Consider the following 133,005-nt stretch of genomic DNA (forward strand, 5'->3'; position numbering starts at 1 on the left):
AAGAGCGAGGGCAACGAGCCGCAGCAGCGAGAGTGACAGCAGCGAGAGCGAGGCTGCATTGCAATCTGTCGACGAGCAAGTTGATGAGCAACATACTGAAGTAAGAGGAATTGACACTGTTCCTGTTCTCCGTCATGGATAGGCTTAGTCCTCCTACTCCTATGCAGTTAACAGGCAATCTAGCTGACAGTTGGAAACGTTTCAAGCAGAGATTCAATATCTACCTAGCAGCCAGTGGTGCAGGGGGACAAATTGAAAGCTTCCATTTTTCTGCATGTTATTGGAGAAGATGCATTGGACATTTACAATAGCTTTCAGCAAGACGAGGCAAACTTGACATTGACTGTGCTAATGGCTAAATTTGAGGAGTACTTTTCTACCAAGCCAGAACGTCACGTTTGACAGATACAAGTTTTTCTCTCATGATCAGAAACAGGTAGTCAGTTTACCAGTATTTGGCTGAGCTGAACACACTGAGCAAAACGTGTGAATTTGAAAATCTGAAAGACTCACTAGTGAAAGACAGGATTGTCTGTGGCGTACTTGATAATGGACTCAAGGAGAGATTGCTGCGTGAGCAAGATTTAACTGTGGATAAAGCAGTGAATGTGTTGAGCAGCTGAAACCACCAGAACACAAGCTAAAGAGCTGTGCAGGGATGAGACGTCAGCGTATGCAATAAAAAGGGAGGAGCACCACACACAACGCCTTACAAAACAAAAACAAGCAAAAGAGAGAAATCACAACACTACATGTGGAAAATGTGGATTTATCCACAAGCCAAAAAAATCCCCTGCATATGGCAAATCATGTAAATCATGTCACAACGGTGGGAAAAATAATCATTTCTCAAAATGCTGCAAAGCTGAGGCTACAAAGAAAAAGGTTCACGCAGTCGAGGAGATGGAAGAATTCTTTTTTGATTCTGTGGAAATATGCAATACAGTAAATGCTGAATATTGACAGTTGTTTTGTGTTTCTTCCATTTGTGAATAATCGCACAAAATGTTGTCACCTTCTCACCAAGCTGCTTGGCGATGGTCTTGTAGCCCATTCCAGCCTTGTGTAGGTCTACAATCTTGTCCCTGACATCCTTGGAGAGCTCTTTGGTCTTGGCCATGGTGGAGAGTTTGGAATCTGATTGATTGCTTCTGTGGACAGGTGTCTTTTTTTTACAGGTAACAAGCTGCGGTTAGGAGCACTCCCTTTAAGAGTGTGCTCCTAATCTCAGCTCGTTACCTGTATAAAAGACACCTGGGAGCCAGAAATCTTTCTGATTGAGAGGGGGTGAAATACTTATTTCCCTCATTAAAATGCAAATCAATTTATAACATTTTTGACATGCGTTTTTCTGGATATTTTTGTTGTTATTCTGTCTCTCACTGTTCAAATAAACCTACCATTAAAGTTATAGACGGATCCTTTCTTTGTCAGTGGGCAAATGTACAAAATCAGCAGGGGATCAAATACTTTTTTCCCCCACTGTATTATCCTGACCAACTTGCCCTCCAAATTCACCTCTGCTGTTTTCAATCCGGATCTCAGCGATCACTGCCTCGTTGCATGCATCCGCTATCGGTCCGCGGTCAAACGACCACCCCTCATCACTGTCAAACGCTCCCTAAAACACTTCTGCGAGCAGGCCTTTCTAATCGACCTGGCCCGGGTATCCTGGAAGGATATTGACCTCATCCCATCAGTTGAGGATGCCTGGTCGTTCTTTAAAAAAAAAAACATGTAAAAATGTCAAAAGTAATTTCCTCACCATCTTAAATAAGCATGCCCCTTTCAAAAAATGTACAACTAAGAACAGATATAGCCCTTGGTTCACTCCAGACCTGACTGCCCTTGACCAGCACAAAAACATCCTGTGGCGGACTGCACTAGCATCGAATAGTCCCCGCGATATGCAACTTTTCAGGGAAATCAGGAACCAATACACGCAGTCAGTCAGGAAAGCAAAGGCTAGCTTTTTCAAACAGAAATTTGCATCCTGTAGCTCTAACTCCAAAAACTTTTGGGACACTGTAAAGTCCATGGAGAATAAGAGCACCTCCTCCCAGCTGCCCACTGCACTGAGGCTAGGTAACACTGTCACCACCGATAAATCCACGATAATCGAGAATTTCAATAAGCATTTCTCTACGGCTGGCCACCCCAACCCCGGCCAACAGCCCCGCAACCCCCGCAGCTACTTGCCCAAGCCTCCCCAGCTTCTCCTTCACCCAAATCCAGATAGCAGATGTTCTGAAAGAGCTGCAAAACCTGGACCCCTACAAATCAGCTGGGCTTGACAATCTGGACCCTCTCTTTCTAAAATTATCCACCGCCATTGTTGCAAACCATATTACCAGTCTGTTCAACCTCTTTCGTATCGTCCGAGATCCCTAAAGATTGGAAAGCTGCCGCGGTCATCCCTCTCTTCAAAGGGGGTGACACTCTAGACCCAAACTGTTAAAGACCTATATCCATCCTGCCCTGCCTTTCTAAAGTCTTCAAAAGCCAAGTTAATAAACAGATCATTGACCATTTCGAATCCCACCGTACCCTCTCCGCTGTGCAATCCGGTTTCCGAGCTGGTCACGGGTGCACCTCAGCCACGCTCAAGGTACTAAACAATATCATAACCGCCATCGATAAAAGACACTACTGTGCAGCCGTCTTCATCGACCTGGCCAAGGCTTTCGACTCTGTCAATCCCCGTATCCTTATCGTCAGACTCTACAGCCTTGGTTTCTCAAATGACTGCCTCGCCTGGTTCACCAACTACTTCTCAGACAGAGTTCAGTGTGTCAAATCGGAGGGCCTGTTGTCTGGGCCTCTGGCAGTCTCTATGGGGTACCACAGGGTTCAATTCTCGGGCCAACTCTTTTCTCTGTATATATCAACGATGTCGCTCTTGCTGCGGGTGATTCCCTGATCCACCTCTACGCAAACGACACCATTCTGTATACATCTGGCTCTTCTTTGGACACTGTGTTAACTAACCTCCAAACGAGCTTCAATGCCATACAACACTCTTCCGTGGCCTCCAACTGCTCTTAAACGCTAGTAAAACCAAATGCATGCTTTTCAACCGCTCGCTGCCCGCACCCGCCCGCCAAACTAGCATCACTACTCTGGATGGTTCTGTAAATGTGGACAACTACAAATACCTAGGTGTCTGGCTAGACTGTAAACTCTCCTTCCAGATTCATATTAAACATCTCCAATCCAAAATTAAATCTAGAGTCGGCTTCCTATTTCGCAATAAAGCCTCCTTCACTCACGCCGCCAAACATACCCTCGTACAACTGACTATCCTACCGATCCTCGACTTCGGCGATGTAATTTACAAAATAGCTTCCAATAGTCTCCTCAGCAAACTGGATGCAGTCTATCACAGTGCTATCCGTTTTGTCACCAAAGCCCCTTATACCACCCACCACTGCGACCTGTATGCTCTAGTCGGCTGGCCCTCGCTACATATTCGTTGCCAGACCCACTGGCTCCAGGTCATCTATAAGTCTATGCTAGGTAAAGCTCCGCCTTATCTCAGCTCACTGGTCATGATAACAACACCCACCCGTAGCACGCGCTCCAGCAGGTATATCTCACTGGTCGTCCCCATAGCCAACACCTCCTTTGGCCGCCTTTCCTTCCAGTTCTCTGCTGCCAATGACTGGAACGAATTGAAAACAAATCGCTGAAACTGGAGACTTATATTTCCCTCACTAACTTTAAACATCAGCTATCTGAGCAGCTAACCGATCGCTGCAGCTGTACATAGCCCATCTGTAAATAGCCCACCCAATCTACTTACCTCATCCCCATATTGTTTTTAATTACTTTTCTGCTCTTTTGCACACCAGTATTTCTACTTGCACATCATCTGCTCATCTATCACTCCAGTATACATTTTCTAAACTGTAATTACTTCGCTACTATGACCTATTTATTGCCTTACCTCCTCACACCATTTGCACACACTGTATATAGACTTTCATTTTTTTTTTTGTGTGTTATTTACTGTACGCTTGTTTATTCCATGTGTAACTCTGTGAGGTTGTTTGTGTCGCATTGCTTTGCTTTATCTTGGTCAGGTCGCAGTTGTAAATGAGAACTTGTTCTCAACTAGCATACCTGGTGAAATAATATATATTTTTTAAATAATGTGTAATAATATGGTCCAATAATGCACATATAAAATTGTATTGCCAAACCCTGTATTGCTTCAATCAACACAAGAAATACATGTTATAGCCTAACTTACAATAGGTGTAACTTCAAAGCTCACTGACTTTGAAAATTGAAAATAAGTGGGTCAAGATGAAGGATCAAAGGCCTACAGTTGCGTAGTTGCCTGGCGACTCATCCTAAATTTAATTCCGCTGCTATATCAATCGCTCCGTACATCGTGGAGAATTGTTATTATTAATAGTAGATGGTCATTTTCCATGATGAAAGACTGTATGACTTGCTTCATCTCTTTAAAATTAGCCTGAATATGTGAAAGTTGGTTTGGTGTCTCTAGCTTGAACAGTTCAAGAGTTACTGTTGATGGGTTATTTTATGATAATTTATATAGCTATAGTTTATAAACGTTTTAAAGAATGTTAAGTTAGAATAGCCTGAACATGTCAAAGTTGGTTTGGTGTCTCTAGCTTGAACGGTTCAGCAGTTAATGTTGGTGGGTTATGTTATGCTAATTTCTGCTCATTTGTTTAGGCCAAGGGGCAGGACCATTTTGAATAGCTACCTCTGGGGCCGTAGGTTGCCTAGCAGTTAAGAGTGTTGGGCCAGTAACCGATAGGCTACTGTCTCGAATCCTCGAGCTGACTAGGTGAAAAATATGTTGATGTTCTGTTGTAAGTCCCTCTGGATAAGAGCATCTGCTGAGTGACAAAAATTTGTAAAAATGTATTCTTATGGATTTCTTTCAAAATCATGTTAATTTATGCAAATGTTAAGTGGTTATAGTTAAAAAAGTATATACAGTCCATTCGGAAACTACTCAGACCCCTTGACTTTTTTCACATTTTGTTACGTTACAGCCTTATTCTAAAATGGATTAAATTGTTTTTTCCCCTCATCAATCTACACACAATACCCCATAATGACAAAGCAAAAACTGCTTTTTGGCTGAAACCATGGTATATCAGATTGTATACCATGGGTATGACAAAAAATGTATTTTTACTGGTTTGGTTATGTTGGTAAGCAGTTTATAATAACAATAATACACCTTTGGGGTTTGTGGTATATGGCCAATATACCACGGCTAAGGGCTGTATCCAGGCTCTCTGCTTTGCGTCGTGCTTAAGAACAGCCCTTAGCCGTAGTATATTGGCCATATACCACACCTTATCAGGCCTTATTGCTTAATTATACATTAGTTGCTTCAACACAGCGCACCCTATCAGTCCTCTAGTATATATATAAATCATTGGATGTAGATGGGTAGCCAGGCAACTAGCCCAAAGTAGGCTTTTATCATAATCTCTCCATAGCATTGCTATGTATGTATGTACTGGCTATGTACAGTAGTGCTGATGCCCCCCTACTAGCAATATGGCTTACAGACCGAAAAGGGACCTGAGGAAGCGAGGAAGTTTCAGTGATCGTTTTTTGGTTGGTGTTTTCTCATAAATATAGGATAATTAACATTTGGTCGGAAGACACGTGAAACTATTCAGCAATTTAGTTACTGATTGAAAAAGCTGCAATTACTTTGTCTCCATTGCGTAGTATAGCGAACATCTCTTATTTTACGTGGAGATCCAGCAGCTCGCGCGCCAAATTATCATCTGACCTGTGCTGCACCAGGTGTAGATAACCTCCACTGCAGGTAGGCCAAACAGATTGTATCATGTCATATCCAGACATAGCGATTTCTGGGTAACAATGTGTTGTATTGAGCACTAGTAACCTACACATTAGCCTACAGTACAGTGTTTGGTGGAGGGATGTCCACTCAGCAGGCCTATAGTAGGCCTAAACAATGTTGGATAAGACATTCCATCGGAAACATAGAGACATATTTCTACATTTGATGTAGGGTAGCCTATTTACTCTATGAAAATAATCTCTGCAATCTCTGTAGAATTTATTATCCACGTATTTTACTCATGTTATGAGCATGCATTAATCTCAGTTAGCTGAAGAGTAGACCTGAGCAATGAAATAGAGTCAACTGTTACCAAAACATCACCAGTTATCTATAGCCTGAGTGTCAGTCTTTCTCTTTTAGCCAAGTCCTTTATTGTGGTCCAGAAAACAAGGTGTATGTATGACAATAACAAAGGAGTTGGCTAAACCAGATTCTTCCACCCATGCTACCCGGTATCACCATATTAACTGGACTCTAATAGACATTCTTGAGGTTGGATGCATACAACCAGAGACTTTGAATAAGCTGATGTGACATATGATATAACAACTGAAGAACACTATTCAAAGGAAGCTTTAGTCACCTCATGCTCCGCCCCATTTTTGTAAATATGGCTTTGCATTAGATGCACACACGGAAATAGTTTTGGTTTGAGAATAGTACGGTACAGGTGCTGTGTGAGTGTATGAATGTAGTGTGTAAGTATTCACAGTCTTTCATTTCAAGCAGTGAGCTGTTACAGTATGACAGGGGTCAGGTCTACACAGATACTATAACCTTTCACTAAAGTATAGCTCTGATTTACTGTATCAAAATTACAATTGTCTGAAAATTCTTCTGGAACTTTGAGAGAAGGATGGGGACAGTCTCTGATGACATTAGGAGGCTTTTGGAGGGTAATGTTATTTATATATATATATATATATATATATATATATATACAGTATATATTGTCTGTTTATTTTAAGCAGTGTGATGTAATGTACTATTATTGTCATAAAGATGTAGTACTCAATCATATACTTAGTGAGCTTTTCGATATCTTTGACATTCTTACGTATAACTAGAAACATTGCTCATAAGAGCAGTGGTGGAAAAAGTACCAATTTTCATACTTGAGTAAAAGTAAAGATACCTTAAAAGAAAATGACTCAAGTAAAAGTAAATGTCACCCAGCAAAATACTACTTGAGTAAAAGTCTGAAAGTATTTGGTTTTAAATGTACATAAATATCAGAAGTACAAGTATAAATAATTTAAAATGTCTTATATTAAGCGAACCGGAAGACATGATTTTCTTGTTCTTAAAATTTACGGATAGCCAGGGTCACACTGACATAATTTACAAACGAAGTATTTGTGTTTAGTGAGTCTGCCAGATCAGAAGCAGTAGAGATGACCAGGGATGTTCTCTTGATAAGTGTGTGAATTAGACATTTTTCCTGTCCTGCTAAGCATTCAAAATTTAACGAGTACTTTTGGGTGTCAGGGAAAATGTAAGGAGTTAAAAGTACATTACTTTCTTTAGGAATGTAGTGGGGTAAAACGAAAAGTTGTCAAAAATATAAATAGTTAAGTAGATACCCCCAAAAATTACTTAAGTAAAAATACTTTTAAGTACTACTTAAGTACTTTACACCACTGCATAAGAGGACATATTGTATAACATTGCTGCTATATGTAGGCCTACTGAGTGTTTTGAATTGTTAAAACAATGCCTGTTAACATTATGATGTGCTGCAGAATTCAGTGATCTGTGTTAAAACTCATCAAACTGTCTGGATTTATATTACACTATTATCTACAGTGGCGCTGTGAACTACTATTTGTGTGCCTTACTGTATTTCACATTCTATGGTCTTTATGACAAAAGAATGTTGCAAGTTCCTTATGGTTAGCCGTCATAGATTTCAATCTGATTCACCCTGTAGTGACAACTGTCAATGTTCCCAAACAGGAATACTGGCATTTGTCAAATTTGCATGTACTAGCAACCAGAGCAACCTGACTTGGCCCTCTGATCAACATTTGCATATGTAAACGCCTTTATGTAATATTACAATTAAAGGAATAAAGAAATCTGAAGTTCAACTTGTTTTTCCTGTGTGAACATGAAAGAGAACATTATTTCTGATATGCTCGTGACTTGGAATACAGTTTGTGATTAAATGTGCCGGTGGAAATTGTAACAGAAAATGGTGTACATTTTCGGAAGAGTTAGATGCTCTAGGTAATGAGACACAAAATATCTGAATTGGCTACTTAGATTATGATGATCTTTTATATAATGTATTTTCAGGATCGTGATGTACAGATAAAACATCTTTCCTCCTCTTATTAAATGTGTGACTTGCCTGACTTGTCTTTCAGACTGTGAGCTCTTTGTATCAGATATCCTACAGGACGAGAACCTCAGTAAACATGCCAGAGAAACACGGGACGTCCTACTTAATAACTTCAGGGTGGTCCACTCCAGGTATGTGGAAGTGCTGTTCCTCCCAATTGGCCCCCTTTATCTCCCAATAAGAAACTTGTGTCACTTAAATCTTACATTAGATGTTCACATTTCCTGAGGCTTTTTGGATGATAGAAAATATAGATTTTAGAGTCTTGTTTGTAGCTAGGTTTCCATCCAATTGGCGACATATTTTCATATGAATATTCTAAAATCTGTAGAAAGAAAATATCCACATTTTCCAACCAGTGGTGTGTTTCCACTAAACGGACTTGTTGAGGATAAAAATCTGTTTGTGATTATGTAGTGCACACCAAATGTACTTTTTAGCTTAAGTTTTCTTGTACCGAATAAAAATCTAAATTTCAATGTGTTTCCATCGCATTTTCAAATCTACCGATAGTTTTGTCACAAAACCTATTGCGTTAAATAGCGAATCTACTCTGTATACTCTGGTTTTGGCACGTGTGCTCTAGCCAACAGCTTGCAGATACCGTCAATAGTGTGCATCTGTAGCCCGCAATTCGGGGCATTCTGCATGTGGGCATTCCCGCATCTGCAGGAACGTCCCCCTTCGAGTTATCTCATTGGTTCCTGCATGACCCCCCCCCCCCCCTTGAGCGCCCCATTGGTTCCTGCATACATTTTTTTTATGTGGGTCAAAAGGGAAATAATACTTTTATCTGAGTTTTTTTGCCCCCGCCTACCAGAGTCTTCCTTGCTATCTAGTGGGAGCCGGTAGACAGTGTCCTTCGCTCCACCTGCCCTCACCTCAGAACTGAGGGAAAACAGTGCCCGACAGGCAGGGGCGAAGGACACTGTCTACCGGTTGTCCCCACTAGCACAGCAGATGGAAGGCTAGGGTGACACTGTGTACTAGCTAGCTTGCTAGCACATGGTGTCGCCCTCACCTTCCGCATGCTGTGTACCAGAGTCCTCCTTAGGCCTAGCTGGCTAAGCTAGCAAACAGTGTCCTTCGCTCCCGCCTCCCGAACACCTGCCGTTTGCCGCCATTAACAGAAATACGGGAAAACAGTGGCCGACAGGCGGGGGCGAAGGACACTGTCTACCGGTGTAAGGCTAGCTAGCTACGGTTGTCGCCCCTTCTTCTGTCAGTTTTATCGGCGGCTGGCATCCAACGTTATCGTGCATTAACACCACCTTCTGTGCTGGAGTCCTAAATTAAATTCACCAACAGAAGTATAAAGTCTTCCACCGCCATTTCTCGCATAATTCATTTTTACCGACACAAAAAGATCCCACCATGACAAACGAGCAAATGACTTGTCCGCGTTTGTAAAATTGAACCTAAATTTCCATCACAACTTTTGTGATTTTTTTTATTTTTTATACAGTATGACTTTACTCGCATAAAAACTGGATGGAAATGTGGTTTGTGAAACCAAAATATGTGTGAAAGCAAGCACGAGAGGAAATTAATAGATAACTGCAATCTGAGATATCTGCACCAGAAACTAAGCCTTTGAGCTCTACTCTGTGCACGTTGCACTTGTTTGCAAGAGGTTGTCTTGTGGTCTGTGAAGCAGGAAGCCAAAGTAGGGTGTTTGAAGCAATTTAAAGAACTATAAACACCCAGAAAACCTTACAACCTAATTGTGTTATAATTAATTTGCAGTCTAAATTTAACTAATTTCCAACTTTTATTTTGCAGAAATCCTCAGGAGTTTCCTTTCAGATGTAAGTGACTGCATATTTTACATCATAAAACGGTTGAATCCTTACTTGAGGTGTAACTTAGGCTATTTTGTGTGCACTGACATGAATTCAAGCATCTAATACTTTTGGCCATAGTATTTTTTTATTTTTATTTAACCTTTTATTTAACTAGGCAAGTCAGTTAAGAACAAATTCTTATTTACAATGACGGTCTACCAAAAGGCAAAAGGCCTCCTGCAGGGACGGGGGCCTGGGATTAAAAATAAATACAATATAAATATAGGACAAAACACACATTACAACAAGAGAGACAACACAACAATACATAATATTAGGGCATTTCCTGTTTGCTTTTGAAAGTTCTCCCACTGGCTTCCTGACCCTGATTTTGTGTTGGTGCCTTTCTAGCTGAGTCCAGACAGGAAGACAGTTCAGATGACAACCAGAGCTCAAGTCTAGGCCGCTCGGCCCCCTCAGACGACCTTTCTGTGGCCTCTGACTACCAGGACGAGGGCTCTCCTGAGTGTGAGTAAAGGCTTGGTTTGTGTGTGTGTGTGTGTGTGTGTGTGTGTGTGTGTGTGTGTGTGTGTGTGTGTGTGTGTGTGTGTGTGTGTGTGTGTGTGTGTGTGTGTGTGTTTTTTCAATGCAACGTGCATATGTGTTTAAGGCCCAGTGCAGTCAATTTTCCCTGTGTTTCGAATCATTTTGTACAACAGCTGATGAAACTAACACTGTACAAGTGTGAAACAACGTGATTAGACTTATTTCCTGATAGTTGCTGGTTGAAAATGCAATTTACACAGGACCTTCCAATCAGCAGGTTTTGCATGGGTGGACTTTTGGCTTGCCTGGAGACATCACCAGGCGGTAGAAGTTAATAGACCAATAACAAAGAGAATTTCAAACCTCTCTGCCAACATCAGCTAGTTTTCAGTTTACTTATCCATTCTATTAGGTCCCTCACTCAGACCACTCCCAGACAGTCCTAGCAAAAATCTTGCATGAGAAATAGATTTTTGCAGAAAATCTATTTTTGTTTCTTTTTGACAATTTTAATGGGAAAATATTACAGCAAGGTACTTAATTGTTACCCACAAATGATTTGATATCGAGATAAAAACAGCTGCATTGGGCATGTCAAGAGGGTGTTTGCTACATTATATTTGCCATTTGTAAGGGGAACATAAAGTTAAATTAAATAAAACATAGGGACTCTTGCTGTGCACTTTACCTAAATTATGTCAGGACATAAAATGGGTGTCAAGTAACAACATGCCCCCTAGTGGTTGGCTCTGCTGCATGAATGGGGTGTTGGTGGGAATACTAAGGGTGTGGGGATTGTTCACACAGAACTGATAGGTGACCAAGAGCTCTCAGTGGGGAGAGTAGTCTGGAGCCCTCAGTGTATCCATCCGTGTGTACCGGGGGAGGCAGAGGTGTTAAGTCAGTTTCTCTAAGATCAGCCCACACGAAGTGTGCTCTGTAGCTCAAGGCGAATGAGGTGATTGATTAACCCTTACCCTGCTCTCCATTCCCAACTCAGTTTGAAATACAACACTGTAGCTGAGAAGCCATGTGTGTTCCATCTCTCTTCCCTTTGTCAGTCTTGCTCTCCATCTTCCTTTCTCTCTCTCTCTCTCTGTTTCTCTATCTGTCTCTCTCTCTGTCTCTCTATCTTTAGTTGTATGAGACATGGTAGTACTTGACTGGTTATTCAGAAGTGGCACAGTGACTCACCTAGAGCCTTGGGTGCCCCATGCACTCAGTAGGGGGTTATGCCATGACATAGATGATGGGCATCTGTTTCTGGATCGATTTGGAGGTGGAGGGTCCGTCGTGGTCTGGGGCGGTGTGTCACAGCATCATCGGACTGAGCTTGTTTTCATTGCAGGCAATCTCAACGCTGTTCGTTACAGGGAAGACCACACCAGATACTGACTGTTACTTTTGATTTTGACCCCCCCTTTGTTCAGGGACACATTATTCAATTTCTGTTAGTCACATGTCTGTGGAACTTGTTCAGTTTATGTCTCAGTTGTTGAATCTTGTTAAGTTTGCTGAAAATAAACGCAGTTGACAGTGAGAGGATGTTTCTTTTTTTGCTGAGTTTACAAGGGATTGAAAGAACTGCAGGAAGGATATATAGGAAAATGGATGTTATGGGTTCAGTTGGTTCCCCTATGTAGAGGAGACCCATGACACTCAGTAGGTATTTGACATGGGAATTTGACTGCCTCTATTTCTCTGCTCCCTAACCTGAGTGTTGAATAAGTGCATTCGATGTAGTCGCCGACACAGCGCCCAGTGTTGTTTCACTAAATGGCCTGGCCTGTTGTCTCCAGTGGACTGGCTGACACCAGATTTGTAATGGCTGACAGGAACAGATGGACCCTCTATTGTTTGCCTCCATGTGTCTGCATGGTAATTTGAACTGCGTTTCACCCGCCGACCACACAGTTGACCTGACCGTGCCTGCAGTCTCACCCCAGCCCGGTTGACAACAGCCCCCATCACCACCCAGCACTCCTCCAGTGTGAGGAGGACTTGGGAAGCGGAGGGAGGGAAGTAGGAGATGGGGGGCAAGGTACTATGAGTCTTGGCATGTCATTTTGCAGGGTCAAGTTTACGATCTGTCTTAAAAGAAGTATAGGGATATTGGTTGGCAGCCGAGGCGATGAAAGTATTTGCATCAGACCATTGTATCAGGAGCGGCCAGAGGAGATTGGGTTTTGATACTGTATCTCTGCTTCCGCAACATTTTTGTAGTCATAATGATTGTGCTCATATATTGTTATCTCCTGTATTTCTTCAGGTGTGTAGAAAAGGTGTGATTATTCATTTAGTAAAACATCTAACAATATGTTTCATAGTGGACATATTTGTTATTGAACGCTTACACGACCTGTTAAAGCTGAAACAGACACCAACTCTCAAACTGACATCTCACCAGATGATTAGTGTCTGTTTATTGATCCCATTGATTGCTATGATCTATTGACGAACATGTCTGAGTGGTGAGAAAGGTCTGTTCGTTAGAAGCAGGGGTAGGCAGGGCTATTGTGTGGTATCAGAGAATGCAGGTAGCCTGGGCCCTTGTGTCTGCTGACTGATAGATATCGGAGACAATGGGCAGCAGGCTCCAGCTCTGACAGTGCCAACACTATTTCCTGCATCAATTACGGCCAATAAGAAAAAGGCCAAGATAAACATTTTTGAATTTGAAATAGTCATTTCAGATAAATTGTATCAATTTTTTTCTTACATTGGGTCAATATAATGTAAATCTAGAATTTGAATTGCCAAAGAGTGTGCTAACGTAACATTTTTGTGTTTTGATTGGTATAATTTAGTTCGGAAAGAGTTTGCTTTCAATTATATTATGCTATCAGTTATAAGAATGCTAGTAGTATACAGTAGTATACAGTATCTAAAGATGCACCTGCCCCAGTCAAAGATAACGCAGGACTAAATAAATAAAGAGATTTGTGGGGTTGGGCTAGACCTTGAATGGCCTCTGTATAGTAAGTGGTTTTAGTGGAGGAAGCTGTTAAACCTCAACTTGGATGGAAAATTACTGAGGATAATAGCAGATGATATTGCCACTCCTATTTGCCATATCTTCAATTTAAGCCTACTAGAAAGTGTGTGCCCTCTGGCCTGGAGGGAAACAAAAGTCATTCCGCTACCTAAGAATAGTAAAGCCCCCTTTACTGGCTCAAATAGCTGACCAATCAGCCTGTTACCAACCCTTAGTAAACTTTGGGAAAAAATGGTGCTTGACCAGATGCAATGCTATTTTACAGTAAACAAATTGACAACAGACTTTCAGCACGCTTATAGGGAAGGACATTCAACAAGCACAGCACTTACACAAATGACTTGATGATTGGCTGAGAGAAATTGATGATTAAAAGATTGTGGGGGCTGTTTTGTTAGACTTCAGTGCAGCTTTTGAAATTATTGATCATAGTCTGCTGCTGGAAAAACGTATGTGTTATGGCTTTACACCCCCTACTATATTGTGGATAAAGAGTTACCTGTCTAACAGAACACAGAGGGTGTTCTTTATTGGAAGCCTCTCCAACATACTCCAGGTAGAATCAGGAATTCCCCATGGCAGATGTCTAGGCCACCTAACTTTTTAAAATCTTTACTAACGACATGCCACTAGCTTTGAGTAATGACTCAACACTAGTCAACGACTACAGCGACTGAAATGACTGCAACACTTAACAAAGAGCTGCAGTTAGTTTCAGAATGGGTGGCAAGGAATAAGTTAGTCTTAAATATTTCAAAAACCTAAAGCATTGTATAAGGGACAAATCATTCACTAAACCCTAAACCTAATCTAAATCTTGTAATGAATAATGTGGAAATTGAGCAAATTGAGGTGACTAAACTGCTTGGAGTAACCCTGGATTGTAAACTCTCATGGTCAAAACATATTGATACAACAGTAGCTAAGATGGGGAGAAATCTGTCCATAAAGCGCTGCTCTGCCTAGTTACTGTAACAACACTATCAACAAGGCAGGTCCTACAGGCCCTAGTTTTGTTGCACCTGGATTACTGTTCAGTCGTGTGGTAAGGTGCCACAAAGAGGGATTTAGGAGAATGACAATTGGCTTAGAACAAATGTACACTGGGAGCTAACATTAATGATATGCATGTCAATCTCTCATGGCTCAAAGTGGATGAGTGATTGACTTCATCACTACTTGTTTTTGTAATCTGACAAGCTGAATGCACGAGCTGTCTGTTTAAACTACTAGCACACAGCTCGGATACCCATGCATACCCCACAAGACATGCCACCAGAGGTCTCTTCACTATCCCCAAGTCCAGAACAGACTATGGGAGGCGCAGAGTATTACATAGAGCCATGACTACATGGAACTCTATTCCACATCAGGTTACTGATGCAAGCAGTAGAATCAGATTTAAAAAACAGATAAAAATACACCTTATGGAACAGCGGGGAATGTGAAGAGCCCCCACACACACACACACACACACACACACACACACACACACACACACACACACACACACACACACACACACCACAGGTACAGACACACGCATACGCACACACACGCTAGCACATGCACTCTACACACGTGCACATTGTAATATTGTTGTATGGTGGAATTATACATTTTGTATTGTAGCTATGTAGTGGTGTAATAATGTTATATGATGTACTGTTTTATCTTTTTGTTCATGTGTAATGTAAGTGCCTTAATGTGTTTGGACCCCAGAAAGAGGCAGTAGCTAATGGGGATCGCTAATAAATACAAATACAAAAATACCTCGGATACCGATTATCTTTATTTTAGCTGGTACTTTGCTGACTCTGCTACAGTACTTAGAAATTCTGTGAGAAACAGACCTGGCTCTCCCTGTGAGTGGTCATGTTGTCTATCCACTCAGTGAACTTCTGACCCCTGGCCTCTTGGCTGGTCAATCTGTGACCTGTCAGAACCCAGTAACCTTGTCTAGAATATTGACCTGGCTGCCCATAGTAACTCCACAGATCTACATTTCTTTTGACTTGGAAATACCCACCCTTCAGAAAACATGAGCTGCAGGGAGATTCCTTTTCCAGTGTTCATTGGTGCATGGATTTCAAGCCACTCATGCTACTCATTTGCAGGATGCACAGAACATATTAATGACCATGTTCTTTTATCCTTTCTCCTTCACTCTCTCCTTTTCCCTCACTCTTCTCCTCTGCTTTAGTCAAGAGACACATTACAAGACTGGAACAGGCTCGGCATGATGCTGGCCCTGCCATCAGGGTTCAAAAGTTCACGCTATTCCCCTGGGGCTACTGTGCTGCTGCAGATGCTGATAGTTTTTCCTTTCTCCCCCTGCTCCTTTTCTCCCCCTCGCTCTCCTTCTGCGCCCTCTCTCCCTGTTTAGACTATTCATCTCCAACACTCTCACTCTCTCATGCTGCCTGGCAAGAGGAGAGGACTGCTTGAAGGGGGGATTTGGATGTCTTTAACTGAAGGGCATCCATCACTCTTGTCTCCTCGTCCCCACTACAACCTCTGCCATGTTGTTTTCTGGCACCTTCTGTAAAAAGCTATTTTGTTTCAGCTTTCTCCTTAATTTCCTTTGTTTAATTGTTTTTTTCTGGTGTAAGTCTTTGGTAAAACACACAGAGAAAACAGGGCTGTGAGAATGTCAACGTGTAACACTCTACATTAGGAGTGTCAAACACATTTTGCCCCGGGGGGCCGCATTCGATATTCGACGAGGTCCAGAGGACAGCACTGAAAATGTCTTATATTTCCTCGCCGTCAAAATGTGAAATAAATTGTTCTCTATACATTGTTTTGGAAATGTTTTTTGCTCCCTGACTGTTTGGTGATTTTTTTTGCGAGCTGGACACAGTAGAAAAACTGTATGAATGTAGGTCCATAATCATTTCTGCACAGTTTCGATTTGGTTTTAGTCATTTAAAAGTAAATTGAGTGTATTTTTTTTTTTTAATGATTTTTTACTCAAATCCCCGTGGGCTGGACTGGACCCCATCATGGGCCAGATCCGGCCCGTGGGCTGTATGTTTGACACCCCTGGTCTACATAGACAGCATGTAGAGTGGGAAGCCCGGGCTGGGTGGTTCTAATCTCCCCTTTAGCTTTCAATGACAAATAGCAAAACTATCACATGCACTAGGTTCACCCAGAGGTTAGGCTTCCCAGGTATCTCCTGCGTTCACTCCCTTGCCTCTCCCCCCTCCTGTCTTGCAAATGAGAATTAGATTTTTTTTCTCCACTTGAATCCATTTCTGGAGATCAATCAAGTTTTGATGCCAAGCCAAGGTGGCCCGCTGATATCTTAGGGTAATAAATGGAGAGTAGAGAGATGTGTTGGCCTGTGCAAAGACAGTGGCACAACAGCTTCCAAGACCTCTGGGATTCCTTTGTTTAATTGGGGCTTTAATGTAGCACTTTGAGGTCATTAACATGCCCTTGTGGAGTTATTTGAGGACACTGAATTCGATGCATCCCTCTTGTTCATCAGGGATACCTCTGGAGAGCCAATCGCACTGTGTGTGTCAGCGTGACAGGGTTACCTCTGTGTGGAACCATGTGCCTGTACTTTGTGAGCAGATTGCTTATCTACAATGGAAATGATCTCCAACGATATATTGTAGCCTGTATTGTAACTTAGCCTTATCTCAGGGAAATAGTGTGGGAACACTGTGTGGAAAATAACACGCTCAATCTTGTAAAAACACAGTAGTTAATATTGTCAAAAAATCTAATCTAATTTTATTTGTCACATCTGCCGAATACAACATTTTTACATTTACATTTAAGTCATTTAGCGGACGCTCTTATCCAGAGCGACTTACAACAGGTGTAGCCTTTACCGTGAAATGCTTACTTACAAGCCCTTAACCAACAATGCAGTTGAAGAAATAGAGTTAAGAAAATATTTACTAAATAAACTAAAGTTAAAAAAATTAAATAAAAAGTAACACAATGAAATAACAATATTGAGGCTATATACAGGGGTACCTGTACTGAGTCATTGTGCGGGGGTACAGGTTAGTTGAGGTAATTTGTACAGCGAGTAGAAGCAGTGTAAAAACAAAGGGGGGAGGGGGTGTCAAAATAAATAGTCCGGGTGGCCATTTGATTAATTGTTCAGCAGTCTTATGGCTTGGGGGTAGAAACTGTTGAGGAGCCTTTTGGACTTAGACTTGGCGCTCCGGTAACGCTTGCCGTGTGGTAGCAGAGAGAACAGTCTATGACTTGGGTGACTGGAGTCTTTTACAATTTTTTGGGCCTTCCTCTGACACCACCTAGTATATAGGTCCTGGATGTCAGGAAGCTTGGCCCCGGTGATGTACTGGGCTGTACGGACTACCCTCTGTAGCGTCTTACGGTCGGATTAGATTGTTCTACTGATAATAGTCATGCGAGGATTAATCCTGAGTTTGGGAGTTTGTCCTAATGCAGATCTGTCTGTCTTCTTCTGAAAACAAAAACATTGTTAGCAATAGACCTCTCCCCTCTGAATAAACAGCTCATGGAAAATGTGTATATCAATGATTGAAACCACTTTGTGATTTCACTACATAATAGGCCTATGTAGATAGATTTGAGTTTGAGTTTATTTTTATTTTTACAGGGACAGTATTTGCCTCTGTGAAGTCTCCGGCCCTCTGCCACAGCGTTCTTTAACATGGGGCAGTATGGCTTGTATGTAAATTATGTCACAATGTCTGTTTTTTTGTACTTGCAGCCTTAAAGTCTTGGTCCTGTTTATTGAATCAACGTTTCAGTAAAAGTGCCGGTTTTAGCCAGCCAGCTAATTTTCAACCGCAATCCCTGGGCAGGTTATTAAAAACAATTACAATAACAATACAGACAATCATAGAGCAGTGAGCACACACAGAGCAACATAGGACAAGCAAGACATAGCACAAAAAGCAACAAGACAAAATCCATAAAAGCAACAAAGTGTTTCCATACCTCACAAGCTACAGACAACATGGAAAGCGGCAATACACAACTCGGGATTATGTTCACAAATCTGATTGGCCTTTAGCCATGTCTTCATTTTTTTTTTTTGTGAAAGTGTGATAGGTGGTGCAGTTATGTGTGTCTGATGGCAGTGTATTCCAAACATGGGAAGCTCTCAACATTATATTAATATAGTGTTGATCCATAAGTTAAATTGATTATCAAGCAAGTCAAATTATTAAATAACACTCATCAGCAAGCACACCACAATGCAAATAATAATGGGCTAAATCTAATCATAAAGTGAGGCGTATTCTATCCAAATAGCAGATTACTTTATTGGACTTTTGGCACTAAATTACCTCAGTGCCACTGATATTTTCAATTCTTGTTATTTTTGTTGTACAGTGCCTTGCGAAAGTATTCGGCCCCCTTGAACTTTTCGACCTTTTGCCACATTTCAGGCTTCAAACATAAAGATATAAAACTGTATTTTTTTGTGAAGAATCAACAACAAGTGGGACACAATTATGAAGTGGAACGAAATTTATTGGATATTTCAAACTTTTTTAACAAATAAAAAACGGAAAAATTGGCCGTGCAAAATTATTCAGCCCCTTTACTTTCAGTGCAGCAAACTCTCTCCAGAAGTTCAGTGAGGATCTCTGAATGATCAAATGTTGACCTAAATGACTAATGATGATAAATAGAATCCACCTGTGTGTAATCAAGTCTCCGTATAAATGCACCTGCTCTGTGATAGTCTCAGAGGTCCATTTAAAGCGCAGAGAGCATCATGAAGAACAAGGAACACACCAGGCAGGTCCGAGATACTGTTGTGGAGAAGTTTAAAGCCGGATTTGGATACAAAAAGATTTCCCAAGCTTTAAACATCCCAAGGAGCACTGTGCAAGCGATAATATTGAAATGGAAGGAGTATCAGACCACTGCAAATCTACGAAGACCCGGCCGTCCCTCTAAACTTTCAGCTCATACAAGGAGAAGACTGATCAGAGATGCAGCCAAGAGGCCCATGATCACTCTGGATGAACTGCAGAGATCTACAGCTGAGGTGGGAGACTCTGTCCATAGGACAACAATCAGTCGTATACTGCACAAATCTGGCCTTTATGGAAGAGTGGCAAGAAGAAAGCCATTTCTTAAAGATATCCATAAAAAGTGTTGTTTAAAGTTTGCCACTAGCCACCTGGGAGACACACCAAACATGTGGAAGAAGGTGCTCTGGTCAGATGAAACCAAAATCGAACTTTTTGGCAACAATGCAAAACGTTATGTTTGGCGTAAAAGCAACACAGCTCATCACCCTGAAAACACCATCCCCACTGTCAAACATGGTGGTGGCAGAATCATGGTTTGGGCCTGCTTTTCTTCAGCAGGGGCAGGGAAGATGGTTAAAATTGATGGGAAGATGGATGGAGCCAAATACAGGACCATTCTGGAAGAAAACCTGATGGAGTCTGCAAAAGACCTGAGACTGGGACGGAGATTTGTCTTCCAACAAGACAATGATCCAAAACATAAAGCAAAATCTACAATGGAATGGTTCACAAATAAACGTATCCAGGTGTTAGAATGGCCAAGTCAAAGTCCAGACCTGAATCCAATCAAGAATCTGTGGAAAGAACTGAAAACTGCTGTTCACAAACACTCTCCATCCAACCTCACTGAGCTCGAGCTGTTTTGCAAGGAGGAATGGGCAAAAATGTCAGTCTCTCGATGTGCAAAACTGATAGAAACATACCCCAAGCGACTTACAGCTGTAATCGCAGCAAAAGGTGGCGCTACAAAGTATTAACTTAAGGGGGCTGAATAATTTTGCACGCCCAATTTTTCAGTTTTTTATTTGTTAAAAAAGTTTGAAATATCCAATAAATTTCGTTCCACTTCATGATTGTGTCCCACTTGTTGTTGATTCTTCACAAAAAAATACAGTTTTATATCTTTATGTTTGAAGCCTGAAATGTGGCAAAAGGTCGAAAAGTTCAAGGGGGCCGAATACTTTCGCAAGGCACTGTATGTTTATTGTTCTCATAAATGATCAATTATGTTACTACATTAATACATTGATTAAAAATCAAATGCTTTTATTGTTAATTCAGTAAAGCCCATATAAGTGTCTAATAAATATTGATATTCTATAACCAATAAAAAAATGACAATGTACAAATAATCAGACACATAGGGAAGGTATTCAGTGCCAGTTCCAAAATGCAAAACTTAAATGCTCAATTGAAATGCACAACATTATAAATGCATTTATATTTTCATATAACTGCACATGATTCATGCCACAATGATAATCGAAAACGGTTAATGGTAAACAGAAAATGGCAGATGATTAACAGAAAATCGTAAATGCAAGGTGAAATGGAAAGTGGCTGTTTTCATTTTCCAACTGCTCTCTTTTCACTTTCACTTTCAAAGTGTATGCAAATGATTTTCCTGGAGGCGTGAACCAGAAGAGAAACACGGCACCACCATGTAGTTAGTTGTACATCCTAGACATGTCACGCTGGCTGTGCATTGATCTTAGACTAGTGTAACCACCGGGGTTTGAATCTGGTGTTTTGTAAACCAGAAGAACATATTAGCCTGCTAAACCAAAGTTGCTCAACAAAAGGCAAAGTTATTCATCACATGTGGGTTGTGGGTAGTCACCGAACCACTTCTTCCTGGTTAGTAGTTCGCATGATGAGTAACCTTGAATAGTTACCTGAATAGTTGCATTGGCTATAGGCTTTGGTTTAGTGGACTAATGTGCTCTTCTGATGTGCAGAAGACTTGTTCAAACCCTGTTTGTTATATTTGTCCTGTGGCTCAGATGGGGCTCTGTGAGGAGGACGAGGTCAAAGGATGGTGAATTGTAACTGAGGTGATTCAGTTACCACACATGTAGGCCTAACCTTGCCTGAGATCTGAAGAGTTGCATTTGCTCCCCGAATCAATGCTAGGCTTCAGCTTCAAGTCTATGCTTTTCTGGTTCGCAGGAGACCTGGGTTGGGTTGGTTCGCAGCCTGTGAGTTGGTTACACTAGTTTAAAATCCATGTACAGAAGCCCGGCATGGCTAGGATGTACAAGACGGTGTGGTATTGCTCTCTTGGTTCACGCCTCCAAGAAGCAGTTTGCATACACTTTGAAAATTAAAATGGAAAATGAAAGAGAAAATGCTTAATTGGGTAGTTGGGAAAGGAAAACAGTCACTTTCAAATTCCCTATGCATATTGCATTTACAATTTTCTGTTTACCATTTCTCATTTTCCTTTTACCATTTACCATTTTTATTAAACATTTCTGTTTACCGTTTTAAATTTTAATTGAACCATTTTCTATTTTCATTTTAACTTTGCAATTTTAATTGTGGCATGAATCATTTGCACTAACATGAAAATAGAAATGAATGGATTATTTTCACATTCCTAGTTAGCAATTAAACGTCCACACCAGTAGAAAGAAAAAAATTTCGAGCTGAAAGACGATGGCCAGAGCTCAACCATGATGTTGCACAACGATTTAAGTCAATAAGTCATCGTTTTAGTCAAAGTATGATATATTTGGGCTTGAAGTGACAAATCCCGAACTGCCCACTTCATGCAAATGTGTGTAAATGCAGTGTCTTTTCCTATGATGTAAAAAATATTTTCAGCCTACGTTTCGTTTCAAGGCTGGGTTTTATTTGAATGTTACCACCCACAAGCATTGTTTATTAATCAGAAACAGCTGCAAAGTTATTCCTCTTCACGACTGAGATGAGCCAAACAGCCTTGTGTCCACTTGAGCCATAGAGCATTTTTTTTAAATATATATATAATTTGTAATTTTTCACTTATTTTTTCTGTATATATAATATATATATTATAAATTGTATAATTGCATGATATGATAGCATTTTGCAAAACCTGCTTCCCCGTCGCCCCAAGATGAATGGTTTTGACCACTAACGTTTTGCTTCACTACTTGCTCTACTGCTTTGATTGGTGTAGCGTTAGCTAAAAACCACAAGTGTCTATCCAGCTAATGAAAAGGCAGCCACAAAAGAAAAATCAAGGAACTTATTGTTACATGTCATTTGCGGCATGCATGATCAGGCTAAACTGACTTTGCTCATATTTTTTCACTTCTCCTGTGAGAACCATGAGCGCGGATGACTTGGCTTTGCTGTACCTCAGCCAAAACCTGCCAGTAGCTTACCTACCAAAGGTTGCATCATGTCCATTACAATATAGAAAAAAGCATAGCAGCTATCTTTCAATAGTTATCCATATTACCGGAGCCTCATCTTATACTTTCTAACTATTTCTATGGCGGATTCGCAATTTATGGAAGATGTAAAAACTTTGGAGATAACAATAGATGCTGAAGTCAAAGATATGCAAGTGGTTTCCATCTGTGGCGAAGTTTTCCCTAAATCAATGCTTATGACAAATCCAGCTCCAGAAACAGCCTTAGAGCCAGGTTGCTAATCTTTTGAATATGGTGTAGTTAAAAAAACAGCAACAACAGATTAGCTAGCTAGATATAGGTTAGTGTGCTAGCTAGCTACACTGACAGCTGTCAGTACCCTATTTGTTGATGTTTATCAACTCCATGTGGAAATTACCACACCCTATACGTGAAAATGTTTAAGTAGTCTTCGTCATTCTTTGGAGGTGGAACCTAACTGTGCATTTCCTCTCTAAGAAAGGTAACTTCCTCTGGGTTGGGTGGTGGGAGTACTTTAAGCATTGCATTTTTGAACTGTCACTGATCACCCACCATAACTGCAAGGCAGCAGTATTATAATATGTTTTATTCTGTACAGACTTCCTTCTTTTCACTCTGTCATTTAGGTTAGTATTGTGGAGTAACTACAATGTTGTTGATCCATCCTCAGTTTTCTCCTATCACAGCCATTAAACTCTGTAACTGTTTTAAAGTCACCATTGGCCTCATGGTGAAATCCCTGAGCGGTTTCCTTCTTCTCCAACAACTGATTTAGGAAGGACGCCTGTATCTTTGTAGTGACTGGGTGTATTGATACACCATCCGAAGTGTAATTAATAACTTTACCATGCTCCAAGGGATATTCAATGTCTGCTTTAAAAAAACAATCCCATCTACCAATAGGTGGTCTTTGGGAGGAACTGGAAAACCTCACTGGTCTTTGTGATTGAGTCCATGTTTGAAATTCCCTGCGCTACTGAGGGACCTTACAGATTAATTGTATATGTGGGGTACAGGGATGAGGTAGTCATTCAAAAATCATGTTAAACACTATTATTACACAGAAAGAGTCCATGCAACTTATTATGTGACTTTTTAAGCACATTTTTACTCCTGAACTTATTTAGGCTTTCCATAACAAAGGGGTTGAATACTTATTGACTCAAGACATTTCAGTTTTTCATTTGTAAACATTTCAAAACCATATTCCACTTTGACATTATGAGGTATTATGCATAGTCCAGTGACAAAAACAATCTATATTTAATCCATTTTAAATTCAGGCTGTAACACAACAAAATGTGGGAAAAAAATCAAGGGTGTGAATGCTTTCTGAAGGCACTCTATATGCAGTATATATGGCTCTGATTTCAACTATGCGGTAAGAATGATTGTGTAGGCAAACATTTACATATTTCTGACAGCGGACAGGTTTTGATTTTCTTATATTTTTCTTACATTTTCCTTCTGCAAATGCTAGAAATATTCCCTCATTCTGACAGTATACAGTATTGGCCTACTACAACAATCTACTTACAAACTGACATGCTACATTCGATATAATATAATAGCCCATTCATTTTGTTTTGAAATATGCTATTGATTTTACTAAATTGGTCTAAATAGAAGGTCATCCTTTCCATGTTGGTGAAAAAAACTCTTGTTTATTTGCTATTTTATGTGGAACAATGTACAATGTCTTCCACCAGTTTTAGCCCTTGTTTCTCATCAAATAAAATGTATCGGTACATTAGAATGGCTAATAATGATCAATATTTTCCCACAAATTGACGAATCACTGAGGTTTTCCTTAGACCGATGACATAATCAAGGAAACACTAAAGTTCTAGACATTTCCCCCCATGTTGGCTGGCTGATAAATCTTAATTTAGATTTGTATGTAAACAAAAAAAATAGATATTATGTTATATTGCATGTCTTATACTCAATCAATTTCGCTACAATAGCCTCTATCAAAACAGACAATTATTATCTTATCCAAAATGGCTTTAATTGTACTTTTTTACATGATCAATTATACATTAATCCCAGGTTTAGCTTACTTAGAATTTTGTGCTGCTATTTCTCAGTTCCCACAATGTTAGCACAAAACAATTGTACTTTGCTTCCTGATGTAAATGAGGCAACTGCCAATATGTATGCCATCTGAATCCCTATTTTAGTTTTTATTCCCACTCTATACCGACCTAGATTTATACATTTTCATCCAAAACTCCCTCATTGGTTTGCTGTTGTATTCAGTGTTTTATCACAGATAGACAAACTTTCCTATGGGCTGTGCTCCGCCATTGTTGGTATTTGTATCCCGACTGTAGTTTTTCCAAGTGTCAGTGAGGCGGCTGAAAGCCATACCCTGTGATTAGAGGATAATTGTATCTGCAGTTAAGCATTTGAATAGTGGTTGTAAATCTATGAGAGGGAATTTAGGGCGATGTAGAGTCACTCCTTATGGATGCCCAGGGGGAACCCGATGTCACTTAAGATTTCTCCCTCTGCCCCTGAACACTGGCACAGGGAATGGGAAAGCAGCAGAGCCTGGCAGGACTGACACAATATTTTTCTCCTGCACAGAGGCACAGAAAGGCAAGCGATCTGCTCCCTCTCATAGCCATTGGCCTACACAGAGGCTAATATTTGACCTCTCGTTGCTATCACAATACCGATACATACCATACTGTACATTCTATTTCCATAAATAAAACATGAACCTCTACTAATGTAATGTATGCTTTTGCTCAGAAGCGTACATTACAAGATTGATTCTATATGCTCTGTGTATCGATGAGTAAAATCCTAATCAGATCAGTGGCTGGAGTTGGGTGGCAGGGAGGACATTTGGCCTTTAACCTCAGAGCCTCTCTGTCTCTCTCCTACTCCCCCCTGACGGTGGCTTTGTGGAGGGATACACACACAGGGAAGAAGGAGGCTCTCCTACTGTAATGAGGAGAAATGTATCCATTTAGCCTGGGCTGTGTGCAGATGGAGTGCTGGGCAGGGTGAGGGTGCACTGAGTGGATCCTTTTTCCTAATTAAGGACAGTGTCGGAGGGGGTCACACTGTCGCTCTGTCTTCCAAAGCAGCATTCCTCCCTCTCACTCCGTCCCCCAGGCCTGGGGGGGGCCACCCTCTGCCTTCTGGTTCACCTCATCACCAGGGTTCACACGGAGGTCAGGTCTTGGCCCTGTTTTATCTCTACTCCGACTCAATGCAGTATCTTTCTCAGCAAAAGACACAGGAAAGAGGCTAGTGCTAGGGATCCAAGGACTACTGAGGAGAAACAATATGGTTCCTATCCTAATCCTCTCCCGGTAAGAGGTATGTCATCAATTCACCTGCTCTACTAACCCACCTGACCCAGCTTGAACAGTTCCAGGACACAACCATTTTGGCTCACCTAAAACTGATTAGGAGAATGTCCACTCCTGGATCAGATGGTTAGCAGCCCTCCAGGTAACGATGAGTAATTTAACCCAGGTAATGTTGACACCTACCCAGGGTAGTTCCACATTGAGCTGACACACTGAGTCTGGGCAGCACCCTGCACACCAGGCAGGCTACCTTGAGATTTTTATGTTACTCAATGTAAATCACTGACAGCCTCTTTACACCATTTATTGTTTTTATAACATATTTGTTGCGTTATGGCAATATAGATATAATATCATGTGTTTGTCCTCCCAACTACCATTTGCCTTCATTATGATTCACTCTCTAGCCAGCCTTGGATTGACTTGCAGCATAACTAAAGTGGATTTTAATGGGAGAATACATTAACTCCTTCTGGTCATTATCGCATAAATCAAGAGATTTTTGTTGGATCAACTGCTGAGCTCGTAACACCATGCTGAGACTAAGGGTGAATAACCAAATGAGAGAGAGTGGCCATGACACTGCTATGGCAGCTCACATGCATCATATATCACTTTGGTTTAAGGGTTAACATGAGGTTTTTGTAGGTGTATATCTGTTTAATTAATAACTATATAAATGATATGAATGACACTAATTTAAACAGGAAAGAATGAAAATAAAGGAGATGCATAGCGCTGAATAATTAACAATGCAATTTACGATTGATAGAAGAACAGCTTCCATCTTGAATTTGGAAGAAGCCTTCAATAGATGGTGCTCTTAAGTTTAGGGAAAATATAATCTCATTGCTTCTTTATGTGTCTGTGTTTTAAGAAACATCCCAATTGAAACAAATTGGATTCTGTATGGTTTGTGTGAATATACATGTTTTTAATAAATATTTTCACATTTTGGCTCAAACCAAGAGTAGATACATTGCTATAGCTGTTGATAAGTATTTTCATAAGACGAGGTATTGCTTGCTCTCAACCAATCAGAATTTGTTATACAGAGGGGTGGGATAAAAATATGTCAGGGGAGTAGGATTTCTGAATGTACAGTATGTGAACTTTAAGGTTACACTGCTACCCTGTGATATAACCCTGGACCAATCAAAAATCATTCTAAATCCCCAGCCCCTTAATTGTTGGTGAATTTTGTCCTCAAGCTGTAAGAGCAATTCCTTGACTGTTGCGATATATTTTAAATCCAGTATGAAACACATCCCTGGTTTAAACCACAAGGCCTGGTCAAGGAGCTCCCTTTGAGGGTGAGAAGCCATTGTTCTGTTGTTTACTGATTCAAGCAAATCTAACCGTCCCTTTTTGTTGACTTTATATCTCCTCAACTATTAACTGGGAAAGACCTTTGAAAAGGGAAGGAAGTAGATGGATGAGGGGATTAAAAGGTGCCATGACAGGGAAGCAGGCCTGGAACAGAGCACTCGATGGATGAGGTGACTGGGCTTTTGTTATGATAAATAAGGTTCTCTTTTTAACCAAATTGTCTGTAGCGGCGTAGCGCTAGCTGCCGTATTTTTAGTGACACGAGTCAGTCGCCCACAAAGCAGGTTGATATGTGAGCGGGGTAGTGTCATGAGGTGTCTCGGACCGCACTCTGAGCTGACCGCCAGTGACCACCTTTTCTGTCAGTAGAACCTGCGAGGTACAGCGGCCAGTGCAGCGTTTATATGTCACACACGCACAGGATGGGATTATAACGTGTTCCTTATACGACATTCAGATATGACTTTGATTCCATTGCACTCTGGACCAGGTTCATTTGCATACAGTAAAACAACGGGGGCAGATAGCTGCTGACATTTTGGCTAGGGGAGCTCTACCAGTGCAGTCTAGAGGCTATCAGCTCTGTCTCTTCCTCTCTCGTGTTTTGGATTTTGTAATAAATGAGAGAGACGCTCCTCTCCGCTGAACGTTGGGGGGTTTCGTCTACTTTGTTTGGACAAGAAGACTCAGTTGTGGCGCAGTGTGTTTGGTTTTGTTCGTTGAAAGTCAAGGTCTGGTTCAAAGGGGATGGATTGATTCCAGGCCTCTTTCTCTGTCATCAGTGGTCCGAATTGAATTAAAGGTCACCCAGACTAGTATAAATGGGCTTTAAATAACTCCTGCAACCCAAACCAAAGGGGGCCACCTGTTCCCCCATCCTCTCTCCTTGGTAACTAGGCTCAAGCCTGATGACAGGTTAATTGAAAAGTGGTTGGGATTGAGCTTCGTTTTGTCATGTATGTTCAGGAGGACAGGCACTTTGGTTGAATTCCATTCAACTGTGGAATCCTAGATGGAGTCGTAAAGAGAGACAAATAATGGCCATTTAAAGTCAAAATGAAGATGTAGTGGATGTTTAAATCAAATTCAATGGTATTTGTCACATGCTTCATAAACAACGTGTAGACTAACAGTGAAATGCTTACGGGTCTGTTTCCAACATTGCAGAGTTAAAGATTTTAAAAAATATATATAAATAGTGACATGAGGAATGAATACATATTGAATAACGAATAACAATTACGAGTAAAAAATAACATGGCTCTATACAGGGAGTACCAGTACCGAGTCGATGTACAGGGGTACAAGATAATTTTAGGTAGTTCTGTACATGTAAGGAAGGGGTAAAGTGATTACTTGTGTAGTATTACTTTAGTGCCGTGTTGCAAACAGGATTCACATTTGTGAATATTTTGATTCTGTACAGGCTTCCTTCTTTCCACTGTCATTTAGGTTAGTATTGTGGAGTAACTACAATGTTGTTAATCCATCCTCAGTTTTATCCTATCACAGCCTTTTAAAATCTGTAACTGTTTTAAAGTCACCATTGGCCTCATGGTGAAATCCCTCCGGGGTTTCATTCCTCTCCGGCAACTGAGTTAGGAAGGACGCCTGTATCTTTGTGGTGACTGGGTGTATTGATACATCATCCAAAGTGTAATTAAGAACTTCACGACGTTCAAAGGGATATTCAATGTCTGCTTTTTACATTTTTTACCCATCTACCAATAGGTGCCCTTCTTTGCGAGGCATTGGAAAACCTCCCTGGTCTTTGTGGTTGATTCGGTGTTTAAAATTCCCTGCTCAACTGAGGGACCTTACAGATAATTGTATCATGTTAAACATTATTGTTGCAACACTGTCCATGCAACTTATGTGACTTGTTAAGCACATTTATACTTCTGAACTTATTTAGGTTTGCCATAAAAAAGGGTTTGAATACTTATTGACTCAATCAGTTTCAGCTTTACATTTTTAATTCATTTGTAGAGTCTAGTGTGTGTGCGGAGAGTCAGTGCAAGACAGTTAGTGCAAAGAAGGGTCAATGCAGGGAGTCCGGGTAGCCATTTGATTAGCTATTTAGCAGTCTTGTTTAGCAGTCTTATGGCTTGGGATTAGAAGCTGTTCAAGGTCCTGTTGGTTCCAGACTTGGTGCACTGGTACCGGCTTGCCGTGCGGTAGCAAAGAGAACAGTCTATGGCTTGGTTGGATGGAGTCTTTGGCCCCAGTGATATTCTCACCTCCCTCTGTAGTGCCTTGCAATCGGGTGCCTTGCAGTGGTCGTACCAAGTGGTGATGCAGCCAGTCAATATGCTCTCAATGGTGCAGCTGTAGAACCTTTTGAAGATCGGAGGGCCCATGCCAAATCTTTTCAGCCTCCTGAGGGGGAAGTGGCGCTGTCGTGCCCTCTTCACAAATGTGTGGGTGTGTGTGGACCCTGTTAATTCCGAGGAACTTGAAGCTCTCGACCCGCTCCACTACAGCCCCATCGATGTGGATGAGGGCGTGCTCGCCCTTCTGTTTCCTGTAGTCCACTATCAGCTTGCTGACGTTGAGGGAGAGGTTGTTGTCCTGACACCACACTGCCATGTCTCTGACCTCCTCCCTGTAGGCTGCCTCATCGTCGTTGGTGATCTGTCCTACCACTGTCATGTCATCAGCAAACTTGATGGCTTTGGAATAGTGCGCAGCAACGCAGTCATGCGTGAACAGGGAGTACAGGAGGGGACTAAGCACACACTCCTGAGGGGCCCTGGTGTTGATGGTCAGCATGGCGGATGTGTTGTTGCCTACCCTCACCGCCTGGGGGCGGCCCATCAGGAAGTCCAGGATCCATTTGCAGAGGGAGGTGTCAGGTCTCAGGGTCATGAGCTTGCCCTGATTTTATACTGCGACATGTGTAACACAGTGTGGCTCTCTGTACCACATCTGTTAGATGTCAGTTAATAGCACACACCTAAAGGCCTCTGAGGTGCAGAGTCACTGTATGACTGAAGCTCCAGACCAGGGGGGAGTTATACAGAGACCCTTTCTGTTCATTCCCCACTGCATTGTTGGTTAAAGGGCTTGTACGTAAGCATTTCACTGTTGTATTCGGCGCATGTGACAAATTGTTTCATTTGATTTTGCAGTGGGAGCAGATGTACTGTATCTGCTGCATCGCTAATCTGCAGCACCAAAATTGTTCTGTCATCTCAGTACATTTACAGAAGTGCTGTAAATGTATTGATCCCAGTTTCCCCTAAGCTAGCAGTGGGGTATTTGATCCAGGGACAGCTGGCAGTGTGGCCTGTTGCTGCTTCCTGCGTATGAGAGAACCATCTTCAACATGGAGTCCATGACAAATACAATAATAGACCAACATTTTTCTGTCATCTTATATGTATCCTACTTTGTGATCTTCTACAGACTTTGAGGAGATCCAAATGGTGGCAGCCCAGGATCTCAGTAACATCTTGAAACAAGGCTACCTGGAGAAGAAACGACGGGGTACTAAGATTATGGAGTCGATTATTATGGAAATATGGAATGTTGAGTGCTCATTTAAAGACGTGTGGGAAGAATGACATTTGTTATTTTCATTACGTTTTCCATTTAGATCACAGCTTCTTCAGCTTAGAATGGCAAAAGCGATGGTGTGTCCTCAATAACACAATATTCTACTACTTTGGGAGCGACAAGGGTTGGTTTGATCCCTTACATAACACTAAGACATACAATTTACCCATGTAGTTATTTATGCATGGTACTCATACATGTGAACATTTTGGTGAGGAGGTTGAGTTGACACTTCTTCCTTCAGACAAGCAGCAGAAGGGTTCCTTCTATATCAATGGCTACAGTGCAGAGCTGGTGGCCAACCTACGTAAAGACTCCAAGAAGAATGCCTGCTTTGAGCTGAGTGCCCCTGACCGACGCTCCTTCCAGGTGGGTGTACAGTACAATAACAATACAACTGACTACTAAACAATGGGATCGAATGACTGTAATGTTTCATAGCATACCAGTCTGACCTAATGATCATACTTTATGATGGTGTCTATCCTCCCCAGTTCACTGCTAGCAGTCCGCGAGAGGCCAGGGAATGGGTGGACCATATCAACTTTGTCCTGAAAGGTATATCAACATAGTTCGAAAGCGATTTCAAAGACACAGTAGTAGAAAATGATATAGTGAGGATTGTGTACGTTTTCTTGTCCTCTGTTAGATTGGTGTTGCCTCACTGCCTTTTTGCCTGAAAGGGCAGAAAACAAACCATTTTATATCCATTCCCAAATATATCCATCTCCAAAACAACCAATCAGACGCCTTCCAAACCTCCTCATCCGCTACGTCACAAGGCATTCATGTCATATGTTGTCCCCCCCCCCCCCAATAATTTCCTCCTTACGGGAAATTGATTGGTAGTTGTTCTGGTTATCTTCTAGCGGCATTGATTTCTGCATGGCCTATGGTGTATCACAGAGGACCTGATACCCTGTGTTGCAGTGCCCAGTCGTCAGCAATCACAGCGCTGCTCCATCTGAGAGAGGCGAGCTGCACCGGCTGCTCTTAAATGGTCTGATTTGCGGGATGTAACAGACACCCCATCATTTGTCTTGTCCTCTTTTACTACTAAACAAGATCCAGATAGACATGGAGTTCGAGGCGAAGATTTTGATCTCTGTTGCTTGCTCTGGATTTATGCTGGGTGGATTTTTCCCTTTTCCCCGCCAGCTGTTCATCAAAGGAGTCCACTAATGTCCAATAGAATGACTAGATGTTTCACAGATATCTTTTAAAATATAATCAAATGGGGAAGTCAGTGGATGCCATCTTCTACTCTGGGCCCTTTTGGATACTCAATTGGTTATAGCTCATGCTGTGAGTGAGTGAGTGAGTGAGTGAGTGAGTGAGTGAGTGAGTGAGTGAGTGAGTGAGTGAGTGAGTGAGTGAGTGAGTGAGTGAGTGAGTGAGTGAGTGAGTGCTCATTATTTTATGCCATGTCTGCGTCCCATGCAGATTTGAGTTCCAGCTTCATCCCCTTTGATGACGATGAGGAAGAGGAGGAGGAGACCTATGATGACATTGAGGGGGTGACCGGGGCGGCCAGCCCTCCCCCTCGTCCCACCCCCGTCCTACCCCAGCAGGCCAAAGCCTCTCTCAGTAGCCAGGAGGAATGGAGGCCCAAGCAGGGGGGGCAAGAGGGGGGGGAGGAGGAGGAAGAAGAGGAGGATGATATCTACGAGGTGCTCCCAGGTATGAGAACACACACATTCTCATTACCCCTCAGAGATACATCACTATCACTGTAAGTCAAAGACTAATTACACATTATAAATCATTTTACCTTAATAAGAGTGTCAGAGGTCTGGTTGCTGTACAGAGGAAATACAGGACTGTCCCACAGGCAGGCGGGTGGCTAAAGGGATCCTGAGAACGACCAAAGGGGGCGAATTCTCAGTGTCATTATCCATCACTCCATTTAAGATACATCAAGATTCTGTTTCCCCTTTGCCGAAATCATTGGTTGGAGAGATATGTGTCTTGCCTTTTCACCATAAAAAGCCATCTGGGATGGGTACAGACCCTGACCACAGATGGTGTATCGAATGTCTTTTTCTTTCACTTTCTCACTCTATCACCTATCAATCTCTCTTTCCCTCTTTGATCGCTCTCAGATGTTCTTAAAAGGCACTGGACGTAGTACATTGATTACAAACCTTGTTCTTTTCACATATTTATTTTAAAGAAAGATATTTTCCTATTATTATAATTATTGTAACAAGTTAACTTTTGAATGGGTAACCATGGCTATTAAGTTGGTGCAGTAGGTGTATTGGTCAGTGGTGTGTGTGTGTGTGGTGTGTGTGTGTGTGTGTGTGTGTGCGTGTGCGTGCACATGTGCATCTTTGTGTGTGTGTCTTTTCCCTGCTGTTACTGGAAGCAGAGGGCAGGTTGCTCTGGAGGGTGTATAGGGTTGCTGGCTGGTGGCTTTACTGTCAGACTGACAGCGTGACGATGGATGTAGGAGACAGAGAGCAGGGATATCACTGTCACCTCTCAGACCACGAGGTGCCACGCCCGTAATCCATGTCACATCTACCTCTATAAGGCTAAAGAGGTTGAGAAATGTCCCCTTTTAGAAATTTGGTTTATGTGATTCAAAATTAACAGTAGCATATGTTAAAAGTTTAAAACTCTGTTGTTCATTGAAATGTGGTAAAGTGCACATCCCAGCTTGTCTGGGCAATTGATTAGCACTGTTAAAACGTAAGGTAGAGTAAGTGCCCTATTGGCTGTGTGTAGGCAAGGCCAGCCGGCTCAATAGGCAGGATTAGGCGGCCTCCTACGGCGCCAGCATTTTCTGAGCTAAACTGACCAAGACGCACCTCCAACAACAACACATAAAACATCACATAATTCTGCCCAAAAACAATGACAATTTCTTCCAACCAGTGGCATATGGGCTTTTTAGGTGAGCGCTGATGACACCCTGTGATAAGCAGTGCCCATGTTGTCAAAGGCAGGGCTGCAAAATATTTGTATTGTCCATTCCCAGCGCACACTCTCCAGGGTGTTATTGGAGAGACGCATCGCTGTGGCACTCCACCAACGTTCTGTAAAAAAAATGATGTAGCATAAATCATGTAGCAGATATAGGATATAGCAGATATAGGATATGGTAGAAAGAGTATGTGGCCTTTTCTGTAGCCTACAGGCTGGAGATAAAATGTATGACAATGTAATGAGACGGACACTTTTTACATCATGCAGGTTTCTCCGATCAAATTGCCAAACCTAAATGGCGCTCAAGCTAATAATAAATGCACTGTCATGTTAACAAACAACATATCCTAAAAATAGGACAGGTCAAAGTAAAATGGACAATATCGAATGGACAATCACTACTGTTGTCCAGGAGTTTCACCCTGTTGTTATGATCAGTGATTTCAAGTTTGTATCCTTACATTTTTGACATGTTGATCATAGCGAAAAATAAAATACTTCTGCATTTCCTGCTGTGTAAACAAATTGCAAATAGGTTCACGATAACTCCTGATAAAGTCGGGTAGCTGATATTCAGTGCTTAAATAGCCAAATTGATTAGTCACAGGAATCAGGACTAATAAAGCCAATGCAATGGCCTGTTTTACAAATGGTGGGCATTCATAAAATTCCATTGCGGGCCGACATTGTAGGCTACACCCCATTAAGCACGAGACGACGTCTTTTGGTCGTCTTTTTTTGGTCCTGTCCGGACGTCTTTTTTTGTGTTTTACAAGTGGTAGGTTTACTACATAAATGGGCATTCATAAAATTAAATTTCAGGCAGCACTGTAGGCTACACCTCCGTAAGCACGGACCGTCGCCGACATCTTTTTGACGTCTTTTTTTGGTGCAGTCCGGACTGGCCTTGATTTCCACATCAAAGAACATTGGTTTGTGGTCCGGTCCGGACCAAATCTGAACCAATGATAGACGTCTATGTTTGGTTCAGATTTTGTCCGGTCTGGACCAGTCTTGATTTGGCCTAAACATAGACGTCTATAAATTACTTATTTTCAACTTTCATTCAGAACCAAAAATTTGCCTGATTTTTAATATCTGGAAAAGACATATTTTTTACGTCAGGAAAATACTTGTTTTCAACATCCGGAAAGATAAGTATTTTTCACTTTCATTCAGAACCAAAAATGAACCTGATTTCAACGTCTGGAAACACGTATTTTTCCATGTCCGGAAAAGATGCCTTTTCAAAGTCCTGGAAAATATTTATATTAAACATACGGAAAATACCTTTTCACCTTTCATTCAGAACTTAACTTCTACATCTGGAAAATACGTATTTTTGATATCTTTTCAACGTAATTTTGCTTACTGTGACTATTCTAGTTTTGCATGAGGGCGGCATTTTTTGGTCTTGCCTGGGGTGGCAGAACGGCAAGGATATGCCCTGGTGTAAGTATGTAGTCGTGTCCAGGGCCAAGGGAGGTGGTGGGAAGACAGGTGGTACCCACATCTCCACAATACAGAAAGTGCATTATCTTTTTCAGGAAAGGTCTTGGAATTTCTCACCTCTTGTTTTCATTCCATTTTCCAGACGATGACTTTCCAGAACCCATTGAGGAGATCAGTGAGAAGAGCACAAAACCAGGTCTGAACCCCAAAGAGCATGCATTGACCAGCAAAATATGAAAGTAAAAAAATGAATGTATAAATGTTGGATACCCTTTCAACAGTCTGTATCAACTTTTCATCTTCCACAAAGTCCTCTTTGTCAGCCTTTGTCAGCTGTTTATGTTAATACAAGATAGATGAGGGTATGAAGGAAATGACATATCAGCAAGCTGCTGTTCTAGAGAGGAGGTGTGTAGGAGTGACTTCTATAGAGTTAAAGATAGGGGTATTACTGACATATTTTAGGTAACAGCATTGTGTGTTTTTCCTTAGTCTGGTCCATGGACTATGCCAACTACTACCAGGGCTTGTGGGACTGTGAGGCAGACGAGCCTGATGAGCTGGCCTTCCAGAGAGGTGACCTCATCTATATCGTCAGTAAGGTCAGCATCAACAACGCCAGTCAAAGTTCCTTCATACATTTCATCAACATGCTACATATAGTATGTTCTATTCTAATTCTATTCTATTCTGATATTTTCAAAATAACGCCTCTTTGTAACACTTATTTAACTCCAACCCATCCATTGTCTATTCCAAGGCCAGTGGGGGGGGGGGGGGAATGCCCATCAGATGTTCAGTAATGGGAGTGTGGTTCATTACTGAGTCTGTATCTGTATCATGTGGGTTAATTGAGAGAGCAGCCATACGAAACCCCGCTGTGTTCAACACAAATTGCAGGTAAAGCATCCTGCATCTCAGTTTTTTCCCCTCAATCTATTTCCCTGTGTTTTATGGCAATTGTGTAGTAACATGCAGTCTATCTACTTGTTACAGCCACTCTAGTGGAAATCAATGTGTTGTAATTTGGGCACCGCCGCCCACTAAGCTTTTCAGGACCTTGTTCGCAGATTGAAGCTATTTTGGAAGGCTTGGATTTGTGTGTCATATATCCTGTTTTTACAGTATGTACAAGTGGTATTTTATAGGAAGAGTTAAGAATCATTTTTAGTTGAACACAGTGGTCTCCTCAGTATCAGATAAAGGAACATGTATCTGTGTGTACTAGTTTATAAGGGAATGTCAAACAACCCCACTCCATTTTTTCATAGAAGCATAATAATGTCACCTGCTCTGAATCTGTTGGAGGTGGATCAAGAAGACGTTACCAGCCTTCAAGTGTTTTAGGATTTCTACAGCATTACCTTTCAGTGTAGGTGTTGGCTTTACCTAGCTTTCACTGTAACAGACCAACTGTTAGTGGCTGTAGCTGTACCACCTGGTACACGGCTATAATGATACAGATGACTCGTTTTGTCAAGCCCATAGACTACAACAGAGCATTCTAACGGTCCCGTAACGGATTGAAAGTGAGGGCCTCATTGTAATTCATTTAGAGGTGACTCCTTCCTGTCTGTTTCTGAATGGAAGCCTTTGGTTTAGTGTGACACTAGTCCACCCGTGTCCCACTCACACTCATAACCTTGTACCACATTTTCCTCATGAATTACATGAATTACATGATTAGGACCCTACGTGGCTATGTTTGTTTTAACGAGCCTTAGGGCAATCCCTGTTCCCTCTCTGGTGCGTCAGTAGAGCAGTCGATTTAGTTTAACAGGGGTTTCCTGGGAATCCTGACCTCTACGAATGAAATACAGGCCCTTGGCTGCAACTTAAGCCTAGCTCTAACTGGGGAACACAGACATAAAATGGCCATAATAAAAACTAAGGCCCATAAATTCTCATGAACAGAGGCTTGGGGTGTTGGGGGAGGCTGGGTGTATGGGCTCTATGTCAACACTGCCCATAATTACAAAGTAATAAGGACACGCTCTAAGTGCTAAATCAATGGTGCTAACAAACTGTTATTTTTAAGGCCGAGGCTACAGATACTGAGTTTTCCCCCACGTCCCGCCCGCCCCTCTGGAAACCTCTTTCTTAAAGCTTAAGATCCGGATCACATTCTGCGCATGTGTTATTTTATGCACACATTTGTTTTTCTAACTTAGCTGCTGCTCACCCTCTTCTGAACCATGAAGATGTAGCCTATGTCTCTGCCTCCTATTTCTGAACAGCTGAATCAAAAAACCTGCGGTGATTAGAACAAACATTCCAAAACATATATATTATGAAGGCTCCAGCTGAATATTCTAGGCAGCTGAGAGTGTATTCAGACCGGTAAAAAAAGTGTTTTGCATCACCCTGTGCCATAGTTATACCATACAGTGCATTCGGAAAGTATAAAGACCACTTGAATATTTCCACATGTTGTTACATTACAGCCTTATTTTAAAATGGATTCAATTGTTTTAAAAAAGAAACTGAAATATAACATTTACATAAGTATTCAGACCCTTTAAATCAGTACTTTATTGAAGCATCTTTGGCAGCAATTACAGCCTCGAGTCTTCTTGTGTATGACACTACAAGCTTGGCACATCTGTATTTGGGGAGTTTCTCCCATTTTTCTCTGTAGATCCTGTCAAGCTCTGTCAGGTTGGATGGGGAGCGTCGCTGCACAACTATTCTTAGGTCTCTCTAGAGATGTTCGATCGGGTTCAAGTCCGGGCTCTGGCTGGGCCACTCAAGGACATTCAGAGAGTTGTCCCGAAGCCACTCCTATGTTGTCTTGGCTGTGTGCTTAGGGTCAGTGCCTAGTTAAATAAAGGTTAAATTTAAAAAAATAAGTATAAAAAATGGTCTTCGCCCCAGTCTGAGGTCTTGAGCGCTCTGGAGCAGGTTTTCATCAAAGATCTCTCTGTATTTTTACCGTTCATCTTTCCCTCGATCCTGACTAGTCTCCCAGTCCCTGCTGCTGAAAAACATCCCCACAGCATGATGCTGCCACCACCATGTTTCACCGTAGGGATGGTGCCGGGTTTCCTCCAGATGTGATGCTTGACATTCAGCATTCCAACATTTTCATTTTGTTCTACCTTTTTTTCAATTTACATTTCTTTGTATACAGTTGAAGTCGGAAGTTTACATATTCTTAGGTAGGAGTCATTAAAACTCGTTTTTCAACCACTCCACAAATTTCTTGTTAACAAACTATAGTTTTGGCAAGTTGGTTAGGACATCTACTTTGTGCATGACACAAGTAATTTTTCCAACAATTGTTTACAGACAGATTATTTCACTTATAATTCACTGTATCACAATTCCAGTGGGTCAGAAGTTTACATACACTAAGTTGACTGTGCCTTTAAACAGCTTGGAAAATTCCAGAAATTATTTCATGTCTTTAGAAGCTTCTGATAGGCTAATTGACATCATTTGAGTCAATTGGAGGTGTACCTCTGGATGTATTTCAAGGCCTACCTTCAAACTTAGTGCTTCTTTGTAGACCTCCACAAGTCTTTTTCATCCTTGGGAGCAATTTACAAACACCTGAAGGTACCACGTTCATCTGTACAAAGAATAGTACGCAAGTATAAACACCATGGGACCACGCAGCCGTCATACCGCTCAGGAAGGAGACACGTTCTGTTTCCTAGAAATGAACGTACTTTGGTGCTAAAAGTGCAAATCAATCCCAGAACAACAGCAAAGGATCTTGCGAAGATGCTGGAGGAAACGGGTACAAAAGTATCTATAGCCACAGTAAAACGAGTCATATATCGACATAACCTGAAAGGCTGCTCAGCAAGGAAGAAGGCACTGGTCCAAAACCGCCATAACAAAGCCAGACTACGGTTTGCAACTGCACATGGGGACAAAGATTGTACTTTTTGGAGAAATGTCCTCTGGTCTGATGAAACAAAAATAGAACTGTTTGGCCATAATGACCATTATTATGTTTGGAGGAAAAAGGGGGAAGCATGCAAGCCGAAGAACACCATCCCAACCGTGAAGCACGGGGGTGGCAGCATCATGTTGCGGGGGTGCTTTGCTGCAGGAGGGACTGGTGCACTTCACAAAATAGATGGCATCATGAGAAGGAAAATTATGTGCATATATTGAAGCAACATCTCAAGACATCAGTCAGGAAGTTAAAGCTTGGTCACAAATGGGTCTTCCAAATGGACAATGACCCCAAGCATACTTCAAAGTTGTGGCAAAATGGCTTAAGGACAACAAAGTCAACGTATTGGAGTGGCCTTCAAAAAGCCTCAATCCAATAGAACATTTGTGGAAAGAACTGAAAAGGCATGTGCGAGCAAGGAGGCCTACAAACATGACTCAGTTACACCAGCTCTGTCAGGAGGAATGGGCCAAAATTCACCCAACTTATTGTGAGAAGCTTGTGGAAGACTACCTGAAATGTTTGACCCAAGATAAACAATTTAAAGGCAATGTTACCAAATACTAATTGAGTGTATGTAAACTTCTGACCCACTGGGAATGTGATGAAAGAAATGAAAGCTGAAATAAATAATTCTTTCTACTATTATTCTGACATTTTTCATTCTTAAAATAAAGTGGTGATCCTAACTGACCTAAGACAGGGAATTTTTACTAGGACTAAATGTCAGGAATTGGGAAAAACTGTGATTAAATGTAGTTGGCTAAGGTGTATGTAAACTTCCAACTTCAACTGTACATCCATAAAAAATATTTTGACTGGCTGAGAAATGCTGCCTGCCCCTCTCATCCAGACTCCTGACCCCTGCACGTTCATTACTATGGGACAGTTTGAAATCGATTTGAATACGACGGTTTATACAAATGTAATGGTCTGGGTGTAGCTGGTGCAGAGGAGTCAGGCGCAGGACAGCAGAGATGAGTAATAAAAGTAACTTTACTCAAAAATCACCAAATACATGTAGATATACCAAGCCCACACAAACGGACCGAAATACATAAAACAAACACGGACATTAACCATGGGGAAAACAGAGGGGTTAAATAATGAACATGTAATTGGGGGAATTGAAACCAGGTGTGTAAAACAAAGACAAAACAAATGGAAAATGAAAAGTGGATCGGCGATGGCTAGAAGGCCGGTGACGCCGAACGCCGCCCGAACAAGGAGAGGGACTGACTTCAGCTGAAGTCGTGACAACAAATCTCTGCAGTTGAAAACGAAATGTTAATCTAGAAGAAATGTGAGATGTCTAGATGCTTTTTAAAGTGGAGATCAAGTTTATAACTTCCTTGCCTGGGCTGATGAGACAGTGGATTGCACAGTCAGATGGAACAGAGTAAATAGGCATTTTAACGTCATAGATTTAGCCGGTGGTAACTTGTGGAATAGACACCGGCTCGAATGTGGTTTATCCAATCAGCGTTCAGGATTAGACCTACCCATTGTATAAATGCTGATATCGTGGCAAGTAAATATTTTACAGAAAATACATTATCAAAATGTTCGAACGAACTTTGTTGTCAGTATTACAAACATAAGCATGACAAAAACAGGCAGTCTTAACGATTTCATGAAAAACATGAACTCGCTAGACTGCGTGTTTGTGTTGTGCTTATGTTTGCAATACCGCCAACAATGTTTGTACGAACATTTAGATAATGTATTTTACATGTCAAATATGTAAATAGCTGCATGTAGCCTCCTCCCATCCTGAAAAAAGAACATGAAATCGCGCTTATGCTTACTGAGGCATGGAATCCAATAGTTTGAACAATTTTGTGTACAACATGAAGTTTGTAGGCTACACCAGTGACCAGACAAAGGCGATCAAGGAGGGGGGTTTGGCGGCAGTGGAGCACTCAGCACAGCAGCTACGTAGGCAGCAGTGGGCAATCAGCTACAAAAAAAAAAAATCATGCACACTGGCAGAAATATCAACAAAAAAATTCTAGGCACGTTGGCATACAGAAACTCTGTGATTTGATTGACTGCCTGAGTGTAGACCAGGCTAAGGGCTGGCCACAGGCACGGTGTCGTATGGCTGTGAACTGAGTAGTACATGACGATTATACAAAGAGCCCCCATCAATCATTATTGATCTAGCGAGATATTACTGTAAAGAGGAGCATTTTTACAGTATTTGTGTTTTCTTTTTTATTGGATAGGTTTTTTACTGTGTTTGGAAAAAAGTGGGGAAGTGTGTGTGTGTATGACATTTTAGAGCATGGCATGTTTTTAGCTGTTATAGATTCTTCTGATAAACATTATCATACTAATATCATACCATTTTACTCTCTACCATTTCTATATTCTTTGGATATACTACTATCCTACGTATGCATACGGAAATTATAACTTTTTCGAGTTCTTATTTTCAGAACTGACAGGTTAGGACTATGTATTGCACATATACAATCTCTAGTGAAAGTCGATACACCCTTTCTTCACATTTTCCCATTATAGCTGTGAATTATTTTGCATAGGATTCTACCAACAACTCTTAGGGCAACATTTATCCACTGTTTTTGCCAAAATTGCTTGAGCTCAGTAAATTTGGTTGGGAGTCATTGATGGACAGCAATATTCAAACCTTGTCTCTGATTTTTAAGCAAATTTAAGTCAGGATTGAGACATTTAACACCTTTTTGGTGTGTCTTTGGCATATACAATTGTGTAATTGTTTGCCTCTAACTTTTTATTAGTGTTTACTCTATATTTATTTTGATCCTGACAAACTCCCGTGCCGGTGACAAACATACCCATAAAATAATTCTGCCATCACAATACTTGAAAATACAGAGGGATTCACACTGTTGTATTGGATTTGACCCAAGCCTGTAGTTTTTAATTTAGGCCAAAAATATAATTTCTTTGCAAACAAAATTGATTATGGAGTGGATTTTTTAACACAGGCTTCATTCTTATCGTGGTAGCAGCAACATGTCATGCTTTTCACCGGCAGAGACTGGGGAGTTTGTCAGGATCAAAATAAATATGAATGGAGCAGTCCAGATAAAAAGTTAGAGAAAACCCTGCCTCAGTATTCTGAATACCTAACCCTGGGATAGAGTTTTATTTTTCAGTGGGACAATTACACTAATTTCAATGCCAAAAGACACACCAGAATGGCTTCCCAATAGGCGTTGAGTGTTCCTGAATGGTCCAGTCTCAGTCCTGACTTAAATCTGCTAGAAAATCAGGTATAAGGTTTGAATATTGCTGTCCATCAATGACTCCTTACCAGTTTTTTTGGAAGTCAGACCAGTGGTGCTGACATGGCTCGTTACAGCTCCTTTGAAGCCTTTGGAGATGCAGAGAAGATGAAGGATACCCGGCCCTTACATGATAAGGCCTTTGTTCATCAGACAGTTGTATAAGTTTCTGTCACAAGGAGTTTCCTGGTTCAGTGTTGGTCAAGTCTCTCTAGGGTCCCTCCTCCAAGGAGTTCCTGAAGATGTTTGAGTTCCTCACCTTCCAGATGCCCACCTCCAAAGTGGAGGATGAGGTGCCGGGGATTCTCAAAGACTAGGGATATCCATTTGCACTCTCTAAAAGTGCCATGTTCTCTGTGGGAGCTCCACATACCTGGCCACAGGTGTTAGGGGCTCTGACCTGGCTCACTGATACTTGTAAGATATTTTGCTGAATGAGCAAACAACAGGATAAACTAATCTACGTTTTTTATGATGGCAGCATGGAGATCGAGGATGGTGTTGACTTCAATAAGCTCTTTCTAGACTACACTGCTGAAACCGACCACAGGTTTATGCAAGGAGCAGACACATTTGAAGAGGAGGACAAATAATGCCTTGCTTATTTAAAGGAACTGTACAATGTGGACGAAGCTCTTCTGGTGTCCATGGAGAGGTACAGAATCCTGTGTGATAAGGTTGAGCGGCTGGAGAAAGAAAGTCAAACGGACAGATTTAAAGTCTTAATTAACGAGTGGAGAAAGTGAAATGTACGTGGACCTGCAGAAGCTTCAGAGCTTTCGCAGTGAACTGACATCATTCAAAGCCAACCTCCTCAGGACTGTCTGAGGCGGTGGGAGTATCGGGTCTGCAGGTGATGACCCTGAAATAGGAGCAATTGAGGGTCCAATGCGTCCTGTCCACCCAGAAGTTCACCCCAGCAAATATCGAGAGGATCAACTGGGAGAAGTGTGGGCTGTAGCAGACCATCAACAGCCTGACCAAAAACCTGGAGCAGGCTGAGCAGCACATGTGGAAAGAGGAGATCTCTCTGGCCAAGGAGACAGCTGAAGTGAAGGTAGCTGTGTACCACAAGCTGGCCTGTAAATGTTATCAGGATCACAACAGAATACAAACCATCGACTATGGTCCAATACAGAACACAGATTCAAAATCCACTTAGGAAAATGATAAATGATGTGAAAGAAGAGTGTATTCGCAGGGTGGACCATCAGCTTGAACACCACATGCAGGAGATGGCCGGTGAAAATCAGAAGTTGGCTGCTGAGATTGAGGATGCGCAGAACCACCACAAGCCGCTGGAGAAGAAGGTGACCTTGGGATATGACGACGCCGTGGAGAAGCTGAAAGCTGCAAAGCAACAGTACGAGATTGTTCTGCAAGAAACCAAAAAGGACTAGCGGACTCTGGCGAACAACCTAGTCAGTGTGCTCACCACAACTGTCAACCACCTGTCTGTCCATTGTGGAGAAATTCATGGACGACCAATAGTGGCTTGAGTCTACAGGCAAGCCCTTCAGGAGGACGAGACGGACCTCCTGAAGCTAAAAGGAAATTATGGAGAGCTTCATTGCTAAAGCCAACAAGTGCTGTGCTGAAGAGTGATTTTTAACCCTACCCTGTGTTAATATTCATGCGGTGTAAATAAATAACATATTTTTTGTGGGGAAAATCTATTTTTAAATTTCATTGTAAAGGTCAGCAAAATGTGAAGACTGTAAAGGGTGTGTAGACTTTCACTAGGCACTGCATATTATGAATTTCCTGATAAAATGTCTGAAATTAGTAAATGCGATCTTTTATTTTGCTCCCAAAATGTCTAAAATGAGTAAATGCTATCTTTGCTCTCCTAACATCTGTATTACTTATATTCACTCCTAAGCATGGTTCTCACTAATCCGTCGGGTTGTCCTGCATTCCAGGACTGTAATTTATGTAGCCGGAATCAAAAGACATGGCTCCACAGGTTAGCAGCCACATTCCGATATTCCCAGAGGCACTCATCTGGAATGGTGGAATGGAGTGGGAGAGATTTACGATGTCAACCCATCTAATCTCCTTTAAACTCTTGCTAACATGTCCATCTCTTAGATAGATAGATAGATAGATAGAGAGAGAACCAGAGAGAGAACCAGAGAGAGAGAGAGAACCAGAGAGAGAACCAGAGAGAGAACCAGAGAGAACCAGAGAGAGAACCAGAGAGAGAACCAGAGAGAGAACCAGAGAGAGAACCAGAGAGAGAACCAGAGAGAGAGAGAGAACCAGAGAGAGAACCAGAGAGAGAACCAGAGAGAGAGAGAGAACCAGAGAGAGAACCAGAGAGAGAACCAGAGAGAGAGAGAGAGAGAGAACCAGAGAGAGAGAGAGAGAACCAGAGAGAGAGAGAGAGAACCAGAGAGAGAGAGAGAGAACCAGAGAGAGAGAGAGAGAGAGAACCAGAGAGAGAGAGAGAGAGAGAGAACCAGAGAGAGAGAGAACCAGAGAGAGAGAGAGAGAGAGAGAGAACCAGAGAGAGAGAGAGAGAGAACCAGAGAGAGAGAGAACCAGAGAGAGAGAGAGAACCAGAGACAGAGAACCAGTCCAGAAGTTGGTTGTGACACAACTCCAGACACTGCTGTTCCATGCATGTCTCCAGAACATGGACACTAGTGACACCTAGTGGCTGACCTCTGTGCGTTTCTGTCTCAGCCAATAACTGAGTAATTAATACTGAGAGTGTTTAATGGTTGACAGCACACACACTCTGAGACTGATTTACACTAGTAGGCTATATCTCCCTCTTAAATTAACATGAACTTTACCCTAAGTAAATAACTATGAGTTATGTTTAAGTTTGCAGTGAGGAGAAAAAACAAACCATTTAGAATTGATTAATTGAATTAAAAGCCTATATTCATAAATGCAATCAAAAGGTATAAACTCTTTCTCTCTCTCACACACAACACCGCTTAACGCTTCAGGCATTCTAAATGAGTGTCACTAAAGGAAAAAAGAACTGTCTCCATGGATACAAGGAACATATTAAACTTGTTGAAGAATGTTGTGAAAACATTGTAACCATCTGTACTGTTCAGAGAACTTTCAACATGCACCTTTTTTCCCCTAAGAGTGTATCTAGAACCTAAAAGGGTGCAATGCGCTGCTGAAATAATTCGGTTGTAATATAACAATATATTCCACTCATTATCTGGATTTCATTGATACACTGTACGCTGATAATTTTAGCTGGTGAAACTGTAGCAGTTGCAGTAATGATGTAAGTCACATAGAAAAGTTGATCTTGTGCAATACATCCCATAATATCTGATCATTTCTTCTACATACAGTGCATTCGAAAAGTATTCAGACCACTTGACTTTTTCCACATTTTGTTACGTTAGTCCTACTCTAAAATTCATTAAATCGTTTTTTTCCCCCCTCATCAATCTACACACAATACCCCATAATGACAAAAGCAAAAACAGGTTTACATTTTTTTGGCTAATTTATAATCAAATTAAATACTGAAATATGACATTGACATAAGTATGCAGACCCTTTACTCAGTACTTTGTTGAAGCACCTTTGCCAGCGATTACAGCCCAAGTTGTTTCGGGTATGACGCTACATGCTTGGCACACCTGTACTTGGGGAGTTTCTCCCATTCTTCTCTGCAGATCCACACAAGCTCTGTCATGTTGGAAGTGTCGCTGCACAGCTATTTTCAGGTCTCTCCAGAGATGTTCCATCGGGTTCTAGTCCGGGCTCTGGCTGGGCCACTCAAGGACATTCAGAGACTTGTCCCGAAGCTACTCCTGCATTGCCTTGGCTGTGTGCTTTGGTTCGTCGTCCTGTTGGAAGATGAACCGTTACCCCATTCTGATGTCCTGAGCCCTCTGGATCAGGTTTTCATCAAGGATCTCTCTGTACTTTGCTCTGTTCATCTTTCCATCAATCCTGACTAGTCTGCGAGTCCCTGCCGCTGACAAACATCCCCATAGCATGATGCAGCCACCACCATGCTTCACAGTAGGGATGGTGCCAGGTCTCATCAGACGTGACGCTTGACATTCAGGCCAAAGAGTTCAATCTTGGTTTCATCAGACCAGAGAATCTTGTTTCTCATGGTCTGAGAGTCCTTTAGGTGCCTTTTGGCAAACTCCAAGTGGGCTGTCATGTGCCTTTTACTGAGGAGTTGCTTCCGTCTGGCCACTCTAGCATAAAGGCCTGATTGGTGCAGAGATGGTTGTCCTTTTGGAAGGTTCTCCCATCTCTACAGAGGAACTCTAGAGCTCTGTCAGAGTGCCCATCGGGTTCTTTGTCACCTTCCCGAACAAGGCCCTTCTCCCCTGATTGCAGTTTGGCCGGGTGGCCAGCCAGCTCTAGGAAGAGTCTTGGTGGTTCCAAACTTCTTCCATTTAAGAGTGATGGAGGCCACTGTGTTCTTTGGGGACCTTCAATGCTGCAGAAATGTTTTGGGACCCTTCCCCAGATCTGTGCCTCGACGCAATCCTGTCTCGGAGCTCTACAGACAATTCCTTCGACCTCATAGCTTGGTTTTTGCTCTAACATGAACTGTCAACTGTGGGACCTTATATAGACAGGTGTGTGCCTTGACAAATCATGTCCAATCAATTGAATTTACCACAGGTGGACTCCAATAAAGTTGTAGAAACATTTCAAGGATGATCAATGGAAACAGGATGCACCTAAGCTCAATTTCAAGTCTCATAGCAAAGTGTCTGAATACTTATGTAAATAAGGTATTTCTGTTTTTTAGGGGTCTGAATACTTTCCGAATGCACTGTATGTACGTAATAAGGATACTGAAACTGTAAGACTGACATCTTGCTCTAAACCTTATTGGAACAATTTTTTTATCTTTTTTTATATGATTTGCAGTAAACTTGGAAACATTTTACATACTGGTACATAGATAAATACTGTATGGAACATTTGATTTAACCTTTATTATTCCTTCTATTCAGCACTTCAAAAAGATCCGTTTTTAAAATTGCATCATGTCTTTTTTGCTATTGGATTACATTTTAGTTCAAACTAAACTGTGAGTTTATTATTATTGGATGTATTGGTGACTAAACTAAATGTTCTCATGGGTGAAAGATGCGTGGAACTCCAATGAATGCTCAATCAAAGGTTCTGAACATAAAAGACAGGGGGCATTACAAGTGTTTGCAGTTTTTACTGTTGTACTAAGAGTTTTTTGAAAATATACCACTTACATCTGAACAATTTGCCAATGTGATTGAAAAAAAGATGTAGCTTGTATTTAATTGTATTTTCTTAGTATAAATAATGTTAGTATCTTATTTCCACATAGGGTCATATTCTCATGTCCTCAACTGCCTTAAGTCCATAACAACCCCAGTTGGCCCATTGCAATAGGTCACACCATGTGAATGTGCCCAAAGAAAAGGGAAAGGGAGGAAAAACAATCAGATGGAGATCCCTTTATCTCTTTGTGTGAACCCTTAATCCCCCCCCTTTATCGCTCCCTTTCTTTGTCACACACCCCTTTAAAGCTGCTTTTGTGGCTATAGACACCAATACCCTATAGACAGGGCAAGACATCCTATTTACCACCCAAAGTGGTAGGGGGTGAGTCTGGAATTTGGGGTCATCTAGGAGGCGGTGGTCATGTCCCGGTCAACTACAGTAAGGTTATTTTTCAGACCCATCCAATAGCCCAGAACTGTGCCTGGGCAACCCCTAAAAATCTGCCTAATTATTATAAATGAGGGGCAGCGTAAACCGCTATCATTACAGACACTCAGCGGCATACACAAATCCACTTTAAATTGCTATTAAGTTAAAGAACCATCCATAATCCCAAGGCGGCTTTCGAAGAGAAGCAGATTGTTTGTTCCTTCATAATTTAGACCGCTCTCATGCTCAGTCATCTCTCGACTTTGAATCTATCTCGTTGATTCAATTAAAAGATTGCCTGTTTTATTAAACAGATCTAAACAATTTAAAGAAATCACCAAGCCTAAAACCAATGTGTCCAAATCTCTAAATAGGCATTGCTAGGACTCCCTTTAAATATTCATATCAGGCAAAATAAGTAGACATTTATTTTGCAATGGTCGGATACGTGTCCATGTGCAAAAATATTTCTAGAACAGCTAAGGCAGTCCAGTCCACCTGTGCGAGCAAAATTCTTTGACTAGAATTGTGGTCAAATAGACCAGGAGCTGCGGCTTGTAAGAGGTGTCCATGTTTCATTGTTTGGATGACTAGTGGAGAGAGACGCAGCGCTGCAGTGTGCGTCTGATGACTCTCCTTGTGGATGAGAGCGAAACAGAGAGGGGGATTGGTAGCTAGAGAGAAAGAGGGGGAGATGAAGGGAGGGCAGGGAGAGATTGTAACACCCAGACGGCGGGTTCAGCGGCAGGGCAATGAGAGACTTCCTGCGCTCCATCACGCCCAAGGTCTGCCTTATGGGTCAGTCTTATTAACACTCCTCCTGCGTACGTGTGTGTATGTAGGTGTGTGTTTTGTGTTTGTACTTGTGTGTATGTAGGTGTGTGCATCTGTGTATGTGAATGTATGTGTTTTACGTGTGTATGTATTGCTTATACATCAAGAGAAATAGTGAGAGCAAAAATACAAAGAATGACAATGGAACGTGAGCAGAACCTGATGTTCTACAAAAAGGAGTGAATGTATAGCTCAAGGAGGAGAGTGGGAATCGGGTAGAGCAGCTGTCACGGTGACCTGGCATGGCATACAAAGTGCTCCTTCTCCTGCATCCTGTTTCTGTCATTCACCCTATGAGAGACAGTCAAGCCAACCTCCTCCCTCTTCAGGCATCGTTAGCTGTCAATCTGTCCTCCTGCCCAAAGTGAGCGATGGGCCCATCCAAATGTCACCATTAGCCAGCCCCCTGAGTGGTAAATAAACGATGCTACTGGTGTACTGCAGGTGTTGTCATGGCAACTCGCTCAATCCCCCTCTCTCCCCGTGCCAGCCCCGCCCACGTTCATTTGCACCCTCTCAATGGAGGAGTCATGGGGAGGTCAACGAGTCAACGCACCGCCACAACATGGCGCTGTTCTCTCCTCATTCCACCTCCTCCCACCATACACGGTTATGAACCCAGGCCACACAAAACATTCCAGAGTGCCACAAAGGGCCACTTGATCCTTTTTTTTATTGAAGGAGAATGTCTTGGTGTGGAAATGGCATGGCATCCTTGGCACCCACAGAAAGGTGTTATCCATTGTATTTTCTCCTGAAACTTAGTCCTACTCCAGTCTCCTTTTCATTTAACACCTGATTTAGTTAACAAAAGTCACATCTCAATAGGTGGTCCACTGGTATCCCCATCACATGAAACAAGTGTTTGGGGGGGGCTCCCTCTTTTGTTCCTCAAGCACGGGGGGAGGCCGATGATGTCACAAAGTGACCATCAGACCAACCATCAGTGTGTCGAAAAAACACTATTTTGCTCAAAATATAGATTTTTTTTTTTACCCTTTAGTGAGTGTACTTTATTGTATTTATATCACTTTTCAACAGGAAAAGTCCCCCCAAAAAATCACTGGAAGATCATCATATCCAAAAGTCTGATATGCATTTAAACACCAAATGAAAGGAGAAAAATCAGAAGGAGGTAGGAGAGATTGTAGTTAGGGCATTGTCATTGGAATACATTTACTCCCTATGCTTCTCTACGAGACCTCCCCTTCCAGCAGGTGTACTCTGTATGAACCCGTAGTAAGCTTCGAGGAAGATGGAGTTGGCATGCTCGACAGACCTTTGCTGCCATTGGCACACTGTGGCGAAGTAGCAAGCGTATTCAAATGGTGGCGTTAATAATCAAAAAGGGCTTTCTCAGGGAGGACGTGAGACTGGCTGCACAGATGGGCTTGGGGAGATAAATACAACTTTCTGTCACTGTGGTTGGAGGAATGGAGCTGCAACAGCCCCGGGGGAGAGAAACTGTTTCCGTTCCTACTCTCTGATGCCCCAGTCCGTCTGTTTCTCTCCTTTTTTGGATTACTATTCAAGCTAGCTTTCCACAACAAAACATTTTCGCTGTATGTTTTTGGTTTTGAAGATGGAAACATGGGTTTTTATTACTTCAGATATTAGGGCCATGTGTTGGAAATCACAGGGACTACAAAATGTACCTTTCCTGAAGAAAATGTGCGTGCTTGCTTCACTTGTCTTAAAGTCAGCAAGCACATCAATTTGCCATTTTGAGTGGAGTATTCCACCTTCAATCACTCTGTAATTGCATTGAAACAGTCAGTTCTCAGTGCTCTGTGTAGGCGAGCAGACAGAATGATAATGTTTTCTCTGTTCTGCACATCCAGATGGATGAGCTGCTTATCATGACCTGCTCTAAGAACACTTCAGGCCTGGGCCATCACTCTGATCTGTGAGCTCTAACTGGCCAATACGTCATCTCTGTCCAGACACAACTTATATGTTATCTCTGTCCAGTCACCAGTCATTAGGAGTAGGTCTGTTTTTCATTCCTCTGGCTCTATAGTGAGGTGTCAGAACTCTCTGTATGATAGGATGGGCTGCTGACTGAGGATGTGGGATCTATCACACCAGTGGCCAGAGAGACAGCCAGGAGAGGGAGAAATGGTTCTACAAACATGCATTCTACACGTAAACCTCATACAAATGGTTTGATCGATAGATATAAGATAGCCTTTGGCTTTCAGATGTTGTACCCAGAGTGCGAATTACACCGTGACATTCAGGGGTTCTCGCGCCATTTAATGAATGGAAAGAGACATCTGTTACAAAACACCAAAAGTGTAATGACATTAAGTGATTGTCATTGGGTCTACACTCTTGTAGCCTGAATTAATTGATGTGCCTTTCTGACTGACAAAATGACCTTTTTTTGTGGTAAGAAAAGTTGGGACACCTGAAAAGAGGCTGAAATATGGGACTGTCACGGGATGACAAGTGCAGCCACATGGGATTATTATTTTTTTTACCATGTGGGAGTGTTCGTTTAATTTGGAATAAGCTTTTAATTGAATATTTACCACTGTAGCAGTACAAATTGCATTTTAAACAAATAGGACAATTGTTAAATGAGCATTTTTTAGAGCCCTCCCCCCCAAAGTTAGACTTTTTTTGCATCATGACTCATTCAGGGGGTCTGAGACCCTCCTGGGCCCCTGGTAATTCTCAATCTGCATGTACCCCATAAATGACAAAACAAGGTATCAAGAGCCATTTTGAGGCAATGCTAAATTGTGTTATAAACCTATGATGACATAGTCTACTGAGCATAGTTGTGCTTGTTCCTCCTCACCATACTTGTGTCTCTCTGTGTTCCAGGAGTATAACATCCATGGCTGGTGGGTCGGAGAGCTAAATGGTACCATCGGTATCGTCCCTAAAGACTTCCTCCACCCTGCCTACATCCTCTGAGCTCCAAGAAGTACTGGATCACTCTCTTATCATTAAGATTATAAAATAATTGAATGGATGTAATGTAGCATAACAGGTCTCCTGACACCCATTGAGCAAGCCATTGAGAGAGCAGGAGAGGTGTATATTCACAGCGCTTGACCGACCATTTAAGACATCTGGTGGCTGAAAGTAGAACTGCTTGGGAAATTGAATCAGCATTATAGACGGGTTGGTTGTTTAGCAACAAAACCGACGCGTGCGCAACTATGGGGCAAAACAGACGAGGCTGGCTTAGATTGTTGACGGCATGTAAACTATATTTAGTCTCTAAATGTTTATTGAACATGTAAATATATTTGCACAATGAGCACTTGTTGTTTCTCAAATACATAGTTACAGTTGTTGGTTAGCTAGCTAATTAATTTTTAGCCATATTAGCGTAGACGTGTCATGAGTCAAAACAAGACATGGTATCAATAACAAGATGCAATGAGCTGAAACGAGCCACCTACAATTCCCCACATGGCAGCTTCTTCTCAATGTTGCTAACTATCTGACCATCCAGAATCATTACACCACATGGCCTTCTGCCTCATCGTCTTTTAGTGACGTTGTCAGCTAACCCGTCTTATAGATACTGATTTGCTCAGTAATGCTTAATTATAGCGTCATTGACATCATCATTGAATTGGGGAAAATGATTCCAACTATACGCCATAGAAAACATATATCATGCACTATTCTACAGGAACTGTATGTTACACGTTCCGCTCTGATGATAGTTTATATTTGTATTATGCCTTACTTCTACAGTTGAGTGACGTGACTGACTGCGTTCCCAGTCCTAAACACTGAACACTTCGAGATTGATGACAAACTGAGATATTTTATTATTTCGTAATATAATGTAATGCAATGCTGTTAGTGTAAGGTTTTTGTGTTATGTTTTTGTAAAGATTGACTTAATTTCCATGCATAAATGACATTACCTTGGTCCTTCTGAGGCCTTTGATCTACACATTGATTTACGGATCATGTCAAAAGGTTTCCTCTATCCAATTGTTTCCAGTGCGCAGTATTTGTACCCATGTGTGTGAATGGAAATGGACAGATATTAATGAAACATTATGCCCCTGTGACTAAAATAGGAAATCCTCACCTCTGAGTGAACTGGGGCTATTCGACATTACAAAGCATACTAACTTGTGCCTTCAACAGACTTGTGTCTGAAGGAAGGCTTCAGTGTGTGCTATCTTGATGCTGACATTAAGATATATATAGGCAACAAGGGTTCAGGCTTGCTCCACGATCTTGTTCCAATTAAGAGTTTGAAATTGGAATACCTGATAATTAACAATATCAAGAAAAATATCTATATTTTCATTTTGAGCTTGTACAAATATATTTTCTTAGGCTAAAGGTTGTGTTTTTCTTATGCTTTGGACCTACTGGCCTTTTATGTCCGAGTGAATTGGGTGCTTATGCTTTGACATCATGCTGTTTGTGACTGCTGTCTTTCTATAGGCTTTTTGTGTTTTACAAAAAGTGCACTCTCCTACATCAACCTGGTCTCATATCATTTCATATTATTCTGTATGTACATCCAGGAGACTCCATTTAGTAGGATGTGTTACGTTTCGTATGGTATGTATTCATTTGTGGATGTCCATCATCCATTTCATATATGTTACAAATTGCAATTCGTACAATATGTTGCGAATTGCAATTTGAAACAATATGCTACACATTTGCAAAACGAATATGTTACGAATTTGCAAAACTTATATGTTACGAATTCCAATTTGTTGTGGCTACTTACCCATACGGAAAACTAATATATGGCAATATATGTATATGTTTTATATGGGTATACCAAAAATTAGGAACACCTACTACCATACCCCGTTCAAAGGCACTTACATTGTTTTGTCTGGCCCATTCACCCTCTGAATGGCACACACACAATCCAAGTCTCAATTGTCTCGAGGCTTAAAAATCCTTCTTTAACCTGTCCTCTTCCCCTTCATCTACACAAATTAAAGTGGATTTAACAAGTGACATCAATAAGGGATCATAGCTTTCACCAGGATTCACCTGGTCAGTCTATGTCATGGAAAGAGCAGGTGTCCTTAATGTTTTGTACACTCAGTGTATATGCCCATATACAGTATGCTTGTATATGTATCCACACATATAAGTACGTATGTCATATACTGTATATGTTGAAATATACAAGAATTGGCCGTTTTCATTTATGTAACATTTCTTACTTTTATACACATACAGTATATATGCATATATTTATAATACTTAAATGCTCATACTGTATATGTATGAAACATAGTATTCAAATGTTTATTACATATATGCCCTTTGTATGTCACAATACTTGAGTGATAATGCCCGAGAAGCCGGTGTTTGGAGGATACATTGGCATGGGTGTTGTTAGGCCCGAGACGAGGGCCGGCAAACTGTGCCAATATATCCTCCAAACACTGGCTTCAAGGGCATTTTCACTTTTATACAACAGGTTAACATGTTCAAATAATGCTTGACATATTTTCATTCAAAAATGTATTTTGATGAATTTATTCATACTATTTCATCCTTCCACAGGATATAGTCCCGAAACAAATCTAGGGTTGCTCCCCAAGCCGGCTGGTCGTTCGTGCTATCGGTTTGGTTGCTAGAGATGTTTAGTCTTTTTGTTCTGTATCTATGGACAGAACAAGTTGTTCGTTCTAAATGCTCCATTGTCATGCTCGCTGACAACGTTCTTATCCCTTGCTTGCTAGCTAGCCAACTACGGCTAACTTACAGTCACGTCAAAAGGTGTAGCCAGAATAACAGCAAAGTAGTTGCATTTGCATGTGTTTAAGCTGTTTTCTAGTGACATTTATTTGGATACATCCATAACAATGAGCTAATTAGGTGCGATTTCACCTGGCATAGAAAATTTGCTCACTCGTCAAGACACTGTTGTTCTGAGGAGCTAGCCAACAGCACAGCTAACACAATCACTTCAAACTGAAGCTGGAAAGACTGCAAACTAGCTGCAATTGAGATTACTTTGTATACGTATATCCATAAAAATGATGCCAGCTGATTCATGATTTCGACTGGCTGAGAAACGCTGCCTGACTGTTTGTCTCATCCCGACTCCCGACATGTTCATCACTATGGGACAGCTGGAGATCGAATTTAAATATTGAAACGATGTTGCAAATGTTGGAGAGACAGACAGCAAGGTTTATACAAATCTCAGCTGTTGAAAACTAAATGTTAATCTAAAAGAAATGTGAGAATGTCTAGATGCTTTTTATAGTGGAGATCAAGTTTATAAATTGCTTGGCTGGGCTGATGAGACAGTGGATTGCACAGTCAGATGGAACACAGTAAATAGGCATTTTAACGCCATAGATTTAGCCGGTGGTAACTTGTAGAATAGACACCGTCTGGAATGCGGTTTTAACCAATCAGCATTCAGGATTAGACCCACCCATTGTATAAAGGGAAATAATGTGTTAACATGTACTGTATGTTACGGGAGAATTATTTCAGTAACACTTGTAGCTATGGTAATAAAACATTAGAACAAATGATACAAAACACTACACTTAATCCTAGTCATTAACTTAAAAAAAATATATTTTACTGTTTTAAGCTTGTCCCTTTGTCCCACTTGTCCCTTTGTTGCACCAGGGAAGCACATCATGACAGCATCTGTGGGGGAAAGCAACACATAAGATAAAGAGCACAGAACAGTTAGGGTTGGGTTTGAGGCCATAAATAAATAAAAATATATATAATGAAAAAAAACATTGTGAAAAGCTTATCAGACTATCAGAAATCCTTGACCATTAATGCAATGATTTGTTAATTCCATTAAGGGATAGTTCACTTTTTTACTCCTTATAGTCAGCCAGATGGTTCCTTACCCTGAAAGCAGTCCATGGGCCAGGAGAAACTGTAATCCATGATTCAGAGTTGTCTCAATGGCGCTGCCCATGCACTCACAGACGCCATAATAAGAGAGATACAGTACATCTCTGCGATCTCTAACCGGACAGAGAATGAGGACGTGGCTAGAATCTTGTTTCTTATGATTATCAGTCAAATTAGCTCATTTATAAAATATCGATTACTATGTATAGCTATGTAAGACTATAAATTACCAACCACACAGCTTTGGAGTAGTTAGAAGTTGTATTACCCTGAGAGGAGCTGGCTACTGTGGGAGACTTCCAGTAATTGCGCAAAACTAACGATATGCTAACTTCAATAATCTCCAAACTGCAAGCAAAGACCTAAAAATGGGTTTCCGTGAGTTCGTCGGACTCTGGGTAAGTAAAAAAACGACCTAAATCTCGAAATCTCGCAGTGTCCTTTTAAGCCATGTCAGTGTCTGGAATAATATTCACCATTATTTCTGCCATGAGTCATTTATGAGTTATATTATTTTTATAACAATATCAGGACAATACCCGCACACTGTCAAATGCTCATTTGCAATCAATGAACAAAAACCTTCTCACCAATTACTGTCACTTTTTCAGGATCCTTTTTTCTCCTCATCTTCTCCCCTTTTAGCTAAACCATTGTTCAAATGAAATAACGTCAATGTGTCAAATGATTATCCAAAGTCATAATGACACAGCCAGATATTTAAATTTGAGTTAGGTCTGAAGATGACTCTGACTAAGCTGTACAATGCTACAAATAATACATACATATAGCCAGGGGTGCAACTTCCACTGGGGACAGTGACATGTCCCCCCATTCTAAAAATTGCATTTTTGTCACCCCCAGTTTTATCATTGGAATGTGATACAAAACGAGGCATCGGTGTGCTTTAGGACCATGGGGACGCCTCCGAGTGGTCGGCTAGGCTGTTTGGAGTGTTTATCCGACTGGAAAAAATTATAAAATAAATGTCCCCACTTCTAAAACCAAAGTATGGCAATATGGCGATTGTCCTATAGAATCTGAAACGGTGTTGGTTTGAGTGAACAGCAAGTAGCCTCTTTTCATAGGCGATGTATCTCCGATACAACACCTGTTATCCTTATATGTGCATTCTGTGTTGGAGACCACCCAAAAATGATCCAATGTGATTAGATCTTCTATGAACTAAATTCTATTGCGCCTGAGAAAGCTACTCCCTAGCCCCCATGGCCGAGTCCCACCTAGCCTTGATCTTGACAAAACGGAGCTGCTCTTCCTCCTGGGGAAGGCCTGCCTGCTCCAAGACCTCTCCTTCATGGTTGACAACTCCACACTACAGATGTTCTTTGGGACAGTAAAGTTTGAGCCGGGGTGAATTTTGATCTGAAATATAAATAATCCACTCAGATGCTGTAAAAGACTAGAAAGTACAATAACTAAGTACAGTAACATACATCCTCTGTATTTAAAATAGTCATACTAGCTGATACAGTGACTTGTATTTAAAAATATACCTCAGTATTTATCTCAACCTAAGATGAAAAAAAGTTCAATAAAAAGGAATACACATTAGGAAGCAATACTGAGCCAGCTAACTGTAGCCGTTAACCTAATAGCAACCCAATTCTCTAAAATGACGTTGGAGGTGGCTTATGGTAGAGAAATTAATATTCAGTTCTCTGACAGGCTAGCGTTAGCACAGTAAGCTTAGCGTATACAGTGTTTCTCTAAAAATACAACTCTGTAACATAACACATGGGTGGGGAGATGTCAGTGCCTAGACCATATAAACAAAGTAGAATATTACCTCAGAGGAGCTATACATCAATACATTCAAACCAAAATATCTGGCACCATTTATCATCTTATTCTATGAGCTAGTCTTACCTAGCTACAACCCTAATCTCTATGTCAAGATCGCTAACAGTTTCAATCAATTTACACATTTACATTCTACAATTTCAACATAAAAGGTAAGTATCACTCAGATAACCATTTAGACTAACATTTTCTATAGAGAATGTGCTTGTTTACACCACATACCTGTTTAAGAGAATAAAGAAAAAAGAGACAGGAGGAGAAACGGTTAGAGTTGTCACAGCCTCTGAGTGCTGTTGAGGGGAGAGGGCAAACCTCTGTGCTCCAGCGCCCCCTGCAGGTGGCAACAGACAAACAATTCTCAATGGAAATCCTTGGACTCAGCCCAAAATAATAGTGGGTTACAACCTATACAGTCATTGATAACAACATCTAAACCACGTTTTATAAATATACTGAACAAAAATATAAACGCAACATGCAACAATTTCAATGATTTTACTGAGTTTACAGTTCATATAAGGAAATCAGTCATTAAATTCATTAGGCCCTAATTTATGGATTACATGACTGGGCCTATGCCCAACCACTGGGGAGCCAGGCCCAGCCAATCAGAATGAGTTTTTCCCCCACAAAAGGGCTTTATTACAGACAGAAATACTCCTCAGTTTCATCAGTGGCTGGTCTCAGACTATCCCGCAGGGGAAGAAGCCGGGTGTGGATGTCCTAGGATGGCGTGGTTATACGTGGTCTGCGGTCGTTGGACGTACTGCCAAATTCTCTAAAATTACGTTGGAGGTGGCTTATGGTAGAGAAATTAATATTCAGTTCTCTGACAACAGCTCTAGTGGACATTCTTGAAGTCAGCATGCCAATTGCCCACTCCCTCAAAACTTGAGACATATGTGGCATTGTGCTATATGACAAAACTGCACATTCTAGAGTGGTCTTAATTGTCCCGAGCACAAGGTGCACCTGTGTAATGATCATGCCGTTTAATCATCTTCTTGATATGCCACACCTGTAAAGTGGAAGGATTATCTTGGCAAATGAGAAATGCTCACTGACAGGGATGTAAACAAATTTGTCCACACAATTTAAGAGAAATAAGCTTTTTGTGCATATGGAACATTTCTGGGATCTTTTTTTTCAGCTAACGAAACCAACACTACATGTTGTGTTTATATTTTTGTTCAGTATACAATGTGATTCTCTACCCTTATGAGCAGCCACAACTATAGTGTTCGAAAATAAACATTCACACTTAGGTTTCTGTGCCTTTTCAAAACTAGTACATCATAAATTATAAACCTACAATAGCCTACACCATCTCAATTTTAATCTCAAAGTGGGGTTGGCAAGTATCATTTACAATAGATACAAACAAAGTAGTCATAAGGTTGCCTAACAGTAAATGCAAATATAAAATAATTAATCCTTGCGTGTGAGATTTATGTATTGTGTTTAAATTCCATGTAAAAAAAGATTCTGGAATACATTTCAAAGCAATAAATGCGTTGAACAAAAAAATACGAATGCTCTAAGTACATTTAGCATGATGAAAATACATATTCCTATTATTTTTTAATTAGGGTTAGGGCCGAGTGTCTGCAGATTTTTGCTCCACCCTTGTACTTGATTGATGAATTAAGGTCACTAATTAGTAAGGAACTCCCCTCACGTGGTTGTCTAGGTCTTAGATAAAAACAAAAACCCGCACACTCGTCCCTCTGTGGAATGAATTTGACATCCCTGGGTAAGGGGAAAGGGTTAGCGAACATGCTAAGTAGCAAGTAGTTGAAAAGTTGCTAATTAGCTAAAATGCTGAAGTTGTCCGTGATCAGATTCAAAAACAGTTTGCGTTATAAGACCAACCACCCTCCTCATCGTTTTTGCCTTAAGTAACCTGTCTTATCGAACTATACCAAACATAACATACATACGAGTATCTTGGATTTTACGTTTACTATGTTACGTCTAGTCTATGAGACCAGGCTGCCTACATGGAGCTCACTGGTATTGAGGTCGCTGTCCTTTCAGCATCATGAGCCTGTCATACACATCCTTTGACGTGTCACTGTTGTCTTTTTTGGTGATTGTGTGATATTCCGCGTTCAAGTGCTATTTGAAACTAGTAACCTCTGAAATTTCCGACTTGCAAACTGGTTGTAGTTATACACGTGCCGCGTTCAACGAATCAGCAAGTCTGAAATGCACAAGTTTCTTATTTCTGTGTGAGTGGCAGTCCGAAGTTTGGCTCAGTCTCAGGCCTGTTTGATTCTGTTCAGCACATTAAGTGATGCTATGTTTCTGTTATTTTTCTTGATTCGAGTTTGGTACAACATCTTGGAATATTTTTTCCCCCCACTGAAGGCTTAGGTTCAATATCCACGGTTCGCCACTGCGCAAACATGTCTCTAATAGATATAAAGACTGCTCTTACTATCCTCCCTCGTCTCCCTTTACTAATAGTGGGCGTGCAACTTTCAAAAGAATCCCCCCACTCTTCCCTACCAGCAAATCAAGATTTTGACGAGCACGACAAAGTTTGAGCATATTTTTAAACGAAAGTAAAGAACAGTAATGTTACGAGTAAAGTAGGATGCCCAGGTTTCAATAGTTGATAACATGTTTCATGAAATAAGTGTATATACAGTGCATTCCAAAAGTATTCAGACCCCTTCCCTTTTCCCACATTGTTACGTTACAGCCTTATTCTAAAATGTGTTAAATACATTTTATCCTCATCAATCTACACTCACAATACCCCATAATGACAAAGCGAACAGGTTTTTAGAAAGGTTTGCTAATTAAAAAACATACCTTATTTACATAAGTATTCAGACCCTTTGCTATGAGACTCGAAATTGAGCCCAGGTGCATACTGTTTCCATTGATCATTCTTGAGATGTTTCTACAACTTGGGAGTCCACCTGTAGTAAATTAAATTGGTTGGATATAATTTGGAAAGGCATACACCTGTCTCTATAAGGTCCCACAGTTGACAGTGAATGTCAGCACAAAAACTAAGCCTTGAGGTCGAAGGAATTGTTCGTAGAGCTCCGAGACAGGATTGTGTCGAGGCACAGATTTTGAGAAGGGTACAAAAACATTTCTGCAGTATTGAAGGTCCCCAAGAACACAGTGGCCTCCATCATTCTTAAATGGAACAAGTTTGGAGCCACCAAGACTCTTCCTAGAGATGGCCGCCCGGCCAAACTGAGGAAATCGGGGGAGAAGTGCCTTGGTCAGGGAGGTGACCAAGAACCCTATGGTCACTATGACAGAGCTCCAGAGTTCCCCTGTGGAGACCCTTCCAGAAGGACAACCATCTCTGCAGCACGCCACCATTTAGGCCTGTATGGTAGAGTGGCCAGACAGAAGCCACTCCTCAGTAAAAAAAAAAGGTACATGACAGCCCACTTGGAGTTTGCCAAAAGGCAACCAGAGGTGTCTCAGACCATGACAAACAAGATTCTCTGGTCTGATGAAACCAAGATTTAACTCTTTGGCCTGAGTGCCAAGCGTCACGTCTGGAGGAAACCTGGCACCATCCCTACGGTGAAGCATGGTGGCAGCATCATGCTGTGGGGATGTTTTTCAGCGGCAGGCACTGGGAGACTAGTCAGGATCGAGGTAAAGATGAACAGAGCAAAGTACAGAGAGATCCTTGATGAAAACCTGCTCCAGAGCACTCAGGACCTCAGACTAGGATGAAGGTTCACCTTCCAACAGGAAGCACAAAGCCAAGACAATGCAGGAGTGGCTTTGGGACAAGTCTCTGAATGTCCTTGAGTGGCCCAACCAGAGCCCGAACTTGAACCTGGAAAGACCTCAAAAATAGGTGTGCAGCGACGCTCCCCATCCAACCTGACAGAGCTTGAGAAGATCTGCAGAGAAGAGAGAAACTCCCCAAATACAGGTGTGCAAAGCTTGTAGCATCATACAAGAAGATTCAACGCTGTAATCACTGCCAAAGGTGCTTCAACATTGTATTGAATAAAGGGTCTGAATACTTATGTAAATGTGATATTTCCGTTTTTTATTTTCAATACATATGCAACCATTTCTAAAAACCTGTTTTTGCTTTGTCATTATAGGGTATGTGTATAAAAAAAAAAAACTATTTAAATCGATTTTAGAATAAGGCTGTAACATAAAATGTGGAAAAAGTCAAGGGGCCTGAATATTTTACGAATGCACTGTATTCGGCCTGGCGAAGCGATATTACAAGCTGAATGATAATTACTGTATGATTTTTGTTTACTTCGCTGGTCTCGGGAAGAAAATAGCGAGTACTCATTGTCCAAGACCAATTAAAAATGTGTCAGACCCCGAGACAAGACTGAAACACTCAATATGTGGTCTCTAGACCGGTCTCGAGTACTACTACACTGCAATGCATACCAACTTGTGCTTCCAACAGTCTTGTGTCTGAAGGAAGGCAAAAGTGCTTGTTTTTTTTTGATGCCGACATGAAATATGTAAGCCACAAGGGGTCAGGATTGCTCCACTATCTTGTTTCATTTAAATTGGAATACATGATAATGAATAATATTAAATCATTGTTTTGATTGTTGTGCTTGTAAAAATATATTTTCTGTTAGATAATAAAAATGTCACACTTATGTACATATGAACTTGCTTGACTGTGCAAGTCTGACAAATGTCTAAATGTCATGCATTAAAATAGACTCATGGATGCAAAGTTCAGGTGGGGGGGGGGGGGGGGAACTATCATTTTATTTCCAATTAAAATTATATTAAAAATAAACATTGTCAATAGGTGCATTCCTAGGTTGTTGTTGACTATTTTAGATTGGTATAATATTGCCCTTGTAAATCCAGGTGTCTAAAATACATAAAATTTAAAATCTAAAACCATGTGTCCGGGAACCATCTACCACTTAAAATAACTAATGCACCTGTTAAAATGCAGAATATGAGAACAAACATAGCCAGATGAAAGAATCTGGGGAAGCATGATACCAGAAATGTCACCAGACAATGTGGTCTAACAGAAGGTTGGCTAAAGTTAAATCTGCACTCTATGATTCCTCATGTAGTCCACCCCACATCATGTTTCACATACCCAGTAGAACAGTGATCCTGTCATAATTTCAAATGCACTACAAGTATCATGACCAATTATATCTAATGTAGTTGTCGACCCACACAAAACATAAAATACATGGTCCCTTTTCTCAGTGTTGAAAAATACAAACAGCTTGTCTTGAAATAAAATAAGTATCCCTGTGAAGACACTAAAAGCATATGTTAGCTCGGACTGCATTGGTGTAACATGTTGACAATTTACAAAGATACCAGTGTTGACTACCGTTTACTATACTATAACTAACTCCACCCCGAGGACAGACAACTTAGTAAAGCTAGTGTCCATGCAGCCTTCGGCTCAATTGGCTAACATGGCAAGCCATCTCAGATGGTTCTGAAACAGTTTGTGTAATTAGAAATAGATAAGCTTAGCATTCCTGCAACATTATTTTGTTGACATTTAATCTGACAAAGTAAGCTAATTGATTGCACCCAAATTGGCCCCTAACATTTACATCATATTCAACAAATATAGTACAACATCCAATTTGAACCAAACTTCTTCCTTTCTACCATTATGCAAGACATGAAGAATCCAATAAAGTGGTCAAAAGCCACCAGTGGAACCCCCACACCTCTTCCACCCCAACAACCAGTATCAGTTAAGTCTGACAAGCAGTATGGAGCTGCAGCTTGGAACATTACTTGTTGTGGGGGGGGGGGATCCTGATCCCGCGAGCTTACAGTGAACATACATATCCATACAACATTTAATGTAAGCTCGCGGGATCCGGCGGCTTTGCAAGGCTAGGTCCGTAGGAGGCTTTTGATCATTTTATGGGATTCCTCATGTCTTACTCATTGTTAGGAGGAATTATGGTCCAAATTGGATGTTAGGTACTATATTTATTGACGATTATATAAATCCAATAAATTAAAATGGCCAATTTGGGTGCAATCAATTAGAGTCCCAGTGCAGTCAAATATATGAGGTCAGAATAATACACTATGAGGTTGGAAGAACACTGGAAAATGATAATGGCCTTTTAGTGTAAGAGCTGTTTGAAAAGACTACCTGAAATTTCTGCCTGGGATGGAGTTTTGGCCTGCTTGGTGACGTCACCAGGCGGTAATTAAGATAATAGACCAATAAGAAAGAGTTCCAAACATCTCTGCCAATAACAGCTTGTTTTCTGTTTTCCCCTCCCCACTGGGACCACACTCCAAATTCTTGCTTGAGAAATGGCTCTTTGCTAAGGAGCTATTTTTGACCATTTTAATTTAAAACAATCACAGTAAGGTACTTAATTGTTACCCAGAAAATATTTTATACCGAGATAAACGACTGCATTGGGCCTTTAATTTCTCAGATATCAAATTATATTTCAACAAAATAATGTTTCAGGAACACTAATCTTATCTGTTTCGATCTACAGAAACTATTACGACACAATCTGAGATGGTGGGTGTCGAAATCCTCTTAATTGTGCTTTTTGAGGTGGAACGACCCTCATCCCTGTTTATTCAAGCTGAACTAAGAAACCACCCACAACAGCAAAGGGAATGCATGCAGGATGACACTTTTTGCTGGAAGTTATTAATAAAACGCAGTCAAAGTTGATTGCAAGATAGTTTTGCAAGACAACTTTTCATGGACTCCAAATATGTATTCACGACTTTACTGCGACAGTTATGATCACACAATAATAATAAATTACATTTGTAAAGCACTTTTCATTATACAGAATAATCTCAAAGTGCATAAAATAAATTTAAAAACAAATATAAAAATGTTTTTTTTTGGGACAACTAGACCAGGCAACTGACACAAAGAACACAGCTGACGCTACAAGGGACAAAGACAAGCCCAGCTTTCTTTATCTAACTTTGCATTGTTGGAAAAGGACCTGTAAGTAAGCATTTCACTGTTAGTCTACACTTGTTGTTAACGAAGCATGTGACAAATAAAATTTGATTTAAAAGTCTTCCTAAAGAGAAAGGTCCTTAGCCCATTTTAAAGGAGCCCAGAGGCTGTAGTGCCTTCAGGTGGTCCGGGAGGGCATTCCAGAGGCTGGGGGCGGTCAAGCTGAAAGTCTGATCCCCCAAGGAGCTGAGCTTGGTCCTGGGGGCGTGGAGTCGCTTGTCCTAAGGGTGCAGGTGGGGTTATGGAGGGAGAGTAGTTATTTTAGATAAGGAGGGGCATTGCCATGAACACACTGGAATGTCCGCAGGAGGGTTTTGAATTCAATCCGTAATGAGATGGGGAGCCAGTGCAGAGAGATGGCGCGATGGGGTTGATGTGATGGCGTTTCCGCACTCTCATCAGGATCCTGGCAGCGCCGTTCTGGATGTACTGGAGCTTCTGGAGACTCCTGCCTGGGTTCCCGATGAAGAGTGTGTCGAGGTAGTCCAGCCTTAAGGCGATAGAATGACGCTTTACGCGGTTGTTTGACGAGGCTGTCAAAGGTCAGGGAGGAATCAAGCTTTACACCCAGACTGGAAACTCAGGGGGAGAGAGGCGTGTTTCTGTCCTGCTATGGTGAGGTGTGTTATTGGTGAGTGCTGGACCTGATAGTGGGTGCCAACAATGCAGGGCCTCGGTTTTGCTGCTGTTCAGTTGAAGGAAGTTTTGCTTCATCAAGGCAGGTGTTCAGATGGGCACATGCATCAGAGGGACTTGGGGCAGGTTGGGACACGTTCGCCCCTCATAGTCAAGCATACAGCATTAAGGCATGTGGACTAACGGACAAAATAATTGTCACATTAATGCCATTGGGGCACCACAGCCGGTTGAGTAAAATGGACTAATTCCCTTATAAGCCCAAGTTCACAGGGTATACAGAGTTCATCAACGCAAGCGAAGCAGAGCTCAGCTGGGGTGTGAGAATAGGCGTGCAGGGTGAGTGAGAGACTGGTTATGTCTTTGGCAGAAGATATTCCACTATCCATTGTTCAGGTTCAGAGTGCATGAGGCAGCCTAATATCTAGGGCTCCATCTCTGGGCTCACAGTCTGGTTTGTAGCAGCAGTGAACGCATGGGCCTCCCATTCCTGGCTCACTTCTGAGGCCTCAGTATTACCCTCCTGGGCTAATGAGATGTCCTGCTCTGTACAGTGGCCCTCAAACTCCAGATGACTGCTCTCTTGGATCCTCATGTCCTTTAGCTCAACTCCATCACCCACTAGCTCTGAAGATTCATTCTCTAGGGTTTTCGCTGAGTAACTGTTGACCATGTACAAAATATCCCTGTCCTCTCTAACTTTGACACAATTGGTCCCCTGAGCATTGGGTACCTCAGTTGCGATTTCATCATGTGAGGGACCTCTGTTAGTTTTGGGAATTACAGTGTCTGGGTTGTTGCAGGCTTTTTCTGCCTCTGTGCAAACTGTTTGGTGATTTTCCTTCTCGGGAGCTGTCTCCATGTAGTCATTCGTCTCTTGTATTGCATTGTCGTTATTGGCAGAATCCTTGTTGTCGCTCTCCTTATGGCTACTCCCATCAGATGTTGTTGCCCCAACCAGCTGATCATCTACTTGTTGAATGTCCAAGGGAGCATTCTTCTTCTGGGGTGTCTCATCGCCACTTTCTACCTCTTGGGTTGCAACATCTCCACTTTCTACCTTTTGGGTTGAGTCATCAACACGTTCCACCTCTTCTGATGCGATCTCATGACACTCTTCCTCTGGGCTGATCTCTATGTGGTATTTAATCTCATCCATGTGCCCTTGGCTGTCCAGCTCAATGGCTGTTAGTGTGTCTTTGTTGCTGTCCCCTTCCGAGGTTGTCTTCTCATGACTGATGCTTTCTTGAGCTTCCTCCGCAAGGCTAAGGTCCTCTAGAACTGTCTCCCTTAGGCTATCTCCATCTCGAGGAGTTTCCTCATGGATGTCTAGCTCTGGGCTACGCTGTTTGGGAGGGATTGTCTCTGTAGTCGTGTCAGTATTGGCCTCTTCTGATACACACTCCTTCTCCAGGCCTGTGGCCTCTTCCTCAGGTGTCTGCTGTTTACATTCCCCTTGGTGGATCAGTTCCTCGTGGCTATCTGGGTCTAGGCTACTCTGTTTGGGAGGGATTGTCTCTGTAGTTATGTCATCAGCATGGCTCTCCTCCTTAATGACCCTCTCAGTCGTCACCTCCACTACACACTCCTCCTCCAAGCCTGTGTCCTTTTCAAAGTGCACTTCCACAGGTGTCTGCAGTTGACAATCACCTTGGTGGTGGATCATCGCCTCATGGTCGAGCCTCTCTGGAGTAGATTCTTCATGGCTGTCCCACTTAAAGATAGTCTCCACTGGGCTTTGTATCTCCAGGATGGCCTCTGCCTGGACTACATTGCGGTCCTCCTGGGTGACCTCTGGGGAAAGGGTCTCCACAGTGTCTATGTCATGGGTGTCAGCTAGGAACTTCTCAGTCCATAGGCCCTCTGGCTCACTGGAGGCGAGGTTCACAGGGCTGAGGGGCTCTTGACATTGCAGGGTAGGTAGATGAGGAGCAGGGCTGTGGGGAAAGAGAAGGCCATAGAGTACCACTACCTTTATATTGACATGTAAAACAGGTATGGGTAACAGATTGATGCTGAGAGTCAGATTTTTCACTTTAAAAATGCATATCAAACTAAAACCAATAATTGCAAAGTTAAGCAAACGATGCAACTATGCACAAGGACTACTTTTAACAATTTTCAGACATTTTTATAGACACATTTACTTCAAGAACAGTGCAGATGCAAAGCTTAGAAACAGAATAACACCTTGTGCTGTTTGTGCCGTCCTTCTGTTACCAAACTTCTCATCTGCAGTGTTCTTAGAGTAAATGTGCGTTTGTCCAATCTTCCGAGATAATTGTTAAAAGTCGTCCTCATTCTGTTACCGTAGAATCGCATGCATCTGCAAAGACTTAGGCTGAAATTCAATCCGACCGGCCCTTTTTGGCTCTGCACAATTTATAGGCAAAGTTAACCTAACGTTCAAAGTAAACGCTGAAGATGTCGGATTAATCGGAAATTACCTTTACATGTCCATCGCGCTACAACGCGGGTCTTCCGCGGTCCAGATTGAATCCTGGCCTAAAACAATGTGTTAATTGAACACACTCAAGTCTATTCAGGAGCACACCAGGCGTTTAAACTGAAACCTACGCCTTATTTGGGCCCGTGTGTACAGTTTGACCTGCTCCAGTCTTACCTCTCCATGGACTCATAAGGAACTGGAGTGAGACTAGGCTCCTGGGTCGAGTCCTCTTCCTGAACCCAGCCCTGATTGGACGAGGCATAGGTGAGGATGGCCTCTGTCACAGTGTAGGGGGTGTGGCCCTGCACACAGTCTAGGATGTGACCAACCGGCAGTTGGGTTTGCAGGAAGAGGTGGAGCTGGCTGTCTGACAGACACACTGTCATGCTGCACACTCTGAAGAAAGATAAACAAGGTATGTCAATGCCACGCTCAATGCTGTGGTCTCTTTATCGTTGACTAGTCATGGTACCATTTTTCCTTTGTGCTCATTCTAGGTGTGACAATGACAAATAGAGGGAACAAGCAAGCACTATAATTGAAATGGTGAAGTCATTGCTAATTATTAACTTAGGAGAGGAACTGACTTGGCCAGGAAGGACTGCAGGCCTTTCCTCCTCTTCTCCAGGAAGTCCTCACCACTGAAGGAGAAGAAGGACTTGCTGGGCAGGTCTGGGACAGGTCTATAGGACAGACAGGGACAGAGAATAACCCATAGCTCCCAGAACAGGACAACTTCACATTGGTGTTTGTAATTATTTTTCAAACAAGCAGTTAAGCCAAGCACATTGGGGGAGAATGCGATGACTTACACCAAGCCAGTGTTTTTCTGCATCCTCTTCTTGAGCCAGACAAACTCACTGTAGCGCCGGCGCACACAGGACGTCTTAGCCGTGAAGGACTTGCTGTTGGTCTGTGAGTAAAAAGAGATGGTGCACCATTACATCCTGCGGATACAGACAACACCAATGGGAGTGAAAACATCAAGCCCAAACTAGAGAGCTGGGCAATATGGACAAAAAGTAATATTGCAATAAATTGACTTTCCATTAGTGGCAGGGCTCTAGACTAACCTTTTCCAGGCCAAGTAACACATGAAAGAAGTTATTTATCTTACATGTTCAGGGAATGCATGATGGATATTTTGATGTGCAACATGTCAAAATAAGACTCAGAATTATCCGATTTATTTTTGGCTCTTTAGAGATAATTTGCCTGCATATTTTTTGTGCATATTGGCCTAGGCTATATAATTCACCACTTGAGGAAGTGGGAACTCAAAACACACCAAATGTTATATTGCTGCTGGATAGCCATGTAATTAATCTAACAGTCAATTTAATGTCCTACAAAAAAGGTTTCATCATCTCAATTACATATTCTGTTTAGCGGTGTTTTTTCCTCAATACTCAGAGTAAATACTGTTATAGTTTTTTACACTCAGAAAGCTGTGACTCTCCTCAGTAAAAGTCATTGTTTAAAAACAGTGTTTTACATTTTGAAATGTTGCTCTTTTTTTTTTATCATATGCTTGTGCTTATCAGAAAGCATCTCTCCCTTCACTCCATGCGCAAAGGGGGGAGAGGGAGTGAGAGTCGGCAGTGAAACGGGGACACGAAAGGGCAATTTTTCTTCCATTTTCTACAATGTTGCAAACTAGCATACACAATAACTCTGCAAAATGTGTCCTAAACGGTCGGGGAAAAAAAATTACGAACATAACACGCAGCACCCCTTCTTCTATGGGCATGTGGGGGAGGGTTCTTGAAATGTAACAGCCAATAAAAAAGCCAGAGGATCATTCTAGCAGTTTCGGCTAATACAAAATTCTCTAGACCTCCAAAGGAAGCGTAACAAACAATGTGATTTTGAGGTATGTATGGATGTGTGAGACTGTTGATCAAATGTGACCCGTTTCAGGAAACTAGGTGTATGTCGTGGGTCACTACTTCACAGGAGTCATTTGAAAGTACTTTTTTAATTTTTTTTAAATCAAAATAATTTTTTGGCAGAAGTGCCTCGAACATGTGCACTTTCATGTGCCTTAATAACAAACTTGTATGCCATCTGTAAATATGAATAAAATTGTTAAATTACGAGCCTAGTTTTTTAAGTCACAGAAAAAGTAAGCAACCTTCCCGCTACCCATGATTGGCTGAGATAATGAGTGGGCTGGACATGCCGAGAATGGAGTTTGGATTGGTCTGCCATATAGCGTTTGTCTATTTGAGCTGGTCAGTTTGTGTAAGCAATCCGGTCTAACGCAGCTTTAAATAAATAAATAAATGTATTGCGTAGTAAAACTTAACAAAAAGACAACTATGCAAGTATCCATTTCAGTAGAAAGTCATTGCAACAACTGTTTCAGAGCACTCTCGTCTGAGTGTGCCAGAGCGCAGAATAACTGATGAATTTACCAACGCTCAACACCGGTTGAATTGCTGATGGGAGTAGTAGGGCGGTGCGATGTGGTCAAAATGTCAAATCACTATTTCTTTTACATTTTTGACTGTATTTTATGCAACACGCAGTGGCGTGTACTCATGGATACCAAGGGAAGCCAGGTTTCCCCCCCAAAAAATGAAAAAACATAAAATAATATATCTTGTCTCTTTGTGTTTCATTTTTTCCTTCACTTCGTTAGAGGCTGAATGCATCTCACTGGAGAAAGCATCCGAAAGAGCAAAACAGCACCCCTCTGTCTCTGTATGTGTAGGCCATCAATCTGATGCTGTTGGGTCCAAAAGAGTATGACATTGATGCCGCCTGCGAGCCAGCGAGCATTTGGCCTCCCTTGATAAAAAAAAGTATAAAATAGTCAATCAGTGTTGAGCTCAACTGTGAATGGTCCTGGCACACAAGGGAAGCCGGTTTGGATATGGCGTCACTCCTATTAAATCGCATTGAGAGCATACGTCATTGACAGAAACAACTTGAATTGTTGCACGTTGTTGTCATCCGGTGGATAAAAATTGGCCCTTTGTTAAGTTAGCCATGGATGGAGATAGGGATTTGTGTTTACTTAATTCTCTGTACTGGCCAATGATTTATAACGGCGATTCCGATCCAACCATTAATTCATACATTGTTGTGCCCCTAGCCTGAGAGGATGGAAGTTCAATACGTAACTAGATATAGAAGACTAATGTTAACTATCTAACGCTGCCCATGAAAGGAAGTTAGGCTACCAAACAAGCATTTTAGCCAGGTAGCCTAGGACAAAGCGTGTACTGTATGACAGAGTGATAGACCGTTTTGCAAACATGAAAGAGAGGAGGATGGCATTGGCGTTTCTCTACAAGTAGGTAGAGTCAACATGTTTTTCTACTTGCACGAACACACCCGCACACAGGAATCAGAACAATGGGCAGCCACATAATATTTAGCTTATGTTGACTGGACTAATAGTCTTTTGTATCTTTAGTTCTCACTGTATTAGACTAAGAATACGGTGTAAACGGAAAGTATTGAGACCCCTTCACTTTTTCCACATTGTTACGTTACAACCTTATTATAAAATGTATTAAATCTTTTTTTTTCCTTCATCAATCTACACACAATACACCATAATGACAAAGCAAAAACAAGTTTAGACTTTTTGCAAACGCATGAAAAAAAGTAAAACTGAAATATCCCATTTACATAAGTATTTAGACCCTTTACTCAGTACTTTCTTGAAGCACCTTTGGCAGCGATTACAGCCTCGAGTCTTCTTGGGTATGACGCTACAAGCTTGGCACACCTGTATTTGGGGAGTTTCTCCCCTTCTTGTCTGCAGATCCTCTCAAGCTCTGTCAGGTTGGATGGGGAGTGTCACTACACAGCTATTTTCAGGTCTCTCAAGAGATGTCGATCGGGTTCAAGTCCGGGCTCTGGCTGGGTCACTCAAAGACATTCAGAGACTTGTCCCGAAGCCACTCCTGCGTTGTCTTGTGTGCTTAGGGTTGTTGTCCTGTTGGAATGGTGAACCTTTGCACCAGTTCGAGGTCCTGAGCGTTCTGGAGCAGGTTTTCATCAAGGATCTCTCTATACTTTGCTCTGTCCATCTTCCTCTCATTCCTGACTAGTCTCCCAGTCCCTGCCTCTGAAAAATATCCCAAAAGCATGCCACCACCAAGCTTCATCATAGGGATGGTGCCAGGTTTCCTACAAACGTGACACTTGGCATTCAGGCCAAAGAGTTCAATCTTGGTTTCATCAGACCATAGAATCTTGTTTCTCATGGTTTGAGTCTCCTTTAGGTGCCTTTTGGCAAACTCCAAGCGGGCTGTCATGTGCCTTTTGCTGAAGAGTGGCTTCCGTCTGGCCACTCTACCATAAATGCCTGATTGGTGGGTGGTGTGCTGCAGAGATGGTTGTCCTTCTGGAAGGTTCTCCCATCGCCACAGGCGAACACTGGAGCTCTGTCAGAGTGACCATCGGGTTCTTGGTCACCTCCCTGACCAAGGCCCTTCTCCCACGATTGCTTAGTTTGGCTGGGCGGCCAGCTCTAGGAATAGCCTTGGTGGTTCCAAACTTCTTCCATTTAAGAATGATGAAGACCACTGTGTTCTTGGGGATCTTGGGTACCCTTCCACAGATCTGTGCCTCGACACAATCCAGTCACAGAGCTCAACAGACAATTCATTCGACCTCATGGCTTGGTTTTTGCTCTGATATGCACTGTCAACTGCGGGACCTTCTATAGAAAGGTGTGTGCCTTTCCAAATCATGTCCAATCAATAGAATTGATCACAGGTGGACTCCAATTAAGTTGTAGAAACATCAAGGATGATCAATGGAAACAGGATGCACCTGAGCTCAATTTCGAGTCTCATAGCAAAAGGTCTGAATATTTATGTAAATAAGGTATCCAGTTTTTTTTTATTTGATCAATTTGCAAACATTTTTAAAAACCTGTTTTCACTTTGTCATTATGGGGTATTGTGTATAGATTGATGAGGTACATTTTTTATTTAATCAATTTTAGAATAAGGCTGTAATGTAACAAAATGTGGAAAAAGGGTAGGGGTCTGAATACTTTCCGAATGCATGTTAGGTGATTTGATGATGTTGAAATGTTGAAGTTGAAATGGACCTGGAATAGTGGACTGTTTTCTTTGCGACTTGCGGTAACAACTCCTCGATCACACCTACAGCGTCATTGCGCAAAATGGTAAGCAGCATTATCCGGATATGTGTGCAACAAAAGTGACTGCCAGTGATTTTACCCATGCACCGCTACTGGCAACACATACATTCTAAGTGATATCAATGGGTCTTTCTCCATTCTGATTGTTTTATACTGTTCAATTCAACTGGAACCTAAAATAATTTCCTGCATTTCCATACATTTCCACACTGCCACGTAAGGTTGCACGATATGGGCAAAAAAGCAAGGCCTTATTTTAAACCAAATGTTGCAATTGCGATTTCACTTGTGATTTAGATCAAAACACTTGGGTGAACTGTTAGCATCATGGAAATAGAATGTTTATTCTAATTCTATAGCTGAATAAATAATAGTGTTGTTTGACATGACAACGAATGAAAATGCCTGGGAGGAGTTATTGTGACAGGGTAAGAACCAAAGTGATGTTCAGTGTTTCCTAGGGGACCCTATAATTGTTGGCTACATTACGATGCGTTCGTAAATTCACTCTGGCTATCTACTCCGATTTCAGAGCATTCTCGTCTGAGTGTGCTAGAGCGCAGAATAACTGATGAATTTACGAACGCTCAACACTTGTTGAATATAGCCGGCAGCAGCAGTTACAGTCACCAACGCGCTGGATAACATGAACACCCTAACCTTCTCTGCTAGGCCAATAAAATGGTCAGAGTGAGATGCTCTCATTTGTGTCTGGAAGTAGCTAGCAAGCTAGCCAGTTTGCTTGGGTGCTTTACTGCCGTTGAGGTCAGAACCATCGGATCAACCCTACTCCTCGGCTGAGAGTCCAGTGTGCACTCTGAAAGCTCCGACAGCGAAACGCTCTGAATTTACGAACGCCCAAAACACACACTGGCACACCTTAAATGTTTCTTCATGTAGCCAACATATTCATGCTATGCCTATTTCGCATTGAGTTGAAAGAGCGGAAAGGAATGACTCAAGTAGCGGTGTAAACAATAAAGGATGTTACACACGACATATCAAATAAAATAAAAAACAATCAAATACCGTTATAGAAGGTAAAGTAAAAACCCAGACATGTCCGTGCATAAATACCGGTATACTGTAACATACGGTATACCGCCCAGCCCTAGGGAGTATTTGTTTTTTCTGATCCTGACTCATCTATGACAAATGCATACAATGAGAGTCTTAAGTAATTTCAAACTAGCCCTTCCCAAGACTTGGGTTTTACAGCTCTAATATGGCCTAAGGACTTACACACTCATTGAGACAACTGCTTCTTTGTAAAGTTTAGCCTATGTTGATGGTGAATGGATACTCACGTGAAGGAATATCTTGAAGTCCACGTACGAGTTCCAAGAGCCTTCATTCTGAACCCGAGGGTCTTGGACCCGCACTGCAACAAATACCTACAGAGACAAACAAAGAAGTGGTTTCACTAACAGAGGGAACTACAAGCATTTAGTTTAGCTAAATGTATGAATCAACAGCTTGAGCAGTGCAATGAGGAAGTGATACAACATGGTGTAGGTGGTTCAAAGTCATGGATGGCTCTTGACCCACTACTGTATAAACTTTTTTTTTTTCACCCAACAATTCTTTGTTAACCTGAGGCTACAATGGAGAAGAAGAAGGTCAGGGTAAAAGAGTGAATGAGGGTAACTTACATCTTCTTCGTGATTCTTCATCATCCTTATGTAGGCTGCACAGGAGACATCTGCCAAACAAAGAAGAAACCAAAGAATCATTAGAAACAATTCATCAAGTGGGAAAGAACTCAGCCAATGCTTCTCTTCCGCAAGTCTTACTAAAGTACTCACATGTCTCATCCTCTACTTTAAGGAGGACAACGTTTCAGGGCCACAATAAGTTGTGAAAAATGTATGCAAGTGTAACATCTCAAATGCAGTTAGTATTTGACTTGTCTTTCTCTTTGACGTTAGCCATGTTGGGAACAGAAGAGATGACTGGGATGAATTCCTTCACTCGCCCTTTCTCCTGAAGATAAACGCCCTCTTTATAGTACAGACACTGCATTGGAAAAAGGTTTAACTCCCCCACCACCAATCACTCGCCACTCCTGTGTAAGAATAGGATTTGCATTCCATGATGATTTGATACATGCCTGTCTTTGACTGTTGCCACATTCTATAAACGAATTTTCATAACATTCAAGTCACTCTGACACCAACAGTTAGTCTAGCTCTAGCTAGCAAATGTGTGGGTAACGTTAAACAAACTGATGAATGATGTTTTGGATTGATAACTAATACAAGGTTAGTCACTTACTTCCATATGGTAATCAGGGTATCACGTCTTCTTAAAAACTTGTTTAGAAAGAGCCACAAATAATTAGCTAGTAATAATTAGCTGTTTAGTTTGTGAGAAGTACGGCTATAGCAAACGTTATCTAACTCTGCTGAGCTATTCATGAGTCAGAGGTTTTTGTACAAATGATTTCATGTCACGAAGGTCTTAGAAAGTACATAGGCTGTGCACTACCACAGATCTGTATCTTTAGTACAACTCTCTGACTACAATTATGGCGAATTCCAATAAAATCCTTACCAGGCAAAGATCTGTGAAACTCGGCGCAGCATCAACTCTATTTTTGTTACCTTTGTGTGTAGCAAGCAGGCAAAAATAAAGAAGTACTTCCGGGTAACCGATTTTTTATTTTCTTCTTCTGTATCATGGCGTTTGTATTTTTTGTTTGTGCATGCCGCCACCTACTGTGTGGTAGAGTGCATTCAATTAAATCAAAATGTATTTGTCAAATGCGCCGAATACAATACGTGTACAGTTGTGCCCAAAAGTTTTGAGAATGACACAAATATACATTTTCACAAAGTCTGCTGCCTCAGTTTGTATGATGGTAATTTGCATATACTCCAGAATGTTATGAAGAATTAATTGCAATTAATTGCAAAGTCCCTCTTTGCTATGCAAATGAACTGAAACCCCAAAAACATTTCCACTGCATTTCAGCCCTGCCACAAAAGGACCAGCTGACATCATGTCAGTGATTCTCTCATTAACACAGGTGTGAGTGTTGACGAGGACAAGGCTGGAGATCACTATGTCATGCTGATTGAGTTCGAATAACAGACTGGAAGCTTCAAAAGGAGGGTAGTGCTTGGAATCATTGTTCTTCCTCTGTCAATCATGGTTACCTGCAAGGAAACACATGTCATCATTACATTTAACATTTTAGTCATTTAGCAGACACTCTTGTCCAGAGCGACTTACAGTAGTGAATGCATACATTTCATTTCATGCATTCTTTTTTTGTACTGGCCCCCCGTGGGAATTGAAGCCACAACCATGGCATTGCAAACACCATGCTCTACCAACTGAGCCACAGGGAAGCCATCATCATTGCTTTGCGCAGAAAGGGCTTCACAGGTAAGGATATTGCTGCCAGTAAGATTGCACCTAAATCAACCATTTATCGGATCATCAAGAACTTCAAGGAGAGCGGGTCAATTGTTGTGAAGAAGGCTTCAGGGCACCCAAGAAAGTCCAGCAAGCGCAAGGACTGTCTCCTAAAGTTGATTCAGCTGCGGGATCGGGGCACCACCAGTGCGAGCTTGCTCAGGAATGGCAGCAGACAGGTGTGAGTGCATCTGCACACACAGTGAGGCAAAGACTTTTGGAGGATGGCCTGGTGTCAAGATGGCCTGGTAATATGTACATGTAGGTAGAGTTATAGTGACTATGCAAAGATAATAAACAGAGAGTAGCAGCAGCTTAAAAATTGGGGTGGGGGCCAGGGGGGTGTCAATGCAAATAGTCCGGTTAGCCATTTGATTAGCTGTTCAGGAGTCTTATTGCTTGGGGGTAGAAGCTGTTAAGAAGCCTTTTGGACCTAGACTTGTCGCTCCGGTACCGCTTGCCGTGCGGTAGCAAAAAGAACAGTCTATGTACAGTCTCTTGCTGTCTCTGCCTGGCCGGTTCCCCTCTCTCCACTGGGATTCTCTGCCTCTAACCCTATTACAGGGCTGAGTCACTGGCTTCCTAGGTTTTGGCCTTTCTAGGGAGGTTTTCCTAGCCACCGTGCTTCTACACCTGCATTGCTTGGTGTTTGGGGTTTTAGGCTGGGTTTCTGTACAGCACTTTGATATATCAGTTGATGTAAGAAGGGCTATATAAATACATTTGATTTGATGTAGTCCACAATCATCTTCTTTGTCTTGATCACATTGAGGGAGATGTTGTTATCCTAGTACCACACTGCCAGGTCTCTGACCTCCTCCCTATAGACTGTCTCATCATTGCCCATGCCAAATCTTTTCAGTCTCCTGAGGGGGAATAGGCTTTGTCATGCCCTCTTCACGACTGTCTTTGTGTGTTTGGACCATGAAAGTTTGTTGGTGATGTGGACACCAAGGAACTTGAAGCTCTCAACCTGTTCCACTACAGCCCCGTCGATGAGAATGTGGTCATGCTCAGTCCTCCTTTTCCTGTAGTACACAATCATCTCCTTTGTCTTGATCACGTTGAGGGAGAGGTTCTTGTTCTGGCACCACACAACCAGGTCTCTGACCTCCTCCCTATAGGCTGTCTCATCGTTGTTGGTGATCAGGCCTACCACTGTTGTGTCATCGGCAAACTTGATGATGGTGTTGGAGGTGTGCCTGGCCATGCGGTCATGAGTGAACAGGGAGTACAGAAGGGGACTGAGCATGCACCCCTGAGGGGTCTCCGTGTTGAGGATCAGCGTGGCAGATGTGTTGTTCCCTACCCTTACCACCTGGAGGTGGCCGTCAGTAAGTCCAGGATCCAATTGCAGAGGGAGGTGTTTAGTCCCATGGTCCTTAGCTTAGCAAAATGGCACCGAAGGAGATGGCCACCGTTTTACGATCCCGTAACCAATTGTGCTATTGTGTATGTTTTTTTGAGTTATTTGTAACTTATTTAGTAAATAATGTTTCTGTCACTGTGTCTTATGACCGAAAAGAGCTTCTTAATATCACGGCAGTGGTAACTCACTCCGTCCTGGAGGAATTCCAGACATTTACTCCAGACACCCGACAAGGCCCTCATCCCCGTCATTCGCAGGAGCAAAAGGCAGAGATATCATGGACGACAGTCCGGGTGCTTTGTAAGGATCCATCGCCAAGAGGGTAATCTACCTTTACCATCGGTCCTATTAGCCAACGTACAATCAATCGATAATCAAATAAGCAAACTACGAGCACGTATATCCTACCAATGGGACATTCAAAACTGTAATATCTTATGTTTCACAGAGTCATGGCTGAACGACGACATGATTAACATACTGTTCAGCTGGCTGGATTTAAGCTTTTTCGGCAGAATAGAACAGCGGCCTCCAACAGGACAAGGGGCGGCGGCCTATGTATATTTATAAACAACAGCTGGTGCACGAAATCTAAGGAAGTCTCGAGGTTTTGCTCGCCTGAGGTAGAGTATCTCACGATAAGCTGTAGACCACACTATTTACCAAGAGAATTTACGGCCATAAGCCATTCTATCAAGATATTAAATATGCAACCAGAGGGAAAAAAACTCTAGACCACCTTTACTACACACACAGAGACGCGTAAAATGCTCTCCCTCACCCTCCATTTGGCAAATGTGACCATAATTCTATCCTGAATCCTGCTTACAAGCAAAAACTAAATCAGGAAGCACCAGTGACTCAGTCAATAAGAAAGTGGTCAGATTTAATTTTAATTTTATTTATTTAACCTTTCTTTAACTAGGCAAGTCAGTTAAGAACAAATTCTTACTTACAATGACGGCCTACCAAAAGGAAAAATGCCTCCTGCGGGGACGGGGGGCCTTAAACAAAACACACATCACAACAAGAGAGACAACACAACACTACATAAAGAGAGACCTAAGACAACAACATAGCAAGGCAGCAACATGACAACACAGCATGGTAGCAACACAACATAAAAACAACATGGTAGCAACACAACATGGTAGCAACACAACATGGTAGCGGCACAAAACATGGTACAAGCATTATTGGGCACAGACAACATCACAAAGGGCAAGAAGGTAGAGACAACAATACATCACACAAGCAGCCACAACTGTCAGTAAGAGTGTCCATGATTGAGTCTTTTAATGAAGAGATTGAGATAAAACTGTCCAGTTTGAGTGTTTGTTGCAGCTCGTTGCAGTCACTAGCTGCAGCGAACTGAAAAGAGGAGCGACCCAGGGATGTGTGTGCTTTGGGGACCTTTAACAGAATGTGACAGGTGGAACGGGTGTTGTATGTGGAGGATGAGGGCTGCAGTAGATATCTCAGATAGGGGGGTGTGAGGCCTAAGAGGGTTTTATAAATAAGCATCAACCAGTGGGTCTTGCGACGGGTATATGGAAATGACCAGTTTACAGAGGAGTATAAAGTGCAGTGATATAAAGTGCAGTGTCCTATAAGGAGCATTGGTGGAAGTGACTATGCATAGGTAACAAACAACAGCGAGTAGCAGCAGTGTACAAAAGGCAGAGGGGGGGTCAATGTAAATTGTCCGGTGGCGATTTTTATGAATTGTTCAGCAGTCTAATGGCTTGGGTGTAGAAGCTGTTGAAGAGCCTTTTGGTTCTAGACTTGGTGCTCCGGTACTGCTTGCCGTGCGGTAGCAGAGAAAACAATCTATAACTTGGGTGACTGGAGTCTCTGACAATTTTATGGGCTTTCCTCTGACACCACCTATTATATAGGTCCTTGATGGCAGGAAGCTTGGCCCCAGTGATGTACTGGGCCATTCGCACTACCCTCTGTAGCACCTTATGGTCAGATGCCGAGCAGTTGCCATACCAGGCGGTGATGCAACCGGTCAGGATGCTCTCGATGGTGCAGCTGTAGAACCTTTTGAGGATCTGGGGACCCATGCCAAATCTTTTCAGTCTCCTGAGGGGGAAAAGGTTTTGTCATGCCCTCTTCATGATTGTCTTGGTATGTTTGGACCGTGATAGTTTGCTGGTGATGTGGACACCAAGGAACTTGAAACTCTTGACCCGCTCCACTACAGCCCTGTTCGGCACGCCTGTTCAGCCCGCCTTTTCCTGTAGTCCACGATCAGCTCCTTTGTCTTGCTCACATTAAGGGAGAGGTTGTTGTCCTGGCACTACACTGACAGTTCTCTGACCTCCTCCCTATAGGCTGTCTCATCGTTGTCGGTGATCAGGCCTACCACTGTTGTGTCGTCAGCAAACTTGATGATAGTGTTGGAGTTGTGTTTGGCCACGCAGTCGTGGGTGAACAGGGAATACAGGAGGGGACTAAGTACTGTGACGGATGAATCAGAATTAGTTGGGTAACATAGATAATTAAGATGTCTTATCTGCATAATATGCTTATGTGATATACTTGTTATTAGAATGTATCCCTTGGACTCTGGTGTTGGCAGTTGCACTTCTTCCCTCAGCTGGGGCTCAGTCACTTGGGGCCCAGAGAGGGGAGAGGTCAGGCGTGTCTTTTACATGTCTCTGGTGCTATGCAGAATATCAGAAAGGGAAGAGGACAGGATGGAACATTGTCTTCATATGTGAATGTGTCTTTACCTATTCTTAAACCATGTGAAGGGATGGCGTGATTAATGGGGAACCAATTATTTGTCTCCAGAATGTCTGTGCGCAAGTCACTCCCTCCTTTGGCATTGGGGGGAGGTGTATAGCAGTGTATGGAACCATTGTATGTCCTCTCTGATGTTGCACTTAGTGTATGACCTAGAGACTCACTCCCCTCAGTGAGCTTGTCCAGGAGTGGGGTCAAGAAGGGGTTTTACTTGAGATGGGAGTATCTAGAGTTGACAATTGAGTTATGCCATTGGATGAGCTAATGGTTCTGTTCTATACCGTACCAGGAAGAGACGGTTCCAGTTTGGAGTAGGAGTGCCAGACATTGGTCTACACAATGAAAACTGTTGACATAGCAGATGCTGTCTGCTATCTATGTATTATAGATATCTTTCATACAAATCTTAACCTTGTGACCATTCTATGTATCTGTTGTTCGTCATGTAGGTTGAGAGGGGTGTATCTTGGCTATAAAAGATCTTTGTACTTTTGTGTTGTCACTCAACGGTTCATTAGAAATAGGGAATCGTTGAAAGTCATTGCTATTGCAAAGCTCTTATTATTAAAGATGTAGTTTAAGTATAACTCTAACTGGTGTGTGAAGTTTGTCTCTCCTCATTTGTTAATACAGAAATTAACCACCACAGTACCCTCCTGTACACACCCCAGAGGGGCCCCAGTGTTAAGGATCAGCGTGGCAGACGTGTTGTTACCTGCTCTTACCACCTGGGGGCGGCCCGTCAGGAAGTCCAGGATCCAGTTGCAGAGGGAGGTGTTTTGTCCCAGAGTCCTTAGCTTAGTGATGAGCTTCGTGGGCACTATGGTGTTGAACACTGAACTGTAGTCAATGAACAGCAGTCTCATATAGGTCTTCCTATTGTCCAGGTGAGAAAGGGCAGTGTGGAGTGCGATTGAGATAGCGTCATCTGTGGATCTGTTGGGGCGGTATGCGAATTGGAGTGGGTTTAGGGTGTCCGGGAGGAAGCTGTTGATGTGAGCCATGATCAGCCTTTCAAAGCACTTCATGGCTACCGACGTGAGTGCCACGGGGCGGTAATCATTTAGGCTGGTTACCTTCGCTTCCTTGGGCACAGGGACTATGGTGGTCTGCTTGAAACGTGTAAGTATTACAGAGTTAGTTTGGGATAGTTTGGCAGCCGGGGTGAAAGAGGAGCGATTGCGATAGAGGAAACCAAGTCTAGATTTAACTTTAGCCTGCAGCTTTGATATGTGCTGAAAGAAGGAAATGCACCGTCTAGCCATACTCCCAAGTACTTGTATGAGGTGACAACCTCAAGCTCTAAACCCTCAGAGTTAGTAATAACACCTGTAGGAAGAGGGGCATTCTTCTTACCAAACCACATGACCTTTGTTTTGGAGGTGTTCAGAACAAGGTTAAGGGTAGAGAAAGCTTGTTGGACACTAAGAAAGCTTTGTTGTAGAGCATTTAACACAAAATCCGGGGAGGGGCCAGCTGAGTATAAGACTGGATCATCTGCGTATAAATGGATGAGATAGCTTCCTACTACCAGAGCTATGTTGTTGATGTAAATTGAGAAGAGCGTGGGGCCTAGGATCGAGCCTTGGGGTATTCCCTTGGTGACAGGCAGTGGCTGAGACAGCATTTTCTGACTTTATAAACTGCACTCTTTGAGAGAGGTAGTTAGCAAACCAGGCCAAAGACCCCTCAGAATCACCAATACTCCTTCAATACAAGAATGGAAAGGTCTACCGTATCAAAAGCTTTGTTCTAGTCAATAAAAATAGCAGCACAATATTGCTTAGAATCAAGGGAAATGGTGACATCATTGAGGACCTTTAAGGTTGCAGTGACACATCCATAACCTGAGAGGAAACCAGATTGCATACCTGAGAGAATACAATAGATATCAAGAAAGCCAATCATTTGATTATTGACAAGTTTTTCCAAAACTTTTGATAAACAGGGCAACATAGAAATAGGCCTATAACAGTTAGGATCAGCTTGATCTCCCCATTTAAGTAAAGGACGACCCGTGACTGCCTTCCAAGCAATGGGAATCTCCCGAGAAAGGAGAGACAGTTTAAAAAGGTTGGAGAAAGGCTTGGCGATGAAAGGGGCAGCAACCTTAAAGAAGAAAGGGTCTAAACCATCTGAGCCAGATGTTTTTTGGGGTCAAGTTTAAGGAGCTCCTTTAGCACCTCAGACTCAGTGAAGCAGATGCTAAGCTACAGGACTGTTTTGCTGGTATAGACTGGAATATGTTCCGGGATGGCATTGAGGAGTACACCACACCAGTCACTGGCTTCATCAATAAGTGCATCGATGACGTCGTCCCCACAGTGACCGTACGTACCCCAACCAGAAGCCATGGAATACAGGCAACATCCGCACTGAGCTAAAGGGTAGAGATTCCGCTTTTAAGGAGTGGGACTCATACCCGGAATCTTATAAGAAATCCCGCTATGCCCTCCGACGAACAATCAAACAGGAAAATCGTCAATACAGGACTAAGATGGAATCGTACTACACCGGCTCCGACACTCGTCGGATGTGGCAGGGCTTGCAAATGATTACAGACTACAAAGGGAAGCACAGCTACGAGCTGCCCAGTGACACAAACCTACCAGACAAGCTAAGCCATGCAGTGCTTTGAAAGGCTGGTCATGGCTCACATCAACACCATTATCCCAGAAACCCTAGACCCACTCCAATTTGCATACCGTCCCAACAGATCCACAGATGACACAATGTCTATTGCACTCAACACTGCCCTTTCCCACCAGGACAAAAGGAACACCTATGTGAGAATGCTATTCATTGACTACAGCTCAGCGTTCAACACCATAGTGCCATCACTAAGCTAAGGACCCTGGGACTAAACACCTCCCTCTGCAATTGGATCCTGGACTTCCTGATGGGCCGCCCCAGGTGGTAAGGGTAGGGAACAACACATCTTCCACGCTGATCCTCAACACAGGGGCCCCTCAGGGGTGCGTGCTCAGTCCCCTCCTGTACTCCCTGTTCACTCATGACCGCATGGCCAGGCACGACTCCAACACCATCATCAAGTTTGCCGGTGACACAACAGTGGTAGGCCTGATCACCAACAACGATGAGACAGCCTATAGGGAGGAGGTCAGAGACCTGGTTGTGTGGTGCCAGGACAAGAACCTCTCCCTCAACGTGATCAAGACAAAGGAGATGATTGTGTACTACAGGAAAAGGAGGACTGAGCATGACCCCATTCTCATCGATGGGGCTGTAGTGGAACAGGTTGAGAGCTTGGTGTCCACATCACCAACAAAATATCATGGTCCAAACACACAAAGACAGTCGTGAAGAGGGCACGACAAAGCCTATTCAAAGCCTTTTTAGGAGACTGAAAACATTTGGCATGGGTCCTCAGATCCTCAAAAGGTTCTACAGCTGCACCATCGAGAGCATCCTGACTGGTTGCATCACTGCCTGGTATGGCAACTGCTCGGCCTCCGACCACAAGGCACTACAGAGGGTAGAGTGTACGGCCCAGTACATCACTGGGACCAAGTTTCCTGCCATCCAGGACCTCTATATCGGGCAGTGTCAGAGGAAGGCCCTAAAAATGGTCAAACACTCCAGCCACACTAGTCATAGATTGTTCTCTCTGCTACCTCACGGCAAGCGGTACCAGAGCGCCAAGTCGAGGTCCAAAAGGCTTCTTAACAGCTTTTTCCCCCAAGACATAAGACTGCTGAATAGCTAATCAAAGGGCTACCCAGACCCTTCTTTTAAACTGCTGCTACTCTCTGTTTATAATCTATGCATAGTCACTTTAACTCTACCTACATGTACATATTACCTCAATGACCTCGACTAACCGGTGCCCCCGCACATTGACTCCGTACCATTCTCTTAGTCCCTCTCCTAACCTCACGTTATACACCAGTCGGCGCCAACATGCTGAAAAAGAGCTAGAAAGGAACGTGAAGAGCTACCGCCATTCCATGGGGGAAAAAACGAGTTTCAAATCATTGAGAAGTTGTATGAAACTGAACTAAAACGAGATAACTGAATATTAACACTCACTTATCTATACGAACGTGCTGTGAAGGGATTGATGGAAAGATTGACGCCAGGATTTGGTGAGTTTCCGTATGGAGAACGAGCTGCTAGCGATTAGGCTAGCTAAGCTATTGCGAGCATATTGTGGGTGTTCATACTGAACCAAGCGTATGCACAAGCCGTTAACATTTAGGCTAGCTCAGTTATCAATCAATTGAAATAGCAAACGTTAGTGATCATGCTAATCATGCATACTTTTATCAAATGTGATAAGCTAGTATCATAATCCATTTTGGTACACTTATGTTTTAGATTAGCGTTATACCCTGACTACACCGCATGTGTCGTGTGCGCGAGCGTTGCAAAATACATTTAGAAATCTATATTATTCAATTATTGCACCGACACTGCTCGTGCACATCAATGAGCGTCTGCGTTACCAAGGGCTAAATAGAAGTCATTCCTATTTCTGATGCAGATCGCACTGCAAGTCCTGCCTCTCCCATCTCCTGATTGGTTTATAGAAGCAGGTACCCATGTGTCATCTTCTCATTGGTTATACCCACATGGGTGATTGAAAGACAAACTGTTGCCGGTTGTCGTGGTAATACTATGAAAGTTTAGATGCTAATCACCATATAAGTTAAACGATGAAAAAACCTGGAAGGAGGAGAGATGACTAGAAACGATTCAGTTGACCGTTTTTATGTGTGGATTAATTGTCGGAGTAGAGGACCTTGTGCATTTCAGGTGAAATAACAGCCAAATGTTTATATCCCAGGACAAATTAGCTAGCAAGTGCAAGCTAAATTGCCATAAATGTTTAATGCTTTTCGACCTGTCCCCAAATTAATGTCATTTGTTCAGAGTTTCTTTCGATATTTTAACCTGCATGTCGTGATCGCGTTTGGTGTAGGGGGACAAAATAAATGTATGCACGATGGTGCACGATGGCGCACGCGCGCAGCCGGTTTGGGTTCCGTGTAATAGGCTGACCACACCGCTCACGTCGTGTGCGCGAGTGTTGCAAAATAAATTTAGAAATCTATGTTATTCAATTATTGCACCCACACTGCTTGTGCGTCAATGAGCGTCTGCGTTGCCAAGAGCTAAAATAGAACTCTTTTCTATTTCTGAGGCAGATCTCGGTGCAAGTCCTGCCTCTCCCATCTCCTCATTGGTTTATAGAAGCAGGTACCCACGTGCCATCTCCTCATTGGTTATACCCACGTGGGTGATTGAAAGACGAACTGTGTTGCCGGTCGGTGTAGTAATACTATGAAAGTTTAGATGCCAATCACCATATAAGTTCAAAGATGAAAAAGCCTGGAAGGAGGAGAGATGACTAGAAAAGATTCGGTTGACCGTTTTATGTGTGGATTAAATGTCTGAGTAGAGGACCTTGTGCATTTCAGGTAAAATAACAACTCAATGTTTACATCCCAGGACATATTAGCTAGCAACAGCAAGCTAGCTAAATAGGACAAATTAGCTAGCAAGTGCAAGCTAACTAGCTAAATTGACATAAATGTTTAATGCTTTTCGAGCTGTTCCGAAATTCATGTAATTGGTTCAGAGTTTGTTTTGATATTTTAACCTGCGTGTCGTGATCGTGTTTGGTGTAGGTGGACAAAATAAATTCATGCACGATGGCACACGTGCGCAGCCGGTTTGAGTTCTGTGTAAAATAGAAATCAGTTCTATTTCTGACGCAGATCGCGCTGCAAGTCCTGCCTCTCCCATCTCCTCATTGGTTTATAGAAGCAGGTACCCACGTGCCATCTCCTCATTGGTTATACCCACGTGGGTGACTGAAAGAAGAACGAGGTCAGTGGCGGTAATGCACCTAATTTATGAAAGTTGCCAATCACAATATAAAGTCAAGAGAAGAAAAAGCCTGGAAGGAAGAGAGATGACTAGAAATGATTCGGTTGACCGTTTTATGTGTGGGTTAATTGGTGGAGTAGAGGGCCTTGTGCATTTCAGGTAAAATCATTTTATATTTATTTTCCTTGGAGGATACTGAATTTGCACTGCCATACTAAGCTGTGGTAGGATTCTTTGTCGCACCATATATTGCAGTGGGACTGTCATAAGAACACACCACATTTAAGCACCTTACAGTGTTTATTGATAGGCACAGTCACTCACATTTGATTCCATCCCATAGTGGTTTATAAGTCAGTATTTGTGAATTGGTTTGTGTTTTTCTGTGGATTCATGTTTATTGTATTCCTATTGAACATTGAAATTACATTACATTACATTACATTACATTTAAGTCATTTAGCAGACGCTCTTATCCAGAGCGACTTACAAAATGGTGCATTCACCTTATGATATCCAGTGGAACAACCACTTTACAATAGTGCATCTAAATCTTTTAAGGGGGGGGGGGGGGGGGGGGGTTAGAAGGATTACTTTATCCTATCCTAGGTATTCCTTAAAGAGGTGGGGTTTCAGGTGTCTCCGGAAGGTGGTGATTGACTCCGCTGTCCTGGCGTCGTGAGGGAGCTTGGTCCACCATTGGGGTGCCAGAGCAGCGAACAGTTTTGAATGGGCTGAGCGGGAACTGTGCTTCCTCAGAGGTAGGGGGGCCAGCAGGCCAGTGGTGGATGAACGCAGTGCCCTTGTTTGGGTGTAGGGCCTGATCAGAGCCTGAAGGTATGGAGGTGCCGTTCCCTTCACAGCTCCGTAGGCAATCACCATGGTCTTGTAGCGGATGCGAGCTTCAACTGGAAGCCAGTGGAGAGAGCGGAGGAGCGGGGTGACGTGAGAGAACTTGGGAAGGTTGAACACCAGACGGGCTGCGGCGTTCTGGATGAGTTGTAGGGGTTTAATGGCACAGGCAGGGAGCCCAGCCAACAGCGAGTTGCAGTAATCCAGACGGGAGATGACAAGTGCCTGGATTAGGACCTGCGCCGCTTCCTGTGTGAGGCAGGGTCGTACTCTGCGAATGTTGTAGAGCATGAACCTACAGGATCACCGCCTTGATGTTAGTGGAGAACGACAGGGTGTTGTCCAGGATCACGCCAAGGTTCTTAGCACTCTGGGAGGAGGACACAAGGGAGTTGTCAACCGTGATGGTGAGATCATGGAACGGGCAGTCCTTCCCCGGGAGGAAGAGCAGCTCCGTCTTGCCGAGGTTCAGCTTGAGAAATCTGAGAGACATTCAGATTAAAATAGTTGGGTGCACCCTAGTAAACTATAGGCAGGATATATGGCCAATATCTAAGTCTATTGCACTGTTGATGTATTGAATTTATATTGAGCTCATTGTACAAATTTCACATATCAATATTTACTCAGTGATAATATTTTTGTAAGAATTTGTATTTACCAAATACAAGCCGGCATCCTTTTTCCTAAGTTATTCAGTTGTGCGGTTTTCATTTCTCCCTACTGCTCCAGTAGCAAACCTAACTGGTCCAATAGAGTTTAAGCTTAAGCATACAGTAGCCCATAGTGTTAAGCAATTTTTACACTTGCTTGTTATTTTACTGCTGCTGTTTTAATTATTTGTTACTTTTATTTTCTATTTTTTACTTAACACTTATTGAAAACATTGTTGGTTAAGGGCTTGTAAGTAAGCATTTCACTGTAAGGTCTACACCTGTTGTATTCAGCGCATGTGACAAATAAAATTTGATTTGATTTAGTGATGAGCTTTGAGGGCACTATGGTGTTGAACGCTGAGCTTCAGTCAATGAATAGCATTCTCACGTAGGTGTTCCTTTTGTCGAGGTGGGAAAGGGCAGTGTGGAGTGCAATAGAGACTGCATCATCTGTTGGGGCAGTATGCAAATTGGAGTGGGTCTAGGGTTTCTAGGATAATGGTGTTGATGTGAGCCATGACCAGCCTTTCAAAGCACTTCATGGCAATAGACGTGAGTGCTACGGGTCGGTAGTCATTTAGGCAGGTTACCTTGGTGTTCTTGGGCACAGGGACTATGGTGGTCTGCTTGAAACATGTTGGTATTACAGACTCCGTTAGGGACAGGTTTAAAATGTCAGTGAAGATACTTGCCAGTTGGTCAGCGCATGTTCGGAGTACATGTCCTGGTAATCCTTCTGGCCCTGCGGCATTGTGAATTTTGACCTGTTTAAAAGTCTTACTCACAACGGCTACGGAGAGCGTGATCACACAGTCGTCCGGAACAGCTGGTGCTCTCATGCATGCTTCAGTATTGCTTACCTCGAAGTGAGTATAGAAGTCATTTAGCTCGTCTGGTAGGCTTGTGTCACTGGGCAGCTTGCTGTTGTGCTTCCCTTTGTAGTCTGTAATAGTTTCCAAGCTCTGCCACATCCGACGAGCTGCCCAGTGACACGAGCCTACCAGACGAACTGAATGACTTCTATACTCGCTTTGAGGCAAGCAACACTGATGTATGCATGAGAGCACCAGCTGTTCCGGACAACTGTGTGATCACGCTCTTCGTAGCCGATGTGAGTAAGACCTTTAAACAAGTCAATCTTAGTCCTGTATTGACGCTTTGCCTGTTTGATGGTTCAACGGTGGGCACAGCGGGATTTCTTATAAGCGTCCAGGTTAGAGTCCCACTCCTTGAAAGCGCCAGCTCTCCCCTTTAGCTCAGTGTGGATGTTGACTGTAATCCATGGCTTCTGGTTGGGGTATGTACATACGGTCACTGTGGGGACGACGTCTTCGATGCACTTGATGAAGGTAGTGACTGATGTGGTGTAATCCTCAATGCCATCGGAAGAATCACAGAACATATTCCAGTCTGTGCTAGCAAAACAGTCCTGTAGCTTAGCATCTGCATTATCTGACCTCTTCCGTATTGAGCGAGTCACTGGTACTTCCTGCTTTAGTTTTTGCTTGTAAGCAGGAATCAGGAGGATAGAATTATGGTCAGATTTGCCAAATGGAGGGTTAGCTTTGTATGCGTCTCTGTGTGTGGAGTAAAGGTGGTTGCACATTTAACATGCTGGTAGAAATGAGGTAAAACGGATTTAAGTTTCCCTGCATTAAAGTCCTCGGCCACCAGGAGCACCACCTCTGGATGAGCGTTTTCTTGTTTGTTTATGGCCGTATACAGCTCATTGAGTGCAGTCTTAGTGCCAGCATCGGTTTGTGGTGGTAAATAGACAACTACGAAAAATATAGATAAAAACTCTCTTGGTGAATAGTGTGGTCTACAGCTTATCATGAGATATTCTACCTCATGCGAGCAAAACCTTGAGACTTCCTTAATATTACATTTTGTGCACTAGCTGTTATTTACAAATAGACACAGACCGCCAGCCCTTGTCTTACCGGAAGCATCTGTTCTATCTTGCTGATGCACGGAAAACCGTTGTCCATGTCGTCGTTCAGCCACGACTTGGTGAAACGTAAAATATTACAGTTTTTAATGTCCCGTTGGTAGGATATGTTACAAATAACACGAAGAAACACACACAATAGCACAATTGGTTAGGAGCCTGTAAAATGGTAGCCATCTCCTCCGGGGCCATTCTATGCATCATGTTACATTTGTGATATAAAAAGGAAGGAGGAAATTAAAATTGCACCACCAACCAGCCCTACACGTATAAACCACTATTTCATAAAAATTTAATAAATCTCATAAACATCTTAACTAAATTCTTCTGCAGTAAAATCTCATAGACCCAGGTATTTCTCTGCAGATGCCACCTACACTCATTAAAAACCTGCTAGCCCATTCCACTACTTTGACCCTATCTGCTCCTGCACAATGCCAATGGCCTGGGAGGGAGGGACACCACAACTCAACACACCCTGTAACTGAAGTTAAATCTCATATACCCAAATACTTCTCTGCATCTGCCACCATAACATATATTTTCTGTGATTTATGTTCCATTTCTGCAGTACAACTGGTAACCATTGCTATGAATGCTAAGAAGTCAACTTTACTGAAGCATAAATGACTCGTTAGCCTATCTTTCTGTCCTGGCACAAATCTACTACTCACTGGGATCCTCTGTGTCCCTGACCCTTGACCCATCCACCTCTACTTTCTTCACTGCCTCAGCATACGACACCTTCTGCACTACTCTGACTCTGGCCACTTCAACCTGCCTCTTTTGCACTGGACACTTCCGATCCCCAGAACATGGACACGCCTACAGTTTACACACAGAACTTTATCCACAGAAACTACCCAATCCTTTGTCACATGCCCTCCCCTTACGAAAAAAGATGGCAGTCAGAGTGCAGTATAACTGCAGTACGCTGTAGTATAACTGCAGTCAGAGTGGAGTATTTTTAATAAACTTTTTCACATTTATTTAAGCAGGTAGGCCAGTTGAGAACAAGTTCTCATTTACAACTGTGACCTGGCCAAGATAAAGCAAAGCAGTGCGACACAAACAACAACAGAGTTACACATGGAATAAACAAACATACAGTCAATAACACAATAGAAAAGTCTATATACAGTGTGTGCAAATGAGGTAAGATAAGGGAGGTAAGGCAATAAATAGGCCATACTGGCGAAATAATTACAATTTACCAATTAAACATAGATTTGCAGGAGATGAATGTGCAAGTAGAGATACTAGGATGCAAAGGAGTAAAAATAAATAAATAACAGTACAGGGATGAGGTAGTTGGGTGGGATATTTACAGATGGGCTATGTGCAGTGATCTGTGAGCTGCTCTGACAGCTGGTGCTTAAAGTTAGAGAGGGAGATATGAGTCTCCAGCTTCAGTGATTTTTGCATTTCATTCCAGTCATTGGCAGCAGAGAACTGGAAGGAAAGGAGGCCAAAGTAGGAGTTGGCTTTGGGGGTGACCAGTGAAATATACCTGCTGGAGCTCATGCTACGGGTGAGTGCTGCTATGGTGACCAGTGAACTGAGATAAGGAGGGACTTTACCTCGCAAAGACCTTATAGATGACCTGGAGCCAGTGGGTTTGGCGACGAATATGAAGCGGGGGCCAGCCAACGAGCGCATACAGGTCGCAGTGGTGGATAGTATATGGGGCTTTGGTGACAAAACGGATGGCACTGTGATAGACTGCATCCAATTTGCTATGTAGAGTGTTGGAGACTATTTTGTGAATGACATCGCCGAAGTCAAGGATCAGTAGGATAGTCCGTTTTATGAGGGTATATTTGGCAGCATGAGTGAAGGATGCTTTGTTGCGAAATAGGAAGCTTAAGATTTAATTTTGGATTGGAGATGCTTAATGTGGTTCTGGAAGGAGAGTTTACAATCTAACCAGACACCTAGGTATTTGTAGTTGTATATAGAGATGAGAGTCGGCCCGAGAATTGAACCCTGTGGCACCCCCATAGAGACTGCCAGAGGTCCGGACAACAGGCACTCCGATTTGACACACTAAACTATGTCTGAGAAGTAGTTGGTGAACCAGGCGAGGCAGTCATTTGAGAAACCAAGGCTGTTGAGTCTGCAGATAAGAATGTGGTGATTGTCAGAGTTGAAAGCCTTGGCCAGGTCAATGAATACAGCTGCACAGTATTGTCTCTTATCGATGGCGGTTATGATATCGTTTAGGACCTTGAACGTGGCTGAGGTGCACCCATGACCAGCTCAGAAACGAGATTGTATAGTGGAGAAGGTACGGTGGGATTCTAAATGGTCGGTGATCTGTTTGTTAACTTGGCTTTTGAAGACCTTAGAAACGCAGGGTAGGATAGATATAGGTCTGTAACAGTTTGGTTCAAGAGTGTCTCCCCCTTTGAAGAGGTTGATAACCGCGGCAGCTTTCCAATCTTTGGGGATCTCAGACAATATGAAAGAGAGGTTGAACAGGCTATTTGTAGGGGTTGCAACAATTGCGGTGGAACATTTTAGAAAGAGAGGGTCCAGATTGTCTAGCACGGCTGATTTGTAGGGGTCCAGATTTTGCCGCTCTTTCAGAACATCAGCTATCTGGATTTGGACAAGTTGCTGTGGGGGGTGCAGGGCTGTTGACCGGGGTAGGGGTAGCCAGGTGGAAAGCATGGCCAGCCGTAGAAAAATGCTTATTGAAATTCTCAATTATCGTGGATTTATCGGTGGTGACAGTGTTTCCTAGCCTCAGTGCAGTGGGCAGCTGGGAGGAGGTACTCTTAATCTCCATGGACTTTACAGTGTCGCAGAACTTTTTGGAGTTTGTGCTACAAGATGCAAATTTCTGTTTGAAAAAGCTAGCCTTTGCTTTCCTAATTGCCTGTGTATATTGGTTCCTAACTTCCCTTTAAAGTTGCATGTCGCGGGGGCTATTCGATGCTAATGCAGTACGTCACAGGATGTTTTTATGCTGGTCAAGGGCAGTCAGGTTTGGAGTGAACCAAGGGCTATATCTGTTCCTGGTTCTAAATTCTTTGGAATGGGGCATGCTTATTTAAGATGGTGAGGTAAGCACTTTTTAAAGAATAACCAGGCATCCTCTACTGACGGAATAAGGTCAATATCCTTCCAGGATACCCGGGCCAGGTCGATTAGAAAGGCCTGCTCGCTGAAGTGTTTTAGGGAGCGTTTGACAGTGATGAGGGGTGGTCATTTGACCGCAGACCCATTACGGACGCAGGCAATGAGGCAGTGATCACTGAGATCCTGGTTGAAGACAGCAGAGGTGTATTTGGAGGGCAGGTAGGTTAGGATGATATCTATGAGGGTGCCCATGTTTACGGATTTGGGGTTGTACCTGGTAGGTTCATTGATCATTTGTGTGAGATTGAGGGCATCTAGCTTAGATTGTAGGGTGGCCGGGGTGCATGTCCCAGTTTAGGTCACCTAACAGTACGAGCTCTGACGATCGATGGGGGTCAATCGATTCACGTATGGTGTCCAGGGCACAGCTGGGGGCAGAAGGTGGTCTATAGCAAGCGGCAACTGTGAGAGACTTGTTTCTGGAAAGGTGGATTTTTAAAAGTAGAAGCTCAAATTGTTTGGACACAGACCTGGATAGTATGACAGAACTCTGCAGGCTATCTCTGCAGTAGATTGCAACTCCGCCCCCTTTGGCAGTTCTATCGTTAGGGATGGAAATTTCAGGGTTTTTGGTGGCCTTCCTAAGCCAGGATTCAGACACGGCTAGGACATCCGGGTTGGCAAAGTGTGCTAAAGCAGTGAATAAAACAAACTTAGGGAGGAGGCTTTTAATGTTAACATGCATGAAACCAAGGCCTTTAGGGTTACAGAAGTCAACAAAGGAGAGCCCCTGGGGAATGGGAGTGGAGCTAGGCACTGCAGGGCCTGGATTAACCTCTACATCACCAGAGGAACACAGGAGGAGTAGGGTAAGGCTAAAGGCTATAAGAACTGGTCGTCTAGTGCGTTCGGAACAGAGAGTAAGTGGAGCAGGTTTCTGGGCACGGAAGAATAGATTTAAGGCATAATGTACAGACAAGGGTATGGTAGGATGTGAATACAGTGGAGGTAAACCTAGGCATTGCGTGACGATGAAAGAGACATTGTCTCTAGAGACAACATTTAAACCAGGTGAGGTCACCGCATTTGTGGGAGGTGGAGCAAAAGGCTTAGCTAAGGCATATTGAGCAGGGCTGGAGGCTCTACAGTGAAATAAGACAATAATCACTAAACAAAACAGCAATGGACAAGGCATATTGACATTAGGGAGAGGCATGCGTAGCTGAGTGATCATGGGGTCTAGTGAGTAGCTAGGCAGGCTGGAGACGCGGCGATTCAGACAGCTAGAAGGCCCTTAGGGGGACGTCGCAACAGAAGAGTCAGTTGTAGCCCCCTCGGGTGGTTACGTCGGCAGACCAGTCGTGATGGATTGGCAGGGCCCCGTGTAGTAAAAGGGTCCAGGCCAATTGGAAAAATAGGTATTGTAGCCCAAGAAAATGTGCTGATGGACCTCTTCAACTAACAGTCCGATATGCTCTAGACAGCTAGCGGGCCGCGGCTAGCAGGCTAGTAGATGGGCATTCAGGGGACGTCGCGATGGAGGAGCCTGTTGAGAACCCCCTCGGGTGGATTACGTCGGTAGACCAGTCGTGAAGGATCGGCGGGACTCCGTATCATTTGCCCACTGACAAAGAAATGATCAGTCTATAATTTTAATGGTAGGTTTATTTGAACAGTGAGAGACAGAATAACAACAACAAAAATCCAGAAAAACGCATGTCAAAAATGTTATAAAATGATTTGCATTTTAATGAGGGAAATAAGTATTTGACCCCTCTGCAAAACATGACTTAGTACTTGGTGGCAAAACCCTTGTTGGCAATCATAGAGGTCAGACGTTTCTTGTAGTTAGCCACCAGGTTTGCACACATCTCAGGAGGGATTTTGTCCCACTCCTCTTTGCAGATCTACTCCAAGTCATTAAGGATTCGAGGCTGACGTATGGCAACTTGAACCTTCAGCTCCCTCCACAGATTTTCTATTGGATTAAGGTCTGGAGACTGGCTAGGCCTCTCCAGGACCTTAATGTGCTTCTTCTTGAGCCACTCCTTTGTTGCCTTGGCCGTGTGTTTTGGGTCATTGTCATGCTGGAATACCCATCCACAACCCATTTTCAATGCCCTGGCTGAGGGAAGGAGGTTCTCACCCAAGATTTGACATGGCCCCGTCCATCGTCCCTTTGATGCGGTGAAGTTGTCCTGTCCCCTTAGCAGAAAAACACCCCCAAAGCATAATGTTTCCACCTCCATGTTTGACGGTGGGGATGGTGTTCTTGGGGTCATAGGCAGCATTCCTCCTCCTCCAAACACGACGAGTTGAGTTGATGCAAAGAGCTCCATTTTGGTCTCATCTGACCACAACACTTTCACCCAGTTGTCCTCTGAATCATTCAGATGTTGATTGGCAAACTTCAGACGGGCATGTATATGTGCTTTCTTGAGCAGGGGGACCTTGCGGGCGCTGTAGGATTTCAGTCCTTCACGGCGTAGTGTGTTACCAATTGTTTTCTTGGTGACTATGGTCCCAGCTGCCTTGAGATCATTGACAAGATCCTCCGTGTAGTTCTGGGCTGATTCCTCACCGTTCTCATGATCATTGCAACCCCACGAGGTGAGATCTTGCACGGAGCCCCAGGCCGAGGGAGATTGACGTTCTTTTGTGTTTCTTCCATTTGCGAATAATCGCACCAACTGTTGTCACCTTCTCACCAAGCTGCTTGGCGATGGTCTTGTAGCCCATTCCAGCCTTGTGTAGGTCTACAATCTTGTCCCTGACATCCTTGGAGAGCTCTTTGGTCTTGGCCATGGTGGAGAATTTGGAATCTGATTGATTGCTTCTGTGGACAGGTGTCTTTTATACAGGTAACAAACTGAGATTATGAGCACTCCCTTTAAGAGTGTGCTCCTAATCTCAGCTCGTTACCTGTATAAAAGACACCTGGGAGCCAGAAATCTTTTTGATTGAGTGCGGGTCAAATACTTATTTCCCTCATTAAATTGCAAATCAATTTATAACATTTTTGACATGCGTTTTTCTGGATTTTTGTTGTTGTTATTCTGTCTCTCACTGTTCAAATAAACCTACCATTAAAATTATAGACTGATCATTTCTTTGTCAGTGGGCAAACGTACAAAATCAGCAGGGGGGATCAAATATTTTTTTCCCTCACTGTACACAGGACAGGACAAGACAAAGACGCCTGACTGCTACGCCATCTTGGATTGAGTATAGCTGCAGTCAGAGTGCAGTATAACTGCAGTATGCTGCAAGTACTGTGTCTAAAATATATATTTTTTTACTGCAGTAATTCTGCAGTGTAACTGCAGTCCTTGCTGCAACTTTACCATAAATGTTGCACCTGAAACAATGCAGTTGATTCTGCACAAAAGCTTTAACAGGATAACTGATATTGCCTAACATGACTTTGTCTGTCAGAGTCTCTGACTCAAAGGGTCATGGATTTTTGGAATTCTTTAGAATAACAGTCATGTTGTGTCTACTTTGTAAATTAAGAATTAGTGCGAAAATGATGGAAAATGTGCACAATTATGAATATATTTTATAATACAAAGACTAATCAAAAGTATTTATATAAGATATGTGATGTATGTGTTAATTCTTAATTTTTTCAAGCCTAAATGGTCAACAGTGTTTTTTTTGGTGTGCACTATCATTTATTGCAATTATGTATGGTGCAATATGTACTGTTGTCACGTTCGCTGGAATAAATGTCGGACCAAGGCGCAGCGAATGATGAGTTCCACATTATTTATTTGAACGTGAAACTAAGCAAAGACAAAAACAAATAAACAATAAACTAACAACGAACCGTGACTACAGAGATGCTACGTGCACTAACTCAAAACAATATCCCATAAACACAGGTGGGAAAAACAGCTACTTAAATATGATCCCCAATTAGAGACAATGATTACCAGTTGCCTCTAATTGGGAATCATACAAATCACCAACATAGAAAATCAAACCTCGAACCCCACATAGAAATAAATAAACTAGATCACCCTCAATCACACCCTGAACCACTTCACCATAGAGAAACAATGGCTCTCTATGGTCAGGGCGTGACAGTACCCCCCCAAAGGTGTGGACTCCGGCCGCAAAACCAGAAACCAAATAGGGGGGGTGATTAGTATCGGAGGCGGCTCTGGTGTGGGACGAAGTACCCACTCATCCCACGGATCCTCCAGCATCAGGGGTGGCTCTGGTGCGGGACGAAGAACCCGCTCAACTCGCGGATCCATCATCTTTGGTGGTGGCTCTGGTGCGGACCGAAGAACCTGCTCATCCCGTGTATCCAGCCATGGACCCAGGCTGAACACTGTGCCTAGACTGGATCTCGATGCCGAGGAAGGCTCCTGCCATGGAGCGGGACTGGACACCGGCCCTGGCCTGGACATCGGTGCAGAGGAAGACTCCTGCCATGGAGCGGGACTGGATGCTGTGCCTGGACTGGGCACCAATGCAGAAGAAGACTCTGGCCTTGGAGCTGGACTGGCCGCCGTGCTTAGACTGGGCATCAGCGCAGGGGATGGCTACGGTCATGGAGCTGGAGGTTCCGGACCGTTGACCGTCTCAGGAGGTTCTGAACCGTGGACCGTCTCAGGAGGTTCCGGACCGTGAAACGTCTCAGGAGGTTCCGGACCGTGAAACGTCTCAGGAGGTTCCGGACCGGGAACTGTCGCCAGAAGCTCTGGACCGGGAACTGTCGCTGGAAGCTCTGGACCGGGAACTGTCGCCGGAAGCTCTGGACTGGGGATCGTCGCAGGAAGCCTGGTGCGTGGGCCCGGCACTGGTGGTACCGGACTGGTGACACGCACCTCAGGGCGAGTGCGGGGAGCAGGCACAGGACGTACCTGACTGGGGACACGCACTTCAGGGAGAGTGCGAGGAGCAGGCACAGCACGTACCTGACTGGGAACACACACTTCAGGGAGAGTGTGAGGAGCAGGCACAGGATGTACCTGACTGGGAAGGCGCACTTGAGGGAGAGTGTGAGGAGCAGGCACAGGACGTACCGGACTGAGAAGGCGCACTTGAGGGAGAGTGCGAGGAGCAGGCACAGGACGTACCGGACTGGAGACACGCACTTCAGGGAGAGTGCGAGGGACAGGCACGGAGACCTGGTGTGTATTGCCTGCATCAATGGTACTGGTTCGATGACACACTTCGCATGGCGAGTGCGAGGAGCTAGCACAGGTCGTACTGGGCTGTGGAGGCGTATATCTCGGTGAGTGCGTGGAGCAGGCACAGGACGTACCAGACTGGGGAGGCGCACTGGAGGCCTGATGCGTGGGACCGGCACAGATTGCACCGGACTGGTAACACGCTCCTCCAAACACCTACGTTCCTCGCCAACTCCATTCTCCGGTATCCCTCCTTACACTGTTCCATTGACTCCCAGGCGGGCTCTGGCACTCTCCCTGGGTCGACCGACCACCTCTCTACCTCCTCCCATGTTGTCACTGGTACACACCTCGGCTACGCCGACCACCCCGTGTGGCCCCCCAAAAAAATTTTTTATCGGGCTGTCTTTTGGGCTTTTCTTGTGGCCGCGAACCCCGGCGTCGTCGCTGTTCTCCCTTCTCTCCTTGCGTCTGCTGTGACTCCTGCCAAAGAAGGCCATCCTGTCTTGCCAGGATTTCTTCCGAAGTCCAGGATCCCTTCCCGTCCAGAATCTCCTCCCAAGTCCATGTTACCCTTTCCTCCTGGGCACGCTGCTTGGTCATGTTGTGATGGGATATTCTGTCACGTTCGCTGGAATAAATGTCGGGCCAAGGCGCAGCGAATGTTGAGTTCCACATTATTTATTAGAAAATGAAACTAAGCAAAGACAAAACAAATAAACAATAAACTAACAACGAACCATGACTATAGAGATGCTACGTGCACTAACTCAAAATAATATCCCATAAACACAGGTGGGAAAAACAGCTACTTAAATATGATCCCCAATTAGAGACAATGATTACCAGTTGCCTCTAATTGGGAATCATACAAATCACCAACATAGAAAATCAAACCTCGAACCCCACATAGAAATAAATAAACTAGATCACCCTCAATCACGCCCTGAACTATTTCACCATAGAGAAACAATGGCTCTCTATGGTCAGGGCGTGACAACCGTATGTCCAATATGAAAAAACCTACTGCATTTAAGCTGATTGGCAACTCTTTAAGGGTAACTAAATGAGCAGAGACGCGTTCTGGATAAGTTGCAGGGGTTTGATCTTACAAGCAGGGAGCCCAGCCAACAGCGAGTTGCAGTAGTCCTGACAGGAGATGACACGTGCCTGGATTAAGACCTGCACTGCTTCCTGTGTGAGGTAGGGTTGTTTTTGCCTTAGCACTACACAGCTGATTCAAATGATCAACTCATCAAACTTCAAGTGGAATTTATGTATTCATTTGTGATGCTACATGCACATGTGTGTGTGCACATGCCTCTATCTATCCAATGGTGTCATGATTTGTTGTAAGGATATTATATTTGACCTGGTGATGTAAAAGTCTAATGACATTATCTTCCATATTCCTACAGATACCTTGTAACTGGAGATTCCTTCAAAACGATTGCCTACAGTTACCATGTAGGGCACTGCAAGGTTGGGTGACTAGGGCCATCTGGGACTGCCTCTTGGGGGAATTCAGGCATGTGAAGGTTACCTGTGTCCTGCATAACTTCATGAGGATGGACACGAGGAACAGGAGGAATCTGCAGCTCGCCGTGTGCCAGAGGAGAAGTCTGTTGCTCTGCAGAATGTTTCAAGGATTGGGTCCAACAACGCAGCAAGCGAGGCAATCCATGCACGGGAGATCTTCACCTCCTACCTCTTCGAAGAGGGTGCTGTTCCCTGGTAACAACATAGACTATGCACAACCAAAGGCTCTTTATAAGCCATCCACATTGCAATAAGAGTTTTCTTCCATTTACTTAGCTATGTCAACTGCAATTATTCAATTCACAGTTTCTCTCCCTTGGATTTCTACTCAGGTGAGGGTGCCATTTAGGTAAGGGTGTGATGTCTGTACAAGAACAGGCTATTTTAAGTCACCATATTGAAAAAAAAGTACAACAATTAGACACCCTATAACCTACACACCAGTAGCGGTCAGTGATGTTTAAGATGAGGGAGGCCGATTTTTTTTTATCTTATTTTTTTATTATTTTTTCTTGAACATGGACTTATTTCTATTACAGCATATTGGATGACTGTCATTCATATTCCATTCACCCAGTTCAATGTAACAGCGATAGGTTTAGGCTACTACATGATACTCAAATGTTCCCTTTACCCATCATGAGGTTGCTACAACCTAGCCTATGAATTAAAGTTTACAATGTACAGTTGAAGTCAGACGTTTACATACACCTTAGCCAACTACATTTAAACTCAGTTTTTCACAATTCCTGACATTTAATCCTAGTAAAAATTCCCTGTCTTAGGTCAGTTAGGATCACCACTTTATTTTAAGAATGTGAAATGTCAGAATAATAGTAGAGAGAATGATTTATTCAGCTTTTATTTATTTCATCACATTCCCAGTGGGTCAGAAGTTTACATACACTCAATTAGTATTTGGTAGCATTGCCTTTGAATTGTTTAACTTGGGTCAAACGTTTCATGTAGCCTTCTACAAGCTTCCCACAATAAATTGGGTTAATTTTGGCCCATTCCTCCTGACAGAGCTGGTGGAACTGAGTCAGGTTTGTAGGCCTCCTTGCTCGCACACACTTTTTCAGTTCTGCCCACAAATTTCTATAGGATTGAAGTCAGGGCTTTGTGATGGCCCTCCAATACCTTGACTTTATTGTCTTTAAGCCATTTTGCCACAACTTTGGAAGTATGCTTGGGGTCATTATCCATTTGGAAGACCCATTTGCAACCAAGCTTTAACTTCCTGACTGATGTCTTGAGATGTTGCTTCAATATATGAAGTGTGAAGTGCACCAGTCCCTCCTGCAGCAAACCACCCCCACAACATGATACTGCCACCCCCGTGCTTCACGGTTGTGATGGTGTTCTTTGGCTTGTAAGCATCCCTCTGTAGTCTGGCTTTTTTATGGTGGTTTTGGAGCAGTGGCTTCTTCCTAGCTGAGCGGCCTTTCAGGTCATGTTGATATAGGAATCGTTTTATTGTGGATATAGATACGTTTGTACCTGTTTCCTCCAGCATCTTCACAAGGTCCTTTGCTGTTGTTCTGGGATTGATTTGCACGTTTCGCACCAAAGTACGTTCATCTCTAGGAGACAGAACGCGTCTCCTTCCTGAGCGGTATGACGGCTGCGTGGTCCCATGGTGTTTATACTTGCGTACTATTGTTTGTACAGATGAACGTAGTACCTTCAGGCGTTTGGAAATTGCTCCCAATGATTAACCAGACTTGTGGAGGTCTACAATTTTCTTTCTGAGTGAATTATAATGAAATAATCTGTCTGTAAACAATTGTTGGAAAAATTACTTGTCATGCACAAAGTAGATGTCCTAACCGACTTGCCAAAACTATAGTTTGTTAACAAGAAATTTGTGGAGTGGTTGAAAAACCTAGTTTTAATGACGCCAACCTAAGTGTATGTAAACTTCCAACTTCAACTGTAGGTGCACACATGGACAGACGGTGACATTCAATACCGCCTTGCACACTCATGCCTGCATCTAGCTGATATAGGATGTAATTATTAGTCCAACAGTTGCAAACGAGAGTTTCTATTGGACAAATTCAGGTATATTTATCTTCTGTTTAAGAAATGTTTTTTCAACCGACTCGGTGGAATGCATACACCCCTGATCACGCGTAAACACACAGCCACGTCTATTCCTTCTCGCCTCCATGCTCTCTCCTCCTCTCACCTCTTCCCTTCGCTTGTGGACTTCAATGCACAACACATAAGCTGTATGTGACCAGCAGAAAAAACCTTTCCAGGCCAAAACGCTACACACAGTCTACATGTTGTCACCATATTAGCTAAAGTAACGTCATAGTCAACATAGCTAATAGAACTAAGGCATTAGTAAACCCTCTACAGTCATGCAATAACTTTACAATGTACAGTCAGTAAGCAGTTACACCGGTGGGCCCCGGTGGTAATAAATTAATTAATAAAAGCAAAATCTTACCTTGAGTTCCTGTGTTGTGTTGGATAATCATAGTCTAGCTAATTGCATTCGATAGCTGAGTAAGTGAAACTGAAAGTGAAAAAAAATGACAATCTCTCGCTAAATATTTCTCTCTTACCTCTCCATTTTGGAAGAAATTAATTTGTTCAAAATGGTTCAACAATTGTCTCTCTCTTTTGAGTCAACTACTCACCACATGCACAGCTGTGCTAGCTAGCTGTAGCTTATGCTTTCAGTACTAGATTCATTATCTGATCCTTTGATTGGGTGGACAACATGTTAGTTTATAATGCAAGAGCTCTGATAGGTTGGAGGACATCCTCCGGAAGTTGTCTTAATTATTTTGAAAGTCTATGGAAGGGGGTGAAAACCATGAGCCTCCTAGGTTTTGTATTGAAGTCAATGTACCCAGATGAGGATGGAAGCTAGCTGTCCTCCGGCTACACCATGGTGCTACCCTACAGAGTGCTGTTGAGGCTACTGTAGGCCTTCTTTGCAAAATAGTGTGTTTTAATCAATTATTTGGTGACGTGATTATATTTAGTATAGTTTTATCTAAAAAAAAAAAAAACTTTTTAAATGTTTTACAATTTTTATGAAATTCACTGAGGAGGATGGTCCTCCCCTGAGGACCCTCCACTGCTACACACTCATGTATCAATCTGACTGATGGATTGTGTTGTGCAGTAAGCAGGCTCAGGTGTATAACTGTGGCTCCTTCCACCTTCAAAGAATAGGCAAGAGGGCCAACCATGGAGAATAGTAAGACACTTATTTATATAACTCCACTATATTGTTTGTCCTCGTGTGTCTGTGCATGTTTTTCAGCATAAAATACTCTGCAGCCACTTAGCGTGGATACCAGGTGAGGCCACACACACAGATTCCTGTTGAACACTGTCTTTAAATACCTTATTTTCTCAATAACAGTCTTTGTCCTTCACTTCATCCTGCTCTCCCCTTCTCCCTAAATCCTATAGGTCAGTAGTTCCCAAACTATTTATAGTCCCATACCCCTTCAAACATTCAACCTTCAGCTGCGTACCCCCTCTAGCACCAGGGTCAAATATTGTTTTTTGCCATCATTGTAAGCCGTCCACACAAACACTATATGATACATTTATTAAACATAAGAATGAGTGAGTTTTTGTCACAACCCTGCTTGTGGGAAGTGACAAAGAGCTCTTATAGGACCATAATTTTGCTCTTTATTTAGCCATCTTACATATAAAACCTGATTTGTTCATCAAAAATTGTGAATAACTCACCACAGAGGGTGTGCATGAAAGGATGCACATAACTCTGCAGTGTTGGGTTGTATTGGAGAGAGTCTCAGTCTTAAATCATTTTCCACACACAGTCTGTGCCTGTATTTACTTTTCATGCTAGTGAGGGCCGAGAATCCACTCTCACATAGGTATGTGGTTGCAAAGGGTGATTTGCCAAGGCAGGATACTCTGAGCGCAGCCCTATCTGAAATCTGGCAGTGGCTCCTGATTAAATAAAATGTTCACAGAACCTCTTGTTGCAATTTCGATGAGGCTCTCTTGTTCATATATCGGTAAGTGGACTAGAGGCAGGGCATTAAATAACGAATCCAGTTGTTTGTGGCGTCCGTTTCGGGAAAGTACCTGGGTAATTGCGCACCTAGCGCACTCATGTGCTTGAGTTCATTTGCACACACAAAAATCATACAATGATGGAAAGACCTGTGTGTTGTCCTTGTTAATGCAGACAGAGAAGAACTCCAACTTCTTAATCATAGCCTCAATTTTGTCCCGCACATTGAATATAGTTGCGGAGAGTCCCTGTAATCCTAGATTCAGGTCATTCAGGCGAGAAAAAACATCACCCAGATAGGCCAGTCGTGTGAGAAAGCTCGTCTCTCAATTAAAAAAAAACATGTAAATACTTTGCCCCTTGATAACCAGCTGTAAAAGTGTTACATGGTCGCTGCCCATATCATTGCATAGTGCAGAAAATACACGAGAGTTCAGGGCCTAGCTTTAAGAAAGTTAACCATTTTCACTGTAGTGTCCAAAACGTCTTTCAAGCTGTCAGGTATTCGCTGGGCAGCAAGAGCCTCTCGGATGCTGCAGTGTACCCAAGTGGCGTCGGGAGCAACTGCTTGCACGCGCGTTACCACTCCACTGTGTCTCCCTGTCATGGCTTTTGCGCCATCAGTACAGACACCAACACATCTTAACCACCAAAGTCCATTTGATGTCACAACGCTGTCCAGTACTTTAAAAATATCCTCTCATGTTATCCTGGTTTCCAGTGGTATGCAGAAGAGGATGTCTTCCTAATTGACCTCCCCATAAACGTAACGGACATATACCAGGAACTGTGCCGGGCCCGCCACGTCTGTTGACTCATCCAGCTGTAACGCATAGAATTCACTGGCTTGTATGCGAGACAGTAATTGTTTCAAAACATCTCCTGTCATGTCACTGATGCGTCGTGAAACAGTGTCTGCATAGTTTTTTTGTTCTTTTCCACCCTGCATTATCCCAGTCATATCTGCGGCAGCAGGAAGAATTAAGTCCTCCACAATATTATGGGGCTTGCCTGTCCTAGCCACTCGGTAGCTCACCATATAAGACGCTTCTAGCCCCTTCTTATTAATGGTATCTGTTGCTTTTATACATGTCTTACTACTCGAAAGTCGTCTTTATTCTCACTCAAACTCCTGTGGCTTATTTTTCAAATTGTTATGTTTCGTTTCTAAATGTCTGCGCAAGAGTGAAGGTTTCCCGCTAGAAAGTAACTGTTAATGTGATCGGATGTTAATTATTTGACTAGGCTACCTGTATAATTGAAATTGTTGTTATTTCGCTGAACACTAGATGGTTTAATTACATTTTTGGCAGTGAAATGAGGCTACTCAGGCGAGGGGGGGGGGAAAAACTCACCCAAATGTTGGAAAATATAAATGTACTGTTTGAAAATGTGAAGATTTTTTTTAATTTTTTTTTATAAAAATATTTTTAAAATGTTTTTAAAATGTGAATCAAATTTTGATTTGGCGTAACCCCAACAGCATTGCCCAGTTTGGAAATACCTGCTCTAAGTTATATCAGCTGTGTTGGCCTTCCCTGTGGCTCAGTTGGTAGAGCATGGTGTTTGCAACGCCAGGGTTGTGGGTTCGATTCCCACGGGGGGCCAGAACAACAAAATGTATGCATTCACTACTGTAAGTCGCTCTGGATAAGAGTGTCTGCTAAATGACTAAAATGTTGGTGAACCCCTCCCACAACTGAACTGGCTACGTAGAGGGCAAAGCATGATCAGAGGTGAGGTAACTTGGTCGGGTCAACAGGAAGTATTATTAGAGACAGTGAAATACAGCTAGAGATGTAGTAGTCCCAGAGTTAATGATCCAAGGTCAGTTTTGCATTTCACCTCCTGAAGATTATGATAAAATAAAATGTTATTTGTCATATGCGCCGAATACAGTGAAATGCTTACTTATAAGCCCTTAATATAAGCCCTTAACCAACGATGCAGTTTTAAGAACAATATCTAAAAAAATAAATAATAATAATAAGACAGCAGCAGTAGAATAACAATAGCGAGGTTATATACACTGGTTAGTTGAGCTAATATGTACATGTAGGTAGAGTTATTAAAGTGACTATGCATAAATAACAGAGTAGCAGCAGGTAAGAGGGAGGGGGGGCAATGCAAATAGTCTGGGGTTGCCATTTTTCACCGCTTCCCACGACGCGTTTGCGGTGACAAAAAGGTTGTCTGTCTCTACTGAAAATGAATAGGAAGCGGTGTTTCACTGCGCGGCACTGCGTGCTAGTGTACACGGGTCATTATGGTCACGGGAAGTGACTTCCCAATGATTCCAGATAGTTTATTTCTTGTTTTTGCTTGCTTTTCAGAGGTATTTTTTTTATATATATTTTTTTTAAATTCAAAATACAGATCAACAATTTACATTGTTACATCATACAAAACAGAACGCAGGTATTAACGAGAAAATACAAAACAATTGATGAAGCACAAAACAATTGATGAAGTAATAAAAAATTATAGTGAAATTGTAATCACTCTAAAAAACGTTTTAATAAGATAGTTAAATTCATTGAAATATGTGTAATTTTGGTATAGAATTTTGGAATTTTTGTTTGTGTATAAAGTATTTGGCAACAAGAATAAACAACTTCACAATCATTTCAATGGTCTTGTTATCATCAATAGTAACATAAGTATTTTGCAAGGTTTTCCCAAAATTCTGACACAAATTCAAAGAACAAGTGAGACAGCTGGGATTTCTGTGAAAAAAGTGAGAACCTATCATCAATAGCCATAAATTTGGATAACATAGAATTACATGGATATATATTATGTTAAACTTTGAAGTGCACTTCCTTAACTTTGTTTGGTATACAATATTTGTAAGGCCTTAACCATGCATTTTTCCAGACAATGTCAGGAATAAGCATGTTCCAGAAAAATGTTCCTCTCAGTGTAAGTTGGTTTTGTGAATGAAGAATTTGCTTTATATATTTATTACAACAAGATTTCTCAGGTAAGCCCACGCCTTCCAATCTGAGTTCTGGATAAGCTTTGTGATCATTACCAAAGCTAAGATGAGTTTTCATTCGTGTAGTTAGACCACTGGGAACGGCTTTGATCACAGAAATAAACTATCTGAAAGGTATTGGAAACTCTTTCAATGTTATAAATTGTTCATATGTAAGAATATTACCCCTGTTGTCGAAAACATCAAGAACAAAGTCAATATTCCTCTCATGCCAGCTGGGGTACAACAATGACTTATTCCTTACAGTTATGTCTGAATTATTCCACAAAAGAGCTTTATGTTGGGAAAGATTTAGCAGGAAACATATTTTCCAGGCCATTAAAGCTTGTTGGTGAAACCTAGCCAATTTAGAGGGTAGGAACTTTCAGGAATATAATTACATTAAAAAAAATTGAAGACCTCCCAATTTATTAAATACATTATTTGGAATTAAAGGTATGGAATGAGAAGTATTTCTGTTAAATAAAATGACGTCAGTCGCAACGTAATATCGGTTTCCGGGCAAACTCAAAATAATGTTGTTTTATTAAATTACAAACTCGCCCGTTTACCTTCATGTTAAATGTTATATCACCGACACTCTTGTTATGGACAGTACACAATTATTCGCATTCAGAAGAAAATGCTGGGTTGTTCGAGCGTGCCTGATAGATACCTCGCTCGTACGCTCACTTCAGCTCGACCGACTAGCTAATCTCTACAACATCTGGGAAACCTAGCCAGCTAGCTACACGAGGACTTGTTTCGTCGAGAAATCCACACAATGTGGAATCGATGCATGTGTACAAACGTAGTTTTTTTTTATAATTATCGGACATTAAGGGGGCGGACACGATCTATTTAGCTTACGCAAGCTCATATTTGATTTAATATAATAAACTAAACTGATTTATATAAGAAATTATAATAGAGGTTATTTTTCGAATCATATCTCAACATCATTTAAAGACAGACTATTTTCACTATCGAATAACTCGTTTTGAGGTGAGTTAACACTCCATTAATTATATCCTTGCTCTCTTTACGTTAGCTACCTGCAAGTTTTGTGTTGGGAAATAGTTTCTAGCTACTGTTATATAGCGACAGCGTGTATCTAACTACGGAAAGATAATATACAATGCATTCCCATATACATTGCGCCTTTGTTAGATTACTTAGCTAGATAGCTAACACATTCAGAATGTGCATGCTAGCGGAGTAACGCTGCTTTTGTTTTCTTTTTTAAACCAATATGGAGGAGAGTGGCGTGTATACTAGAAGTGGAGAGCTCGTCCGTGTCACTGCTGGTCCATGACCATGACTCTAAATGCTGGCTAACTAGTTCACGTTAAATAGCTAAATAACACAGGCAGCAAGCTAGACTGCTAACTGAGAGTTTTCAAACCATCTTTAGCTAACTGATCACTATTTGCACATCATGATACAGTATGACCAAATCATTTCATAACGACCTTTGACTTTGGTATCACCTCGTATTGTAAGCGGTAGCTAGCTAGCCCTCCGATTGTTCAGATTGAAGGATGTGCGTTAACTCACCATCTCCTGCATGATTGCCACGGTAATTAAAATTGGAACTGCCAGTGGCCAACCTATCCATAGTCTCTGCCTTCTATTGAGCGCTGTGCTCATTGGATGTTTGACATTTGCGCACTGGTCTGTCTCTTGCTGCACATCCCTTTTAATTATCTACCCCCAAAAAGAACAACATACTGTGACATTAGGCATAGTAAACCTGTAATAACCAAGTTCTTACATTATGTTTTACTCACCTATGCAAAGGGCCCCTGTTAGAGAACTGGAAACAAGACTGTAACTACCAATTGGGGAGAAAGGGGTAAAACGTACAAAAAAATGTATAAATAGACATGTAGCCACTGATGAATCGCCTTCTCTCCAATGCTATTTTGTTTCCTGTCTACCTTTTATTGATTCCTGACCCTCATTGCCCTATTCTTGACTTTGACCAGGAACCAACTGCTGGTCCCACGGTCTACCTGATGAGTATGAGCGAGATTACAGAACCTTCTAATGATGCTCCCACTCTTACTGAAGGTCTTATAACATTTTTCATATATACAATGTCATTGTGTTGTCTGTGTGGGGTAAGGGAGCATATGTTTTTGCAAAACTCAAGCTGCTATTTCTACTAACAAATATACTTCTGCAGCAATGGGTAAACATTTATCATTTATGTGTGGCACTCAGTGTTGAGTTTCCCATCTACCTCTCATTTGTTTAACTGAATTACAGTATATCAATTCAAAAGGTGAGGCTATTTGTCTCACAAGATGCCATAGAGCAGGGCTCTCCAACCCTGTTCCTGGAGAGCTACCATCCTGTATGTTTTCAATATAACCCCAGTTGTAAGTAACCTGATTCAGTTTATCAACAAGCTAATTATAAGAATTAGGTGTTTGATTAAGGTTGGAGTGAAAACCTACAAGATGTTAGCTCTCTGGGAACAGGGTTGGAGAGCCTTGCCATAGAACTTAGCATTTGTAGGCTTTAAAGGGACAATCTGCAGCTGCTACATCAATTTTTGATAAAGATGAGCAAAAAAAAAATAAACGGTATTAAAATAAATAATAAACATTGAGCTATTGTATCTTCAAAAAAAGTGGAATTATTTTATACAAATACAATTGCTTAGAGATTTTGTTAAAAATGTAAAAGAAAATACATTTAAAAAAGATAGGGGTCAAAATTATTAGCACCCCTGTTTTCAATACTCTAGCACCCTCCTCTTATGAGGATAACGGCACTGAGTCTTTTCTAAAATGTTTTATGAGATTGGAGAACACATTGGGAGGGGTCTTAGACCAATCCTCCATTACGAATCTTCCCAGATCCTTGATATTTGTCTGCCTTATGGACGGCCCTCTTCAAAATCAAACCACTGGTTTTCAACGGGTTCATGTCCAGAGACTGAGATGGCCATTGGGAAATGTAGATTTTTTTTGGTGGATTTTGATATGTGCTTGGGGTTATTATCACAAATATATGTAAATGCAGTTGTCTTGAAATCACCATAAATCCAGAGAAGGCCAGACTTAGATGACAAAGTTTGACAATTTGCCCATGAGAGACTGCCTGTTAAAGTGAGAACAGCACAACAAGGTGAGTCCAAAATGTGTTGTACGCTGCTGCATAAATAATATACCAGAGAGATGTGTATACTGTAGCTAAGAAAGTAATACTAAGAGTATATTGTGTAGTAAGCTGTTAGTAGCCCATGTGGCTCACCCTAATAATTGGCTCTATTTTCCTCTCTTAATTTCGCTTACTGTTCTGACTTGGTGGTGCACATGTAGCCTATAACCTGTTTTAGAGAAATGTAATCATTGAATATTGTAAGAGCTGTCATTGTCTGCTTATATGGCCCCTTTATTTATCATACGGTTCTGACTTGGTGTACAGGGAGAACACTGTAAGAACGGCCAATGTTCTGAATTCTGTCACTGTACATTTCAAAAGCGCTGAACAAATAGTTATATTGACTACGTCTGTCCTAGCTCGCTCATTAATGTCTTAATCGAATTTACGGATTGCCTCTTATCTGCTTGTCGTCCCCTTATGCCATAGTTTGTACATCTCAATTGTCAGTAGAAACCACATTTGTTTAAGCAAGTCAGGCATATAAGCTATGTTTTTTTTAAACGGCAGTAAATGAGGCTGAATGAACTGTTTCTCTGCCAGACAAGGCTCCTCTGATAGCCAGGTGTAGCAGTGGTAAAATGTTGGGACTGCTGTTGGGACAGCTTTATGTAGGCCCTAACAGTTGGTGGGCGGTTTGTCACCTTTATGGTGCAATTAATGTATTGTTTAGTGTTGTGTAGTGGCTTTACTGGCATGCATCCCCAACATTTTGTTTGTGTTTGCCCCACCAAGATTTACATGCCAGTAAATCTGAAGCTTGGCCGCAAGTGGATCTTGCAGCAAGACAATAACCCCAAGCACACATCAAATTCTACAAAGAAATGGTTAATTGACCACAAAATCAACATTTTGTAATGGCCATCTTTCTCTGGATATGAACCCCATTGAAAACGTATAGTTTGAATTGTCAGAGGGCCGTCCATAAGCGCAGATGAAGGATAGCAAGAATCTGGCAATATTCTGTATAGAGGAATGGTCTAAGATCCTTCCAAATGTGTTCTTCAATCTCATCAAACATTTTAGAAAAAGGATTGGTGCCGTTATCCTTGCAAGGGGAGGGTGCTGGAAAACTTTACTCCTATCTTTTAGACTTTCTTTATGACTACAAACAAAATCTCTTTCCCTTTTTAATATATATATATATTTTTACATACAATATTGCTCAGGATTGTTTTGCTTATCTTTATCAAGGGTGCCAATCATTTCAGTCATGACTGAATACACATTCATTCTTGAATAATATAACTTATAAATGCCTCATTAACTTAGTTAAGCTGTCGTACCCCATCAGAACCCAAAATATAATATTTTTTCTCCAATGTTTGTAAACATAGTAAATGTATACAAATACTCTATAGCCTCAAAACATGCTTAAAACTATCATTTTGACATATTGGCTGGTCAGTCCTTGCAACCATAGCGCTGTCTATACATTTAAGATTGGTTACATTTCTCCAGCCCCATCCCTTAGCTTTTTACCAAAACAGAGGCGGGACGGCACTTCATTGTTTCAACTGGGGTTAACCCCTTTAATGAAAAGTTCAGTATAAGTGTCACTGTCAACAGAGTGGGCGTTTTCTGGAGCCGTGATTTGCTGCTCCTGCACCCACAGCCGACATTAACCCTGCACCCACAGCCATCATTCCACCTGCACCCACAGCCCCCACCCAGTCTGAGGTGACGATGACGACACCGGCTGAGAAGACACAGGAGAAGGCAGCTGAGGATGTGGTGGCCGTGGAGGAAGAGGAAGAATATGTGGTGGAGAAAGTTTTGAATGGAAGGGTGGTGAAAGGGAGAGTGGAGTACCTTCTTAAGTGGAAAGGCTTTTCGGAGTGAGTTTACACAATACAGATGTGATATAAATCATTTTTATCCCCATGTGGAATGCTTGTATTGACCAAACAAAACCCCTCTTTCACTCCAATGCCATTTTCTGGCTTAATTAACACTGCTTTTGTTTCTTCAGTGATGACAACACATGGGAGCCAGAGGATAATTTGGACTGTCCTGACCTGATTGCACTGTTTCTGCAGAAACAGAAATCCGCTCATGAGTCTGTAGGCAAGAGGAAGTCTGCAGAGCCTAATGTGGAAGGAGAGGAAAGTCGACCCAAGAAGAAAAAAGATGACGTAAGTCCTAAAGACAGAAGCGCGTACACAGATGGAATCATTTAGTCTTTTTCACATTGAGTGACACTCGCCCTTTGTTTTAGCCAGAGAAACTAAGGGGCTTCACTCGAGGTTTGGATCCAGAAAGGATTATTGGCGCCACTGACTCCACTGGAGAACTCATGTTCCTCATGAAATGGTTTGTATAGCCCTTATTGCCCTATTCATTTTTATAAAATGTTTTACCTTTATGCTACTAGACCTAATCATGCAGCAGTCGCAAGTCAATATACCTGTCAATTCCCATAACCCTGTGTTCTGTTTATCATGCCTATGCATCAATAAAAAAAGTGGATCCATTTCCTTTAATCTCTTCATTCTATGCATCCTAACCTATTTCATAGCGCCACTACAATCCCTGAACTAGCCAGAACCCACCACTTAAGTACTCATCCAACTCATGGTTCTCTTTACACGGCCTGTTCTTGTAGGAAAAACTCAGATGAAGCAGACCTGGTACCAGCTAAGGAAGCAAATGTGAAGTGTCCACAGGTGGTCATATCGTTTTATGAGGAACGGCTCACGTGGCACTCTTACCCCACCGAGGAGGAGGAGAAGAAGGACGACAAGAACTAGCCGTTTTGGAGGTGTAAGGTATCAAGCTGGTTCTGAAGACTGTAGAGGTAGTGTCAAGGGTTTAGGGGGCTCTAGGCAAAGGGTCTGAGACAAGCATGACAGCACATGGACTCCCTTTTTGGTTTTATATCACCCATCAGGTTAAAATCTGGATATGACCAAAGTCAATACAGGCTATGGGTTCTCTTGAGAAATCACAACCCTGGAAGAAATGTATAATGCAGTGTTAAATGTTTTAAGATTCACTCTAGTGACCATTTGGATACTAGGAGATCATTTTCACAGGGCAGTTGACTAAGAGGTCTAGGCCTTGTACATTACTGTGTAGGCTGGTGGAAATGTTATCATTCATAGTCTTGTAAACAAGTCAACGGTGCCATTTAGTTTTATGTAAATGTTTTGTAGCTTATAGTGCAAAACAATGTTAATCTTTGCTCATTTTGTGACCGTTTTAGTGTATTGAGGTGACAACACATTTTTGAAAACCATGTTTTTTTTTACTTTGCTCATCTGTCCATCTTATTCTAACATTTTCATAAACAGGACTTGCTTGTCTGTTTTGGAGAATAAACAACTTGTTACAATTGTCATCTGTCTCATACTGACAGAGCCTAAGCTTCAAATTTGTGTAAATAGTTGGATACATTAAGGCCTTATGTATTTATCTTCACAAAACCTAATGATCAGACATTCTATTCCCCCCAAATGGACACATTTCCCCTCATTATTAAATCATGCAAATGATGCAGTCACAGATGAAAATAAACACTTTATTAATCAATAAAATAACAATCCCAGATTGCCAGCAAATATTTAAATGTAAATCAAAGAAAATACATAACCAAAGCAGGGGCTGTGCAAAATGCAGACAAACTACAGAAAATAATGACAAAAGGAGACAATATTTACAGAACAAACAAGACCATTAACAAAAGCAGCACTAAGAAGTAATAACTTAAATGGGCTTTGCATTGTGTTGCAATGCAGGTGAACGTTTGCGCGTCTTAAATATCAAATGTTTTCTGAAGTGCGAGAACGAACAACTTTCTTCATTTAAATTGAGACAGCAACTTTTTTCCCCCTACGAAATAATTAGTACTGCATGAAACATCTGTTTAAAAGCGAAAGTATTTTTACTTTGGCTCCCCTCGGAGGGTAATGATGACAAGAACTATGAAAGTTATGTGGATGAAGAAGAACACAGGACATTCATCAGTGCAGCGACTTAGTTCTTTCCCATCCTTCACTGTAGATCTGGGGTTCACAAATGTACTCATTCTCTTTAAACAGCTATCTCTGCTGCATTAATAAATGGCCAAGTCTTTTTTTGATTAGGGGTACATGCTAAAACACAATTTGACCCCAAAAAACACATAAGCTCAGGCAATAGCACTTCTAATGTTCTGATAAGTCCAATAACCTTTTGTTCTCAAAACCCTCGAATTTAGAAATGTGCTTGTGAAACAAAGGCATTCGAAAACAAGGCTCTCACTTCACATATTATCCTTGTCAGTTCACTCAGTTCGATTCAATTAGTTTACAATTCTAAATGACACGTATGACCGTAGACTATTAAAGCTGACAACTAGGCTATTCATCAACTGTCTTGTCCATTGCTTCAGGTAACTATCAAATAGAATGACAACTCTTTCAAAGGCTACCACTGCAATTACTCGACAGCCGAACGGCTCATCTGTCACCTTACAAGAAACAAACCAACCTAATGATAGTAAAGATGGGTGCATTTGATTTGTAATAAAACGGGACACTTTCACAGGGTTGCAGTTCATACAATACTTCCTGCAAAGACGGCTATCAAAATCAATATTCCCTGGCCTGTAAAATTCCTGCAATGTGGTTTCAGGCACAACACACAGTGTGTGATGCAATAAGGGCATGGAGTAGACCCAACATGATGAAGCTAGACTTATAACCTAGCTTATTCTGGACAGTATGAGGATGTGTGGAAAACGAAAAGACTACCAGCAGAGCTCATCCTTAAACCTGCGGCAGACGGATAGCCAGAGACACGGCACGATGCATACAGCCAAGCCTTAGAAGGACAAATTACAGAGCTATATAGATATACAGAAGCTGATACATTTGTAACGCAGCGTGTGCCTTCTTCCTCAGCGTTCCATCTCCTATACTTGTCATGTTCCACCATCGTGGCAAGCCCAAGAATACTCTCCAAGCCTCTTTTGTGTTCCAGTGTCCTACATCAAAGGGACTCAAAGTCAATGGCCAGTCAAAAACGGTGGTATTTGTAATAAACACATTTTGAATGAGTGCAGTGTCAGACTAGCTAGACATTTGCTTAGAGTACAAGTGAAGTGCACAACACATTTGGTTAGTATCGGCGGTATTGTTAAGATAATGGTATCCTGGATGATGGACTCGCTTTACCCCACTGGTATCTTAACCTTTGACATCTCCAGGCCCTGTCTTAGCTTTCCTCTACATGTGCAACTTCTACTTACTCCAGAAACAGTCACTCCAAGGCCCAAGCAAGAAAACTGGTTTAACAATCCGTTCAAAGCTGACTAACAATAGACCGGAATTTACACCCAGTTTCATGTTGACTTAATGTTAGTTTTACCTTTAACTCTGACTTCACTTGATACCACTCCCTTCACTTCATAACATGAAGTAATAACATCATGGCCTGGTGCCAAAGATCCAGAGAAATCTTTCAACCCCTTCTTTTCCTTGTTTGTTCCTTTTTTTCTACCCAAACAATGAAAATTCAGTACTCAAATTATGAACTTCTGCTTCAAAGTCGTTTCCCAGAGAAAACACAGGAACCACAAAAGAAAAGGAAAAAAACCTAATGCAAGAAAAGTAGTCAACAATGCAGTTTCTCCTCACAAGAATCTTCTCAAAGGAAAAAAGACCTCTCTTGCATCTGCAGAAATCTTTCTTAGTGATTTTAGCTAAATGAAAGAAAAGGCATCAGCTTCCTCCTCACTTCTTTTTGTCCTTTTGTTTCTTTTCGGGCTTACGGGTTTGCTGATCTGTCATGGTGCGGGGCATGATCAGAACGCTGCCGTCGGCGCTGTACTGGAGCGAGTACTCGCTGGGGGGGTAGGGCTGGCCCTCCTCATCCCGAAGCTGGGTGAACACCTCCTGGTAGAGGCTTTGCACTTTCTGCTTCATCTGGCGGATGGAGCGAATAAACTCCATCTTCTCCTTCAGCAGCCGCGCCTTGTCACGACGCAGGTCGTGCACCCCTTGCTCCAGGTTGATGATGGTATCCAGCTTGCGCTTGCGGCAGTTCTGGGCCGCCATCTTGTTCTTACCACGTCTACGAATGTCGCGGACGAGGGCCAGTTGGGCCTCGCTCAGGTGGTGCTTGGAAAGAAGCTCGTTGAACTCCTCCACAGGCAGATTTATGATCTTCTCGTTTGAGAAGGGGATCTTCATGGCCCGAGCCCGTCGCTCATCGCGACTCGACTGTTTGTCCAGGAAGTCCTGTTGGGGCTTAAGCTTTGACTGCTTCTCACGGCCCATTTTCTTGCCAGTGGGAATCGGTAGCTCTAGGTGTTCATCGAACGATGAAGACAGTGGTAAATTGTAGGTGTGATTGTGGTTGATGTTGTCGAGCTGAGGGAGCCCGTGGAACTGGGAGGGGTCCTGGTAGCTCATGCGGCAGAGCTTGTTGAACTCGGGCTGGTAGCCCCCCACAGCGCCTTCTTCTGGTTCCACGGCAGCTGACTCCGAGTCAGTGCTGTATCCCACAGCCCCTTCCTCTGAGAAGGTGGCAGAGGTGGAGGAGGAGGAAGCGGCGGAGGAGCAGGAGGTCTCAGAGCTGCTCGGGGAGGCCGGGCTGTGACTGGAGTCTAGGGAGAGGCCTGAGTCCGAGTCGAGTTCATCCTCCAGCTGAGAGGCCTGGGCCTGGTTGAAGCCCTCCTCCATTGCCAGGTCCAGCAGACTGATCTCATCCAGCATAGACTCCTCCAGCAGAGTGCTGAAGGGATCAGGCAACACTGGAGTGCAAGTGATGTTGTTGGTGCTGTTCAGAGGCGGTGGGAGAAAGAGTCCAGTCAGGTTGGTGGCTCCGAATGTAGAGTTGACGTTGGAGGAGTTGCTGGAGGACATTCTAAGCAAGGGGGTCCGTGGGGTGCTAGTGGCATCCATCTCTGGATTGAAAAGTGTGGGAAAGTCCTGGCTGCAGCTAGGGAGGGAGGCCTGGTGAAGGCTGACATCTTGGTGAATAAGGGTGGAGGAACGAGTAAGTCCAAAGCTTCCAACTGAGCCGGACTCACTTGTGCTGCCACTGGTATTGGTACTGTTGGAAGTAGTGCTGAGGAAGGAGTTCTCTGAGGTGTTATTAACCTCCATTTCCTTCAAAAGAGAAAAGAATTGTAAGATTATTATTATTTTTTTACTGGAGAACCAGTTGTGATTAAAGCGCAAGTACAAACCTGTAGTTCCATGATAGCCATGATGTCTTGCCACTGCTGCTCCAGGTCCAACGGGGGAGCCAGTGGTAAGCCCCGAGATGTGGATGGAGCTTCTTCATTGGCCACCACAAGCTCAGCTGTGACTACAGGGGCTGGAAACTGATAAGATGTTTACCTTTAAAAGTCTCACAATTGTTTTTTTGATTTCCATAGACTATAGTGTTAATCTAGCATTTGTAATATCATAAAACAGCATGCAAATGTCTTTACCTCAGGAGATTCTTCTCCGAAAGGGAAGGTGGCCTCCAGCAGCCTTAGGCATTCCTGCAGGGACAGTGAGGTCTGAGAGCCAAGGCCTGGGATCTGGGGGAGGGGCAGACAGCACAGAGGTCACTCCCTTTACTATCAACTACAGTGGACACACAAGATCATGAACACAATCTGTTCCCTTAGCTACCTGCTCTGGTATGCTCTCCCCGGTCTCTCCATCCACAGGCTGAGCCTCTTGAAGGTTCACTCCATTCCTCCATCTCTCCTGTGCCTCTGCTCTTTCCTCCTCCTCTGGGCTGGGCTTTTCCACCTCACTCTCCTTCTGGCGACTGCTATAGTTGAACACTTCCCGTCCTGCGCCAAGGTCGATGTCCTGTCGCCACAGGATGTCAATCAAATCAATGTCCTGAAAAATTCATGATGTGAAAAAGATGTTAGGACTACAAAGAAAAGAGCCCCCTTGATTGAGTTGCACAACATCTTGTCTTACACAACTTAATTCAAAATAAAAAGCACTTCAAGGAGAGAGAACTACAGTGCCTTGAGAAAGTATTCACACCCCTTGACTTTTTCAACATTTTCTTTTTTTACAGCCGGAATTTAAAATTGATTATATTTAGATGCGTCACTGGCCTACACACAATAGCCAATAATGTCAAAGTGGAATAATGTTTTTAGAAATGTTTACAAATTAATTAAAAGCTGAAGTCTTGAGTCCATAAGTATTCAACCCTTTTGTTATGGCAAGCCTAAATAAGTTCAGGAGTAAACATTTGCTTAACAAGTCACATAATAAGTTGCATGGACTCACCGTGTGCAATAAGTGTTTAACATGAATTTTGAATGACTACCTCATCTCTGTACCCCACACATACAATTATCTGTAAGGTCCCTCAGTCGAGCAGTGAATTTCAAACACCGATTCAACCAGAAAGACCAGGGAGGTTTTCCAATGCCTCGCAAAGAAGGGCACCTATTGGTAGATGGGTAAAAATAAAAAAAAAGCAGACATTGAATATCCCTTTGAGCATGGTGAAGTTATTAAATTACACTTTGGAGGGTGTATAAATATACCCCGTCACTACAAAAGATACAGGCTTCCTTCCCAACTCAGTTGCCAGAGAGTGAGGAAACTGCTCAGGGATTTCACCATGAGGCCAATGGTGACTTTAAAACAGTTATAGAGTTTAATGGCTGAAAACTGAGAAAACTGAGGATGGATCAACAACTTTGTAGTTACACAACAATACTAACTTAAATGACAGAGTGAAAAGGAGGAAGCCTGTACAGAATACAAATATTCCAAAACATTAATCCTGTTTGCAATAAGGAACTAAATTAAAACTGCAAAAAAAGTGGCAAAGAAATTAACTTTAGGTCATGATTACAAAGCGTTGTGTTTGGGGCAAATCCAACACAACACTGAGTACCGCTCTTCATATTTTAAAGCATGGTGGTGGCTGCATCACGTTATGGGTATGCTTGTCATCGGCAAGGACTAGGGAGTTTTTGGAGATAAAAAGAAACAGAATAGAGCTAAAACACAGGCAAAATCCTAGAGGAAAACCTGGTTTAGTCTGCTTTCCAACAGGCAAATTAATCTTTCAGAAGGACAATAACCTAAAACACAAGGCCAAATACACACTGGAGTTGCTTACCAAGATGACATTGAATGTTCCCGAGTGGCCTAGTTAGAATTGATTCAAATCGGCTTGAAAATCTATGGCAAGACTTGAAAATGGCTGTCTAGCCATGATCAACAACCAACTTGATAGAGCTTAAAGAATTATTAAAATAATAATGTGCAAATATTGTACAATCCAGGTGTGCAAAGCTTTTAGAGACTTACTCAGAAAGACTCACAGCTGTAATCGCTGCCAAAGGTGATGCTAACATATTGACGCATGGGTGTGAATACTTTTGTAAATGAGAATTCTGTATTTCATTTTCAATAATATAAAAAAAACATTTTCACTTTTTCATTATGGGGTAGTGTGTGTGTAGATGGGTGAGAAGAAAAAAAGTTATATAATCTATTTTCAATTCAGGCTGTATATAACACGTGGAATAAGTCAATGGGTATGAATACTTTGATGGTACTGTACTTGACTGTGGTGCAAAAATCAAAGATGCCTATACCTGTGATACTGTTGGCTTTACATTTCGATATTTTCATCCTCAGGTCAACACAAGGTGACATATATAATGCGATTTAAAGTAACTGTCCAGTCAAAATCTCACTTTTAAAAGTTCATATTCAGTTAGCGCATACACAAATAATGTTGTTCACTCATCCTGTACTCTTGTGGCCAAAGCATAAATTGGAGGGGGAAAAAAACACTTAACAACCCACATCAAACGTGTGTCTCAAACAGACATGCTAGTTCCTCATAGAGGATGAGTTGGCCAATCAGCAGTCTACTGGCATTAATATTTTTTCATGACCGGTATAGGCCGAGACAAGATTCTGTTGTTGGGGTATGCATGCCCACACCATTCCAACACAGAAAATCAGCTTTTTTAACATCGCTTTCCTTCCAAAAGATAATTATAATATGAGTGAAATGCTTAATTATAGGTCATATTTCATACAAAAACATGGAACTTCAGATCATGTAAGCAGGGATGGGCGATTGGGGTGGGGGCCTTAAAAAAATCATGAGGGGCCGAAGTGGCTTGCAGGTCTGCATACCCACATCCATGCATACCCACACATACATTTAGAGCTAGCCCTAGTCTTTGAGGCTTAAGTAAAATTTTGCCCCCACCCTACCCTGAGAAAAACACTAGCTGTCACGGGCTAATTGAGTGAATGGCAGTGACTGACATAAGTGGAAAAACTGCTGATGGACAACCAAATTTCGAAATTGCACTTTATGTATTCTACTATTCTAACTCAACATATTAAGTTGAGACCCCAACTGAGTCTCTCACACACACACACACACACACACACACTTGCCCATCCCTGATGTAAGCCCACTAATGCAACAGTAGCCACTTAATTACCATAAAAGCATGTGATCCATTTGGAGACTTAGTTAATTCTACTTTAACAATGGCTTAGTGTCGCCCAAAACCACACTGCCTCCAAGTGGTGGTCCTGTGACTATTAGGGGCAAGGATGATTCTAATGCAAGGACATTACAATAATGCAAAAAACACATTACACAATAATGCCAGAAATAATTATACACTGCTGAAAAAAATAAAGGGAACACTTAAACAACACATCCTAGATCTGAATGAATGAAATAATCTTATTAAATACTTTTTTCTTTACATAGTTGAATGTGCTGACAACAAAATCACACAAAAATAATCAATGGACATCCAATTTATCAACCCATGGAGGTCTGGATTTGGAGTCACACTCAAAATTAAAGTGGAAAACCACACTACAGGCTGATCCAACTTTGATGTAATGTCCTTAAAACAAGTCAAAATGAGGCTCAGTAGTGTGTGTGGCCTCCACGTGCCTGTATGACCTCCCTACAACACCTGGGCATGCTCCTGATGAGGTGGCGGATGGTCTCCTGAGGGATCTCCTCCCAGACCTGGACTAAAGCATCCGCCAACTCCTGGACAGTCTGTGGTGCAACGTGGCGTTGGTTGATGGAGCAAGACATGTGCTCAATTGGATTCAGGTCTGGGGAACGGGCGGGCCAGTCCATAGCATTAATGCCTTCCTCTTGCAGGAACTGCTGACACACTCCAGCCACATGAGGTCTAGCATTGTCTTGCATTAGGAGGAACCCAGGGCCAACCGCACCAGCATATGGTCTCACAAGAGGTCTGAGGATCTCATCTCGGTACCTAATGGCAGTCAGGCTACTTCTGGCGAGCACATGGAGGGCTGTGCGACCCCCCAAAGAAATGCCACCCCGCACCATGACTGACCCACCGCCAAACCGGTCATGCTGGAGGATGTTGCAGGCAGCAGAATGTTCTCCACGGCATCTCCAGACTCTGTCACGTCTGTCACGTGCTTAGTGTGAACCTGCTTTCATCTGTGAAGAGCACAGGGCGCCAGTGGCGAATTTGCCAGTCTTGGTGTTATCTGGCAAATGCCAAACGTCCTGCACGGTGTTGGGCTGTAAGCACAACCCCCACCTGTGGACGTCGGGCCCTCATACCACCCTCATGGAGTCTGTTTCTGACCGTTTGAGCAGACACATGCACATTTGTGGCCTGCTGGAGGTCATTTTGCAGGGCTCTGGCAGTGCTCCTCCTTGCACAAAGGCGGAGGTAGCGGTCCTGCTGCTGGGTTGTTGCCCTCCTACGGCCTCCTCCACGTCTCCTGATGTACTGGCCTGTCTCCTGGTAGCGCCTCCATGCTCTGGACACTACGCTGACAGACACAGCAAACCTTCTTGCCACAGCTCGCATTGATGTACCATCCTGGATGAGCTGCACTACCTGAGCCACTTGTGTGGGTTGTAGACTCCGTCTCATGCTACCACTTGAGTGAAAGCACCGCCAGCATTCAAAAGTGACCAAAACATCAGCCAGGAAGCATAGGAACTGAGAAGTGGTCTGTGGTCTCCACCTGCAGAACCACTCCTTTATTGGGGGTGTCTTGCTTATTGCCTATAATTTCCACCTGTTGTCTATTCCATTTGCACAACAGCATGTGCAATTTATTGTCAATCAGTGTTGCTTCCTAAGTGGACAGTTTGATTTCACAGAAGTGTGATTGACTTGGAGTTACATTGTGTTGTTTATGTGTTCCCTTTATTTTTTTGAGCAGTATATTTCATAAAAATTGTGATTTATCAAGGTTCACACATAAAAAGGCATCTCTGATAGACAGCTATATACAGCAATCTGAGAAGTAGGCCTATTTCCTCCTAGTAACATATCCCTCTCTGTACATTACAATAGAAGTGCCATGCCCCTGCTTGCCTTGATCTCCCCTCTACTCAGGCTCATGAGACTATGTCATGCTTTCCTACCTCTTTGGTGAGATCATCATTGCCATCCCTGTTGTGTTGCTCCTGGCTGTCCTCAGGGGCCACGGCTCCCAGGGTGCTGTCCTCTCCACTTGGGTTGTAGGTGGACTCAGGCGCTCCGCCGCCACCCCTCATGGTCGGGGTTTCGGAGTTGTTCACGTCCTCCAGGCCGGCCCCATTGTCCAGGGTGATGCTGGGGCTGGACTGGCTGGCGGCGGACACCACAGTCTCAGGGTCACGGTGCACCAGCCACGTGCTCAGCTCTGGACTGGGCACTGACAGGCGATCCAGCTGGCGCACCTGGTTCAGCAGCCGGCGGGTGGTAAAGAACTGGTCAAGGTCCACACTCTTGGGATGGATGCCATATCCGTCCAGCGTGTTGCGGAGGTTGTGGAACTGCGTTTGGGTGTAGGCCGAGCTGGGGCCTAAGATGATCTCCCGCAGTGGGGGCAGCTGATTGCTCAGGTAGGTGTCCAGGTCCACCCGCACCCCAATGAGACTCAGGAGGATGGTGAACTGAATCAGGCCCTCTGTGAAGTACTTTTTCAGGTAAAGCATTTCTTTACAAAGGAACAAAAAGTGAAGTAAAAAAGTCAAAAATGAACAGGGGACAAATTAGAGTGGCGCAATAGTTGATACTGAGATAAAGACTGGGATAAACAATGAAAGTATGACAATTGCAGATATGACAGAAGAGGGACTTTCGCAACTTTCTCTTTTAGCAGTATTTTGCAGAGTTTGCTTAAAATGCGAATAGAATAGAGAGGGTTGCTGTGGTCTTGTATGTGCGCCCAATATCAGTCAAAAGGGTAAACTGTGTTCTAGGTCAGGCTTTGGTCTTCCCCATCAGTAAGTCCTCCCATACCTGCACAGACAGACAGAGAGAGATCAAGGCCAAATGAAACCTTGATACCTTTAAAAAAAATGTATGACAGGATAAAGAAATGTGCATTTGTTGAGTAAACATGCTTAGATTAAAATGTTAGGTTAAATGTCTTCCAACCTAAGCTGTGTACTACAGTATGATTTCACAGTAAAAATATATATACAAAAATGACATTACAATGTCAAAAGAATATATTACATAACATAACATTACATGACATATCTTGTCCGAACAATGGACAAGATGAAATGTGAGTATGGCCTCAGATGTTGAAACAAACAGGCTTTTCCTCAAACGTGTACAATGGGCAGTCAGCCACAAACGATTTAAGATTACCAAAATTCAACCAACATGAATAGCCAAATGAAACTAAACTCTAAACCATAAACCTAGCATATGCACTGCCAGTGAATGCAAAAACAAACCGTAACTCCTATTCCACATATTTCTATGGGAGGAACAATAGACACATACTCCTTAGCAGCAAACCATCACATCGCCACTTCCTAAAGCAGTGGTGTTCAAACGTATCCTTGGGGACCCCCATCTGTTCCATGTATTTGATATATTCCAAAGAAAGCACACCTGATTCCAATTGTCAACGAATCATAAAGCCATTGCGAGCTAGTTCAGGGCTACAATCAAATTGTTAACTGGGGGTCCCTGAGGAGAGGTTTGAAAACCACTCTCTCTAGAGAACACACTGTACCTCAACCCCAATTCAAGAAGACCAATTTGACATGCCAACCTGACAATGTACAACTGAAATGTATCACCTAGTCCAGTGCATAACAGGAATCGATGTGAAGGTGAAAGAGGGAGGGTCTCGGGTTCTCCTCCAGTAGCTACGCTTCATGACTCCCATCCCTAGCAGTCTCCCTCTCATCCATTTTCTTTTCAAGATCTGCAGCTTACCGATGTGTCACTCACACATACACAATTGCATTAAAATAATAGCAATAAAAACGATGCATCAGTATATCTGTAAATAATGTTTAAAAGTAGGCAGCCGAACAACATCGTAGCCAGCATCCACTGGTATTTCTCGTCCAGAGGGAAGTGTTGATAGCGCTCATTTCCGATATCAAGCAACCTCCCTAGCAACAAGTGGCGCAGGGATGACTGGCAGGCTGGTGAACCATTCACAAACCAAGGATACGATCACAACGTGTGACTCTCAGAAACGTTAACCAATGGGGAAAAGATGGGGGCGGGATGTTGAGGTGACAGCAACGGGGAAGAGAAATTGCTAAAATGTACCGTTAGCTCGTTAACTGTTACTATGTATTTTAAAACAATGTGTTGCATTGCCAATCTCAACTAAACGTACACACAAGAAGCAGATAATGCATCCGCCTACTTTACGTCGCTTATCCAAAATATTCAAGCGCAATTAGCTACAAGCTAACGTTATGTTGCTAGCCAACGTTGGCTATCTAGTAAAGCTAGTTGGCTAACGTTAGCTATCTAGCTAAAACCTATTTTATACTTACGCGTGGAGATTTTATACATCTGCCTGTATGCCCACAAGTCGGCCACCTTCTATAACCATTATTTGATTTCAGAAGAGTTCTCTCATATGTTTTATTAGCATTACACAATGTCATTATCCACCCTCTCCCCCCATTGAATGGCCCACCATGACTTGACAATATTTCCATAGGCTAGCTAACAGCGGCGCATCTGACACCAAAACACGCTTCCCACAGAGCATGCGTAGAACATTCTTGGGCGCATGTTTACATCATCGCAGTGAAAATCCCCGAATTTAATCGACTGGCTTGTCAAATTAATTATTCAGTTAGTCAAATTAAAAAAAAATATATATATAATGTCATATTAAGATTTAGAAATTATGGAAATTGAATACAACAATCAGACCTTTCTATAAAATTAGTCGATTTCTGTGGGCTACACGCTTCCAAATCATATGAGAATTAGGATGAGCTGCCTATGAATTGTCGAATAATTCACACAGTAAGTGAAAAACTGGTTTCACCATTATGCCTAGGCTATTATGCCTGTGTAACAACATGTTTTGTGAAACATTTTATTCCATGTTTGTTTCTTAAAATTGTATTTTATTTTCCTTTCTACTATTTTCTAATCATCCTCTTATTTTAAAGGTCCAATGCAACCGTTTTTATCTAAATATTTAATCATTTCTGGATAAAAAATACCTTACTGTGATTGTTTTCAAATAAAATGGTAAAAAATAAACAAAAATAGCTTCTTTGCAAAGAGCAATTTCTCAAGTAATAATTTTGCTAGGACTGTCTGGGAGTGGTCTGGGTGGGGAGGGGAAAACTGAAAACTAGCTATTATTGGTAGAGAGGTTTGGAACAATCTTTCTCTATAGACAAATTTACTGCCTAGCGATGTCACAAGGCATCCCAGCCAAACAGGCTGAAATTTCAGGCAGTCTTTTCAAACAGCTCTTACACTAAAAGGGAATTATTATAATTTTCACAATTTCACAGTATTATTCCAACCTCACAGTGTGTAAAAATATATATAAAACACAGGAAATCCCATTTTTGACTGCACTGGGTCTTTAAAGCCTGACTGGTACACTACATCACTGTGCATGATTCATGACACAATTAAATTCAAAGTAAAAAATAAATAAATGAAAATTGAAAATGGTAAACAGACATTCTAAATAAAATATGGTAAATGGTAAACAGAAAAAGGCAAATAGTAAACAGAAAATGCAAAGTGTAAAGTGAAATTGATAGTGGTTGTTTTCATTTTCCAACTACCCAATTAGCATTTTCTCTTTCAATAATGCATTTACATTTTTCAATTTTATGCCAATTGGGGGTGTGCACCAGGAGAGGGAGAGTAACACCACAGCCCAATGTAGAAGCACATCCTAGCCATGATGGGGCTGTCTGTACATGGATTTTAGACTAGTGTAACAAACACACAGGGTACCGGAAAAGCGTAGGCCTGATAAGCTGAAGACTAATATTCAGGTCTCAGCCAAGGTTAGGCTTACTCATCATGCATGTGTGTTCACTGAACCACCTTGGTTACAATTTACCATCCTTTGACCTCCTCCTCACAGATTACCATCTGAGCCATGACAGAAATTGCCTAGGCTTTGGCTCAGCAGGCTAAGATGTCCTACTGGTGTACAGGACACCAGGTTGGAACCCCGTCGGTTACACTAGTCTAAAATCAATGCACAGAGAGTGTAATAAGAATGACATGTCCACTTCAACATCAGATACAACACAGTGGACGTAGGCTACGCTAATAATGTTGTAAGTACCGCTACAATGTATTTTCATGATAAAAACATTTTTGCACAATCTAAAAATGTGGAGACAAATTTTCACTTTGACAAACTAATGGATGATCCAGGAGATGAATAGATATTGCTTCCAACTTATTTTAACTTCTTATTAAACATGCCTTATAAGTTCTACAGAAATATAAACATTTTGATTGAATTGCATCACAATCTTTGTAGTTGCGGCTTCACACGTATATGAATTAAAGTCATAGCTGAGTTATATGGCTCATTCATTCCACATTCAATCACAGCTTTGACAACAGAGACCACTGCCATATGGACACATTTTGTGTGCAGGCCTAAATAAAACATTTTGTTTTAATCCCTTTGGTTTCCACACTTGTTCACCATTATAATCTGTGTTAGGAATGCCATTGTATATTTGCATATCTGATGGGTTTACCATCATGTTTCTGTCAGCAACTCATACTGTCTGCATATTTCTTTGTATCCTGCTCTTGTATCCTGCTCTTGTTTTGTCCAATTATATGACTCTGAGTGCCCCCATCCCAAGTTCTGCGATACACTTAGACTGAGTCTGAGGCAGTCAGTGTATAACATAATTTTGGTAGGGGTCAACCCAACAGAGAGTGAGTGGAACAGGGAGAGCAGTCCAGGAGTTTCCAACTTGGTTGATTAACCATATCTTCATCTCCACAACATCTCCAATTTATGACGTTCATTGTGACAATGCTCTGTCTGTTGATACATAAAATCATACTTTCATAGGTTTTGTTACTCACGAGAACTCCAGTTAATATATCATTTATAAACCAATTTCCACAAAGGAAAAAAAAAAGTATGCTTGAGTAAAAGATGATGTATTTTTTGAGTGATCATGATAGATGGTGCCACCAGATGGCAAGAGAGCACATTTAAAGCAGTCACAACATCCACTGTGTAATTCAAGTTTTTTGCAAGTGGACTAAAAGATTAATCAAGATTGGATTGATACATTCCCCATACTCAGGATGTGGACAAAATGTTGTTTATGAGTCTTCTTTTTATCAACTTCAATCTGGCCTGCAGACATTTCTCAAGTGCATCATGATGTGCCATTGAATCTATTTTTGGACAGCATTCATGCTCTTTGTATTTTGTGGCACATACAGTAGGCCATTGTATTACCCTATAGTTATTTCCAGTATAGTCGTTTCTGTGAATTGAATGGTCTTTTAACGATCAATCCACCAGTATTTCAATGAATACATCTTCTTTTCAATAAAATCTTATCAACTATCAGTATGATATAAAATTAACTCAAACTGTGAAAAATGTCTGTAAGTGTTCCATTATTAAAGTGACCAGTACATAGACACAGAATCACTGGTTACTTTAATTATGGAACACTGGTCACTTTAATAATGTTTACATACTGTTTTACTAATTTCATATGTAGAGTTGAAGTCGGAAGTTTACATACATTTAGGTTGAAGTCATTATAACTCATTTTTCAACCACTCCACAAATTTCTTGTTAACAAACTATAGTTTTGGCAAGTCGGTTAGGACATCTACTTTGTGCATGACACAAGTATTTTTCCCAACAATTGTTTACAGACAGATTATTTCACTTATAATTCACTGTATCACAATTCCAGTGGGTCAGAAGCTTACATACACTAAGTTGACTGTGCCTTTAAACAGCTTGGAAAATTCCAGAAAATCATGTCATGGCTTTAGATGCTTCTTATAGGCTAATTGACATAATTTGAGTCAATTGGAGGTGTACCTGTGGATGTATTTCAAGGCCTACCTTCAAACTCAGTGCCTCTTTGCTTGACATCATGGGAAAATCAAAAGAAATCAGCCAAGACCTCAGAAAAAAAATTGTAGACCTCCACAAGTCTGGTTCATCCTTGGGAGCAATTTCCAAGTGCCTGAAGGTACCACATTCATCTGTACAAACAATAGTACGCAAGTATAAACACCATGGATCCACGCAGCCGTCATACCGCTCAGGAAGAAGACGCGTTCTGTCTCCTAGAGATGAACGTACTTTGGTGTGATAAGTGCAAATCAATCCCAGAACAGCAGCAAAGGACCTTGTAAAGATGCTGGAGGAAACAGGTACAAAAGTATATATATATCCACGGTAAAACGAGTCCTATATCGACATAACCTGAAAGGCCGCTCAGCAAGGAAGAAGCCAGTGCTCCAAAACCGCCCCAAAAAAGCCAGATTACGGTTTGCAACTGCACATGGGGACAAAGATCGTACTTTTTGGAGAAATGTCCTGTGGTCTGATGAAACAAAAATCAAACTGTTTGGCCATAATGACCAACATTATGTTTGGAGGAAAAAGGGGGATGCTTGCAAGCCAAAGAACACCATCCCAACCGTGAAGCACAGGGTGGCAGCATCATGTTGTGGGGGTGCTTTGCTGCAGGAGGGACTGGTGCACTTCACAAAATAGATGGCATCATGAGAAGGAAAATTATGTGGATATATTGAAGCAACGTCTCAAGACATCAGTCAGGAATTTAAAGCTTGGTCACAAATGGGTCTTCCAAATGGACAATGACCCCAAGCATACTTCCAAAGTTGTGGCAAAATGGCTTAAGGACAACAAAGTCAAGGTATTGGAGTTGCCATCACACAGCCCTGACCTCAATCCTATAGAAAATGTGTGGGCAGAACTGAAAAAGCGTGTGCGAGCAAGGAGGCCTACAAACATGATTCAGTTACACCAGCTCTGTCAGGAGGAATGGGCCAAAATTCACCCAACTTATTTTGGGAAGCTTGTGGAAGGCTACCTGAAACGTTTGACCCAAGTTAAACAATATAAAGGCAATGCTACCAAATACTAATTGAGTGTATGTAAACTTCTGACCCACTGGGAATGTGATGAAAGAAATAAAAGCTGAAATAAATCACTCTCTACTATTATTCTGACATTTCACATTCTTAAATCAAAGTGGTGATCCTAACTGACCTAAGACAGGGAATTTTTACTAGGATTAAATGTCAGTAATTGTGAAAAACTGAGTTTAAATTAATTTGGCTAAGGTGTATGTAAACTTCCGACTTCAACTGTATATACTGTATTCAACTGTATTCTAGTCAATGCCACTCCAACATTGCTCGTCCTAATATTTATATATTTCTTAATTCCATTATTTTACTTTGAGATGTGTGTGTATTGTTGTGAATTGTTAGATGCTACTGCATTGTTTGAGCTAGGAACACAAGCATTTCGCTACACCCACAATAACATCTGCTAAATATGTGTATGTGACAAATACAATTTGATTTGATTAGATTTTTAAGCTTGTCCTTTCAAAGAAATCCCCTATTTCTACTTCATTACTTTACACAAGTGTTTCCCATCTAGTCAAAATGATTGCATTGGCTGTTTAATGCAATGCATATAAATGCATCAAAAATATATTAAGATTACGGTTTGATAGTGTCAATAATCAAAAGTCCGAAAATGGAAGGAAAATCCTCTTCCAATTCTCATTGGTAAAATAAAACAAAATTTCTGATTATCATCACCCAAGTGACCTATGAGGTATGAAATGGCAATTCCGCCACTTTTCAATCTCATATTTATTATCTCCAGCACCAAACCAATGTCTACATAGATAAGAAGAACAACCTGGTCTCAGATCATTTCGTATTATTCTGTACATAAATCCGAGACACTCCATTTAGTATGAAATGTTACGTTTCGTATGGTATATATTTATTTGTGGATGTCCATCACCCATTTCGTATGATATGTTATGAATTACAATTCGCATGATATATTACGAATTTGCTAAACATACAATATGTTATGAATTTGCAAAATGTATGATACGTTATGAATTCTGGCTAGGTGGCTAACATTAGCTTGCTCGCTAACTTTAGCGAGGCTATGGGTTGGAGGTTAGGGTTAAGGGTTAAGTTTAGGTGAAGAGTTAGCTAAAAGGGATACGGTTAGGGAAAGGGTTAGCTAACATGCCAAGTAGTTGCAAAGTAGCTAAAAAGTTGTAAGTAGTTGAAAAGTTTCTAATTCGCTAAAACGATAAAGTTGTTTGTGATGAGATTCGAACTCACAACCTTTTGCCAAGAGTGTGCAAAGCTGTAGGCAAAAGGTGGCTACTTTGAAGAATCTCAAATATAAAATGTATTTTCATATGTATAACACTTGTTTGGTTTGTACATGATTCCGTATGTGTTATTTCATAGCTTTGATGTCTTCACTATTATTCTACAATGTAGAAAATAGTAAAAATAAAGAAAAGCCCTTGAATGAGTAGGTGTGTCCACACTTTTGACTGGTACTGTACGTGCAGTCACAGTTTTTTGGCAAGGCTATTAATGGAATAGAAAGATAAAGGCGAAATTACTCCCTGACCTGACTACGAAAGTGAAGGAGATGCAAGCTTAGTAAGAGTAGCTAATTGCCATACAATGTTTTGGGCTAAAATTATTAACTGTTGTGAATTTGATGAAACGTGTTTTAACTTAATCCCAACACAACTGTCTAACAGCATAGTGTGCAGAGAAGAAGAAAACAGATGTATCGTCATAAAGTCGACAAACATTCTTCATTCTCACCTGGCTTCCAGAAGTGTAAAGGGTTGGTTACCTATTGTACATACACTACCATTCAAAAGTTTGGGGTCACTTAGAAATGTCCTTGTTTTTGAAACAGACGCCTCGCAAGTCCTCAACTGGCAGATTCATTAAATAGCACCCGCAAAACACCAGTCTCAATGTCAGCAGTGAAGACACGACTCCGGGATGTTGGCCTTCTAGGCAGAGTTCCTCTGTCCAGTGTCTGTGTTCTTTTGCCCATCTTAATCTTTTCTTTTTATTGGCCAGCTTTTTCTTTGCATCCTGGAGTCCCCTCTTCACTGTTGACATCGTGCACCGGGGCCTCCCACTCTTTATATTCTGGATAGAGACAGTTTGCGCTGTTCTGTGAAGGGAGTAGTACACAGCGTTGTGCGAGATCTTCTTCTTGGCAATTTCTCGCATGGAATAGCCTTAATTTCTCAGAACAAGAATAGACTGACGAGTTTCAGAAGAAAGTGCATTGTTTCTGGTCATTTTGAGCCTGTAACCGAACCCACAAATGCTGATGCTCCAGATACTAGTCTAAAGAAGGACAGTTTTATTGCTTCCTTAATCAGCACAACAGTTTTCAGCTGTGCTAACATAATTTCAAAAGGGTTTTCTAATGATCAATTAGCCTTTTAAAATGATAAACTTGTATTAGCTAACACAACATGCCATTGGGACACAGGAGTGATGGTTGCTTATAATGGGCCCCTGTACACCTATGTATTGTAGATATTCCATAAAGAATCAGACGTTTCCAGCTACAATAGTCATTTACAACATTAACAATGTCTACACTGTATTTCTGATCAATTTTATGTTATTTTAATGGATAAAAAAAGGACATTTCTAAGTAACCCCAAACTTTTGAACCGTAGTGTTTATTTTTTCAGTTGTTTGCAAACTGACATATTAATGCCAAAATAACATGCAAACAGGTGAGGCTTAAAACAGGTGGGGCTCTGCCCTGAATAACGGGTCGCTACTGAAAGCATGGCACTGAAAAAACTGCTTCTCCATTGAACAACAGGCAGCTTTTTTTGGGACTATGTGCGGTGTGCATTTGTGTTTTACTTCATGTCAAAACTTCAAAGCAGTCATTTTTTATATTGTCCTGTTATTAGAAATAGTATTTCAGAAATAGGCTTTGCTATTTGTGAAAGTCTTATTTCAGAGCAAGTTCGCAATTGTTATAAAATAGTTAAAAACGTAACTGTATACAAACTTTGAAATCCTCAACTCATATTGTTTTGACAGGCTTTTGAGATGGGCAGGCCTAACTTGAAACATCTGAGGGACAGCAATTCCAATCCAGAGGTAAGCCAATACACACAAACCACCTTCCTGCTGTACAGGTGTGGGCAACTTGTGATGTGATGTTGTTTTGAACATTATCCAACGTCCAATACTGCTTTTGCATTGTCATGGCAGGAGTCAGAGTATCTGAAGTCATACTCAAAGATGGAGCTCATTGCTATGGTGCAAAGAGAAATGGAGAGCTTGAAATATCAAATTGAGTGCCTTACAGGTGAACAGATTAAAATAAATGAATTAAATAAATAAATGTAATTTTACACAATTTATCCACAGTGAAGTTAAATGTTTAGCAATTTTTTGGTGGATCACTCAATAGCTTGTGGAGAGCTGTGCAGAAGCCTTGGAGCCTTGATAGAAAAAACCCAGGAGCAGTGGCATGTATTCATGGATGCCAAGGGAAGCCAGGCTTCCGCAAATATTTCACCAATAAAAAAATTACAAATAATATTTTGTCTCTCTCGGTGTTTTCATAATTTTCCCAAGTGGCTGAATCTCACTGGAGAAATAATCAGAGTGTGGGAAACAGAGGCCCTCTGTCTCAATATGTATAGCCCATGTATCTGATGCTCTCTGGACCAAAAGAGTATAACATGTTGCCGCCGTAGCATTTGATTGATTGATGCCAGCAAGCATTTGGCCTCCCTTGATAAAAAAATTCTAAAAGAATTAGCCAATCAGCATTGAGCTGAGCTCAACTGTGGGTTGTCCTGGTGCAGCAAAACGCCCCACAAAGGAGGCCAGTTTGGATTTGGTTTGACCGAGAGACGCAAGAGGTGGCGCACAATTGGCCCACCTAGGTCCGGGTTAGGCGAGGGTTTGGTCGGCCGGGATTGTCTCATCGGGCTCTAGCGTCTCCTTGTGGTGGGCCGGGCACCTGCAAGCTGACTCCAGTCATCAGTTGGACTGTGTTTCCTCAGACACATTGGTGCGGCTGGCTTCCAGGTTAAGC

At 42.1% G+C, this 133,005-nt stretch overlaps 4 protein-coding genes and 1 pseudogene across 13 annotated transcripts; 3 read left to right on the forward strand and 2 right to left on the reverse strand.

Moving 5' to 3' along the window:
* The first annotated feature begins 5,287 nt into the window (after positions 1-5,287).
* On the forward strand, positions 5,288-53,294 carry LOC106589283 (src kinase-associated phosphoprotein 1). The gene is made up of 12 exons (XM_014179048.3): positions 5,288-6,765; positions 8,239-8,344; positions 9,996-10,021; positions 10,409-10,525; positions 30,774-30,854; positions 30,964-31,047; positions 31,168-31,292; positions 31,418-31,481; positions 32,367-32,603; positions 35,449-35,502; positions 35,799-35,908; positions 51,801-53,294. The coding sequence occupies exons 1-12, from the start codon at positions 6,726-6,728 to the stop codon at positions 51,891-51,893; spliced, it is 1,137 nt and encodes a 378-aa protein (XP_014034523.1). The 5' UTR covers positions 5,288-6,725; the 3' UTR covers positions 51,894-53,294.
* On the forward strand, positions 41,064-44,093 carry LOC145865462 (kinetochore protein NDC80 homolog pseudogene; annotated as a pseudogene).
* A 9,062-nt stretch (positions 53,295-62,356) lies between the features above and the next one.
* On the reverse strand, positions 62,357-75,483 carry LOC106589286 (uncharacterized). 5 transcript variants are annotated; one of them, XM_014179053.3, is made up of 8 exons: positions 75,387-75,453; positions 75,108-75,145; positions 74,486-74,535; positions 74,141-74,227; positions 68,515-68,615; positions 68,290-68,385; positions 67,877-68,098; positions 62,357-67,190 (listed from the first exon to the last, which is right to left on the reverse strand). In XM_014179053.3, exons 3-8 carry the CDS (start codon positions 74,507-74,509, stop codon positions 65,678-65,680), a joined length of 2,043 nt encoding a protein of 680 aa, XP_014034528.2. In that variant the 5' UTR covers positions 74,510-74,535; positions 75,108-75,145; positions 75,387-75,453; the 3' UTR covers positions 62,357-65,677. The 5 variants fall into 5 exon arrangements, with proteins under 5 accessions (XP_014034528.2, XP_045566034.2, XP_014034527.2 ...); XM_045710078.2 differs by having other exon boundaries at positions 74,486-74,898; positions 75,387-75,452; XM_014179052.3 differs by lacking the exon at positions 75,108-75,145 and having other exon boundaries at positions 75,387-75,483.
* A 31,587-nt stretch (positions 75,484-107,070) lies between these two features.
* On the forward strand, positions 107,071-112,964 carry LOC106589288 (chromobox protein homolog 1). Of its 2 annotated transcripts, none has more exons than XM_014179066.3 (6): positions 107,071-107,455; positions 108,439-108,523; positions 111,194-111,462; positions 111,597-111,759; positions 111,843-111,937; positions 112,230-112,964. In XM_014179066.3, exons 3-6 carry the CDS (start codon positions 111,311-111,313, stop codon positions 112,372-112,374), a joined length of 555 nt encoding a protein of 184 aa, XP_014034541.1. In that variant the 5' UTR covers positions 107,071-107,455; positions 108,439-108,523; positions 111,194-111,310; the 3' UTR covers positions 112,375-112,964. The 2 variants fall into 2 exon arrangements, with proteins under 2 accessions (XP_014034541.1, XP_014034540.1); XM_014179065.3 differs by having other exon boundaries at positions 107,072-107,455; positions 111,240-111,462.
* A 166-nt stretch (positions 112,965-113,130) lies between these two features.
* Positions 113,131-124,586, reverse strand: LOC106589287 (endoplasmic reticulum membrane sensor NFE2L1). 5 transcript variants are annotated; one of them, XM_014179059.3, is made up of 6 exons: positions 124,379-124,586; positions 122,003-122,864; positions 117,235-117,453; positions 117,048-117,140; positions 116,799-116,936; positions 113,131-116,718 (listed from the first exon to the last, which is right to left on the reverse strand). In XM_014179059.3, the coding sequence occupies exons 2-6, from the start codon at positions 122,555-122,557 to the stop codon at positions 115,339-115,341; spliced, it is 2,385 nt and encodes a 794-aa protein (XP_014034534.1). In that variant the 5' UTR covers positions 122,558-122,864; positions 124,379-124,586; the 3' UTR covers positions 113,131-115,338. The 5 variants fall into 5 exon arrangements, with proteins under 5 accessions (XP_014034534.1, XP_014034539.1, XP_014034533.1 ...); XM_014179064.3 differs by having other exon boundaries at positions 117,235-117,420; positions 122,003-122,559; positions 124,379-124,579; XM_014179058.3 differs by having other exon boundaries at positions 122,003-122,559; positions 124,379-124,579.
* Positions 124,587-133,005: the final 8,419 nt, after the last annotated feature.

The sequence above is a fragment of the Salmo salar genome, chromosome 28 (genome assembly GCF_965601325.2).
Source record: "Salmo salar chromosome 28, fSalSal1, whole genome shotgun sequence".
In the NCBI taxonomy this organism is placed as follows: Eukaryota; Metazoa; Chordata; class Actinopteri; order Salmoniformes; family Salmonidae; genus Salmo; species Salmo salar.

Coding starts and splice junctions, on each gene's coding strand:
- LOC106589286 (XM_045710078.2), bottom strand. CDS start 74,647: ATGAGACATGTGAGTACTTTAGTAAGACTTGCGGAAGAGAAGCATTGG. Junction 74,228..74,485: donor TGAAGAATCACGAAGAAGAT/GTAAGTTACCCT, acceptor TTGTCTCTGTAG/GTATTTGTTGCAGTGCGGGT. Junction 68,616..74,140: donor ACTTCAAGATATTCCTTCAC/GTGAGTATCCAT, acceptor TTTTACTCACAG/ACCAACAGCAAGTCCTTCAC.
- LOC106589288 (XM_014179065.3), top strand. CDS start 108,469: ATGAGTATGAGCGAGATTACAGAACCTTCTAATGATGCTCCCACTCTT. Junction 108,524..111,239: donor TGCTCCCACTCTTACTGAAG/GTCTTATAACAT, acceptor CTGCACCCACAG/CCGACATTAACCCTGCACCC. Junction 111,938..112,229: donor CTCATGTTCCTCATGAAATG/GTTTGTATAGCC, acceptor CTGTTCTTGTAG/GAAAAACTCAGATGAAGCAG.
- LOC106589287 (XM_014179058.3), bottom strand. Junction 117,141..117,234: donor GGGAGAGCATACCAGAGCAG/GTAGCTAAGGGA, acceptor CCCCTCCCCCAG/ATCCCAGGCCTTGGCTCTCA. Junction 116,719..116,798: donor TGGCTATCATGGAACTACAG/GTTTGTACTTGC, acceptor TCTCTTTTGAAG/GAAATGGAGGTTAATAACAC.
- LOC106589283 (XM_014179048.3), top strand. CDS start 6,726: ATGGGGACAGTCTCTGATGACATTAGGAGGCTTTTGGAGG. Junction 10,022..10,408: donor TCAGGAGTTTCCTTTCAGAT/GTAAGTGACTGC, acceptor GTGCCTTTCTAG/CTGAGTCCAGACAGGAAGAC. Junction 31,048..31,167: donor CTACTTTGGGAGCGACAAGG/GTTGGTTTGATC, acceptor TTCTTCCTTCAG/ACAAGCAGCAGAAGGGTTCC.